The sequence below is a fragment of the Seriola aureovittata genome, chromosome 7 (assembly GCF_021018895.1).
Source record: "Seriola aureovittata isolate HTS-2021-v1 ecotype China chromosome 7, ASM2101889v1, whole genome shotgun sequence".
NCBI classification, from domain to species: domain Eukaryota; kingdom Metazoa; phylum Chordata; class Actinopteri; order Carangiformes; family Carangidae; genus Seriola; species Seriola aureovittata.
In genome coordinates this window covers 17,967,568-18,111,746 of record NC_079370.1, presented here as the reverse complement: position 1 = coordinate 18,111,746, position 144,179 = coordinate 17,967,568, and the positions used below count along the sequence as shown (strand labels likewise).

The window sequence follows — 144,179 nt, the reverse complement described above, 5'->3', positions numbered from 1 at the left end:
GACATCAGACAGATGAGATAGATTCACCTGCACTTTCTCTCTCGCTATCTGACTCACTCACACATTTCTCAGAGCAGAATTGGGGATACGTCTTTCACAGCATTAAGGGTTAACTTTTAAAAACAAGGACTGGAGTTTAAAGGTCACCATGGGCTAGTAGCCTCTAGCTACTCGAATGTTGATATGAGTGTGTGTGTGTGTGTAACTATAGCATCTGTCTTGAATTCTTGCCTTGAGAAGATCTCCACAGACTGCTGTTAAAAGTGCACCTCTCTTATCTTTCTTTCTTTCTTTCTGTCTGAACATCCTTTATTGTGAATCTTCAAAGAACAGGCAATTTTTTTTGCGTGTGTATGTGTGTTGTGGGACCTCCATCTGTTTACACAGTCATATTACGGGGACTTGTCTTCCGCATGAGGACAAGCAAGCAAGTCCCCAAAATAAAAGTCATTCAATTTTTAAGGTTATGTTTTTGAGGTTAGGGTTAGGCAAGAGGTAATCGAGGTTAGGGTCAGAGTAAGTCTCCAGGAAATTATTGTGAGCTGATGTAATGTCCTCGAAAAGTCATGAAGACACGACTCTCTGTGTGTGTGTGTGTGTGTGTGTGTGTGTGTGTGTGTGTGTGTGTGTGTGCGTGCGTGCGTGCGTGTGTGCGTGTGTGTGTGGCGGCGTGTGGGCGTGTCCTGTTGTTTTCTAGCAGAGGTCATACCAAGGCTTCATGCTCTGCAGAAGTTGTCCATTGTTAGTTACATTTTTAGTTTTTGTCTTTGCTACGATGTGTGACATTGAACTTTTGAATGCGTGGTGTCTTTGCATGTTTTTTGTTGTCAAGATAATTACCTCAACTTATCACTGTCAAATGAATTGGCTATTTCTGTAAAATGTCAGAGGAGTCATGTTTTCATCTGTTTATATTTCCCTGGATGTGACCTCATGCAAACTGTGCAGGACTGAATTATGGTACAAAGGAGGTGGTTTGACCTGAGCAAAAAGAGCACTGCCTCACTTTTTAATAAAAGGCCTGATGTTCCTCAAAATGGCAAATTGTGGGACTCAGCTGTATAATCTGTTTAATAAAATGTAAAAAGATTCAGAAGAGGCAAATGTCTGAAAGAGTGTAACTGATAGAGAAAGTCACTTTTTCTTTTTTTGTTACAGAGGACATGACCACACAATTTGTTGGTTTGACACTAATAAAGGCTGGATAGCCGAAAAGGTTTTGTCTTCTTGAAACACAGAGCATGATTTCCCTAATAGCAAATAAGCCAACATTTGTGTTTCAATTTCTCACCATACTTATTTTAGAAAAACAGATCTCGCCAAAATTTAGAATACTAAACAACCAATATCTAAAATAATTTATGATTTCATTATGAGGGTCTTTTCGATGCTTTTTAAGCCTTTCATTCCATATTCCGTGTAGTGCTCTTGAAAACACAATCTGGATTTAAAGTGCCACTGAAGCAGCTTCATGTGGCAAGCTAATGACATCAAAATGCAGATTGGGAGCTTTGGCTTTGGCACAAAAACACCTCTCACTTCTCTGACAACTGTATGCTCTATGACATACACACACACACACAAATACACACACATGCATGTAAGCTCACTCATACAGACACACAAGCACAACTGTGTTAGCAGCTACTCCTCCCAAACGCCAAACACACACACAGTCCTCTACTCACACAGTTTGCACAGTTAAATCAAACTGATTTGCTGCCATTGTGAGAGGAAATTAGCATAACAAGGATGGGATCAAATGAGGTAGTTACAGCTTGAATCATAAATTGCAGACTGAGCGAACGTGCGCCTGCAAATGGATTGTAGTTCACATCAGTATTCATGAAAAGAGAGAAGTAAGCTTTAGAATGGGTGGTGGTATTTTTTTTTTTTTTTTTTTTTCATTGTAAGTTTTATGTAAAAACCCTGTATCTCAATTTTTGTCTTTTTTTTGTCCAATTTTTAGTTTAATTAAGTTTTATGAGTCAAGGACCAAGCAAAATCTTTAGATGGCATTGTAAAATGGTGAATGTTTGGATGATGGGTGGATAAATTTACCTTTTTTTTTTTTTTTTTTTTAAAGTTTTGAATAGCTGATTTTTTCTATTGATTAATTAATTTGTTTATTTATTTACTGATGATATAAGGTTTAAGGGACCAGCAATGCCAATTGAATCAATGTGGCCATATTACCATGAGGACACATTCATCATGTATTAAAACGTATATGCTAAGCAGCTAAAATTGCGTTTTGTCTCATTGTACAATCACTCTGCGCTCAGTGAAGTCACTTATCGTGTATTATACCAATATGATATCAATAGTTCAAGTACTGGTGTTATCTACGCATTAAGAGTCTGTGCTTACAGTCATACATACATTAATATATTAGGACGTAGGCTTATTGTCTGCTGCGAAACATGGAGATCATTAACCGGCATGATATTCATTTTTAATACACTTCTGCCGTTGACTTGTTGTCAATGAAACACTTATGATTAAGCAAAGGAAACAGTGGAATACAAACTACTTACGTGTCGTCTATTTGGCATTCGAGTTTCATTAGTGAGATACAGACGACTGCCAGAACAACCACATCTCTTTAGCATTACAAGTATGATAATCTTTTTAAATGTGGCTGTAGACCAATTACTTATTAATTACAACACCGAATTAATTATCCATAGTCGCTGTTAGAATTTTAAGAGCTGGTGGAGTTTACATAATGATATTTCAAACCATTTCTCTCTGTCTCTTTTCCCTGGGTCCGCTTCTCGTTCAACATTTGTACAGTCAAGCTTTCCACTCTTTCTCATTTCTCATGTTTCTCACATTTTTCTACTTCCTCAGCCTCTTACTCATTTTCATTCCGTTGTACAGTGAATATTTTCATGGACTAAGCCATCTGTTGACATAATGGCTAATACTGGCTAATAGAGTGTTAATACGGACCAGACATATCTATAGAGGATCTAGGTATGTGATTCCATATTCTCCTCATACTGTACCGGCCGTATCTGTAATCTAAAGCAGATTTTACCAAGCAGTCTGACTATGGATAAGTTAGTGGTGACATGTACCGTGTGTGTGAGTAAATGACTGTCTTTTAAACATTTTCTTCAATTGGCCAAACCTTCATCTAAAAGAAGATGCTTATGTGACTGCCCTTCTCCAAAAACACTTACTGAGTTTAAGCACACATCTGAAACTCTCAGTGGCGCGGCAAGAAAGCAGAGAATTCTCTCCAAGCGAGTTATGATAGATTCATCACACATTCCAAAGTGAAATTCTGTCCCTGATATGATGTCTTGAAATTTGAATGGTAGGAAATCCTATTTGTGCATAGGAAGTGGCAAATTGAAGAGTGAAATAATCTGTTTTCAACACCAAACACTCACTGCTTGTCGTATGAAAGGTGGTTCTGAGAAGTTTGTAGCTTGCTCCTTTGCATTGACAGCAGATATGGTCAGCTTGGAGTCACAATTGCAGTCACAAATGCCTCCAATAGTAGGCCATAGTCCTGTCAAGAAAAAAAAAAAACATGCTACTAAAGCATAATCTAATACTCTTGACCACCTGAATGCTCGCCAGGTTCAAAATACTTAAATGTTCTTATCGGTAATTTTTTTCTATAATAACGTGAAAGGTGTAAGAATTATCACTCTGCAGTCTGCAGTCTGCTGCTGCGTCTGCTGGATGTGTGAAAAAGTGGTAAAAAAATTAATGAATTAATGCAGGAGCTAAATTTATCAATAAAACGAGAAGGGCAAGAAGAAAGCTGGACGAAAGAAATCTTGAGCTTGATTTTCCCACTTAACCGTCCACTGTCCTCTGACACTGCTCCCGTGCAAAGTACCCCAACATAGAAATGACAGACGTTTGCATTTATCCTCCACAAGCATCTTTTCATTGTGGATGGGATGTTGGCTTGGATTTATTACCTCTACAATGTACAATGAATGGCTGTTTACCTGGCTCCCGTCACCCGAACCCTGTCTTAAAGTAGGATTACACGGGATTGCTCAGATATCTACAAGTGCGAGCATCTCCATATTTGTACCTTGATGAATTAAACAGACCTACGCGTACGCCCCCTGCATGACAGCTACATGACATATAATCGAGAAAACTGGTGAATACTTCAGGTCATCCGTCATACAGTATCTATAAAATACCATTTAGTTTAGGCCTGGAGCTGCGGTTAATTAAGTAAATAACACCAATCTAAGTGAAGTGGAACCATGTTTGAATTGTTTTTCTGTTCGCTCGTGTGTGTTGAGAGAAAAACGCAGGTGATGATGAGGCGCACTGACCCTCCTCAGAAAAATGCACACACCTACAGAGGCTCCGGCTGGAGTAGAAAAAGTTGATGTTGATAACTTGCATAATGAGTACTTTAATATTAAAAGGTTAACGCCATATTCCTATGTGACATTTTGCTTGCTAAATATTCCCCATCCTGGATTTGGAGAGCTTAACCTTCCATATGAATATGAGGTTATTGAGAAATACATTTCAGCTTCCAGTCATGACTGATATCACAGAGAATCCAGATATTAGCTCATAAAAAAAAAAATGGAACCCAAAACAGAAACTTTGGTCTTAATCAAAAAAGCCTCTGTTACTTATTCTGCTCCATGGCTGATAGTGACGTTTCCCTGAATGTAATTAAGCTTGAGCCTGTAAGGATAAAAAGTAAGCTTGTTAATACGTTCTGGGAGTAATGAAAAAAAATAAAGACAAAGAATAAAATACACACAAGTACTGTCTCCCGTTTATTGCTTTAGAAATGATATTGGATCTAATAACCCAGAGCTGTGAGACCACAAAGCAGGCTATCATTACACCAAAAAAAAAAAAAACCACCTGGCAACTGAGGGACAGAGGAAGAGGGAAGGTGGACGTGGAAGGAGGAAGTGAGGAGGATTAAGAGGTAGATGGTAAAGGAAAGGGAAAAGGGGTGCACAGGTGTGTCTTCGTGTTGTACCACAACTAAGAAATCTCAATTAAAGCCATGGGAGCAAATCGCATCAAGGCAAAAAGCCCAAGCTGAGAATGATTAATGAGCTATCACAAACCATCGTGTGTTTATTAACCTGGAATCAACTGTTTGGGTCAAATTTTTTGAAAGTCAAGTGGCGTTTGACATGGCAGCTCAGTGGCACTACTGTGCACAGCAGATTGTGAAGAGGCGTTAATGACGTGAATACAAAGAATGCAGAGGGGGCTGAGTCACTTAAAACATTTCTAAACCGCACTTTGTCAAGCTGAACAATAACCACAATCCCTAGCGATGAACTGCATGGTGACTTGACATGTTTTCTATTAGAGCGCTTGCTTTCCTCTACTTGTTGGAGTAACCTACTTTTCCTCAGTATTATCATATTTATCATCAAGTCATTTCAAAGCAAAATTCAAATGAGAAAATCTATGGCTTCCTTATGCATATTTTTTTCATCTCCATTTGTACGGATTTAGACCACCCACGTGATGTTTTACTTTGCAGTGAGCACAGAAAAACCAAGGCAATTATTCAATCTACTAGTTCATGACCTCTGTTTCTAAAACTGCCAGGCTTTAACTCTGGGTTCAGGCAGTTCATTCAAATGATAATCCTCACTTCAAACAAACAAGCCTAGGCTTCCTGCAGACAGCACTTAAAAAAATTCCATCACCAGCTTCTTGATTCTTCTCCTCGTCGTCATCTTCACTCTCATAACAATATGTATGCATACAGACATGCACATACATACAATATCCCTGGCATCCAGAAACTTAAATTAATACACGCCGATGCAAACTGCAAATATCCATATGAGTGCTGCACAATAGCAGATCTCAGCATGCAGACTGACACACACACACACACACACACACATTTGTGCATCTTAACAAACAGCCACAGTGCCAAACATGAGCTCACACTTTGACACATATGCACAGGCGCAGGCACTCCTCTTTTGAAACTCCATATACGTTTCTTTGCAACAAGAAAGGAAAAGACAGGGGGTGGGGGTGGGAGGTGTGTAGGGGGTGGGGGGCAATCTCTTCAGCAGCCCAGAGTCTTTACAGTGAGTCACGGTGAAGCCGGCTGGAGAGAGATGGAATATCCTACCAAGCATGGATCGTGGTAATTGCCTCTGTGTCTGTGTATGGGATAGAAAGAAAGAAAAAGAAAAATTATGTGTGTGTGTGTGCGTGTGTCTGTGTATGTGTGTGTGTGTGTGTGTGTGTGTGTTGGCAACACCACCTCCAGTCTGAACTGATGAGCTCATTATTTTTGCTCCCAGAACCCCCTCCAGTCTCTGGAAACAGCAACACACAGCGGAGCTCAGTGTGAGGGTATGTGTGTGTGTGTGTGTGTGTGTGCGTGCAGGACTATGGCCTTTCCCTTGGAGTTCTGCCTCTGAACTATTTATTGTAAAAGCGATAGGGATAAAGAGAGGTGGGAGCAAGGAAAGTGAGAAAGAGACAAGCAGGTAGAAAGAGAGAGAGTCAGTGAGAGCTGTGATCATGTCAGCAGCAGTGAGAGGTGAAAGATAATAAGTAATGCCGTATGATGTGCGTGATTAAAAAACATAATAATACAAGATTTCGACGATGAGGATCATAAGTTTTGAAGATTAAAATGTAGCTGTGAACAGACGCTTGTGCAGGAATGTGTCAAATCTTTGTCCGAATCCTGTGATTTGCTCTCTTCCAGGATTTGCTTGTGCTCAGTTAAAGATATGTACACATCACAAATGTCACACGATCGCTACACCACAACCAAAAACTTCCAGTCTTGGTTGATGTATAGATCCCCAAGTCGCGACACCAAGAAGTGTCCTGCTACAGGATCTCATTCAGCGAGCAGGCTGATATATGGAGCTAAATCACCCAGATGACTGCAGAGTCACTGTATAATTAGCATTTCAACCTTCTTACCAAGCGAGATTAGGGAGGCACACACACACACAGAAGGGATCAGATCCCTATCATTTTGATAATTAATGCCAATATAATAAAAGGCAGGACGTCTAAATTTAAGACGTTGGGCAAGACAGACATCATATGGCAAAAGTAAGCAGCATGATACAAAACAGACATACACACACCCAACTGTGCTTTCATGTGGTCTGAGTTTGGAAAAGGCTGTGTGTGTGTGTGTGTGTGTGTGTGTGTGTGTGTGTGTGTGTGTGTGTGTGTGTGTGTGTGTGTGTGTGTGTGTGTGTGTGTGTGTGTGTGTGTGTGTGTGTGTGTGTGTGTGTGTGATCAGTTACTTCATTTAGTAAGTAGATGTGAAATATCGATTTTTTTTTATTTTTATTCCATCTTTGTTAATATGTGCGTCTGTAGCTTCGCTTTATTTGATCATATATGATTTATTTATTGAATTTTATTTAACTTACTGTAGTTTTTAGTTTCTTTTTTCTATCAGTCTCTTTTTTCATGCTCAGTTCGGGTCAGGTCAGGTAAGATGAGCTGCTTGTATTATTTTCTTTTTCACTTGTGTGTATGTGAGAAAACCCCAGACAGCATATGTATAATTAAGAGCATGATAAACCCTGCTGTGTTAAAATGCAATTAACACCACCAGTCATCTCTCATATCAGAAAATCACACAGAGGCGTGAGCAGGGTGGACGTGTGCTTCATCATATAAACTGAATATTCTCTGTAATCATATTTAGAAAGAACCTATTTGCATCCGAGCATCTGTCCTCCCATTCAAATCCCCATCTATCAATCTTGGTTCCATGGTTTCGCTTTGCTTTTTTTGCCCTCTTTTTCCTTGTCTTTCTGTTAAAAAAAAAAGAAAGAAAAAAAAAGACAAAATTCATCTTCTTCAGAGGTCAGTGGGAGAACAGAAGCTTTGGTACATGTACTGGTAGTCTGCAGTGCTGCCCGGCTTTCATTTCAAAGTCCACAGTGAGAACAGCATGCAACTTTCACTGCCCGGTCAAGTTAAAACGACTTATATCAGATATAGAAAGAGGTTGCGTCTCTAAACATTTCTCAACCGGGTCCTGCTTCCAGGTAGATTTTCATTGTGCTGAGGTATTCTGTTACAAAGGTTGTTTATTATAGAGAGGAAAGTGCTAACGTCATATTATGAATGTTATCATTCATCGTCTGGGGTCTGGTTCACATAGTCCTCCTGTGGTCTTGTGATTACATCAGACGTGGCCGTGAGAGGAGCAAGGCTGCAGCAGACAGTTGTGTAGAGGACGCACATGGTTGGAGAGGACAGACAGGCGATTCCTGTTGAAATACGTGAGCATTCCTAAACTCATTTGGCTGATGACGTCCAAGAGTTTGATAATGTTGTCAGAGATACGGGCATCTCCGTTTTGCAATGGGTAGTTTAGCATTACATGCGTCCACATGTGCTTCAGAGAATCTATTTACAAGTAAAGAGAATCAACATTGTACGGTAGCTGCAAGAGATTGCCATGGAACATTAGGAGAAAAAAAAATTGCCATTTGCAGACAAGAAGCTAATCAACACTTAAGAAAAAAAAAGCCTTAACCATATGTAGTCTATGACATCAACTGTAAAACTTGTTCTGCTGGAAAAAAAAAACTAAGCTCGCATCACATCACAACTGCTAGCCCTGACGCACCATGACAATATCTAATAATCTGGAGGAATCATTTATTATTTCAGACTGGGGAAACCATGCAGTGCAGCACATGTATCATAGTCGTAGATCTGTGCTTTTAATGATGATGTGGCGACAATGTCCACTCCTTATTTTCCTGGGGCTCCAACACAGGACCTCTCTGTCATGCCTTGTCAGCAGCTGGAGCTGCAAGCCTCATTTACCAGATTCAGATCAGTTATGTTGCGCCACAGTTTAACTGCTGAAAAGTACAGGAAAATAAAGAAAGATAGCATCTGAACTAAAAACAAGCCCATAAAAATGTCCTCTAGCAGTGGCTATTACTGTGTTGTATAAGGCCCTGAAACAAAGCCAGCTGTATTAAGAATCAAGTATTATTACCAGGTCAATAAGTTGCTTGCAAAGCAGTTTTTGCAGAGATAAGAGCTGCCTTTTCATTGAGGTCTCACGTAAAGTAAGAATAGATAACAAGGAGCTGATGTGCAGTATGGATGAAGATAAGGACAGGCAGAGGGGAGACTGTTAAGTCAGAGATGCATCAGCAACATGGGAAGAAATCTAGATGGATGATTGTGTTTTCAGCTGGAATGGTGAGGTGGAAAATGGACAAAGGTAAAATGGTTTAAACAGAGTAGTGTAGCCCCATCTGTATTACAATATTACTGTTACACAACAGAGACTGAACCAGAGCACCTTCCACTGCAGGCCAGGCCAGGGCCAGGCCAGGGCCAGGCCAGGAGAGAAGAGAGAGTTCCCAGGTCTGCTGCAGCTGTGGACATGACAGCATGGGAAAACAGTGAGAGAGAAAGAGAGAGAGAGAGAGAGAGAGAGAAATGAGCTGCACTGTGAGAAAGTGGAGTTGAGCTGGCTGTGTGTCCAGTCGCTGCTGAACTGACGTGTTGCAGCAGTAAAAACAGATCTGCTTCCCATGACAGGGCAGGTTGGCTCTGCTACACTGCTTCCCCTTGTTTCCAGTCTTTATGCTACATTAACTAGTAACATTTACCAATAAATTAATAATAATAATAATAATAATAATAATAATCATCATAATGAGTGTATTTCCCAAAATATCAAATTACTCCTGCAAACAAGTCAGTGTCATGAAATCAGAGTTTTCCACTTGTGCTCCTGTAGCCACTACAGTACATCAAACATGCAGCCTGTGCAGTGTTAATATAGAGGTGAGAGTGTTGGGCTCAGCGTCTATAGCTCTTGCAACACTGGAACTCAACTAATGAGTTTTACACATTCAGAAAATCTATAGAGTCACCTTTTTTTTTTTTTTTTCTTCTTTTGTTTTTGGAAGCATATCATCAACACAGCTATTCAATGGGAAACCATTCAGTCACAGCAATTCTATGTAGTAAGCTTTAGACTGAACTTGAAAAGCCATGAATTACTGTAGAAGCAACTCAAAGGTAACTTTGCACAATGTGATACTGAACTGAAGAAGTTTGAAAGGGGAGTTTGTTAGAGGAGGCAAAAGAGGGAGAGGGTACGCCGGCTTCAACCAATGGCAGTGCTATTTTTTTTACGGCGTTAAAAGAGAAAACGAGAGGCTCATGTTCAGTTACGTGTTATTTTTATGTTTTTACAGCTCACCGTGTAGTAGTTTGAATTATGACATCCTACTTTCACACCCCATCACTGGGTTGACCATTGAAGATGCAATGGGAGAGGAGAGGAGAGGAGTTCTCACATCAAAAGCAAAACGACCTTCGATTTCTTGCAGAAAACTGCATCTTCATCTTAGGAGGTGGGGCTGAAAGAGACTGTGTATGTGTGCGAGTGTTTGTGTGTTTGGGGGTGTGGGGGGTGGTCACATGACTGACTGGCACATGGGCAACCAATCACAAGCAAGCATTCAGGTTCACTGCTAAGTTTACTGGGTCAGTGCAGATGTGAGAAGAAGGAGGGAGCAGGAAACAGAGGAAGGGAGTGTGCGTTGGGTTCGGTCGGAAGTATCTGTGAGGACCAGTCACAAATTCTCATTCTCGTCGGCTTCCCCCGCAGGCTTTAGTGCTCTGTCTGCCCTAACTCTCTCTCTCTCTCTCACACGCGCGATCATTTATTTTTATCATCGTCTCCCTGTGTTGCTCTTCGCTTTCACATTTTGTCCTTTTAGTCCTTTATGCAACAAATGTTTTAGTTTTATTGCAATACAATCCTTCGCTGCATGTGCTGTCATCTGTTTCCCCTCATATTCCTTTCATGGAGTTGCTAAAATGCTGAATTATTTGGTCAAATAAACAGATGATATATGTCAGATTAGTTTTCCTAGCAGGGACTTGTTTTTACTCTGTGTGAGCTCCCATTACATTTTAGAGATGCACATAAAAAGTGAAAAATCTTCACTGTCCCACAGTTACAGTGTGGATTTGGAGGTTGTTAAGAAGCTAAATAAAGTATTCATTGACAAGCATGTTGATTTTGTCCACCATTTTACCAGTTTCCCTCTGTTTTCCATCTCCTTTCCCTTTGCGCTTATTACTTTCTTCGCTCCTTTGCGTCTCGTTCTGATGCATTTTCTCTTTCCTCTCATTCTCCCTCTCTATTCTTGCATCTTTGTTTTTTTCACTCCTGTCTCCTTTCTTCTAGCTCTGCCCCCTTCTATCTTCCTACTGCTCTATGTTTGCTGTTATTTTAGTCAGCCAGCAGTATATACACCTGTCACCTGACTGTCAGTGTTTGAGCTGTCAGGGAGGTGCTAAAAAAGATCCCAGCAAAGGGTGAAGAGCGAGTAATGTTGCAGAATTTGTTTTGGATTTTGGGAATAAACGTGCACAGGAGTAATTTGAGAGGTGCATTAACTGAGATCCTGCCTTCGTTTTTTTTTTTTTTTTTTCATTTTTTTTTTTAAACACAGCTTGTGCAAAATGGAATCAAAATATACTGTATGGGTGGGTGGGTGGGGGGGGGGCAAGAGAACAGTAGATGAAACAGAGATACTGTATAGGAAAGAAAAGAAATCACAGAGAGAGAGATCAAGAGTGAAATATAAAGAGAGTAGGAGACGCTGAGAAACACAAACAGGGGAAATAATAATAGGCTGAGGCAGCAGAGAGATAAGAATGAAATGTGAAATGGCGGCTTGATTGGGATGAAAATGAGATGACACAAATGAGACAGAGGAATAGAATTGATATGCTGTTCACTGACAACACAAAGGGTGCCACACACATTCCTTCATAAACAATTTAACTGCATTTCCCACATAACACACTCTTCAGTTATTCCGCACCATATGCTTGTCCCATTTACTTATGGTTTCACATGGAAGCGGTGCTGTGACTATAATTTAAGAATAATTTGTTCCTGCCGTTTCATATGCCTGTATCTTATTGGTACCCATATGGCCGAGCAGTGTGGCATTCAGTTTACATACAGTATGCGTCTATTTCCAACATCGCCATCAGATAACATTCAGCACAGTCACACTCGATATTGGACCGGCTATTCTTTCTCTCATAGCACGATGTTTTTCTGATTACCATCAGAGGCAATATGGGGCACCGCAATTCACTTGCAAATGCAGCATGTATAAGACCGCATTATGCTTTTATTGGCGACTGAAAACATTTCTAATATAAGGACAGACACAGGGGGAGGAATAAGAAGGCACTGCGCTGGGTGCAGCCTTCAGTAATACAATTTCGTGTTCGGCAGCAATAGAAGACTCCCTCCTGTGCTGCACATATACTGTGCTGGCCTGTCAAACAGGCTTTTATTATGAGAGACAGACAGGGAGAGAGCATCTGAGACAGCAGGAACAATTACAGTATTATTTGGGGTTTGGTTATTTCCTGGCACCCTGTGTGTGTTTATGGGAACATGCAAGCAAGTGGTGTGTGTGTGTGTGTGTGTGATGGGTTTTGTCCTGTGTCTTTTGCCACATATTCTTCTTGGTTCACTTAGATAACAGACAGGAAATGCATGCGTCTCTGAACGCTGTGATACAGAGGTGACATCTAGAATATTAGATGGACAACAGTGATAATATGTTCCCATAATATTTTTCTTTTATCCTTTGGATAGTTGCCCTGTACTTTGCCTGAGGTTATCTGCACTATTTGTTCCGATCTTTTCTTTTTCACAAAGTGTCATTCCCTTCAGTATACATAGATGGAGGAATGAAACGGCAACAAAATAGTGAAATTAGAATTAAAATCTGCTTTTTGTCAAGTGTACGTTCATGTGGTGTGAAATCTGAGCCAACGATGATGATGATGATGATGATGGCTATACTGAGTGCTTCACTAATCACGTCCACTGCTAATTGTGTGGCATTTAGATGTAGCATCTACTATAAAACATTTTTAGTATAATATGTTGCTGCATGTGCTAATGTGGCATCAACATGGCGTATTTCAGTGAACACAGTTCACTGGGTTTGTTTATTTGTTGGTAATCCCTATTTAAAACTATTTCTGTGCAGTCACCTGTTATTTTGGGAGGGCTATTCTTCGAGTAGAAATGCGATCTTCAAGAAGACTATAGACTTTGTAGGGCTACAGAAAACCTGACCTCCTTTTTTTATTTGTGCTTGATTTCATCTAATGGATGATAATGACCCAATTCTGACATGAAGCCCAGAACTTTTATAACAGCAGCACTTGCATTCAAGTATATTTTTCAACTCCAAAATTGGCCTTTTTAGTTAAATTAAGGAGGAAATTCTAGCCAGAGTGCCTGTTGGCTGGTGATCAACCAGGTCCTCTCAGGTCCGGCTAGTCTGGTCAGTGGATAATTTTTACAGGCTGCGTGTTCCAAGAAGCGAGTTTTTCTGTTACTTTTATTGAGTCAATCCAGGAAGAGGGCTTTTTCACATCTGTTCATGTTCCAGATGTGAGGGGTTTCTACATTTTACTTTATCGGCATATCTCAGTAAACCTGCCCTCTTGGAACAGGCCACGCATTTTGGAACAATTGCTGAGCTCTGTCTGTCACACATCCAGTGTCTGGTGCTGGGAAGACTCGTCAACGCAGTGTTATTGAGTGCCTTGCAACCATTTCAGGGACTGAAGGCTAGAAGGCAGCAGAGTCCACCACTTGCAAAAATGAACTTAAAATCTTTGATGAGTTAATATTAACAATAACGGGCTCGACATAGAGACCCTACTGTCAGATGAATGTAGTACGTGACCACGCCGTAAAAAACCACCAGAATGCCTCTGCGCTCTGCAACCTTAAAAAAAAGACGTGTTAATAGCTACACATGGTATGCAGTTGTACACAAAATTAGCTCCTCTAATTCGGAACGTTCTTTCAATATATCACTATGCTGACAAGGTATTAACAGGGCGGCCTCTACTCCACAGTGTTAAATGTTATCAGCACTACAGTTGTTGACACAGAGCAGTGGTTTTGGCAACAGACAGCAATGAGGGACTAGAAAGGAGAGGCTAATAAAAAAAACGAAATAAATAATGAGCTGCTTCAGATCCCTATGAATCATCGAACCTTTTCAGCTAACAATGAAGTTTCAGTTCAGTAGTGAAATAAATAATCAGCCCTCTAAATTAAAACAAATCACATTTACCTGAACTTAGAGATCCCGGACAATAAACAGCGAAGACTGAAGCATTACCAGCTGATGTTTCAGTGCATCACCATCACACTACAGGCTGAACAAAATGGTTTAAATGGCATATATGCAAAAGCATGAGCCATAAGTAATACTTAAATGTATGTTGAATAATTTTGAGCACGTGTGAAAAAGATTTCCATTCAGTGCTTAAAACTATACATATGTGTATGCATATCTTTATCATTCAGAGGGATTCCATATTCTGTCATTCTCTCCTTTTACTTGCTTACAAACGTGTCCCTATTTATACTGAAGGGTTAAAAGATGGAGGAAGTGTATGTGTATTTCCTCATGTACTGTCCTAAAAACTTGTAGTTTTCCTGCAGCAGCTCTCTAACCTTTATGAGAATCGGGTGATCATCCAGGGTGAAATAACTGTCAAGTGCATTAATGACACTGAAGAGTTCATTGCCACAGATGTAAGTCAATGGAAAGTAATTTGCCGAGCTCCAGACGGATTTAGGCTGTGACACATTGTTTGATGTTTTGACTCCCTACTGTTATTACTTTACTGAATATGAAATGACACAGTAATTATGAGGTAAAAGCCTGGCAGCTTTAATTAAAGGTTATATTCAGCCATATGGAGTGAACAATTAAATAACTACTGTCATTTCATATGCAAGGTAATTAAAACATCAAACAGTGTGTCACTGTCCAAACACATCGAATAGAGAATCACAGAGAATGTAGCAAAGAATGAGCTCCAACAGTAAACAGTACACTTTTTTTCCTGTGAAATTCAGACTGCCATTAATATTTGGAGCTGGTGACATGTTGACTGATGCTGCAATGCATCACGGCAACATAAAGTTAAGCAAGCAGGCTCAGTCCAAGTGTGGGTCAATTCATTATTACATCATTCCAAAGCACTTAAAGAAAACCCAGCACAGTCACAACTTCCAGTGATCCTTCATGACATGATATGGAATGTGTTAACCTTTCCTGCTTCAGCCACACGGCTATTCTTAAAGGAGACATGACACATCATGTCATATCAGATTTAATGATTGATGTGGAGAAAGGCAGTGGTGTGACTCCTTACCTTGACACAAATCAGTGGAACATTAATGAGATAGCTGTCGCTATCTAAGGATATTGATGAAATTAAGTATGTTTGAATTAAAGACATTTATTAAAAAAAAAAAAAGAAAGGACTAAAAGAGAAAGGAAAAAAAAAACTGAGACGCAGTTAATTAGTCAAAGAGAAGACTTTAATTAACCCTTGTGCAGTTTTACCATTCTATATACCCTCCTTGTCCTAAGGGTCAAAAATGACCCGCCTTCACTAAACCCCTAGAATAAAGCAGCTTAATTGAATTTTAAACCCCAGATCTATTTTGCATGAAGAAACAAACTGTGAATATCTGGGTTTTCCCGCTTCACAGTGCAGAAAAACTGCATTTAATCAGTGGACACAAGTAGTTTTGAATGCATTATATTGAAGAGAAACAATAACATTGAACTTTTTTTTGGAAACATAGTGATGCACTCTTACTGCACAATGAGGAATTCAACTACACAATACTTGTCTTCTCCCATCGAACCATTGCCCCACCCACAAGGTCTGTAAATAACAACAGTAAATAAGAATAAAATAATAGTTCCAAAACAAGTGAAGAACATTAATCAATCAGCTTTAATTAGAACATATAGGACGATGTGTAAGAGTGTGTGTGTGTGTGTGTGTGTGTGTGTGTGTGTGTGTGTGTGTGTGTGTGTGTGTGTGTGTGTGTGTGTGTGTGTGTGTGTGTGTGTGTGTGTATTTTTCAAATGTGTGTCATCTCAGCTATGCAGCACATAGTATTACAATCCTTTCAGAGGGTGGGGCCGGGTTGGGGGGCTGCTCTGGGAGCACCCTCTTCTTACTCCGCTTGTCAGGGATCCGGGTCGGGTTGATCTTGTTCCATAAAACGTTGGCATTGTTTGCAGACACCTGATGTTATGGAACATGACTAGGAGCTAGTGCGCAGTCATCCTCCTGCAGCTGCAAGTTCCAATCACCTTGTCCAGGTTGTCCATACCTGCTTTGTTGTGGCTGTAGTCCAGGATGATGGCTGGAGGCATCTGTTCCTCGTCTGTGAGTGGTGCAAGGGAGGGGGGCTCAGGCTTGGTCTTTCTAACTGAGCAAACCATGGTGATCCTCCTCTTCACGAGCTGCTGGCTGAGATTATAAGAGTTGAAGAAATTGTCACAGGCTGCAACAAAATGGTTTACATGGTAGTGCCCGGGCAGTGGTCAGCACAGTCGCCTCAGAGCTAGAAGGTTCTGTGTGGAGTTTGTATGTCAGCTGGGATTGGCTCCGGCCCCCGTGCGACCCTCAAAGGATATGCAGTATAGCTAATGGATTGGATCATCCAACCGGATGCTTTGGTTCTTCTCCAGGCCTCTGCTGGTCGGCTTCCCTGTGGCACAAAAAATCGCCCCCTTTCGGTCTCTGCATCCCAGAGCCTCGCCTAGGGACCTGTACACACTCACTAAGATTAGCTGAGCTGTTTAGGCACGCGGCTCATTCTCTTCCATCCTTTTCCATTTGTTGCCATGTTTATGGAGACCCTCCAAAGTTGTCATCTCCCGGGATGATTTGTTCGACGGCTGATGTTGAATGTTGCGGCGATGTCCTGGGCATTGGAAAGTGCATGTCTAGCGGGCTCTGGCGTCATCCTTATGACATTTTTTTGCTGCCATCCTGCCCTGTTGGTCTAATGGTGACAAGGATGTTATTTTCCGGTTCTATGACAAAAATGTCCCTTTTTCAGCTCAGGGGATTTCTTCTTCATCTGAGGATGATGCATCGTGCTCTGGGTTGTATTCTTCCCTATATTCTTCCTCAGACACCTCCCCCTCCTATAAATCACTGTTCTCTTGTTCCTCCAGGACATCTAAAAAAAAAAAAAAAAATCAGATGTATAACCTGTTGGTCACTGAAACGTGCACTCATGGCTCCAGCAAGGAGAGATGGGGGGGGGGGGTACTATCATCTGCAGCACCTTTCTGCAGTGCTTTCAAGAAATGTTTATTTTTGTCTGAAATGGTTTTTATTTTGTCTTTGAACTTAAGCCATATGTGTGGGGTCATGGAGGGAAGATGCTTCATATGACACATGAGGCTTTGTGGTTTTTTTGGTGTGTAAATGATTTTAGACCTGGCGAGTCAGATATGACCCTCAGACAATCTTTGTACTTTCATTGAAATATGAACAACAGCGATGTTTCACTTTTTTTTAATGTTGGGTTCACTTTAGGAAAAGTCATCAAATTTCAAGCTGAAAAAAAGATAGTTTTAATCTGCTGTTAAACATAGTGGGGGGATCCACCATTGTACTTTCAGAAATGTATATCAATATTATTGCAACTGTACTTCATATATACATACACAGATCCTGAAATAATATAATATTTTGATTAGAATATATCAGATATATTAACAACAGAAATGACTCTCTTACTAAAATGCTGTACCAACAGGCAGCTGCTTGTTCAGCAGACGAACACATACGCTGTGCATACAGTGTCTTGGGCTCCAATCTGGGCTTCCATCTTGATCTCCACTCCTTTCCAAGAGCTATCCTGTCATTACTCACTTTTCACTGGTATATTTATAACACCACGTTCTAGCAGATTGGAAGCACACGTATGAAGAGGGCCAAGCTGAGCTGGAGGCGGGCCAGCCGGAGGCCAGATCTGTGAGTACCGAGCTCTTTAAGATGAAGAACTCCTATGAGGAGACTGTAGGTCAATTAGACACCCTGAAGAGGGGAGAAGAAAAAAACCCACAGCATAGAGTACACGAAGCATGTAGCTGCGAATACAACACACTTGAATTCAATTCTTATATCGCCCTCTAAGCGAACTGATTCAATTTCAAATTTTGGTTCCTAGATTTATACCCTGTTTTGGTTACTGTGTAACATCAGGTCAGATCGATATATGGAAAAACAACAGTCCAGGCATACAAGCTACTGATATCACAAACCAGTAAAGTTCCAGGTCAGTATCAGGAAGTATCAGCTTTTGGACAAAACCAATCATATTTACATGCATTTGAGTCTGTCCGCTGTGATAAGGAGATGCGTATTTAATACAGAAGGACTGAAAAGGGTTATTTTACTCACCATTAGTAACCCACAAATCAAATAGCTTACCTTCTATTATTTGGATGGCATCCATCCATGACAGAAAGAAAATTAGAAGAAAAAAAAAGCTATCCTTGAAATGTTGATTTTATAGTGTGGTATTTCAGTTTATGTGTTAGAGACAAACATTATGTCAGTGGAAAATACAACTAACCTCATAACTCCAGGTGTCAGAGTGTTCAGAGTGTCCTTTGGCAGAATTAGGTTTTTAGTGGCTTTACAGTGACTCTCCAGTAGTTTATCTTATCTAATACATCGATTTTATGGTATTTATCTTATATGCTTTCAGTCTAATTTCACAAGGACTCTCCAAATAATAGAGAGGAAATTTGTTTGGTTGTTGACGTCACATATGCAAATGCACCAGTCAAACAGCATCAGTGGAATATTCATAACACAGCTACATAAGGACTGGCGCACAATCTACAACAAAAATCATACACATCACCGTGTTTTGACATTTGAACTGCATGTATGGCATCACCTCCCTTATGCATTTCATCAGATTGATTTATTGAATTAGGCTGCAATATTCAAAGTTCTGTGATAAGGATACCCGTGAGCATGAGGAGTCCAAAGATTCTCGGTGTTCAGCTTGAGCTGAACATGGAGGTCAAGGCTGAGAGGCTGACAGGAAGTTGGCAGGGAGGGATGAGGAGATGGAACAAATCAAGAGGAATAGCCAAAGGGGCGACTCACTCCATGCAGAACATCCTGAACTCTGTGGTGAGAAGCAGGAACGATGCTGTGAGGATCAAGAAGAAGACAGAGAAAGACATGAATGAGATGAAGATTCAACTGAGCCAAGCCAATCGCCAGGCTGTTTGGAGGCTCAGAAACAGCTCAGAGATGTCCAGGAACAGCTCAAAGTGGGTTATGGACTATTGATTCAGTACAGCTGCAGCCAAAAAGCTGCAACCAACAGCTCAAGGTATTAATGTGCTTTATGTGCTTTTTTTTTTTTTTTCTGCGGTCTAACTGTATCGAACCAAGTGAAAAATCATCATATTACTACAACAAACAATTGCATGTGTTTGTGAAATAATATTTCAGCATAGAAAATCTGACTTGCTATGATCAGATGTGTATTGCTTATTGCTTATTGATAGAAGGCAGATGCCAAATTAACTCAAGGGAGTTAGACGACTTACTCACACACAATACAACAACAACTTCCAAACAGACTTTCCATTCTCACAGGAGGAGCAGGCTAACTCTTAGGGGTGCACGGTTCAGGACGGTGCATCTGGAGCTGGAGGAAGCTCAGAGGATGACAGACACGGGGTCAAAGGGCTGATGTGCTTTGGTATATAGTTTATAAATTTCATTCATTTGGCAGATGCTTTTTTTTTTTCCCCCAAAGCATCTTGTAATAATTGCATCTGGAGAAATGCTTTCACCTGCAATGTTCTCTAATATTGATCAGGTGATAAATATGCAACAGTGTTTTAGTCCTTTTATCTGCTTTATACCAACAGCAGACTCTCATGTTTTCAGATCTGTTCCATTAGGAGGCGAGGCAGATGAATACAGAGAGAACACCCAGATGGGCATTTCAACAGTGCTGATAAAATTGCTATTTTATTCACTGTTCTCGTTATTGTGCACAGTGGACAAAGCAATCTCTTGGAAACAGAGAGGTGATTTCGATGCCAATCTTCTTGTCACACACTGGGTGACCAATGGGCCAAAATCCCCAAAAAGCACTGCAATCATCTAATAGCGGTGGAGCTTTTCACTTAGAAACATTGAAAACCGAGCCACAGCAGTGCCACTAAACCTCACAGGCTGAATTTGGGCTTGACTTTGAATTACACGGCTTCAGCTAAGTGGAGTGATTTACAGGATCTTAACTCTCCAAGCCAAAGATTTCAGCATTATGGTAGCAATGAGCCACAATAGATACCTGCAACAGCACCGAGGTAGTGATGAAAATTGCCTTCGGGCTGCGCTGTAGGAGTGAACAACAGAGAAAACATCTATTTCGCATGTACATCAGTTGCAGGTACACACACAGACACCCACACGTGTACAGTACACAAAAATACTGACATTGATTTGTACACATGCGCAAACACTCACAGGCACACACACAGCTCAATAGGTGGTCTGACAGAAGTGGTTTATTGTGCATGAATGCTCCTCAAATTTCACTGTGTTGCATCAGCCAGCCAACTGTGTTTTTGCTAAATTAGTTTGCCCTTGTTTCCGAGAACAAATGAAACGGCAGAGTGTGCAGAGTAAATGGCATTTAGGTCTCACATTTAATGTGAAACATAGCTGTGCAAAATGAATGTATATGTATCTTAACATTATTTAGCAAGATTCAGAGCCACCGACACACATATGATCGATTTTTATAGATTCTTCGAGGAAAAAAAAAAAAAATCTTATTAATTTAGTAATGATTTCTTCAGTAGTTTTTAGTAAGTAAAAAATAAAGTAACTTTGATGCACCACCTGAAAAAATATAATATGATATAATATAAAATGTATTTAAAAAATATGGTCAAAACTGGCAGAAAACACTGTGCCCAAGTCTGATTATGCAGATATGGTGATGAGGCTTTCGAGCATTGTCGGTCTCTGACACTCGCTTGGTTTGTTGAACTAATTAAATGATTAATCCTTTCATTACTTATTCATTTATTTGTTCATATATTTACTCATTTCATCAGTCATTCACTGAATCACATAATGTGATACAAAGACTTTAACACCATCATACATTAATTATATTTTTCGGGCATGATAAGTCAACATTTCATGTTAAGCCCATAGTTCAGGGGATGTTGTCTATTGACAAAAAGTCAGCTCCGCAGACGCAGAGACATTTCTACATTTGCTGCGATAGCATAAGCAAATGTGTCTCTTAACATGTCAAGCAGACAGATCACGAGTGAGCAGTTCAAGTGACCCAGTAGCTGAGCCAAGACAGCACAATAAGTGAAAATGTGATTGACAACTGCATTATCCATGATGTATTTGCCTACGGGAGGACGGCAGCATGCGGCGTAGGTTTATCTGAATCCGCTCTGACGTCTAAAAACATATCTAGTAAAATTCACGCAAGAGTTTACACCAACACAAAACAGTCACAGCAAATAAACCCAACATAACAAGTAAATTTCCTGCCTACTGCAGTTGTGTGTTGTGCCTCAAAAACAAGTGTTGTGTTTGTATGTGTGAATTTTATCAAAAAGTTACTTGTTCTTGGGTGTAGGTGATAGCTGGCACTGTAAATGTTTCATCATTCTCCCTGCCTCCTGTCTTTTTCAATCTTACAGAAAAGAAAAAAAATCAGCTGCTTGTGTGTATGCTGAGACACATAGCCTATATAGTACTGTATGCACAACATACATAACATGCATCCCCACTCGCACCCGCTGCTGTCAGGCCTGGTTTCTTCAGTGGTTACCGACTTTGTCTTTCATCATGGTAAAGAGAATGTGTGCAGGGCATAGTGACAGATTCACATACACAGCCACTAAATTAGGCCCAACCCTGCGGATATTTTTAGCTATTGAAATTTTTTTTTTTTTTTCTCAAACAGAATTTGTCTGATAGTTAGTTTGGGTGGTGCTGTTTTTGTATTGTCTTTAATCATGTCTCACATCCTATGCTGTACTGAGTGCTCTTTCTTCTGCACAGCACTGGGCTGTTTTGTTCTAGTCTGGTCTTGTCTGCAATGCTTTGGTCTAGATTGTTTGTTTCTATTCTATTCTATTGTATTCTATTCTACGGCAGCACAAAGGAAAATGTGTACCTCAAACTGTTACAGTTACATATATGGTGCCAGAATTCAACCTCCACCCCTTTTCAGATATTTTTAACTCTTTGACAGTTGTTCCAACAGAAACTGTCTTTGAGACAGAGTGATGGTGAGAGTTGTGGCTGTGAATTTTCCTCTGTCTTGTCATTTCACTGTTCTCCTGTGCCGTGTTAGATTTCTGTGTTGTCTATTCTATTTTAAGATACTCTGTTCTTTTTCTTTACCTTGTTTTCGTATTCCATCCCACCCTGCGTTCCCATCCCGTGCGCCTCTCTTTAGTGCTCTAGTGCTGTACTGCATTTGTCTGTTCTGTTCCTGCTCTGTTCTGACCTTCCTGTTATCTGCTACATTTTTAGTATCTCACTATCAGGTGCAGTGAGTGACAGTTATTGGTCTGGTGTCAGTGGCTCAGGCTCAGGCGTTACCTCTCTTTAAGGCTGATCTCATTTCCTGCACACTTCCTCTGTGGGGTTAACGGCTGGCAGGCTCATACACATCCTGGCTGAGGTACATAGCAGGGAAAACAAAATAGGAGCCATTGCTGTCATAGGAGTGGAATATAACGCGTGTGCAGTGACATTTCACCGTGTAATTGTTTCAAAAGTCCAATTACTAAACGAGAGGGGTAACGGGTGTCTGTACAGCCATGATGACAATAATTCCTCCTTAATTGTTCCTTAAAATCTGTCTTTGCTCATCACTGCTTCCCACTTCTATGTATGTGTCTGAGCCCTAGCTGAGCAAAAGAAATGAAGGTAAAATGTTTTTTTTTTTTAAAAACAGGTTTTTATTTAACCTCGCAAACAAGCGTTTTACACATCTCATGAAGCTTTCAAATTTGAGGTAAAATACTTGTAGGGCCATGAAACTGGCGTCATTAATCAAACGACCTCCTCCAGAAGGTAGAAAAATAGGAACCAGAAGCCTTGCTTTCTGTCTAATGGCTTGAGAGGCCCCAGGCCACAGCACAGAGCCTGTCGGGGAAAAAGGGAAAAAGCAGCGGGGGGAAATGGAAGGTGAAGAGCAGCAGCATGATGTTCTACCAAAAATGAAAGGTGCGCTCCAGTGGTGATTATGTTTTTCATAACCACTTCAGAAAAAAACACCTATTAGAACTGGGTCTCAGATTTAATATGTCCTTACATAGAAGATAAATAAGAAATGGGGCTTTTACTACAGAATAGAAAGTTATAGGAATATAGGAATATTTCTATAACTTATAGTTTGCCCTACTTAAGGTACTTATTTTACGAAAAGTCATTAATAAGTCAGGAACAGCAGTACAAGTTGACATTCTTTATATCAAAGTCCATGTTCATATTACAGCTGCCATGCTGGCATATCTTGCTCTTTATTCAGTCACAAAAACTGATGGTCCTATTTTTGTCTTAAATATTTCAAACACAATTCATGATTTAGATGGATGAAGGTAGGAGCTTGCAGAAATAAGGCCAGATGTTGGACAGAGCTGAAGGCAGAGGTGGTTGGTGTATTTTTGCTCTGTACCCTGTTTCTCAGTTTCTGATGGAATGACTGTGACGCCGCCAACCATTGACACAAAGTATAACAAACTGGCCAAGAAATGAAATCATCTTACATGGCATTTAGATCCATAGCATACAATGCCAGTGGAATCAACGGAATCACGAAGGATTTATTAAACACTTTATTTGATAAAGTTCAACTCCATTCATTTCCTATGAAATAACATTCACGGACATTCAAGTAAAATCAATTTACCTACCATTCAGTTCCACACCATTCAATATGTATAGGATCATTTTCACTCACTTCAATCAATCCAATGTGTAATGCAAACGTTTATGTTCACTCGTGAGGGTTGTTAGAGGAAGCCTCAGCTCAGACCTCCTTCCTGTTTTGTATTTACTTGTGAGACTTTTAGGTTATATATCATCAGCATGCTCTACAGTGTAATATAGCCTTCCATTTTCGCTATAATGGTATGTCCCGGTGTCTTTGATTTTCCTGTCTGGTAGACTGACTGGGGGCCCAGAGCAGAGGGAAAGGAAGTGTGATAAACTGTCCATGGAAAACATAGGGGGCCCATATCTGGGCACTTTAGCTAGGGTTAGTAACCACAGCCAAAGATGGAAGGAGGCAGATAGAGAGGCCTCTCCCTGCATGGGTGTGATAGGGCTAACCCAGCTCTGGTAATTTAGATGTTCACTGGCTGAAAATGTGTTTTCTTACATAAAAAAAACATTTTTTTTCCGGGTTTTCTTCCATGAGAAATTACACATGACTGGTCCAAACATTTAAAGCTTTTAATTAGCCATGGAAGCAGTGTGGCTCAAGGGATGGCATTGTCAGTGGGTTAATCTACCACATTGCTCCAGACTGAAATATCTCATGGCTCCCTGTTCCCACCTAGTGACTTTGGTGATCCCCTGACTTTTCATCTAATGCCACCATCAGGTCAGAGGTTTGATTTGTCCGGTACTTTGGTTTAAGACCAAACTAATGGCATTCCGATCAGCCTGAGCTGTAATTTGCGTTCAGTGCTAATTAGCTACTGTAGGCATGCTAACACGCTAAACGAAGATGGTGAACATTGTTAACATGTCATTATGAGTAGGTAAGCATGCTGATGTTAGCATTACATGTAGTTCAAAAGCTGTATGAGTTTTAGTCTTGTTCTTTCTTACTTGTTTGGCCTTTGGGTGCTATATAACTGGTGTAAGAACTAATATGGCCAGTAAGATGTTGCAAATTGTGACTTTTGACATGAAAATTTGTAATTTTTTAATAGGAATAAATAAGGAAAAGATAATTGTGGATGATTAACAAGATGATAAGAAAACTTCACCTATTATTACTGCTGAAAGGTGGTTTCCACCATTCAAGGTAAAAAACCATAAACGTATTGTAAAACGAGGCTTAAGAAGTCATTATTTTATCATTTAAAACACCATTGAATCTATGATAAGATGCTTTGAATAAAATTCTTTATTCAACATTACATTACCACGATTCTTTACAATAGTCATTAATAATCTATGTTACTGTGATGAAAGTGAAACGCTGTACATATATTTTTACATGAGGGCACTACAGTCTGGGCATATTTTCCACAGAGCTTTACATATTGTATGAGGACATGTCCTTAATGTTGTCTTTGTTCCCCTGTGACCAAATTGTGATCATTATTTCTTAACAGATACTGTGCACATACATGAATATGTTATTGTACTCGGGTTGTCAAAGCTTTGTAACAGTACGATTCCTCAGATGCATGCATTGTTCTCAGCGCGTGCTTTCTCAAGTGTACATACAGGAAAACCATTAGGAAAACACCTGTAAAGAGGAGCACTGTACATCATCGTGGATTAAAAGTAAATAAACAGAAAAATGATTGTGATCCTGAATATACAATTAATGTAGATTTCATTAATACAGAGCTTCATACAAACTCACATCATTCCTTTGGAAAAACATAAACAAAACTTTCAACGACAGTTGTCATGATTTTCACCATATAACACATACAAAATAACATCTGTGCATGATGATTTTCTTTAACTTCTTTACAGTCAGTGATATCCTGTGAAAAGTCACACCTGAGAACCCTTGGTGACTGCACAATCTAAACTCATCAATTAGACTCCAAAGCCAGCAGATGTTTCCACAGACAGAAAGTTAAATACTTGAGTTGCAGTTGAAGGAGTTGAGAGTGGAGATGACAGTCATTAAATGTTCCAGTATATGTGACAAAAAGACATAATTTAACAGTTAAACATAAATGTTCTCCCTTCCCTTTTGTCATTTTTCCACCGAGCTCTTCATTTTCCTTCTCCATTTTCATGCAGGTTACCTCCCAGACCTGCGTCATACACACACACACACACACACACACACACACACACACACAAACACAAATACACACAGAAAGAGAGCACACATGTACAAATGTGAATACATAAACACATTCAGGTTTTTTGAAAAAACCCCAAAGAATAAAAGTTGTACAAACTTCACAAGGAAAAACAAAATCAACTGTAATCTTTCACTGAAATATGTTGAGCATGTCACTGCTGATGGAGTGTGTGGGTGCACCTGTGATAATATACTGTATGCGTCATAGGAACACGATCAGCTCCTGTGTGACCGTCACATGCTCACCAAGCAGACAGCTGAAGTGCAGTCAGGGTTGTTTTCATAACAGGAAGCCCAAATGCGAGCCAGATATGGCCCACATGTTCCCATATACAACTGCCTCTACTTTTTTGGGTTTTGCTCGGTTTGAGTTAGAAGGAAGGGAGCTAGCTTTGGCCCGGTGTTGGGCATGGGTCACATTTGCCTATTTCACTGTACACAGTGAGTGATAGAAGTTAGTAACTGCATAACACACATTGCTAAATTTCATTGCCTAGTGTTTCACTTTCAGTCAGCATTAGAAAATGGGAAACTGAAGAAGTCTTGTCAGCATATCTTTGATATATTGCACTACAAAACAATGATGGTTTCATTAGACCTAAAAACTTTCAGCAGGGGGCAACTTGTCCTGTAACGGATCTGCAGTTTAGGGTCCCACATGTTGCCTTCACTGTACAAATAACAATTAGTGCACATTCCCTTGCATTGCGCTGAACAAAAGTGTCTGACCATTATCTATAGACAGGAATCCTGCATGACATAATGACATCACTATTCTGGGAAACCCAACATGGGATTGTTACTCAGCGTTTTGGAGAGTGTAAACTAAAGCCTGCGTCTGAATCTGACTGCTTATGCGAAATGAAAAAAAGAGCCTCATAAATCATCACTCTTTAACACTAGGGAACTGACATATAAATCACTCGCAGTCTATATTATCCCCGGGGGTATCTGTGCTTTGCACTGTCAGGCTGTCTGTCTCCCAACATGTCAGTCTGGCAGACTGTACATCATGATCACTATTATTATTGCAATTGTAACATTAAACAGGGTATGTTATTTTAGGCACCAAAATCCAAACATGAAAGTCATTGTCTCTTCACAGAGGCTATAAGTACATTTTTGAATCTGAGAACAGTGGCCAAGTAAATTGTAAGTGAACCTAAATACAAATAATTATATATACAGTGTATATATATATATATAGTTACAAAAATACTTAATGCCAGGGAAGAAAAGTGGTTCTATTCGCAAGAACTGAACTTATAATGGCAAAATTAACTTGTATCTGAAAACTCTTAGTCAATTGAGGAAACAGTTCAATTATATATAAAAATAAAACAAGCTTATAAAAACTATATAGCTACAACTACAACATAACAAACGTGTGACTAAGTGGGCTCGTAAAAGAGGATGTAATGTAGAAGTCATCGAAGTTAAATGGAGACGGATATTATGGATTGTGCTTAGAACAGCAGTTAGACAAAATTACCCACCAGACTGCATCTCTCATACGTCAGAACGTCTAACTATATCTGTGTGTGTCATCTAACAGTGAACACTACAGTTGTGACTCACCATGACAAATCTGAACACACACACACACACACACACACACACACACACACACACACAAAGAACAATTGTCCAATGTGCTAAAATTTTTATCAGTAGTCTGTTTATTCTTATAGAGTGGTTCAAATGAACAACTCTCCTCAGTTCATTGTCAGTTCATTGTCTTATCATGTATAATCCTCAGCCTTCTCAGCCTTGTTAATCCGACACAACAACACGGTGGAGGAAATTTTAGTGTCCAGAATATGTGTGTGAATGGTCACCTCTGTACAAAACCCTGTCATCGTGTCTATGGTCACGCAAGACCAACAAAAGCCTTTGATTTATACCGACAACACGAACACATGGTTTCTTACTCACATGAGTCCAAACAAGCAAAAACAAAAGCAGCCACCAATCAACACAACAACCAAGTCAACTCATACAAAGATGATGTCGAGGGAGAGAAGAGAAGAAGAAGGGGGTGTGAAGGGAAAAAAAAGAGGCATTGTAACAGGAGAAAGGAGAGAGAGAAAAAAAAACCTAAACAAATTAAATTACATCCCTTTCCTGCCTCTTCCCCTCAGTCACTGTCTTCCTCTACCTTCCATTTTCCACTCCCTTGTTGTGCTATTTCTTTTTCAACTCATTTTGCTGCCTCACTCCCCCCCCCCCCTCCCCCCTCCATTCTTTCTGTCAGTCTCTGTCTCTCTCTCTCTCCCTATGAGCAGACAGGCAGAGACAGGGAGGCTGTTGTTGTGCTTGCAGTCTGACACTATCAGCTCATAAATCCCTGTCAACAGCTTGTATGTCTCCTCTCCTCTCGTCTCCTCTCCCCTCCTCTGCTCCCTCCCTCCACTGGTGAAGGAGTGGAGGAACCCAGTGACCTGCCAATGAGGGTTTGACTGGCACAGCCACACAGACACACACACACACACACACACACACACAACACACACACACACACACACAAAGAACAATTGTCCAATGTGCTAAAATTTTTATCAGTAGTCTGTTTATTCTTATAGAGTGGTTCAAATGAACAACTCTCCTCAGTTCATTGTCAGTTCATTGTCTTATCATGTATAATCCTCAGCCTTCTCAGCCTTGTTAATCCGACACAACAACACGGTGGAGGAAATTTTAGTGTCCAGAATATGTGTGTGAATGGTCACCTCTGTACAAAACCCTGTCATCGTGTCTATGGTCACGCAAGACCAACAAAAGCCTTTGATTTATACCGACAACACGAACACATGGTTTCTTACTCACATGAGTCCAAACAAGCAAAAACAAAAGCAGCCACCAATCAACACAACAACCAAGTCAACTCATACAAAGATGATGTCGAGGGAGAGAAGAGAAGAAGAAGGGGGTGTGAAGGGAAAAAAAAGAGGCATTGTAACAGGAGAAAGGAGAGAGAGAAAAAAAAACCTAAACAAATTAAATTACATCCCTTTCCTGCCTCTTCCCCTCAGTCACTGTCTTCCTCTACCTTCCATTTTCCACTCCCTTGTTGTGCTATTTCTTTTTCAACTCATTTTGCTGCCTCACTCCCCCCCCCCCCTCCCCCCTCCATTCTTTCTGTCAGTCTCTGTCTCTCTCTCTCTCCCTATGAGCAGACAGGCAGAGACAGGGAGGCTGTTGTTGTGCTTGCAGTCTGACACTATCAGCTCATAAATCCCTGTCAACAGCTTGTATGTCTCCTCTCCTCTCGTCTCCTCTCCCCTCCTCTGCTCCCTCCCTCCACTGGTGAAGGAGTGGAGGAACCCAGTGACCTGCCAATGAGGGTTTGACTGGCACAGCCACACAGACACACACACACACACACACACACACACACACACACACACAGAGTTTGGAAAAAGAAGCACACACAGAGACACATGGATGTGCCGATAAATAGATAGATAGATAGATAGATAGATAGATGTGTTTCTATGATTCCCCCTTCCTCTGTCTCCCTCCCTCCCTCTCTCTCTCTCTCTCTCTTCCTCCATCCCTGTCTTTCTTTCCCTCGGGCGATGTTTGCCGGCAGACAGTCGTCACTGACAAGCGCTTCCTGTGGTTGGGGTAAACACCTGGGTAATGAGGCCACAGTGCACAACAACCACACACACAAAAAAAAAAAAAACACCCCACCAAGGTTCACAGCCATCGTGTACTGCGCGTGAGGATATATACTGTCGGCACACAATCAGGTCATGCCAACACATAGGGGCACATACAGTCATGCGTTCACCCACATGCGCACAAATCCTGGAGATAGACAAGCACAGGCAAGCATGCACATAAACACACGCACACGCACGCACACACACACACACACACACACACACACGCGCGCAACCACACATGCATACTGTATGCTTGGCTCAGACTGCTAAACAAGCAGTGAGCCAACCCAGCCATGTCAGCCAAAACTCAATACCCAGACTGGCCACAGCGCTAAAAGGCACGCTGTAGTGAGTCGAGGTGAGGGGGAACGAACCGAAGTCGAGCTTCTTCTATTCCTTCACTCGTCGCTAATAGTGTGTTCTCCAAACTTAGAATCAAATCCCATCCCCAAGTGTTGTCAGTGAGAAATTCAGTTTGAACAATTTGCAGTCTTTCCCTAAAGTCCTGACTGACTGCAGTGCAAAGTGTGAGAGCTACTGCAATGAAGTGTAGCGCTGTCAGTCTGAGTGCAGTGTCACTATCACTGTATGTCACTGGAAGAGTTTTTTTTTTTTTTTTGCTGTTGAATTGATGAGCCATTAAAAGGGGGAATCCACTGACCAATCGCTTAGCCTTATGCACATGTCACTCATGACAGGATAATTAACGTATGAGTGACAACACAGGAGACTTAATTTGCAGTTAAATGATGGTCCTAATAGTCTTGTCAAACATGGCTGTCACATCATAACTGACTGTTAGTCTGAAGATGAGTTGATGAGCGAAGTTGCACACATTTTGCTCAGAGCTGCATTGGTGATATCGGTTCATTCTCCAGACTCAGGAACTAATCACACTCAACTCAATGTCGCCTGGACACATTTTGTGAAGTGAAAATGAATCAGCTTTGGAATTGCTGGAAAGTGTATTTTATCACTTTTGAAAGAGCTAGGCCAACACTTTGTTCTTGCTTGTCTTTGAGATATAGAAGACTAAATACATGCTGGATCTATCTGGACTCGCAGAGATGAAACTGATATCAATCTTCTCATGTGACTGTAGATTTGGCAGTGTACGCAAATGCTTCTTTTTATCAGTCTTCTTTTCTTCTTTTTCCCTGTTTCTTTCATTTATGGAGAAAACGTTGCACTGATTCTCAAAGCTTAGAGTCTAGGACAACATAAGAGGATCATTTTGAGGCAAAAGAGATGGGCAATTTACCCAGCAACTGCAACCAATAGTACATTTTCATGCCACTCTTGTTCCGTACGATGTTCTGTCATCCAGATTGATTTAGTCACAACAGAATCACACGTTTCTGCTTCACTGCCTCAAAATATTGTGCGCATATCAAAGTCTCAAGAATGTTCGGTGTCAAAAGCACTGGAGTACAAGTGATTCACTCAAGAATCATCTTATTGTGTTATCTCTGGACAATACGGCGCTGCCTGCATCTCATGTGTCATAGGAACAACAGGGAAGCCCGTGGTGAATCATCAGCCCTGCCAGACTAACAAAGCTGGAAAAGCCTTTGAGCGCTTTTAGTTTTGCAGAGGTTTTAATGTCCAAAGGACGTCACACAAAGCTGTTGTGTTACTAACTTTGGCAAAAACATGGGTGTATGTGTGTCTGCATGTGTGTGTGTGTGTGTGTGTGTATATGTATGTATGTGTGTGTGTGTGTGTGTGTGTATGTGGCCCACACATGTCTTTGTGTGCAAAGGAAATGGCTGACAGTGAAAAATGTGACCAATTCTAATTTTAATTGCCAATGAAAAAAAGGCCTCAATATTTATGGGTTCTGTCCAGATGAACAGAGGAGAAAGGTTTAAGCATGAAAGCATATTCCTTATCACAATTAAAAAGTGCTTTAACATGACTGCAATCCCTTGACGTTAGATTAGCAGTAATATTGGAGAGATCGGCCCTGGCTTTGAACAATGAAAACTGAATGGGGGAAAAAGAAATTATTTAACAGAGCCAAAGGTAATGCTTTCTTTTCGTTGTCTCCCTTTTTTTTTCTCTTGAATTAGCCTCATGCTATTTTGTGTGAAACCACAATTTTTTTTTTCTTTCTTTTGAACATGGAATTACTTCACGTGTACATGAAAAAATATAGTCCAACCTCGGGACTTGATTGAAGGGAGAGAGAAAAAAAAACTAATTTGACAGCACAGTTTGAGATCCTTTTAAAATCATTTGAAGCTTGGAGTGACAGTAAAATCATCATCCCAGTTGTACATATAAGGCACAGCTGCTACATAAGTGACTTCACTGTAAAGGTCTGAAAGTGTGCATAGCAGCCTTCTACACATACACAGAGAAAGAGATACATCCCCACACAAATACACACAAACAAACAACTTTGGACTTCTGAGTTCAAATTCCCACATTACAGAAAAAAAAAAAAATGTAATTCAGCCAGTCCTTACATAAAGAAAGACAAATCCATGGGAAGACACGGGGCTGCAACTGAGAGCTGTGTAATTAGAGAGAAAGAGTAGAGACAAAAAAGAGAGAGAGCAAGCTTAACCCCAGGCACAGAAACAGGAAGAGAGAGAGAGAGGAGGGTGGAGGGGGTGCGTGGGGGGGTGGGTGGGTGACAAGGTTGAGAAAAATCATCCCATGTTAACCTGAAAGAGAAAAGAGAGAGGAACAAGGAGGGCAAAACAGCAAACAGCGAGCAGCTGCTGAGGATTTACATGCAGTAAATTATTCATGTAATCAGCTGTAGGAGCACAGACACAGAGAGAGATGGAGACACAGACAACAAGAGAGAGAGAGAGAAAAAAATCTGGCCTGCAGAGACGTAGAGAGAGATGGAAACAGAAAGACAGACAGGTATTGTATACTGTAATAGACAACAAAGAGAGAATGTAACACTTGCCCCGACAGTCCTGTCTAGACCAGGTGATTTCCCCCTTCTGACTCTCGTTCGGGCCACACCTGGAAGAGAGATCAACCGTGTTTACATACGCGTTGTTACTCTCCAGCTACATATGTGCAGCTTCAGATTTCTGCTCTCAGGTTTTGAATGACAACTAAACCTTTGCCACAGGCGTGATTTTACATCCTCTTTGAACAGGTTGTCGATGAGCTTTAAACACAATGAAAGGACTTTATAGGTCTCCTTAAAGGTTCCTCTCACTTTACCTTTACAGCCTTTTATATGTTTGTTAATTTATTTCTTTAAAATCCCCAAGCACCCGTAATTTTCCGTTTTAGGCCAAGGACATATATCATATAGCGTTTTCTACTGTAGGTGCTTGTGCAGTGCGGTGGGCAGGAGGTGCATGAGACACTGACCTTAAAAACTCCACCTGTTATCACTTTTTTTTTTTTTTTTTTTTTTTTTTTTTAAATGCTGTGGTGTCACCATATTGCTGTTTCTTCACCAAAATGTTTCACACTCTGCCCACACCACAGTGAGAGCAAAAGTGAGCTGCTCTCTGCTGTGTAAATAAGTGGTGATGTCTACTATAAACCCTTGTACATCGCACTTTTTTAAAAAACTAAAGGGGGTCAAAAAAAGATAACATTAATAAGGTATTCAGTGTATGCTGTAGCTTCATATGCTGATTACAAATATCCCCGCAGGCAGGATTCGGAATATTAACACCAGAGCTGAACTCATACAGAGAGTAAAACCAATATGAGCATGTTTGCTCATATGTAACAACAATTACATATGAGTGCAGCTCACTATGTTTGAGTGTTTGGGTTTATATATATTTTTTGTGTGTGTTTAGGTTGATTAAATGCATGGCAATAAAATGAAGAGCCCCACTTCATGTGAAGTGTCAAACTTTCTGCAGGATTAATCTCACTGTACTGATGTAATATATTATTTACTTCTGCTCAAGTTGGTATAAAAAAAAAGATTGCAAACAGAAAAATAAATATGCATAAATGTATAATAAGAAAGACGATACATAAAGATTCACAAAACACCATCCCATAGAACAGAATTTAATACATTCTGAAAAGATTTTTCAGACTGCCTCGTAAATTATGTCACCACTTGTCCTGCTCTCCTATTTTCCCCCCGTCACCCTCCACTATAAACTATGGCATACAGAATACATAAGAAATACCACATAAAAATAACGACCCCGCTGCACTCATTGCACTCACTCTCTCTCTGTGTTCAGTTATACACTCTGACGCCCAGGAGCTTTTTGAGAAGATGCTGATCCACAAATTCCCATGGGTTTGGTGGAGTGGACCGGAGCCAGTGGAAATTGCAAACAAACACTGGAGCTGCTGTGTCTGATGCGAGGGCAAACAACCTCAAAGCCCTCATTCTCACACATCACATCTGTATGTGCGATTGTGCATGTGTTCGGGTGTACGTGAAGGATAGTGAGACAAAGTGAGAAAGAAATTGCTTGTGTGTGTGTGTGTGTGTGTGTGTGTGTGTGTGTGTTTGATTGCAAGACCTAGAAGACGTTTCAAAGGCATTACAGCATTAGATTTATGAGGGCATTCTCAGTAACACTGGCAATAAAACAAAGATCCCAGCTCCTGTCAAAAGTTCATATTAGGTCTTACTGTGGCGAGAGAGTGTGGGAGGGAGAGAGAGAGAGAAAGAGTGTGAGAGAGCATGGAAGGTAAAGAAAGAGGTAAGACTAGGGGACAAGAGAGCAACACAGAGCTGGGGAGCTGGAGAGCAGAGAAAACAAACAGCAAACAATTTCAAAACGGGGAGAGAGAAACCTCTCATGACAGGCCAAAGGCGAGAAAAGGCCACAACCAACAATTCAAAGAGCAACCGAGAGAAACAGTCACCAGCTCCCCCCTCCCCTCCCGTCTCTCCACCCCATGGGTTTTAGTGGCCAAGCCCACACCACATTATGGGTCCCTGGGTTTTTTATAATGGCTGGGTGTGTTCTGATCCCGCACTAAAGTCATCTGCAGTTAAATCCCATTCCTAATTAGTGGTGGGAACCAGAATGAAAAAGGGGAATGAGCAGATCGGGTGAGGAACAATTAAACAGCAACTGAAGGAAAACAATATTTTCAAACAATATTTCACATCGTGTGTTGTGTTATGCTGCCACATAAGGCACATAGTGAAATCATGAAGCTGTGGATTTCAACTCATGACTGAGAATATGTGTCACATTGCATCTTTCTTTTCTCCCTCTCATGTTTTGTACCATTCTCTACTTGATGTAGCATAATCCTACCTAAAACTTCTATCAAGGTAAATTTTGCTATCTAAAGAAAATTAAATCGTTTGTTTGTTTTTTTTCATTGTTGATATGTTGGATTTTGTGAGGATATGAATGAATGCCAGTGTCTTGAGAAAATTTAAAGGATACAACTGTTTACAATTAAATGTAGGGATGTGTGAGTCCCATTAAAAACCCATTGTTTTACAAGTAAAGTTATTTATCTGAATTAGTGGAACAACTGTAAATAGAAAGCTAACAGATGTATGTGATGAGCAATGCTTGGGGGGTTCCCAGTCTAAGCTGTAGAAGACATAACGTAGAATAAAACAATGACTGTATATGGTAACATTCAGTACACTGTGAGTCCTCTCCATATTCTTACAGGAAATGACACACACAGACAACAGACTTGTCCCACTGGCTGATTTCAAGAAGGGTAGGAATGATTAATGTAAAGTTTTCAGTGTTGATACATATAGTTTTGATGGTGTGGCAGTTGGCATGCTTGTGTCTGAGACATCATTCAGCGATGGAGTTATGGCAGGTTGGGAAATTCAGGAAGTGAGAATTTAAGGTGCAGCTGCACAAGTTTACATATGTTATCTCTGGTGGTACTATTAAAGAAAACAAGACTTCCAGTGAGTAATTCTTGCCAATAAGAAGCACTAGTATTAATAACACTGAAACAGGAACCAATACACAATCACACTCAGACACAATTTTAAATGTGTCCAGTGACAAATTTGGCTCTTGTAAGAATCAAAGACAAAATTTAGACTTAAACAACACATTCTGCTGGTTGCACTTTAAGTTTGGATGTCTACTGTAAGCCTCATTGAGAACGACAGTCTATTGACTACATGCAGGGAAAGCCTTTTGACAGTGCGTCTGCATTCTATCTATAATACCCCACTTTCTCTGAGTGCTGAGCAGCTTCTCCTACTTTATGATACAACCCAGACTCGCATATTTCTTTGCCAGTTATTTCTTCATAAGCTTCTCTCTATCCCTGAAAACTGTCTCCATACTGTAAATTGGATTTTTAACTATTGTGGGCTACATCAGCTACAACAAAAGAGACTTTAAAGCTCATGAAACGCATAGTTTAAAAAAAGGCTGCATATGTCAACTATGGAGAATGCTGGACTTTAAAGTAAGGGAATGAATTATAGACCTCATCACTGCTGTTGCAGGTCACAAATGTAATGGTTTTTGGATTAGCACTGGATTGATTTTTTTTTTTTTTTTTTTTTCCTTTTTTTTGTAGCAAAATGCTACATAATGCTGACTGTTCAGCTTCACTCTACGGCATTTGTTGCAAGGAGCACATTGTAAATCTCACATGACACGTATCATAACATTTGATCTTGTGAAACTTGTTAGTTCACAGACAGGCTCTTGGCTGCATCGCACAGTGATCCAGCAATCTATTATCACTCTACAGCATACAGACTGCAACAGTGAGCTAATGTTTGTCTCTGTGTTAATTGATCTAAGCTGCAAGCATGCATTCAGCTTTTAAACGAAAAGGCAATGAGTGTCAGTTTTTAATTATGGATCACTGTTGTTGGCACTTGGTGTAAATGAATCCCATTAGAACTTAAGAAGTTTCTGCAAAGTTTCTGTCCCATTCGTTTATTTATCTCTCTCTCTCCGTCTGTCTTTTATCATTACATCTCCATAAAGCAATTTTCTAGTCAACACAGTTTTTTTTTTCAGTGTTATGTTAGAAACCAAATGTGCTGACTCGCGGCATGGACATGATGTCAACACACTGGTATGCACCTCCGTCTCTCTGGGGGGGAGGTTGTATTTGATTGACACGTGGTGAATCAGACCACTAAGTGTGGATTGCGTGCTGAAAGCAAGAACGAAGGCGGCGAGTGGAAAGGAGGGAGATTATGACTGACTGACTGTACCTGCTGAGCAATTAAGAGTGAGATTAATTGGTTGCTTGTCCCTTCATTGGACCGTTATTAGCCAAGGTGCTCCTCTCTGGAAACCATTTAAATGTGAGCTAATTGACGTAATTGTTCTGAAGATGACAGAACTCCTTTGCTATTACAGAACACAGTACGCTGCTCCTCTGTGGGTTAGCAATGAGCTAAATGGTAATTGACAAAATGTTGCAATTCAGTGAGAAGAAGCAGCGGTGAGAGGAAGAGATGAAAGACAGCAGGAAGGGCGAGAGAACATGTATGTACACAAGTGTGTGTGTGTCTGTATGTGTGTGCATGTTTAAACAGCATGAAGTTGAGGTCATGGAAACTTAACTGCCTGTGTGCTTTGGCCTGTGGCTTAGCCAGGACATGCCTCTACTCTGGCAGGAATGCTTCATTATCACACACACACACACACACACAAACTACCCACACACATGCACACTTGCACATACAAGGTCAGGCTTGGAAATTAGAGCAGTGTTTGAGATGACCTTGTGAGACCACTTCTACAAAACCAGTTAAAATGTTTATAGGATTTATAAATGATCCATCCGAAGCACCGACACATATCACATAATATATTGAAGCTCAAGTACATTGTGTATTTATGATCTCACTAAGTCATACACTTTAAATCTTGATACTTTTTAAATATTTAAGTGTGTGTTAAATATTTGATTGTATATAATCAATGCAATACTTATTATCAAAAAAAAAACAAGATGCATATATTTTTAAACCTCCCTATCAGTGTATTTGTAACTTGTGTGATGGAACATTTATGCTGAGCATCATGCATATCACTGAAGAAGATCAGGAGGAGTCAGCCTGCAAAATAAGCTGTCAAGGAGATTAGATCCCATCAGCAGCATTCAGGATTTTGCCCGAGTTTGCAATATCGTTCATTAAAAAGACATCAAATTATGTGACAAAGTGACAGGGAACTATATGTTTTTCAGAGATATGATATAAACCAATTAAGAGTAGTGTCTTTTCTTGCATGATCTCCAAGATGATCAGTCTGATAAACAAGTATTCACTTACATCTATGCTGTTGAAAGAGGATCTTTGGTAACTTCAAGTAAAGCAGCTTCTCTGCTGTGTTTGCCACCGAAATCAGACCGCTTCCAGATTTCAAGATCTTGCTGATCTGAAGAAGTGGCTGGATCAGTGCAGATATATCAAGTATTTTATCTGAGAGATGCAACAAAAGTGCTAAAATAAAACATTCCTCAGCTTAAGTGCTGCATGCTTTCAACTCAAACAATGCTTTTACCAATAGTTCCTTTTTTTATGCATGTGTATGAAAAGTATTTTATATAAACAACAGAACAGGTGCAAAGGAAATAAAAAAGCTTGAGTTAAGTTGAATATTACTTTATGCTGAGTGTGACATATAATTACCACATGAGCCATATTATATTAACACAGTTAAATTACATTCATAAATGTTTTACATATAAGCACCACATCCCCTGCTACATCTGGAACCATCTGGAAGTATTTGAAATTATTGCAGCTAATAGAATTAGCATAACTAGATGTTTTGTTTTTATAGAATATATGTAAAATTCTATTATGAAAACTGTGTACAGTTTGCATGTTTTAAAGAAATTAAAGCAAGCATTTAACTCTAAATTAATGAGCGTGTTTCCTGTTGAGTACTGTACTTTCTCCAATGAGATAAAAATCCGCCACACCACCTGGAAAGTATTACAGTAAGTTACAGTGGGGCATATCTTTCCCTCAGTGAACAGGAAATGGCTTATTTCTCTTGAGTAGACCCTGTCCCAGCTAGGGAAGAGGCTAACCACATGAAGCTCGTGTGATCCAGTTTGTTTACACACGGTAATTTGCACAGGTGAGAGAGGATGGGCCGCTGGCATGAATACAGCTAAGCCTTGTTTAGTCCTCACCATGAGGGAATGGAGGTCATGAGTGGAAAGTTTCATTCATCAATCCCAGACTAAGATTTGTTCAGGTTTGAAATCACATATGTAAAATAAATATTCTCAAACAGTTTTAGAAATAGTTAAAAAGTGTCTTTTCAAGGTGAGAGTGGAACGTCAGCAAAGGACGGGCAATTAAACAGTGGGAAATCTGTATTTAATTCTGATTGACGTGAATACATATGTTACAACCACATAATACAGTACACACACACACACACACACACACACACTGCAGTTTAATGTAACATGGTCTTGGAATCTAAGCGGCTAAAAGTGACTTTACAATAACAAACCTGCCTTGAGCCACACCTGTGGAAAACAGCGGTACAGTGGTTAGCACTGTCCTTCAAAGCAAAAATGCATGACATTTTTTACATTGTACATTTTTTTTCCCCATATGTTTGTGCAGCTTTGAATCACTTTCACTTTTTTGAGTCACTTTCCTCCATTGCAAAGGAATATCAGGTGAATTGAACTAGAAAGGAGCTTCCCCACAGCATGCGAAGGCTAGACTCCAAATATAATTTCAAGTGACTGAATTATAGTCACATTTTAGAGGCTACTTCAATCTGCTGTTAAACATCTTACATCTGCACTCGCCTACTTCCTTTCCTTGGTTTTCCTGCGGACAAGTGGTCAAGTGTGCTCATTAGGTCTGTTATGTAGGGCTGCAAGTCTTGTGACAGTGTTGTGGAGCTGTCGCTGGCAGGACAAAGACACACAAAAGTGTCAGTCTGACCCTGTCACATGGGCCTTGTGAGACAGGCACACAAACAGAAGTAAACACCCTGACATCCCTCCTGCAGCTCTGAGTCATTCTTATTCTTAATTTGAGAGCAACTCTTGACAGAAAAAAAACATACAAGAGCGTCATTGTAAATATTCTTTTTAGTGAACAGTTCCTTCTAATCTTAGTAAATTTCTTTATCATCCTCTCTTTATTCTGCCTCTGCGACCTCCATCTTTCCTTCCACTCTCTTAATTTCATTATCTTAAGTTGTTGAGGGTTGTTGTCTTTCACGCTTCCTCTACCCTTCCCTCGTCAAGGTTACGGAAGAAGGTTACTTTTTCTCACTTTCCTCTATCCTTTGCATATCAACCTACCATTCATCCTTCCTCCCATTGTTGTTGCCTGTCTTACGAGGTTATTCAGACTTGTTTACAACTCTCCCTCCCTCTTTTCTCCCTCCAAACACTCATACATCCGTCATCATCGCTGATCATCCATCACTGATACGACCATTCCTCCATCTTTACCATCCGTCTTTAGCGGTGGTTATTTACGTGTGCTTGACTCTGTGCCATGCTGTTTACTGACCGTCCTTGCTTTTCTTTTTCCTTTTTTTTTTTTTTGGACTGCTCTCCTTCAACTCTTTAGCCTGTCCTATTCATTATAACTTCTTTCATCCTTTTCCATCCATCTATCATTTCAGTGCAGAGTTTTTGAAGCTTGCTATCTATAAAAATCACCACTCTCTTTCTATCCCTACATCCAGCTCTCTCACCTTTCCCGAAAGTTGGGTCCTATTTGCCGCTACCTCTTTCATCATCCCTCTCTTCCTCCCCGGCTCTCTCCCTCCCTCCCTCTCTCCCTCCCTCTCTCTTAGAGAAGTTATTTGAAGTTTATTTGGGTTTGTTTATCAAACATTTCTCTTCTTACCCTCCCTCATTCCCTGCCAGTCCACTTCTCCACTTATTCCCTCTCTACCCTGCGGTACGAAAGTTGTTTCACTTGCAGACCATATGTATAGCTCCCTCTTTCTGAGATCACATACGGGCAAATGTTGCGGTCGATGCTTATTTCTCTCCTCAGATGAAAGGATGCAGAAAAAAAAAATCACAAATATCTGACCAAAACAAACTAGGCTAGACAGTCCACACCACCCCACATAATGGGACTGTGGGTGTGTGTGTGTGTGTGTGTGTGAGGGGCATGAAGCATAAAGTTTGAAGGGAGGCTGAGAGGCAAGCATATATGCACACAAACACGCGCATATAGTCACACAGATAGAAACCCTGTCAGATGTCCATCTCACACTTCAGAATTTATTTTATTTTTTCTCTGCTTTATTTATGCAGCAAATCCCCCTTTCAAATCCAGCTCACACCCGTTCGTCTGACTGACCGGCTGCCCTCTGTTTCCTTTCAAAGTGTAGGATTTCATAGACCTTGAGCAAAAATGGAAGATCGGGTGAGAGGGAGAAAGAAGGAACACAGCTAAGGTAATAACCTGATTTCGCCTCAGTTGGTTTTGATTTAAGAAAGGAAGAGTGTGTCAGAAAAGCAGCGGGCGCTCTCCTGTCTCGATTTCATGCCAGATTTTTTGAAGAGAGAGGCGAGAGAGGGATGGAGGCACAGACTGAAAGGAGAGACAAACTGAACAAAGAGAGATAGAGACAGTGAATCACACCCCATGCCAATGAAATGAAGTGAACTGACACAAAGAGACAGAGATACCATTGAGAAAATGAGCGCGCTACAGAGGGAGAGAGGGGAAGGGAGATGGAGAAGGACGAGTGGGAGGGTATTACCAATGAATGAATTTTTAATAGCTCTCAGATCAGCCATACCAGGAGCACAAACACAAATAAATACCTCGCCTCCATAATTTCAACCTCTTTTGATAATTTTTTTTTTTTTTTTCTACCAGCATGATTCTTAATCAGTCAGCAAACATGACAGTGTACCTGACACCAGATAGCAAGGGAGACACCCTGACAACAAGACGGGCAGGGACAGAGAGGCTTCTGGGTAAACACAGCCTTGCATGCCACTCACACCACACACACACAGCCAGTTGATTACCCCAGGTGTCTGTATTCACACATGAGGAGCATTTGAATTTTAAACTCCTCCAAAAACATGTGTCAGCCCTCACCCATCTGTCTGTCACCCCGCAATGCCCTGACAATAGCACAAGCACAAATTAATGTAAAGCTGGAAGAATGTGCCAATTTACCCCAATTTCCTGCTTACAGCATCAGACTTTTCTTTCAAATGTGTATTTTTTTAGCATAATACATGAGGCGTGCCATTTTCCTTGCCAAAAGCATCTCCATATCAACGAGGATGTCCCAATTTGCCGATCCTGAAGCACATCCCAATTTAGTGCTTAAAACATTACAATTTTAGCAGCTATATTCAAATGTACACCTCTGCATGAGGGGGAAAAAAAGGTTACTCTAGTGCATTTTGCCCGTCACATTTTCTTGCAATGCTGTTGCTTGTTAGCATGTATAGTCAGGAAAAAAAGAAAAACATTTAAAAATAGTTGTCATTAAGGCGAAGATATTGTAGTTTTATAACAATATCTACGTTTATCATTTGTATCAAGCTGGGAATTTCTCAGTCGGCAACTTCAACTGGTTTTATCCTGTCTTCATTTTACCTAAAGATGAATTTTTCCATTTGCTTTCTATCAAAGTTGCACCTGAAGTGAGCAAGTCTGTTGTAGCTTGGTCAAGCAGCAAGGAGCATGTTGATAATACTTTTGTTATGTACAGTGGGTATAGCAGAGCTTTGTTCAGCTTTGGTTAACTATAATACAGAGCAGGTTAAAAAAAAAAAAAGAAAGAGACAGATTCAGCCTTGACTTCATGGCAGTGCCAGTCTCTCATTATTATAAGTATTAACTGACTAGCAATATTCAATGTTAATCAAGTGTCAACCTTACCCTTACTTTTCTTAAGCAAAAAAATTTCTCCCTTGTCTGTTATGCTTTTGTAACAGTTATAACTGGCTCAGAAATCCGTGTAGTAATATCTTGTATAATAATAACAATATCAGCATAGCATGATGCATGCAGCTTATTAAAAAAAACTGAATAAAAAGCTGTAAACAGGGCTTTCAATGTGGTGATGGTAATTGCTTCCTGTGAGGCTGGTAGCTGTCAACAAGACAACTACAGGCATAATACTAAAAGAAATAATGATGAAATAAATAATGATGCCCATATATATAAAAGAGTGGGATGTCAAGAAGAAGAAAAAGTCCTCTAAAAATCCAAAATTACCATTTATAATTTCTTAAAGTTGAATGTACTTTTCATTTTTTTATGTTTGTTTGTGCTGCGCAGTAATTACATTGATGGAGGTTGTTATTCACAGGTTTGCCTTTGGAAGCAGTAACTCAGCAGTTGCCTTGTAGCTCAAACTTAAAGATAAGGCAAATAAGCATTCTGTGCAGCTGTGCAAGATTTGGATATGTTTGCTTAGCATCCAGAGGATGAATGTAAGCTTGTAGCCTACGTGGAATTCAGGAGTGGTGGTCTATTTGAACAAAATGAGAAAGATGTGAAGCCAAATGCAGAATGATACAGGTGTTGTCATTTTTTGCCAGTGATGGAATCCAAATAATTTCCAAACCTGCACAGAGGGGTAAAATAATCAATATTCAGATCCTTCTGTGTTGTTTAAGACGTCTGCTGAGTTTTCAATTTTATTTGTGAGGCAAAAGATTGATTTAAATTCCAACCAGCAGTGTCAAAAATGCTATCCCAGCTTTGAAGGGCAAGTTTTAATAAGGTTTTATTAAGTAAAATGGATCAGCGACCTCTGAGATTTTAGGGTTTGGTTGTTTCTCTGTTGTATTCTCTTTCCCAGGGAGATGAAATCATAAAGCACCACACTGGCCTTTTTGCAAAATGTGATTAATCCAACTTGATTTAATTAACATATAATTCTTCTTTTTTTCCCCCCTTTATTCAGCTCCTGCTATACTTTGTAACAGAAAGAAGCAGATGTAATCAGAACAGCTGTCACGTTTCTGGTAGGATGAGAAAAGAGAAGAAAGAGACAAGAAAAGAATGACTGTAGGAAAAATACAGTGTTATTCTGTAAGCTGCTTTTGTTTACCCTTGTTTATGCTTAAATCCATGGTTTTATTGTTGCCTTTAAGAATGGTAAACAGCTCCCCTTTCCACTCCCTCCTTCTATCCAGTCATCCATCCATTCATCAAGCTTTCTTCACTCTGCTGCAAATGTTCTTTGGGCCAGACTCTTGTTTTTTTTTTTGTTTTTTCTGCCTGTCAGTTGGCCTCTTCCCTTCCTTTCTCTCTCTGTTTTGACCGTGTTTATGTAGCACACAATTGTATCCCCTTGTGTGTGCCTGTGCACACATACTAATGCACTATTAAGTGCAGAGCAAAAGGCAAATGACATTGTCATTTGGCTATAAAGGAGCTATGTGCAAGTTTTGCTATTGCTATGTATCCAACATTAGCATTAACAGCTGTTTACTTGCCAGTCTTGCCAAGAGCTACAGCCATCATTGTGTTTACAAGACAAGAGGTAATACACTCTCTGAGCCCTGCTACTTCTGCAGGGCAGACTGGATGCTACAGTGACTCGGTATTGAAAAGTGACAAGACAGCAAACCGGGCTGGGGCTAGCTGGTTAGCAAGTGTACTTCAGTAGAAGAAAAGAAGTGATAGAAATAGAAGCAAAGCTAAAGGGTTGCTTTCCACTGCTGGAGACAGCTCCCTTGCAGGTAAATGAATGAAGTTTGATTAACTATTTGTAAGTACAAATAGTTTTTTTAACTACTTCCATGCTGGTTCTTACAACATTTGTGTAAGTCTTCATTTCAATGTAGCGGCAGTCATGTGATAGTAACAGGGCTAGGAAATTAACATCATGATGTACTGAATATTGGGTATTTGAGGGGCCATATTTGTTTACTTGAGTTGTTAATGAGTGATAACTGTAGGTTTCATAGTTTTATAAAGCTGTGTGCTCATCAAAATTAAAACTGACACAGACACACACATGCAGAGTCCGTGTCATTGCCCTACAGGCAGTAGCTGAAATGTACAGTTGTAACATATTTAACAATATCATATAGAAGCAGTGGTATTCTTTCTTGCACCTATTCTTATTATCGAGGGCTCTTACAATGACTCAAATTAAAACTCCTATTAATCCGACAGTGTAATCCCTCCATTGCATGGAGCAGTCTTTTCAGCTTGAGTGTGGATTAGAGAACAGTGAGACCCTGTGTTGGTGGTCACTGGTGTATAACACCTCATAAAGATAATATGCAGGGTCTGTGTGTGCGCGTGTGTGTTTCCTGCTGTGCTGGTGGTCAGCATTGTATAGCACAGAATGTGTGTGTGTGTGTGTGTGTGTGTTGTGTGTGTGTGTGTGTGGTGTGTGTGTGTGTGAGTGTGAGAGAGAGTGTGTGTTGGGGGTATGGTGTACATGTGGATAATGTGCTTCTTTTCTTCCTTTGTGGTTACCTGGTGAAGGGGAAAATCCCTGTGAGGTGGTCTTCTCGCAATGTGGACTACAAAGAAGGGGGCCTGTAACAGAGGAAACAGTGAATTAATAAAATAAGCCCCCTGAGTCGAACACTCTTTCTAGTCAGAGGGCTCAGAAATGGCATGGAGGTTAGAGTTGGGATGGAATAAACAGACGTTGCGACAAAATGTGTCATCCCTTACCGAATCAGTAAGGACAAGTAGCTATAGACAGCCTATCTCACATTTTGTCTCTTTGCCACTCACGTACTCATATATTCACAGGCCTTATTGGGATGAGCACCCTAAATAAGCTTCTTCTCCACATTATCTTTTTCATTCTAAAATCAATAACTCAAAATCAGGCTTTTTCTTTCGAAACTAATTCAGGTTACAGAACATTTTTAGTCATTCACCCTCCCTCTTCATCCCCTCTCCAGCAACTCATCATGTTGCTCATACTGCATTCCTTATTTGTATGTACAATATCTCTAAGTATCTATAAAATCCTAATTCCAACCCTCATAGTGACAGGGCGAGCAAATGCACCTGTTGACCTCGCTGCATCTCATTCCCTGAGATCATTTGCTAAACACAAATTGGAACTTGTGGGCAAAAATGCAGATGCGAATGGGAAATTTAAACAGTAATAATAAAAAACATTTATATCCCTCTGCTGCTGTATGGGAAAATCTATACCGCACAGCCTTCGTATAATCATGAAAAGATATTGGTCAGAGATGCACGGCTGCACAGCCCTCACCGGAGCTTGGAATGAATGTATTCATCACGCACTGTTGTTGAATCCCAAATGGGGACAATCTGAAAAGGTGGTTCTAAACATAAAAACAGTTTATCTTCATTTGAAGCGACGATGCATAGTGATGTTTGTGTGAGTGTGTATGTGGCCATGAATCTATAAAGAGATGTACAATATGTACTCATGGCTGACTTTTATTGCCATGAAAACGAGACCCACTAGTCTACCGTGGCAAACCAGCAAATATTGTTCCATGGGCTTATAACATAGTTGGTACTATTCTGATGATGAGGTTGTTTTTGTTGATAGACAAAACTACAGTTATTCAACTCTTTGTGCTCTGGGAAAAAAAACTAAATTAAATGACTTTTTAATTTAGAAATGTAACATTTTGCTGATATTAAAGGAGTTTTTTGTAAGTTTTGCTATTGCTTCATAGCTAATGTTAGCATTAAGACCTGTTTACTTACCAGTCTTTGCACAAGCTTCAGCCATTGTTACAAAACAAGAGGTTCTAATGCGCCCTCTCACTTCTTCAAGGAAGACTGGACGCTGCAGTGACTCGGTATCAAAAAGTGTGCCAGTCTGACCCGGCTGAGGGGTAGCTGGTTAGCATGCTAACTGCAGTACAAGAAAAGAAGTGATAGAAAGAGAAGCAAAACAAGAGGGTCGCTTTCCACAGCCGGAGGCAGCTCTTGGCAAGTAAAGGAATGAAGTTCGATGGTGAACTCGCAATATTTCTTCTCAACTGGTAAACAAACAGCTGTTAACGATGGCTATGTAGCATCAGCAAAACTTACAAATGGCTCCTTAAAAAGTCCTACTTGCTTTCTAAGCTGTTGTTGCTTCCCTGAGATACATTTCTTGTGGAGTGGCACCAACATCTTCCCCTTATATCAGCACTTCTTGTGATCCCGGTGTCATTTTCTCCTGCAGTCATTTATCCATTTTTTGCTGGCCTGCTGGAATATTTCCCCAGCCCACCAAACCGAACTATTTTTAGAATATCTTACTGTATTAATGAAGGATAGATGTACTCTGGTCATTTTGTAAAAAAAACATGGGTGGGCACACGCAAAGTGTCAGGTACAGTGCAGAACAAAAATCTCCTAATCCCCTAACTCTTTGCTATTCATTATTATTTCACAGGGCAGCCGTCCCAAATACATAAGGCCCTTACCCTGCTCAGCCCAGTCTGCCAAGCTCCAACTCTGGGTTTGATGTTTCTCCAACATCCAACAAGCTATGATTATTTCATTCCTTTTTTTAACATAACACATCAATTATTCAACCTTTGCTAGACCAGATTTGATTTTTTTGATTTAACAAAAATGACTGCGTGTGTGTGTGTGTGTGTGTGTGTGTGTATGTATATATACAGTATGTGTGCTTCCACCCATCTAGGGGGAGACTGAATATAAAATGCTCTGCAAAGATAATACCTCATGCCTTAGATGAGTGATGGATGGTGAAGAGGGTGGAGTAGAAGAAGAAAAAAAATGCAAGTACTCTGGAATAAATGATAACTGCATTAGCATAGGATAGCAAATGCTCCCTTCACTCAGAGAATAAATTGCCTCCCATCCTCATGGCAAGCTGTCCACACAACAAGTGTAACTGTGACAGTGGACGGTGTGTGTATGCGTGTCTGCATGTGTGCAAGTGACTTTTCTTGTGCTAATTCCACTGAAGTGCAGCACTGCTGTAGCTGCACTGCAACGCGCATAAAAAAAGATTAGAATATTACACATTGACACAAATCCATTACCTCCAGCTTCTGCAATGCAATTAAGTCATTTCAAATACCCATTGGGTAGCAATAGTAAACTTTTTACTGTATCAATGTGATGAAGTCCTAAAATGTATAACTTTTCCCTAAAGCATTTCATTGTTAAATTAATTAGCTTGCGATGTACAAGTCTCTCATTAATTCATACCTTTTACAAAAATTCTTCCTTTATCCTTTGGCCTCATTTCCTCTCCCACTCTGCCTTTCCCTCTCTCTGTCTCTCTCTGTCTCTCTCTGTCTCTGTCTTTCTCTTCCTCCCCTGCCATTCCTCTCCTCTCCTTACATCCTCATTGCTGCTAATGAGCCCACTTAAATCTATGCCAAAACACAAACAGCAAGAGAAGAAGAAATAGGTGCAGTGCTTACTGGAAGCTCTGTTTGTTAAAGGATTCATCATGTGCGCTGTTTTCAATAAATAATAAATGCAAACGCTGACTTTTGTCTGCAGACGAGACTTCACGACATGAATTATGCATTGTTATTCCTGGATAGGGCAATACAGGGACAGGGTGGCAGTATGTTGTGTGTGTGTGTGTGTGTGTGTGTGTGTGTGTGTGTATGAGTATGAGTGAGTGTGTATGACTGTGTGTGCACATGCGGTAGATCCCTGGTACAGGCTGGGAATACAGTTTCTGAGTCTTGCAATCAAGGCCCTTATGTGGACACAACTCACAGTGATTACAACTCTTAAGATATTGTTTTGTGTGCAAATACATCTTTGTTAAGCTCCCGGAAGTTCATCTTGACTTTGTGTTCAAACTTACCTCAAAGAGATCAAAAACCGCACTGTTCAATTACTATCATTAGCTCATCAAGTCTTTATATTGGTTGAATGACGAAAAGCAGGATGTGAGTGTGTGTGCATTTTCACTCTCCTGTCCTGTGTGTAGGAGGTGTGTGAGGTGGCCCTCCCAGCACATTTTGTGTTTACAGTGTTTTTCCATTTGATCTCTACTCTCTCCCTTCTCCTCCTCTCTTTTCCTGCTTTTTCCTACTCTGTAATCATTACGACAACAAAGGAAGCCACGTTCCCGCTAGACAGTGCAAAGGTTCCACTAGCCATGCTAAAATGTATGTGTGTTTTTTTTTTTTTTTTCTTTCTGCTTCTCGTTCTCTTGTCAGCGTGGAACATGAGTGGAAAACTTGATTGAAAATCAGGAAAAAAGGGAATAATTACAAAGGGGGAGAAAGGCACCCATCCGCCCGCAACAGCAATCATCAGTGATCTCTGCTGTCATTTCACTCTGCAGTAAATAAATCATCAAAAGAAACAAAGGGGAAACAAATATGCAAATAAACCCCAAAAAGGCCAGTAACATCGGCCTACCGCCACATGGGAAGAATAGTAGTGGATTATTATCATGGCAGGTTATGACTGTAATGAATCTGATTTCCTCTTGTTTCATCTACCTTGACAGTACTGAAGTCACATACACAGAGAGGGAAAAAAAACCTGAAGGGATTTGACGGTTTGATTGAGGAGGGAAGGGAAGGGAGGGAGGGATGGAGGGATTAAGGACAAGGGGAATGGAAGGATTGAGGGAGGGGGAAGGAAAGGCAGGGAAGAGGGGCAGTCGACATCGGAGGGGAGAAGAAAGAGATTTGGGAGGGGAAGGGAGGAAAGGAGGGAGGGAAGCTTTTGAGGTTGTATTCGACAGTGCTGTGAAAGGTAGCCATCAAGGGCTTTGATGAAAAGTGCAGGCCTTCTAAAGCTTAGGAGTGACAGCATATGATTTGGTCAAAGCATGAAGCTTTTCAAAGGTAGACATTCTCACTCCTATTCATCTCTCTCGGGTTGAATATAACTTTTGGGCTGAGCTCTAGCAAAATTCCGAATTGGTTTGACAGATAGACTGCATGTGGTATTGTCCCTGTGACTTACAGACAGTAGGCTGGCTGAAAATGTAGACATCCTGAAATGAAGGGGGATTACATGTAATGTTTCAACAAACTGTCCTAGATCAGGAGCTATGCTGAAAGCCACATTTAAAAAAAAAAAAAAAAAAAAAATTATCAAGGAAGTGACACAAGATGCGTAATTCTATATGCCTAGAAGAAACCTCATTATCTTTGCCCTTGGTTCTTCAATGGTAGCCATATAAAAGTATAACAGCTAAGCATGAAATCATGTGTGAGCGTGTTTGATTGACAAAGTCCAAAAAACCTGCCTGTTAAAACATTCAGCTGCCCAGAAAACCCATCTTAATTCTATTTTAAGCAAGAAAAACACTGGAATTAAATGCATTTCACACACTATGAAATCAGCTTTTTCCACCCTTCATGCCACAAACACACTTCTTATGGCTGTTATATGTGTTTTCTACATTTGGTAACACCTTAACACATGGCCACTGCTGCGAATAGTTCTCTTTGAGTGGTGCTTGAGGCTTATTAGCCGCTTGGCTCGGCAACAGCAATATGGACAGGCTTTCTGAGCCAACAGTTGTTAAAACTGAGGGCTGAGGTTTACAGGCCTAGGTCAGTGGTAACAGGCAACAAGCCTGTCAGATGAAGCCGTTGTGTCATTTTTACACACACATGCACTAACACACATACATGAAATACATTATGTTGGAAATAGCGTGCACATTAACACCTACACACATAGATGGACAAACGTACTTATAATGTAGGAGCATGCATGTGCACAAAAAATGAGCATACATGTGTATAAGCCATTATGTCTGATAATGGTGTCTAGTTCTCTCTCTCTCTCTCTCTCTCTCTCGCTAAAAACACACACACACTCGCACACGCACACACACAGATAATAGTGTCTAATTTAGGCCCTCATATCTGTAGAGTTCTCCAGAGGACTAGACCTCATCAGGAAATATATTGGTGACCTACATACTAGGAACACACAGACAGACAGACACGCACACGTGCAAACACACACACTCACACACACACGCACACACACACCAGCATAACTGTACATGCTTTGGCACTGGCACACAGACATCTATAGTACTTATAGGCAGCTGCAGTGCGTGCCTGCATGCAGACATGTGCACAGAAACATGCTGGTGCAGTCTGGGTATAACTGTGCCAACAACCCAATCGGAAACAGAAACACATACAAACACAGACTTGTAGGCATGAAAGCATGTCTATGTGCTGTATACATGTCTTCTTTCACCCACTCTGCAAAACGCACCGACATACTGTATGTAGGAACAGATGCATCCCATCCACTTGAAGCAGTCACACTTTTCTGCCGAGGGCAGATCTGCCAGAGATGCGATACAGTAACTGCACCCTGTTTCTGGTGGGAAGGACTGGAATCGCTGTATCTATGCTGTATTATGCATTCTGTTGGCACCAGACAGACCTCCAGTCATCATTTATCATTCATGGGCATCGTCTGTCAGCTTCACAGTCTACTAAATGGCCGAGAGGACCTGACAGCGAGTGGGAGAGAGAAAGAGAGAAAATCTCAACAAAACATTCCAGAAGGCCTGACTCATAAACAGTTATCACCACTGCAAACACCTAGACAGAGAGTAAGTCAGACACACGATGAAGAGACAAGAGAGTGAGATGTGAGAGGGTATTAAAGAGAGAGAAGATAAAGGAGATGATGATTATTACTTCTCTCATACAGCTCCTGATATCTTTGAATGACCTGGGGTCATGAAAATGTATTCAGTGGTAGGTTAAAGAGAGGTCTGGAGCCCCTGCTCTATGTGTGGAGACATAGTCAGACATTTGTGGGTGACTGTCTGCTCAGCACTATGTTTATAAATGGCTAAAAGAACCTGACTCATATGTACTGTATTGGAGGCTATGTTTGAAGATTGAGATGGAACCGAGGTTAGGACCACAACTGGTGCAGAAATAGGCATTTGAACAGCATGGAAACACATTAACTATTTTCACGTTTATGGGTGGTGTGAGGGACTTGGCTCAATGGCAAAGAGGACCTGACTCAGACGTAGGGGTGTCTTTACTTAGCACTGCAGCTAAAACGTAATGGCAGCTTTTGGAGCTGGTGTTGGACCACAATTGATGGGAGTACTCGTTCAGTGTAATTACAATTAAAGCAGACACACTGCCCCGTCCATTGCGTGTTTGCATTAAGTGACAGATTGTGTTTGGATTTGTGTCTGTCGATAAAGGACACCTCAGGATAAAGTGGGAGTTGTATGACTGTGACAGTGAAACGATTTGATGTGAACTGGAGCTGCTGATGATGCGGCAGAAAAGTTGATCTTCCTTCACTCACAGAATGCGCCTAGAAGGCAGGCCCAGTCACTGATTGTGTAATTATCTGTTGCCTCAGTAAATCAGACGCTAATTACAGGCAGATTGCGTGCGCAAATTGAATGAAATTTGAGCTGTGCTTTCATGTGTGTAAATCTGGCCTTGAGTCAAAAGACTCAGGTAGTTTATTTCATTAATGGCAAGGACTTGTTCGAGGCAGGAGAGTTGAAACTTTGAACCCATTAAGTTGATCAAGATGTTAATTAAATGTCAGACAGACTGACACGAGGGAGCTCCTAGCTGCCCTCCAGGAGGGCAAAATTAATATCTGCTTTAGTCATTGTGGACAAAAACATGAAAAGGCTGATGGTAAAATGAGGCCTCACCTCATGTTCACAGGCCTGCAGAGACCTACAGCACAACAGCAGGAGTGAGAAAGGTTGACACAGCAGTCTGCAAGTTCTCCTCATGACACAGGATGGAGAAATGAAACACATATACAGTATCTTCTATGTGCATTCCACAGACAATAGAAAAAAAAAATATGACCAAAGTTTTGAAAAAGTTTCTCCAGGTTTCACGACCTTGCCAGACAACGAAAATCCTCCTGTTCTATCTCGGGAACATAGAACTATGGCAAGGCAGTTTGTCTCCTGCTGCCTCTAGGCAAGACAGATAGAAGACAAATGGTCTATGCACCCACTGAGCGGCCTTACTGCTGTACACACTATAGATTTATACTTTAAGGTGACACAGATTTAGCAATTCTTGAGTATTTATCACATTTTCTGCTTTGATGCAGATTTAGAAATTTCTATTATGAAGATAACAAATTTAAAGATTGTGCTGCTTTGTTGGAGCTATGAACTCTGAGTGCTTTCTAGCTATGCTATATTTAAATTTACTAGACATATATAGTTAATTATTTTCTTATATTATATATTATTATTATATGCCCACTGTCTTTATTTTCCTTTACCTACTATTTCCTTCTGCGAATACATCAGCAACTCAAATGAAACATGTCCCAAGTTAAAATTGAAAAAAAAAAAAAAAAACGTTGAGGGTTCAGCGTGATGGTGATACGTCTCAATTGCAGGACGTTATTTTCATGAAATAAGACAGAAAGCGAATGCGAGGCAAATTTAAAGGGACAGAGAACGTACGAGAAACTGACATACAGACAGAAAAGAAAAGGGGCGAGTGGAACAGAAAGGGTTTTGTAATCATATGTTCATGTGTGCTACCAAAGAGCTGAGCCACTGTTATGTAAACCAGAATGAAACATTCATGAGCAAACCATCGTCTCGCTCTCAAGCCACTGGGATAGTGCATGAATGACCCATATGGTGTGTTGGCTACTATCTGAAACTCATCTATAGCGAAGGGAAACACTGTGAGAGGTTCAGTCTGCTGCTGAAACCTGAGGAATGAGAAAATATATGTTGGAGGGCAGGGAATGGGCCCACCTTTATTAGCACGGATGGGAAAAAAAAAAAAAAATCTTACGTTGCCAGAGCAACTAAGTTTACATAAAAAACCTTAAGGAGAAATATGGAGAGGGGTGTTGGTGGTGAAGGGAGAAGATGAAGGGCAGAAGCAGGGGTACATGAGGAGGAAGAGAGGAACGAGAAGAGAGACAGGGATTAGGCAATAAAAAGACAGATGAGATCAAGAGACAGATCTGACACGCTCAGGCAGCGTATGCTTTCTGTGAGCCTGGGAGCAGCTGAGCTAACCACACACACACACATGCACACATGCACAAACGTTGTGATGTGGTTAGCTGTGACTTTGTCTGACTGGGTGTATAGATGAGATGCTTAGAGAGGGGTTGTACTGTAGGAAGTTGTGCCAGATCCGCACCACACCACACCCCAGCATCATAAGGAGAAGGGGACTTAGTGGGCTTTGGGCTTCTGTTGTGGTTTCTTGCATTCTATCCCTCTCTTTTTTCTCTCTCTCTCTCTCTATATCTCTGTCCTTGCTGTCTGTCTGTTTCTCGGTCCAACGCTCCGTTTCCCTTCGGCTGTTTCTCTGCATTTGCTTCTCTCTATATCCATCAATCTTTCTCTCATCCTAAACCCATCCATCTCTCACTTTCTAACAGGCAATACAACGACCATGAATAACATTTGCAGGGGTCTGACGACACATCTGAATGCAGCCATTCAAATAGGCGGCGTAAATGTCTCGAGCTCAGCAATCTAAGCTCAGACAGGGAAACGGGACTATGAGGGGATCTCTGAAAGCTTTGTGACAGTATGAACACTGACCCGCTGGGATACTCAGGAAGTCTGAGTCACATCACTCCCACAAATGGTTAAAGAAGCTGATCTATGAGGCATGTGTAGACATAAGTGCAGTAACATGAACACAGGAGGAGTTTAGATTATGACTGTAATAAGTATAGGAAACTCCTGCCAGAGAAACCACACTGCTCTGTGATCATAAGGTGGTGGGTTTTGTTGAGGTTTAGAGCTTCTGTTGTGGTTGCTTTGTACTTCAGTGCTATTCTTTTCTTTTTTTTTTCCCAGGATTATCATGACATGCACTTATTCTCAATCACTCAACCCCTGTCTCTCTCTCAACCCCAATCATTTTTTTTTCTCCTACAGAGTGTAACTTTAATATCCTTTAATGACTATAATATGATATTTACAACAAATAGAGCCAGATTCTATCCTTTGAGTTGCTCTGACTTATAGCTGCTGTTGGAGTTTCTTTCCTCCTCCCTCCTCTCTGTTCTCAAATAAACCTTGCTTTGTCTGGGAGAGAAAAAAAAGAAAAGGAGCTATACCTCATTTTACCTCATTCATTGAAAGAAATTTTAGTAATCCCTAACTCACATGTATATAAAACCCACACGTTTCTATACGCACACAAGCTGCACTTGTACACACATGGAAACTGACAATCAGATTTTCTGTCTATATAAACACACACACATGCACGTTCACACACTCTTCTACCATCCACCCCCACATCCCTTCTTCCCCTATTTCCTAAACCTCAAACACCCACACACTGTGTCTTGATTCAATTAAACCACAGTCAAGTCTATATTGTGACATACACCTCATGGAGGGAAGCGGGAAGTGTGTGTGTGTGTGTGTGTGTGTGTGTGTGTGTGTGTGTGTGTGTGTGTGTGTGTGTGTGTGTGTGTGTGTGTGTGTGTGTGTGTGTGTGTGTGTGAATCAGAAGACATCATGACCTCCTTTGCCATGGCCCTTCCTGCTCATTGTGGTAATGGATGAGTGAACTTTGACCCCTTAATACATTCTATCCCTTCCTTCTCCTGCTGCTCTCTTTCTTTCTCTCTCCCCATCTTCTGCTCTTCTTTTTTTTTTTGTTCTTTCTCTCACTTCCTGTCCGTCTGTCTCTCTGTCTCACTCTCAATCTCTCTTCCCTAATGAGACAGGGACTGTCCTCCCTGTGGGGAAAGAGGTCAGTGCCCCTGACACACATATGCACACACACATACACACACACACATGCACACACTGAGATAAACATACAGACATAGACTCCACACATGCATACACATGCAGATAGGACACATGCAGACATGCACACATCTATGCAGATAAAAGGACAAACCCCCACCACCACAGTCACACACACACACACACACACACACACACACACACACACTGACCCAGAAATCCCATCTCTATTATGCAGAACATCAGTTAGCTGATGGTGGGGCTGATTATGCAGCTACCCTCAGCGAGCCCACAACTCCCTGGTGGATATCTGCCTTTAAAACCCCAATCCCAAATGTCTTCTTAGCATATCAATAGAGAATTATATATTCCTAAACAGTGGGACTTGCATACATACAGCTTTTCACAACTTTCTCATCTCATCATGTCACAAGATGACCCTGTTTGAAAAAAAGACAAGTTTAAGCAAACATTTCACACTAAAAGCATCCAAAAGTAACATTTAACTGTCACACTGATGTAAAGATTACAGAGGTTCCTCATCAGGAGTGGTTTCTCTATCTATCATCATGTATTCTATAAATATTGTATAAGCAAGTGCACATATGTTATTTTCAGCTTGAAAATGAGCCAAAATCTTGCATGTAAAGTTTTATATTTCCTTGGCCATATAACTTTTAGTTTGTGTTGAAGCAGTCCACTACATGTTGGGAAATTCAGCTGTCGGTCAACTCACCTAACAAAAGATGACAAAAACAGACACATCGGCCACAATAAACTGCTCCAGTGCTCTGTGCCGAGACTTTAAAGCATACACCATGACAGAGGTTGTAGCACTTTGAAATAGAAAATGTTCCAGAAGTTGCCATTTGACACATGAAACATCCAATTACTGACTTTTAATTTCAGTTGAACATGGGGCCGACCGAGACTCGGCAGGTAGCGAGTGTCGGCCACTAATCACAGGGTCAGCGGTTCGATTCTTGGTTCTTCCTGTCCATATGTCGATGTGTCCTTTGGCCTGACCACTGAACACACTGTAGTCAGATCAGCACCTTGCAAAGTAGCTTGTTGGTGTGTGTGTGTGTGTGTGTGTGTGTGTGTGTGTGTGTGTGTGTGTGTGTGTGTGTGTGTGTGTGAGTGTGAGAATGAGAATGAGAATGGGTCAATAAGAGGCAAACTTATAAAAGTGCTTTGTGCTGTTTTGCATGCAGAACCTGTTAGATGAAGATTTTATGCCTCTGACTGGAGTCTTTTCTATGGCAATTGAGGCTCATGTGTACTCTAATGTTTAATGGTTCCTCATATTACAGTGCCGCTAACAGAAGACATGTTTTTGTGTTCAGAAATACTGAAGTTGACTTCAAAAGCAAACTTTATAATGTGATTTTCAGTGGGAAAACTTCTAGTACTTTAACTTTATCACTTTCCACCCTCCACTGGCAATTGTTAATCACTAAAAGGTCAGGTCTCTTAGTTTGAATGTGGCTAGGGTCTTCTATCAGTAGACATAATGAGTGCGGATGAGTTATCATGGCAAAATCAGAGAAGAAATGGCCTGATGGATGACTTGATAGTTTCAGAATCGAAAATTTGACAGTAAGTCTTTCATTGCTGCACGCTGCATTCATCTTAAATCTGAAGTCTCCGGTACGATGTGAACACGTCAGCAGCAGCACAGAAACTAACTTCAGATCACTCTACAAATACCTTGGCTTGACTGGGTCCCAGAGGGCTGGCTTTATAGATTGGTGCAGTGCAGGGGTGAGTGGTGGTGACCCCCAACAAAGATTGCTTGCTAAGCAAATAAGCAAAGTAATCTGGCTCTGTGTGTGTGGGTGTGTGTGTGTGTGTGTGTGTATGTGCATGCACATATATGTGTTCATACATGTATGCATGTCTGTGTGTGTGTATGTGTGTGTGTATGTATGTCATACACTTGTGTATTTGTCTGCATATGTGCTTGTGTGTGTCTGTGTGTGTGTGGAATGTGGTCCCTCTTGCATGTTCATTGATAATGCCATGCATTGCCATTCTGCATGTTTTAGCTTGGTAATTGAAAGGCCATCTGTGGTCTACTGGGGAGGTTTAGTAAAGGGTAAACTACGAGGCTCATTATTTTAGGAGAAGGAAGCCCCCTGAGGCCAAAACAAATAAGTTTGTGTCCAGTTTAACCTTCAGAAAACTCATTTACTGTAGGTAAGGTTTATGCATGTGCAGTATTCATGCATGTTCGTCAGGAGTTTGTGCAGACTTGCATGCATGTTCTCAAACAGCAGTAATAAAACAAAGTCAAGTTGACCTGTAGTTGTGGCCAGACACAACCAGCCGCTACTTTATCAAACAGACAGTGTTGCCTTAGCCAAAACTTTGTCCAACAGAGCATAAAACAAAGAAAATTGGTTGCACATAGTGAGTGTGTGTCTGCTTGTCTGCCTTTGTATGTCTGCTGGGTCCATAAACATGGAAGCAGACATGACCTGCATGTCTCAGCAGTTTCCTGTGTAAGCCGACGTCTGTGTGTGTGTGTGTGTGTGTGTGTGTGTGTGTGTGTGTGTGTGTGTGTGTGTGTGTGTGTGTGTGTGTGTGTGTGTGTGTATGTGTGTGTGTGTGTGTGTGTGTGTGTGTGTGTGTGTGTGTGTGTGTGTGTTTGTGTCCGTCCATGGTTCTCCTGTCACTCCTCAGACCTGCAGACACTTTCCACTTTATTAGTGTGTCTCAGTGTCTGTGCACCAGCACATGTGTGTCAGCCTTTACATGTATGTGAGTTTCCATCTGTCTCCTGTCACCACCAGTCCTCTCTGCACCATTAGGACCTGTTAAGATCAGGGGTCATTTCTGGAAAGGTCAAAGTTCACTCTCTCAGAGGTGAAAAGTCACCAGAGTCAGGTCTGCTGTGAGGTGACATTGAACAAGTACACATCTGCAGCCTTGACAATTTAACGCCTTTGGGAACTTAGAGAACATCTCATGTGGGCGGCATACAGTGTACTCAACATAAAGCCATACCACAGCGCTCTCTGATGAGTAAACTGACATGGGAACAGTGACAAGTGGTTACCCAGCAAAACTGAGTGATATAAAAACTAATGAATGACTTACAGTATGTTGCCAAGATGATATGAAAGCCCCTAATGATTAGGATTTAAACATTTCTCACTCAGGCAACTTTTGTTTGCTGTATCAGAAAACACACCAAACCTCTCCTCTCAAAGATTCAACCCTGGAACACTGACATAAAACCAACACACAGATGTTTAAACCTAACCTCACGCCATCAGAATCATTTTAAAGATGCTTACAGTATATATAGGTGCTTTAATTAGTTTCCAAACTATTATTGAAATATCTTGTAGTGTACTTGGTGAATACGCTGCTTAATATAGAAACATGTTATAAGAACAATAACCATCTCAGTAAGGGAGAACTGCCTGAGAGGTGACTCATTTAAGAACGTCTTGTGTCAGTCTGGGCTGAAAAGAAGACTTGAAAGGGGAGGAAGTCCCAAGTTCATCCTGGAATTAAGCAGAGGGACTGTTTGGCTTATATACACAGACATCCGTTAACATCCACACACGAACACACCCGCACCCTCGCACTAACACACACTGCCCAAACAAATATCTCACCCCAGCACCAAGTCAACCCATTCACCCAGCCCCAGCAGTTAAAAACAAAGTTTCCCCCTCCAGCTAAACTCGGGCCTGACCGTAACTGATTTTGAGCTTTCAAGTGATTTTATTGAGTTCCACTTCTCTGCTGTTTTTTTTCATTTTTTTATTATTGTTTTTATGTTGTTTTCTATACTGCTGCATTCTGTTTCATTGCGTGTGTTGTAATGTTTGATAACTTGGGAGGACTGGTGAAGTAAATGGCATCATGTGCCAATGCATTCCTTTCATGTGATGATATTTGTTACTATCACTGCTGGGATATTTGTTAATCATAAGATTGAGCAGTGTAACCACGAGCCTTACAGAGGAGCTGGTGGAATATATCAAAACTCCAATCCAAGCAAAAACATAACATTAACCCAGATTAACCACTTATACTTTTCATATATTCGCTCCTAACCCTAAAAATGATAAGACGCGACGTGCACTAAATTTCTGCCTTCATTGTTTCTTCTTCATCCGTGGCTATAGCTGCACAGCCAGGGGTCATGGAGTTGGTGAACACACTGGAAAGAATGTAGCTAGGAGATGAGATAAGAAGTAATTGACAGTCATTAATGTGCCATAAAAAAAGAAACTAACAATTACATCTCCTTCTCTTACAAATAAAGGTATTTTACATACCACAAATGGACAAACAAGCATATGGATGCACAACATAGAAAAGTGTATACACCACATACGAATGGTAATACCCCATACGCATGAATGCGCACAGCCTAGACAGACATAATGAAGGCTAATGTAAGGTTCTGAGTAGATGTTATCACAAAAGAACAAAGTAATGTTATCCAGCAGGGAAAGAGCCCAGAGCTACTCCTGCTGCTTTTCTTCTCCTTCATTTTATTGGCAGGAAAGGAACCTTGGTTTCCAAGGTGATTCTTTGTATTGTTTGGGGGTGATTTTATTGAATAAAAAAAAAAAGGAAAAAAGAGTGGTTTATGCAGTGATCAATAAATAGTTATGTTACTGTAATCTTAAAAAACCTTTGAATAACAGGCTGCTTCATTCTCGGTTTCCCACATTGCGTGCGGATCACCCCCTTCTTTCCTGCCATTACACATTTTTTTCTCCTTTGTCTGTCTCATTCTTTAGAGTAAACGATCTTTTGCTCCTGTTGATAAAATGGTATAAATACAGACAGGGATACAAGGGATAGCTATTGAAATATGGGCTGTAATAAAGCTGAATGTCAGCTGTGCGTGTTATTATCTCGGAAACATGTTAGATCAATTTTGTGCACATTCCTCGATCGTCCATTCGTGTTTTTCTTCCTTAAACTACTCGCGTTAGTGAAAATCACTAAACCTCTGAATTTACTTCCAGCCTACACAAACTCAAACCCTCTAAACCCAAGAGTGTGTGTGTGTGTGTGTGTGTGTGTGTGTGTGTGTGTGTGTGTGTGTGTGTGTGTGTGTGTGTGTGTGGGGGGGGGGGGGGGGGGTGTGCATATGTATGAATGTGTGTCCATCTTCTGCCAGGTTGAACAGGATGTGGGAGGTCAAAGGAGAGGGTCAAAGGTCAAAGCCTGACTAAATAATTACCAGATACTCTTTCCGATGACACGCGCACATGCACACGCACACGCACACACACACACACAGACAAACACAGCACACACGTAATCAAACGCGCAGTTTCACGACTATATGGGTTGTTATTTTTGAGATGTCTGGACTCTGTCTTCCTCTGTGACCTCCTTAAGCTTGTGAACACACCTTCACTTATACACAAACACACACTTGAACATACTCTCATTCCCTGCCTGTCTCAGTGGCGCTCACACACTCACCCACTCACACCCCCACACACACACACACACACACAATGTGCCAGCCTGAAAGCTTGTCCCACTGACAGGCTATCAGTCAGGAAACAGAGGGGAGAAAAGGAGGCGAGAGCAAGAGAGAGAGGCAGGGTGGCTAGATTTAGCCTGTCAGTCACAAAAGGCCAAGGGTCGCACTGAAAGCCCACTGACATGTATGCACACACACATGCATGCACTCACTCACACATACAACCGTGTTCATCAAAACAAGGTCAGAAGTGGAGGGCAGACAGCTGGCTGGGTTTACAGAGAGAGAGAGCGAGAGCAGACTGCTGGGTAGTTTTACTAGCGTCTGCCCTTTAAATAGAGACTGGAAGAAAGTTTAAAGAGGGCACAAGTGAATGTTTACAGCAGGGCAGAGAGGTGCGAGCACTTATTTCAATTGTTGTGAATGGACTTAATATCAGTAACATGCCCTCAAGAATTCATGGGCACATTTTAAGGGAATACTAATAATTCGATCAGCAAAAAGCAACTCTTAAAGATGCCATAATGTAATTGGATCACACAAAGTGCAAACTTTTGGCCTTGATATTTTTGCCACAAGCATTAGCACAGCTTAGCCCTCTTTTTCTGGCATCCTTCGTAAACTGTTAAAACAGAGGAAGGAAGCAGGTAAAACAAAAACATACTCCCTGTGCCAAATCCACTGTTTTTCACTTCATGTCAGTGTGGCACACCTTGTAATCATCCACATCAGTCTAGACCGGGACACGCCAATTCACCTCCTGTCTCTGGACTAAAAACTCCTGTCCTTTTAAGTCCACACACAGGTAATTAGTGCCTTAATGAGAAGACATGGACAGAAGTACACACACACACACACTCAAAGACAAATGGGTATATCTGCACACTTAATCACACTAACGGCACATGTTCACAAACAATGTCATGCATTCAGACAGGTAAGGTTATACACACAGACACGCACTTCCCCTAGACTCTCACCGACCATATGGCCTACAGGTCAAGTATTTGCACTCACACGCTCTAGCCAAAACACATGAGATGTTTATTGTCTCTGACTGCTGGAGAATGTGAGTATGGAAGGAGAGTGCAGTTGAAATCAGGTGGACAGAGAGTTGCTAGGATTATGTGGTAGTTTCTGATGTTGTTGAGGGTGTTGGTGCCTTTTCTTAAGTTAAGTTACTTGTTTGTATGCAAGTATGTTTACACACACAGGGAATTCGATCTCTGCATTATTTAAACCCATCCATGAGTAGTGAGTGCACACACACACACACACACACACAACACACACACACACACACACAGAAGCAGTAGGCAGCTGGGGGTTAGGTCCCTTTCTCATGGATGTTGAAGCAAGGATTTGAACAAGCGACCTTTCTGTCCCACTTCTCTGACCTCCAGATCACATCTGTCCCAAGCATTGAAAACCTGACACTTTTAAGCTGCAGGATTTCTTTGAGATCGTGGTGATTTTGCGCTGATGTTTGTCAGTTAGAACGTGACATTGTTTCCTTTCTTTTCAGTCAGTATCATGTGGCTCTCCCTAGGTGGGGTTCATTGCCTTATCTGTTCAGTGAATGTGCATATCCCTGGTTATGCTTTGGGTCCCAGATCTTATTCGGCTGATTCTGAGATTCCAGAAAAGACTATAGAAGGCAGCAAAATGTATCTGTATGAAAAAGTCCTGTAGGTCACTTTACATTTGTTTTGTGTTCTCAGTGGGATTTCATTTCATGGAGTACCACTTTTATCTGGAGGGGCCCAACATGGGGCCTCACATGCCCCAAGGATGGAAAAGCCTAAATAATGTGACCATTCAGCATAATACAAAAAGCCAGGCCAGACAGAACAACATGGGTGGTCAAGGTAGAGCAGCCAGGTGGGGTTAAAAGGAGGACCAGAGGAAAAGAGAATGGAGAGGAGCATGTGGTCAGCACAGCGGGAAACCCAGTGGTCATTTCACCCATGGACACACACACATACACACACCAATATACACACACCAATTGATAGACTTACTGATAAAGTGAAAGATGCATGGTTAGCCAAACATGGAGACAAACAGCGAGGCAGGCCAGAAGCCAGATGAACAGATAAGGATCCATGCAAGGCTACAGTCACACACAGACACACACAAACACAGAGAGACAAACTGGTCCACCTGGCAAGACAGGCTGAGTTTGCTTTGCCTGTGGGGATGATCAAGGGTGAGCTGGGATACACAGTGATCTGTCTCATTAATGTTGTTGCTGTCTGGGTCATAAAATCTACACCCCCCCACCTCCCCCAGCTCATGTAAGAGTAATGCTTTCCATGTGGTTTTATATTATCATCTAATCTCTCAGCCCACCATTGATCATTTGTGTGTCCACCAAAGGTGAATAATAAGTGAAGGTTTGTGTGTTTAAAAATTCAGCAGTGCACTGTATAAAAGTCTACGTGTTTGATGCAATATAGGTAGAGCATAGGTGAATGTGGAGGCAGCGGTAGGGTTGATATTTCATTTGCAAGATCATTTATATTTTTTATAAGGCTGTGTCAAGTACACTACAAAAAACATCCATCTTAACAAGTAATATCATCTCACAATCAGCCTTGGTGAGAGGTCTGTGTGGGACTGTTTCCAATGCCGCACCTGCCTGCAACTCAGTATCTAATAAAACTCAGCCCCATCCCATGGGACGAAGAAGACACATATTGCCCTTATGGATCTTTTTAATCTAAAAAAATGCAATTACAGTTTCTCAGCTGTTTACTAACCAATGTTTTCTTTTTTCTTTTTTTTGGGGGAGGGGGAATAGCAATAGATACAACCCACGTGTTAGAATATCTGATTTCAGAGTAGCATTGTTTGTGTTACTGTTATCAAAATGAAACCATCTATACACAATACATAAAGTTAAGTGTAGTTTGCTAATCAGATCTGGGCACATGCAGTTTTTTTTGGAAAACAATGCATGATTAATAATTGTAATAAAACAGTATAGTGATATGAAATTTCCAGAAGTGATAATGATTCTGACTGCATGCTCCTACCAACATGAGAGCAAATACACATATCTGCTCCTACAACAGTCATTTTGGGGTCTCGCAAGACGCAGTCTCACAGAAAGCGGAGGGATTTTTAGGGGCCGTGCGAGTGCATTTAAAGACAAAAGGAAAAACGAGATCAGGCGCCAGAACTGATGCGAAGACACACCCGTGCAATTTCAGGTTTCTGATGACCTCTGAGTACAGGCAGGGGCTGAGCTGAGAACCAATACAGTCCCTGGCACACGGCCACACACAGGGTCAAGTGCGCATGTCACTCGCTAGCATACAAGCTAATGTCTGTGTACAGCTGATACATGTGCTGTTTAGGGCAAATAAACACAAAACGGTCCACCGGTCGTTCCATATCCGTAGTCCTCTGCGAATTTTAATCTGTAGTTAAGCAACTCTATATCCATTTTGTGACGTGTCGAATATGTGTTCTATTCGAAACACTTCACTTAAACAGGCCTTGACTATGTCTAAGTGAATTCATCCAATGTGTGTGTATTTATGGCTCTGTGTCAGCAGCCATAGTCAAATATTGCTTTTTACATGCTTTCTGCTTTGTATTTGTACTAAACTTTGTATTTGTACTATCAACACTGGCTCTCAGTTTACTTGCATGTGTAACAGTTTTTCAACCCCTCAAAGTCTTTCTTATTAGGTATGTCTGCCAAGCTGCTCCACCTAACAAGAAATGATTTGAGAAAAAAAAAGGAAAGAAAAAAAGTACCAGAGCAAGACAGACGCATGAAATTGTGTAGAGTGGCTACCAGCTACCAGAGCACTGCTACCTGTATATTCACGTTCATCTCAGACTATAATAGCGCATTATTACTACGTGGTCTAACAATCCAATCTGATGGTAGCAAAAAAAATAAAAACTCCACCCAGCCACATTGGGAGTGGAGAGATTGCATGCAAACGCCTTCTCTCTTGCTAAATCAGGCGAGGGGAAACGACGCATTGCACAATGGCTCTGTTGTATTATTAGCCCCTCAGAGGAAGCTACAATTGTCGTATCAGACTCCCCCCCCCCCCTAGTAAGTCTGGGAAAATATCAGCTTCCTGCCCATGACTTCAGGGTTTAGCCTGAGTAAGCGTTTGCCTCTGCCTTTCTCACTGCTTCATACACTTTCTGACCCTGTTTCTCTCTCCACCACCACCCCCCTCACTCCCCCACCCCTCTCACTTCACAGTTATTTGGCCGGCTCCTTGTTTACCCAGATCAAACTTGTCAGGGAAAGCCAAGTGAGTTTAAACAAACACATGCGCACACATTCACGCACACACACTCAGACACAGACACACGGCGATCAAAAATTAGCTGGCAACAAGGCACCACAAAACATCACTGCTAAAACACCAACTGAACCAGTATCTGATTCTCATTCAGTACACCAGAGATTATTGCTGTAATTTATGCTGACATAAATAAATCATTCAAATCTGTGTGTGAGCATGTGCGTGTGTGCACATGGGAAATGAGATGGAGAGGATGTGAGGGAGGTTGAGAAGGAGTGATAGTGAAATGAGAGACTGACAGCATTTCATTTATTATTATTATTATCATTATTGTTATTATTATTTCCTCTAATGGTTAGATTTGGTTTCCCAAGAGCTCTTCTCAGCCTCCAACGTTCAGTGGAAGCAACAAGCTCTAAAGAAAATCAGAGAGAGACAGGACATCTCCTTCCAGCTTATCTGGTTGGTAGCCAGTCTGTATCTCCTCGGGGCAGCACACACTGCCTGTCTGACCTCAGCCGAACTCAACTACACTGCAACAGTAGTCCCACTGCTGATGATGTGGAGCTGAGAGAAAGGGAGTTTGAAGAGAGCTGAAGAGAGAGAGGGAGGGGAGTGGGAGGGAGGGAGGGAGGGAGGGAGAGAGAGAGAGAGAGAGAGAGAGAGAGAGAGAGAGAGAGAGAGAGAGAGAAGAGAGAGAGAGAGAGAGAGAGAGAGAGAGAGAGAGAGAGAGAGAGAGAGAGAGAGAGAGAGATGAACTCCCTGTGCATGTTCCTGGTGAAGAGGCAAAACCCAAGACATCCCCTCCATTAAATTGCTGCTCCATTAAATTACAAAACTGATTCAGTATTCAAAAATCAGTAAAACCATATGTTATGCTTTTTGCTGGAGTCATGGAATTAGGCACCACATAAAACAAAAATCCCATAAAATACTTGATGGAGAACTCATTTTAGCGAAGTGTGTCATTAAAGTTATGGCTGAAGCAGACACATTGTAACTTGTGCATGGTCAGCGATACTGAAACATGATGAAATGAAATATTAAAGGAATAATTTGACATCTTGGGAAATAAACTTATTCACTGTCTCGCTGAGACTTAGATGAAAAGATCGATATCCACTATGTAGTTTCTGTATTTTAACTATGAAGCTATCTGTTCCTTTAAAAAGAATTCAAATCTCATTTCGTATATTTAGAGTCCCTAAAGTACTGTATATTGTAAAGAATAGTGGTCTCTGATTTTTCAGTAAGCTAAGTGATTTATCCTCATTTTATCTCATTTACAGCGTGAGAGATGAGATTACAGTACACACACTGATTCTGCTAATGATTTACTGTCATTTACCTATGATCACCTTTTTTCCTTTGTTATTAAACCAATTTGTGAGTATCCTGCTCTAAACTACATCTCCAGAAGACTGAATAATTCTTCCTGGCAGTGACATGAGGTTAGCTAATCCCACAATGCTTTGCAGCTCCACTCCCTCAGTTACATGGACGGATTACTCAGTTTTACCACTCGGCTGCTTTGATAAAAACATCATCTTGCACCTTGCACCATCTTGACCTTACTGGCTCCAGGCCACGCAGTCAACAGTTGAGTAATCCGAAGCTCTGCAACTTTTTGAGTTTGAAACTAAGGCTGTAAGATAACAAGACATGTGCTGCAATTGACCATTTTAATCAATTTGAAAAGTTCATTACATTTCAAAAGGACAGCAGTAGAATGGGAGGCTCTAAAGTGACTTAAGTGACACTGGACTGCTCCGGCAACGCTAGCCAATCGCCGCCATACACTGTATTTGAAGATGGACGTCGCCCCTGTGATGTCACCCGTAGCTTTCTGAAGCGCGGTTTTGAAGCTCAGAGTTGGCTGCTTTGCCGTCGCTATCTCAGCAGTGCCTGACTCCGCCCAACTTCCAGCTAATCCAAAAATAGACAAAGAGGTGCGGCGTGTGTGGAGCCGAGACCTCGGTGCATGCCAGTTTTATGGCAAGCATCACACACCTGTCATTCAAAGCGGCCGCGCCCTCAATTATGCACAACTTTTAGCCTGAGTAAAATTTAAAAAAGTTTGGCATTTTAACAAAGGAGTCTATGGGGATTGACTTGTTTTTGGAGCCAGCCTCAAGTGGCCCTTCAGGGAACTGCAGTTTTTGACACTTCCGTTTTGGCTTCATTTTTCAGGCTTGATCGACACCTACAGCGAGGCAGACCTTAAAAAAAAAAGCTGCGGGCACACCTACCGGCCGACATGGAAAAAACACATTTCCCTGGATAACATACGACTGGACACAAGATAAACACCACAACGTCTCCAGGAGTTTAAATCTGGATGCAGTTGGTGATGAATTCCTCAAGCACTTGGCCTCAAGGAGAAAAACCTTTCTTCTGAGGGACAAACATCTGTACTGGTGAGTAAGCCTATAATAGTAGGTGTCTAAGTGTTTGAATGAAACCTTGGTTGGTTGCATCACTGTGTTGTTTGTCGAAGTAGCATTCAGCGTGGCACCAGAGCAGGTGTGTACGTGGTGGGCGTGTCAGTGAATATAGGAGTTGTAGCTATGTGTTGATTTGGTGTGCCATTTATTTAATTTGATATTCATTTAACTTGCTTGGCTGTAGATGGAATTGTTTGGTTGTTTGTTTGTTTTTTTATTATTTATTTCTAGTGAGGTGGTTGTTTGTAATAGCGACATCTGATTGATCTTATATGGAAACATGTCGGTCATTGAACATTATAAACACTTTTATATATAGCGTCAAGTTTCAGGCAAACACAGGGGAAAAATAAAATGAAAAAATAAAGCCAATAAAGTATATTTGAAGTTGATAGAAGTTTGATGTGAAAAAGACAGCGAGACACAGAGAAGACAATGATAGAGAAATGCATGCAGAAGTGAAACATGGAACAGAGAGAGTGGAGATCCACAGTTGCTGATGGAGGCTGGGAGTAGGGAATGAAAGGAGGAAGGAAAGAGTGATGGAAGGGCAAGGAGAGGGCTGAGGAATGGACAGGAGGAAAGACATGAGAGAGAGGGAGAAAGATAAGGAAGAAAAGGGAGAGTAGGTGTTCAAAGACATAGTGAGGGAAATGATGGAGCTGGCACCAAGGAGCAAAGGTAGAGAGGGGGAGTGATGAGTTTGGAGGAAGAGTTCAGCAAAGGCCTTGGATCTAATCAAAAGACTGTTTTTGATTATGTTTTTCATTTCACCTAAAATAATGTTTCAGTAGTCACTTGCTCATAGCTAAGCACCAGCCTTGGTCTTTGAATGGATACACGCTTTGAGCACAACATTTCTCTGTGGCCCCGGATGAACTGCTAAAGCTCACTGCAGCTGTAGTTCGGCGAACCAAGCAGTGTGGGATTAGCTAACCTTGTCTCATTCCGGTAACCCGTGAAGAATTATTCAGTCTTTTGGAGATGTAGTTTAGAGCAGGACACCTGGTTGTTAAACATTGCTTGAGATATTTGATCCCAAGGGTGACTGAGCAGAAGCAGTTTTGGTTGCATGAATGGAATAAAGCTACATTATTTATCAATTGACTGATATTATGTTTAAACCGGAGGTATGGTAATAAGTCTTGGTTCGTTAAGTTGGACAAGATTGACAAGTGAAACCACAAGAAATTTGTTTTATTATAAAACTGCTATAATGTCTTTAACTCTCACTACAGTTCAGATGACCTCTCAAATGATGTAATATATAAAATATACAAAAGATATATTAAAAACAAGAAATTTGCTATTTCTATTTGTAAAAACAATTATTGAAATCAAGATTCAGTACTCGTATTCATACTGTAGATCTGGTGCAGAGGAGTGGAAGCAGCGAATAGTATGGTATTTTCTTTACATCACTCGTATCCTTATGAGAGACAAATGTTCATAAAACTTTTATTTTATAAAAAAAAAAAAAAAACTTTCTTTGACAACTCATTTTGATTTTGGGGTGGAATTCTCCTTCAAAGCTTAAACATAATGCTATGGGATGCTGCTGCAAAAGCCAGGAGAAGTATCGGCGGCAACCGTCATAAATATATGATACATTACTACAACAAATTATAGCTGAAATTTTAGCCTGGCACACACTAATTCCCTTCAGACATAAAATATTGATTACGATCGATATAGAAGTGCGAGTACAGAAAACTGCAAAACAGTAAGTTTTACAAACAGCGTGAGGTCTCAGAGGCAGCAGTGTTTACAAGAACTGAACAAAAACAAACTGTGCACACATACAGAACTGTATGGTCTCACTTCATTACAAGTGCATAGAGAACTTCCTCACAGGCGCACATGGTCGCATCAAATGCACAAAGTGAAACAAGCACGTGTGTAAAACTCCTCAGAGACAAACTTGTTTTTCAGAAACACACCAAAAGTGCTAAACAGTAGCAAAGTGTGCACATTTCCTGTGAACGCAAAAAAAACCACACACACACACATGCATAACTTTCTCTCACAAACACAAACAAATACGTCGTGACGTTTCTCAAAAACACAAACTCGTAAATACGCGTGAAGCCTCTAACAAATGCATAACAAAACCTGCATGTGTCGAGCCCTTCGCAAGCTCATACATATATGCATAAAGCTTCTCACATGCACACACGTGCACTGCTTCTGTCTGCCTCCCACATGTACTGTAGCGTTTGTGACGCATAGGAAAAGTCATTAGACCCGCACTTCCTCTCCAAACTGAAGAGAAAGAAGAAAAGACTGTCTTACATGAAACACACAGGAAATGTGTGGGTGACTGCCTGTATGCAAGTGTGTGTGTGTCTGTGTGTGTGTCAGTTTGTATATTTGTATATTTGTGTGTGCACGTGTACACGCATGTTTCCCAGTCTAAAGTTCTGCCCCTAGGGCTGGTGACCAAGGTCTTGTAATTGCTTGCCTTTGATTGCTTTCATTGAGTAGACTACAGCAACAATTACAGCCAATTAAAACACACAGCTAAGGCTTGACTTGCTCAGCAGATAAAGTCTCAGACCAGGATCATGTGGGTCCAGCATTTGGCCAAAGCTTCACCCCCTAATTTCCAGGTTTACACTTAATTGGATTATATCAAAGTACCCACTATAATCATGTGATGTCATTTTTCTTTTCTTTTTTTTTTTTGAGTAATTATCATTTTTGTCAGTGCAGCAAACATTTACTCAGTACATCAAAAACCAGCTGTAAGAGTTCATTTCCCCAATCAAACATGAAATAATTGCAGATTTTTACCGATACAAAACACATAGTGCTGATCATTCTGGTTGTGTTTTTCAAATGAGGCAACAAAATGTAAAACATCTAAACACATATCTGGCTTCAACTGCACATTTTCTAGAGTTTCACAAGTTTCATTTCTCCCTACACAAAGGTACAAACAGCGAGAGCTTCTGCTTTTTGATGGAACTCATGGTTATAATTGTGTAACTAATCACTTGATATATAACAGTGTGTGTGTACGTGTGTGTGTTTTTCATGTATCTTCCTTTACACGAGCTTAAATTTTGCATAACGTCCAAACCAGCACTTCCTTGTGTGACTGTGCGTGGGTGCGTGTTTATCTGCATACTCAGTCAACATTCACAGTCTGTGGTGTGTCTTTCTGTATATGAATGTACTGTATATGCATGTTCAGTAGGTGTGTTTGTTTGTGTGTGTGTGTTTGTGTGTAGGTGTGTGTGTGTATGTGTTCTTCTCCAAACTGGCCAAAAGGCAATTGAAATAGATGATCCACTGCAGCAGTTTGTGAGACAAAAGTGTGAGACAGGGAGAACAGGAAGAATATAAAAGTGAAATAGAAGCCGTAAGAAATCCAAAACAACAAAGACAGGAAGAGAAGATAGAAGGCGGCAGAGGGAGAATCCTGGGGTTTGGACATCTGCTCAAGCTTCAGGAAACTCAATCACTTCATGGCTGAAGGTGGAAGTCTTACCTGCCTGCACTAAATCATGTCAACACACACACACACACACACACACACACAATGCCATGAAAATAGCACAGACAGGTGAAGGACAGCTTTTCTGACTTCCATGGGGAAGAGTAATCACACACACACACACACACACACACACATACACACACACACACACACACACACACACACACACACACACACACACACACACACACACACTCTAGTGGATTATTTGGACACTGTGTCTCATCTCTGTTATGAACATCTGTCACCTCAGCAGGATCCAAACAGCTAATAAACATGCAAACGCATGCTCATGTGTGAACACACACACACACACACACTAACATTATCTTTATTTCTCTATCTCACTTTGTCACACACACACACACATCTCCATCTTCAGTCAAAATAGATGGCTAAATTTGTCCCAGTCTCCATGTCTTACTGTTTCAGTATTTTATCAGTCTGTCTACATACACACCTGCACCCACTGACAACCAGCATAGCTAAGACCTCCACATCTCTGGGTTATGCATTCGCTTGCTTTTGTACCTATCCATGTTCATACAGCAACATTTAATTCACACTGATCTTTATGCAATAAGAAACTGTATTATGCTGCAAGACATCTGTCCCTTAAGATCCCCTGGGGTAAAACTTTCCTCACTGCTAACTGCAAACAGGCTTTCAGGTGCTGTTTATTGGCACATGAAAAGAGAAGAAGGTCTGTTCATGTGAGGTTCACCTCTGAATATTCCACACAGAGCTGGAAATCCCCACCACCACCCACCCCACACACACATACACACACACACACAGTAGAAGAAGACACTAAAACATGCAGGTGTTGCAAACTGTAATCTTTAGCTTTTGAGCTTTAGGGTGAACATTTTGTATTGCACTGCTCAAAGGGAAGACTTGAGAGTTTCAACTTGTAATCTTAAAAAAAAAAAAAGTTTTGGTGTGTGGGTCTGATTGCACGCATGTGTGTGTGGGTGTGTGTGTGTGCGTGAGGTATATATATTACTCATGTTGTGGGGACCTAAATCTGTTTACACAGTCACATCATGCAGACTTGCCTTCCTTATGGGGACATAAGGTCTTGATGCTGTCTTCTAGTTTCAGTTATTCTTTTTGAGCAGCAAATAGATCGAACTTTTCAGTAAATATTTGTCACAAAATGCATGACAACCATGTGTTCCACAAGCCCCTGAAATGTATTTTTACACCATGTTAGATCCTCAAACTGATGTAGGTTCTGTTTAAAGAGGACAAGGCATTGACGGGAAAGTTGATGAAGCAGACTGACAAAATGCCACCAAAACAGCATAAGGCTTAAACTTGTCTCCCACTTTCAACATTAACTTTGCATGTGAAAACAGTCAATGATTATCTGTCAAACATACAGAAAGTTTTGCTGGTTAGCTAATTGAGGGTGCTCTCAAACTGTGATAAATGTTCCATCCTCTTTACTTTCACATTCAGACCTGGTTTTGTGGGTTTATGAAATTGTCTATGTCAACATTTCCCGTTCCTAACTGTAAGCACCACACACACAAATGAACCGATAGTACCATTATGAACTCTCAGAGAACTGTTGCATCTAAAATGTCAGTGTCGATTGTGGGAAAACTGCTCGAAGTTGTATGCATAATGAAGGGGCTATACCAACAGAGGTAACCCTGTGTTGCAATGTCCGTCCTGTCAGTTGTATTTAATAGTTTATAGTATATACAGTATTTATACATTTCCTTTGCTCCTCATTTCTTATGGTGTGGTCTGGCAAAAAAAACAAAAAACAAAACATATGCTAACATTAAATTACACCAGCGTTGCTCATTATCAGGCATTTCTCTAAAACACTGCTAAATCACGTGTATATTCATCATTTTTGTATGTATTTTTATACATCCAATATTACCATCTAATTACATCATAAACATACAGAGCTCAGTAGCTGTAATTTAAAAAGGTTATTAGTGTATATTGCCAGTAAAAAACACATTAGCTTAGTGCCTTACCTTGGCAATCCAATTCCCCTGAACATTCCCATTGTAGAGGTCTAGAGCCAGGGAGGATTCCTCCAGTGTTAATTAAACTGTCTGTCTTGGAGAGAATTAAGGTCGTGATCTCCCAGACCTCACCACTCCCACACTCCCTGAGAAGAAAGGAGAGAAGAAAAGAGACTTAATGAAGGAATAAAAGGATGAAATGACTTAATGAACCGCCTAACGAGGCCTGCGGCCGTTTAATAAGGGCTTATTAAAGCTTAATTAGAACAATAATCCAGCTTGTTTGGAGTCATTCAGTGTTGACTTGTGGCTGATTGTGTTTTTATGATAACTGGATAAACAAGGATGCATTGTCATACCACAGGAAGGAAGACGTGTGTGTGTGTGTGTGTGTGTGTGTGTGTGTGTGTGTGTGTGTGTGTGTGTGTGTGTGTGTGTGTGTGTGTGTGTGTGTGTGTGTGTGTGTGTGTTTGTGTGGGTGTGTGTGTGTGGGTGTGGTGTGTATGTGTGTGTGTGTATGTCCCACAAAGAAGGACTCCAAGGTGAGAGCTTCAGGTGACCTTCAAATCAGATAGAGGCCCTGCAGTCACACGCTGGAGTTTGATTTACATCCATCATCCAATTCAAACACTCTCCCAATAACCATGTTGCTCCATGGATGTCAAGGTAGCTCCTTTTGTCAACACTTAATGATCGGATTTTCATCATCTTTAAGACAGTGGCCTAAGGCTTTGTCATACAATACTCTCACATCCCTATGAAAGAGATACAGCTCAAAGCACCAGACATGCTATTACACTAACACATGCTGCATGCGGTCACATGGATCCTGGATCCTTTATTCTCCCTCATTATTTAGGGACACACTAATTTACGGACTAATTACAAAACTGTCACACTATGAGACCTGACTGTAAGATCATGCTTTAGGATCTGATATACAGAAGCTGCTCTATGGACCTAAGCGAATGAGTCACATGGTTTGTATAACCCTAATGATTCAGCTGTTATTCGCCCTTCCTCATTGATTTAAACACAACACACAGTGTTTCCTCTATAGACATCAGAATGACTCACATGAGTCAGAGACCAAGCTGCATTGTGCCTGAGAGAGTGTAAGGTATACTGAGCACTTGGGGGCTTCAGATTTTCATTATTCAGACAGTGATGCCATCACCCCTTAGAGGGCTGAGTCAACCGCAGAGCGCTCTGTATCCTACTGGTATGCCAAGCTCTGCTCTCATTACTATGGTTCTCTGTTCTGTGATTCATTTTATATCAGTGATTCAGATTGTTAATGCCCACAGGCTCTTATATTGAGTTACCAAAATCTTGTGGTCCCAACAATGAAAGGAGTTACTCATCCTTCTTCCTGATCATGTGACAACCTCAGATGACCCCGTTAAACAATACCACACAGTATGTTTGTGACATGTTGATTCATATGAATATAAATGCGGTCACACTGGACTGTACGTGCCTGATTTACACACAGACAGATATTGTATCGTATGTAATGTAATGGTATACTGTGGAGAAGTGTATTAAAAGAGTAGATCAGGAACAAAAATGATGCCAGAGACAGGGACGGGGACGTGTATGGAGCTCATCATCCTCATGATCAGGACATGTGGATCAAGATTCAGGCACTTTCTCAAACATGTCAACTCATAAAGCTAACAGCTATGAGTCAAACTCAATATTTCGAGCTCTGAACCAGTCCCAAAGCGTTTGTAGAATAAATAACATGAAATAAATTTGCTGAAATTGTGTGGGGGCCTAATTGGAGTGACTACTAAGCAGAAATCAGCTCAGCTAAGAGTGATGCACTGATACTCCTTGTCAATCAAGCTTCCAACCCAACTCTCTTTAAACCGTCATATCTAATATAAAATATATTTACCTATTTTTTTTTTTTTTTTCAAATCTCCACCAACACTGGCATTAGAAGATAAAAAAAATGCTACTGAGACCATGTGATGTGCCTTTATCAGGTCAGAAGCAGCAATCCTTCAGTACCATGAGAATTCTTTTAGAGTCAGCATCGAAAGGTCATTAGAGGAACTGCACTTAGGGAGAGAGTGAAATGAGCAATTAGCCTAATACAGTGTGCGAGAGTGAGGAAAGATGACTCAAACACCGACACATGAGCAAGATAAATACACACAAACACACACACACTCTGACGAGTGTTCAGTACATTCTATACTGTATATATGACTTTGTATACACACTTCTTACACACACCACACTCTGGCGCATTAACTGATGCATATTGCTAGAGCTCGATTGAACCAGGATGACATCACCTAGCTGTCAGCTCTCTGCGGACGCACACCCCCATTACTGTAGCTGTGTGTGTGTGTGTGTGTGTGTGTGTGTGTGTGTGTGTGTGTGTGTGTGTGTGTGTGTGTGTGTGTGTGTGTGTGTGTGTGTGTGTGTGTGTGTGTGTGTGTGTGTGTGTGTGTGTGTGAGTGAGTGAGTGTGCGTGCGTGCGTGCGTGCATCTGCGCGTGTGTGTGTAACTGCATGTATGAGTGTGTCTCTGGCATTTGTGGCATTTTGCATTTTTTACTGTGGCACATCATCTACCACAAATTCACACACACACACACGCTGTGGTCATCATTTCCCACCAGCCTGTCACTTTCAGGGTGCTAATTCACCAGAGTTCTACACACAGCTTTCTAAGTCAGGTAGCATTTACTTAGCCAGAAGGATTTAATTCATTTTGCCTGTAGCACTTTTGGCTTAGTGCTCTATTTTCAGATCCAAACATGATGGGTTTTAAGTTTTTAACCATGAGCACTCCATTGTGGTTATTGAAAAACACTTTCAACCGTCTCATTTCTCGATGAAGATATTCGCGCATACACGTCTTAAATGCAGGAGCGTTGGAAAGTGTCACTGAGATCAAAACATTAGGATGATCTATAAATTGTGATGCTGAGCAAGGGCAGTCTGTGGGATATTCTTTTCTTTTTTTTTTTAACTTTTCATTTCCTCATTTTTATATCAGTTTCAAGTTTTACACTGCGCTCCCACTGTCTGGGAATTATGTCATTTAGCCAGAGGGCAGACTGAAGTCGCACTCTAGAGTGTTATTAAACGATTTTAGGCATCGCAGTGTGGCTACGCTTGGAGCATCGCATGTGTGACAGCATTTCATGAGGAAGGTTTGAACCCTCCCAGTCACAGTTCATGGACCATGTCTCTGGCAAGTCTGTTGCTCTGCTAAAACACTTCAATCCCCTCCATTTATTTCCAGAACGCCAAACAGCTGACGATTCCTGCAGAAGGGCCAACGATTTCTATTGTTGTCATACGTTTCCCCTCTTCCACACATATGTCAATTTTATGTCAGAGGATTAGGGATGCCAGTTATTGTTCTGCAGCATGAGAATGATGTCAACTTTCCTACAGGGCCTTTTCTGTGAGATGTAGACAGCAAAGCAGCTGACAATTCCTGCAAAGACGCCAACACATCACATCATTTACAAAACTACTTCCCCGCTCTTCAGCTCTGTCAGTCATACACTGGAGAGTTATAGAAAGAGGGAGGAAAAAAAAAAAGAATGATGTCATGTTTCCAGCAGGGCTTAAAATCTCAGAGTTATTATGCGAGTGCGCTGAGCTTCGGGAGATGATGATGATGATGATCATGATGATGATGATGATGATGATGATGGTGGTGCTGGTCAGAGCAGTGGTCATGGTGGTGACGGCAGTGATGATGTAATCTTCCCCAAAGCCTTTTCGCTTTCAGTTTAACAGCATGAACGGTTTACCACTTCTCCATTGGTAGTGCTGTGGAGGAGGAACCAGCTGATTTACTTCTTTTAATAAAAAAAAAAAAAAAAACCCTCGTTGAGTTGAGGAGGCACCAAGACTCTTAATGTCCTCATTAATGTGCCTATTAATATTAATATCATTAATGTACCATAAATTGGAGGGGAAATTAAGTTTACTTTGAATTATTACATGATGTCTTGGTCTTACAGTGTTCACCAGAAAATTATACCCCACTATCAAATTTCTAATATTTTTAAACACAAAAAAATGTAATCTGAGTGGGTAAAATACTTAATAAGTTAATCATGTAATAAGGTCCCTCACATATATTGACATACCATTACACTATTAAGCTTTTGCTTTTCATTATAACTCATTTTTTCTCTGGCAATGTAAATACAGTAATATTGGCTCATGTTAACCTCATGCATTAGGTGTTATCATCAGATAACACCTACAATATAGACCAATGTTAAGGATATTAGGCAACAGTTTGGAAAGTGATTGCGTTTGATGCCAGTTTTTACATCATCGGCTAAAACACGCCTCTCGTGACAAGGTGTTGCTAAAAAATAAATCAGGCAATAGCAGTGCCTTTTCTGAATGAAAGCCACATTCTTTTGTGAAGTCTAAACTGCGGGCTCCAGTTCTGAAGAGGCAGTCCATCCTCTATTGCCCTACTCAGCAATGATGAGACACTGCGCTCGCTGTTTGTCTTCTTGTCAAAAGCAATTACTTCAACATGCTCGAGTTTCTAATGTGAGTGAATTACAGTGTATCATCATCCCCTGCTCTCGGAAAAAACTGCAGCCATCATTATTTCCATTGTTTTCAATCGTTCTAAAGGTTCACTTATTTCTAAAGATTCCCTGTTATTTTCCAGTTCCACCCCTATGTGTTAGTACTAAACTATAAATTATGTCACTCTGCCACTGGGCTTCTTGCTCATTATGACTAAACTGATAACACATGCAGAGGCGCTTTAACTGTTAAAACATCTCTGCACTGAACAGCTGACTACGCCAGAGCTTTTAAAGGGCTAGTGCATGTAAAAATCAGTTTGAAGCTAAAAATCAATTTCTTCAGCCATGTCATAGTAAAACACATCAATATAGGCCAGAATGTCAACATTACTTTCATATTGTAAAGGTTGCTACTGTTGCAAGCATGAGAGCTTCAAAGCTCTTCCTGGAATTAAAATTTAACACAGTCTGGTTCAGATATTGGGGTTTTCACCCTGCCTTTGGTCTCCAGTACATCACACCAACAAATATAGTGTAGTTTTGAACCTTTCTGAACAGGGCACAGAGAAGCCAAAGCTGAGACTCATACTCACTTAGACGGCATCTTTATCTTGGTTTGTTTTCACTGGTTTCAGTTGTTTTCAGCAATCTCTCCCATTTCCTACATTTTCCCAGTTACACCCCTGCGTGTTAAAACTATATCTAGTTTTACACGGAGCATGATGTCATTATGCCTGCGGGGCTTTCCCACATTCATGGCTCAGCTGATAACACATGTGGTGGAGAACTGTTAAAACATATGGGTGTGTAGAAGTTTTAAACTCCTAACCCATATCAACCCTCCCTGAGAAACGGAGAGAGGAGGGGAGGGGGTTTGGCAAAGAAAACAGCCCCCCACCCCACCAGCAACCAGCAGCTTTAATCCTCATCTAGGTTGTGATTACCTTGGCTGAATACAGTCACCCAGCCCATGTTGATGCAGACAGGATACAGCTGTGCCTCACTCCATAAAACCTCCAAAAGACATCTCATACTGTAGCCATTCCCTTTAACTTGCTGATTTACACAACTGCAAACTCCACTTGAACACATCTGCAGCAGTGCAGGGTCTTTTACCAAAGGTGTTGAATTCCACATACTTTTTTTTTCAGCATCAGCATAAGTTTTTCAGCATAAGCATAGGTTGTGGTTACACATTTGATCCACACTGCTGTACAAACCAAAGTCTATACGTCACCAAAATCCCAGTGAAAAGTCAAATGCTCTCCCTCAATTAATCTGTGATCTGAGTCGGAGTAACTAAAGTTGACTTTTTTTGGATAACATCTGACTCACTCATGCAGCTGTAAATGAATGCTGGGTTTGGCTGGGGGAGGGGGAGGGGCCCTCTGAAATGAACTCAAGTCCCACTGGGGCACTCACAGGATAAGATCAGCTGATATGGGCCCTCGAGAGGAAGTTGGACTTGTTTATGAAGGAAATGACATCACTGGGCTTGGATCAGACTATGAGCTCATGCTGACAAGATAATGGCTGAGAGAGAGAGAGAGAGAGAGAGAGAGAGAGAGAGAGAGAGAGAGAGAGAGAGAGAGAGCGCGAGCGAGAGCGAGAGCGAGCAGTGTTTGGTTTGGCTGCAGGAGGCAGGGGTAGATTAGAGGTGAACAAGTGCACCATGGTTATTTTAAGCATCACAGTCTGGTGCTTAATAAATTTGGTAAATGGCTTCTAAGCAACACTTGCTGATTTTCATTTGATGGGGTTAGATTCATTGTTTTGTTTTTTTCTCTTAACTTGAAATATTCAGTGTAAAAGTGTTGGCCACACAGGAATTTGTTGCACAGGTTGCAGTTTAGTTTCAGATGCACATTTACATGATGTTGGAAGATGGATTATGACACAAGGAAATAAAATTAGCTGTTTTCCCAGCAAACATTGTATACTGGAAGCATAAATGCGACAGGTGGTAAAGATTTATTAGTGGTGTGTGAAACTGTACAACCTGTGTGTGCCCAAGCCTCAGATCTCCAATGTTACTTGTGGATGGAATCCACGTAATGAGCGATGGAAAGAAGGAAATATATTCTATTCACATTTAAGAGTTTGAATAAGATCTGGTAAGGAATATCAAGTACATTTAGTTCTCTTGGGCAACCTTGACTCTTGAGTGATTTGGATAAACAAGATTTTTAGTAGTAAAAATTATTAAAAGATAAGCAACCTATTTCTGCTTCTGCATTGTACAAGTCTTTTCTTTTCATTTTGCTGTTCCAAGCCTATTCACTCACACAAGGGACCATTACAACTTTCCAAAACAATATTCTGTTGCTCTGCACTTTCTATAAACTGCTCTGTGACGACCTCTAATTGTCCTGGGGATTGGGACAGCATGATTGAAAATAAAAACCCTTCACACCAAAAAAACGACTAGAGGGGGTTTGGAGGAGCTGTTGGACCTCCCAAGAGCAGAGCTGGACTAAAGCCCAAAAACAAAGCTTGTTGCTGGGTTAAGGATCTTAGAATATACCCTGGATTATGGAGCCAGAGAGCCAGAACATGCCTGGGGACAGTGGTGGAAAACTAATACTGATTTTGGCCAAAGAGGGATATAATTTCTTTTTTTCTTTTTTGAGACAGCTTGTTTACTGTTGTTGGACAATGACAGTAGTCAAGGGATAAAAAATAATGGATTTGAAAGGGGGAGTTTCCTGTTAGTTTATAGTGCAGACAGATGTTATATTATTTTATATCTGTTTTATTATTTTTATTTAAATTTTAAACCTCCATAATGAGGAGGTCTTCAGAGTTATAGCTGTTACCATACACTTAGCTCTTTTGGCTAGTGAAATATGGCTTAAGAGATGGGAGGAAATAGTAAGCAAATACCTTTTGGGTATTAGGGTTATGAGATTTCATTAAAGTAATGGCCACTATGGGGACTGGCAGTTACAGTAACAGTGCATTCTTATGATAAGGTTCAGGGAAGTGGATCCATCAAACAAGTAAATAACAGCATTTAATCATATATCAACTCCTGGAATGTGCTGCACATGACAGAGCAATGTTCATACTGCGAGGGTATCTGAGGGTGAATTTTTTTTTTCTGGTAAGTTGAATACTTCAGTATAAAATTTTGAGCCAATATGTATCAGACAAATACTGTGTATTTGTAACAAAAACATTTTCAAAGGCCTGTCAGGGATTATCTTTCAAGGTCTTATGACAAAGAAGTAGAGGGAGTTAATTTACACAAACAGAATGGTCCCATCTGGCCTGATTAACATACTACATTGCTAATGCTAACTTTTAATGGTGTGATCATCTCACACACTCATTTTCACTGAATCCTTAATGTAAAATTAGCATATTAGAACAACATATTGTCTGTCACTAGCTCAGGGGCCTGATGCAAGGTGGTGTCAGATTCCATTTTTGTCTTCAGCTGCAGTTTGAACAGTCAACAGTGGTTTTTCATCCAGACACGCGGAAATAAACATTATATAGGATGTAAAAACATGTGTCCTTGGACAAGAATGTAATTTGATTTATTGCATGTTTTCACAAGATGTCTAACAGAATTGTCAAAGCCAATCAAACCAGTGATGCGTAGCAGAGGTTTTTTTTCTTAGCAGCTGTCATTAATGTGTATCCAGGTGAGTTCATTCCATTGCCTCTGTGTTCTGCTCAATATGTTCAGGAGCATCAAAATGGATTATGAGTAAATTACATTAGGTTTTGCTATTTAAAAAAAAAAAAAAGTGCATAATTTTTGCTCACCCAAGCACTTTTTAATTCAGGGAAAACCATTTTTTCAAAAGCAGAGAACTTTCCAGGAAAGGTATGATGTTACATTTGAAATCTAATCATTGAAATGCGTGTTGCACAGGCTGCAGTCTCACTGATCCGCCCCCTACACACCCACCTGGCCCTCCACACACATCAAAACACTGTCCTCTGCAGAATCTGTCGCACTAATAAGTCACAGTGTCTCTTCATGCATGGAAGAGGAAACATAAAATAAAAATGCAAACGCCTGCAACAGCCTTTTAATGTTGCTATAAATCAAGAAGGACCATCAAAGGTAGCTGGTAGATGTAGTGGAATAACTCCCTCTGTTAGCGCAGACACACACTCACACAGACTAGATAGATAGATAGATAGATAGATAGATAGATAGATAGATAGATAGATAGATAGATAGTGCATAAGAGCTCTGATGAGTGTCACATATGCACAAGCCTCAGACCACCTCTAGAGCCAATAATAACTATGACTATGAAAGCAGAGACAGGCTTTCTTTTCAGCCCAGGGAAAGAGGGAGAAAGAGATAGGAGAGCACAAAGCAGGTGGGGAAAGGGAGAGAGGAGGAGGGAGCCTACATATTTCACCTCCATTCACCTGCTGACATGGCCTCTCAAAGAAACCTTTCATTAGACCTTCAGAAGAGTCAGCTTAGTCTGTCCAATGCCGTCAATTTAGTTGTCATATTACACTGGCTCACTTTCTGCTCTTTCATCTAAGGGATTTTTCATCTCATGATTTTCATACGGGAGGATTGGCAAAAGGTGGATGTGGGGAAAACCTCAGAAGTCGAACCATCTAATACATCAGCTAAGTGATTTAAGGTTTGCATGGTTAACCTGCACACACCTGAATCCACCCTAGCAGAAAAAAAGTGCTTAAGGAAGTGACACCTTGAAAGGGAGTCTTTCAGCTATTCATCACTTGGAAAACGGTGTCTTTGCATTACTTTAGCTTTTATCACTCAGGCATATTTTTGATCTAATATAATCTGCTTCTCTTAGCAAAACAGCTTAACACACCTCTGCATACAGTGTTCCCCTTAATTGTGTTCCAGGGCTTAAAATGGGCCATGACCCATATTTTATTCAGTTTTTTTTTTTTTTTAAGGTTTGACAAAGAGCCAAACAGCCACGGTTCATTACAGTGTTGAACAGACTTTTTCTGGATTTGGGTGGGGCAAGGCTCAATCTTTCTTGGCTGAGTTCAGCTTTGCTGCAGTTATGTGTGGTTCACATATGGGATCTCAATGGGTCCTTTCAGAAGGTGATAATTTAGTCTGCCAACACCTCTTCTAAATCATTAACTTTAGGGAAAGTTAGCCAAGGCAGCTTATTTTTTCACATAGTTGTGCAGTGAGAGGAATGCTCAAAGCATACAGAGAGAGAGAGAGAGATACTCAGAGAGAGAGGGTGACTCTCAAAGCTCTCACCTTAAAATAGAGCACATCAATAACATGCTGATGTTGATGTAAGACTTGAGAGGATTGGCTGATTTAACTTTCCACAGATCAGGCTCAAACTACCCTCCTGTCTCTCGCAAAAGTGTTTTAGGCCACCCACACATCATATAGAGACTCTCTATATACTCCACAGCTAAAGAGGGGTGTCAGCAACTTCTCATACTGTCCCGCTGCCTCTCTTCCTCTCTTTTATTCCACCTTCACCCCGTCTGCTCGCTGACCTTCAGAGTTTCACATTATATGGGCATTAATGAAAGCAAACAGCAAACCTGTGCACAAACCAACTCATAGGGTCTGCAACATAGCTATTAAAAATATTTATGTTTAAGCTCTCTCTCCTCTTTTTTCCTTTTCCTCAACCTAAATGGCTTCAGTTTTCAAAGAGCTGCCCACCTGTGACCAATTTCAACCCAGAATTCCTGGGCAAAGTGGGCATGACATACAAAAACAACAAGGTAAGGGGACAGGGTACACCCACTATTTGCATGCACGCAACCACACACACACTAGCAGGCTCCCTGCACTGTTTTTATTCAAAGTGAGCAAAGTTGACAACCCAGAGACACCATAAAACTTCACAGTCACGCTGTTTTTCTGGGCTCTGGTTTAGGCAAATATCAAAGATTCTTACTCCAACAACTGAACAACTGTGCTCACTGTGGCTCAGCTGTAACTGGTAAATACAGTTACTGTCATCCAATGGTGAAAGCATTGTCACTCGCACAGAAAAACGTGTAACATGCACAAATGGTAGCAGAAACTTTTTATCGTGTAGGCTACAGCACCTTAGAGGTCCAGTGTAACCTAAAAGATGGCAAAATCACCATTTAGAGAGGTCTACCATGCGCTAGGTGTTTTTGCATGTTCATCGTCATAGTGATAGGCAGCAAAATGTAACTAACACAAGCAATAAAAATCGTAATTACATTAAATCAAACGTGACACTGCAGGTCACCTTTGTTGCTGGTTGTGGTCAACAATGGGGTGATATGAGCTTTTCTTTTTCTCTTTTTTCTGAGTTGAGTTTCAGCTCAGCAACTTTGCCGGATTCCATGTCTGTGGCATCATCATCATCATTATTATTATTATTATTTTTATTATTATTATTATTATTATTATTATTATTGGAAGTGGGCCAAGGCAGATGGATTTAATCACAGGCTTGAATAAGTAACACACAGCGTGAGAGCAACAACAAAACTCAATCCCAATTATTTATTAAGAGATAATATTGAACAGCAAAAGGCAATGAAGGGTTATATTGGGTCACCCTCTTCCTATCCTCGCTGCAGTAGTGTTATTCTGTAGCCAAGCTTGACCTCTGACCTCAATAAAAGCACAACATGCCCACAGGGATCAAAAGAGCATCATATTATAACTGTTACAACACGTTCAAACATCAGACTTGTTTGAAAGGAGCCTTACAATGTGAATGCAAGTTTGTGAATTTTGGAGTTTAACCAAAAGCTAGTCTTTCTTATAGGCTTTTCTACAGGTGTGGCATAAAGGTCACAGCGACACATGGCCCACTAATGTGTCTAATCCCTGTATTTGACTCCGTTACACTTAAACATGTTTTCTATCAAAGCCAATCATTCTGTATAAGCAGTTTAAAGACCCCCCAACTACTTGGCACTGTAGGGGGATGAGCCAGTGAGGACAGTCTTCACATTACAGCAAACATCGTGCGTGTATTTCCGTTTAGACAAATATGATCAAATCTCATAAGCTAAAAATGAGCACAATCTGGGGCCGCCGGGGGGGGGGGGGGGGGGGGGGGGGGTCGTGTCAGTGTAGCTGCAAAACTACACACACTCACAGACATTCACCCACAGACACACAAACTGACAAACAAAAACAAAACAACATACAGGCAAACACACACACACATGCAGACAGACATGTGCAAACACACACACACACACAGTTTGGCCACCCAGGACGAGAGAGAGAGAGAGCGAGAGAGAAAGAGATGGAAACTTTAACTGTGTTTATAGCCTAACTGGATTATAGGGTAGAGGGAGAGAGAGAGAGAGAGAGGAGTTTCAGTTGCTCAGCTGTAAATAATTAAACTGCAGCCTCCCTGATACCCCACCACCACCACCACCCTCGCCCCCCAAACATAGACACACATTCACAGTAATCTCTATTATCTTTATTATAACTTCCCTTCCTGATATATATTACTTGTCAATTTTACAGAGAACAAGCACAGCAGGCCTATCTTGTTAAAACACAAGGTGTGTCTGTTGGTGTGTGTGTGTGTGTGTGTGTGTGTGTGTGTGTGTGTGTGTGTGTGTGTGTGTGTGTGTGTGTGTGGTTAGTGAGCTATGTCAGGTAGAAAGGAATGTCTCCTGTAGCAGCTTTCACCACTGCTTTGTGACACACTCACACACACACACAGGCACTCACCACTCACATCTGTCTCTGTAACATTAAGTTACAGTGTTTTCAAATACTTTGATTTCACAAACTCACCGACGTCTTGACATGTGGTAATTTACGGCTCAGTTTTTGAAAGTAAAGGAAATCCATATGACTATTTTATTAATTAAATAGCTTTTTGATATCTCGACCAAACGAAACTCTCTCGCTGCTGCCTTTGAAAAGTCTCTGTCTACTCCCGGTCCAAGACCAAGACTTAAAGTTTGAAAGCCTGTCAGTTTTCAAAGGTGGCATGAGAGGCTAAACATGGGTGGATTAATTACTTTGGAAAACTTTCCATCCAAAGTTACATGCAGTGTTAAAACTAGTAAAGCTCGCCTAAGCTCTGGAGTTGTAGACACAGGGCAGGGTGACTGACATGTTGTTGGATTAGAGGTCAGTAACCTTCCCCTACTAAATCAGTTTTGGCTGCAACAAAAATCATTTTGAAAAGTTTGAAAGCCACTGTGCGTAAAAGTCAGCTGCAAACCATTTATTGTCGAGGCTGCAGACTAGCTGCCAAGTCTTAAACAGCATGTCTTATTGGCAGAGCTAACACAGCTGAAAGCCTTATAGATGAAAGACTTATACTGTACAAGGCCTGAGGCTCATAAAAGCATTTATAGTGTGAACAAGGCTAGGAGGATTACCTCTGGAAGGTAATCTATTACAGATTACCTGCTCAAAACCCTAATCAGTGAGGCATTTCTCTGGGACTGCTTAACGTCTCGGAAAATAAACAGACTGGTTTTCTGAGCCAAAACATGAACCCACTCATAGATTTAAATGATTCTCCACATGACAAATGACATATACTGACATGTTTTAATGAGCCTGAGGGCCAGTATAAGGGGAACAGAAGCGATGCAGATGTAGTGCAGTGACAGCAAAAACAAAATGCAAATGTTGCCTTTCTCAAAACTGCATTGATCAGAAATTCTGTAATAGCTTTGACCGACACACACTGCAGACATGTATCAGTATTTATTAGATGCTCAAGAGACAAGTGTCCCAGAAGAGCATCCCGTCTAAGCAGCTGTCTCTTTGCTTTGACTAAAAGGCTCACAATAAGAAGTAAGTTATAAATTCAAATGTTGACCTATTAATATTTTTTGAACATGTCCTTGCTCAGCTGCTTGTTTTGGAAGATTTTTCCATTTTTTTAAGGCAAAAACCCAACTCAGACCAAACCAACATAAAGTATACGCACCTCTCCCACACACCTAGCAATTACACACACACACGCACACACACACAGTTGCTGTTTCCTGAGTAGCCTGCCAAGCGATTTAGGTCCTGAGCCAAGGATTTGCACTGCTAGAGGTTAAAGGTTCAGTGCATGTCAGATGTGCAGTTCGCTAGAAACATTAAAATACACACACAAATATATCCAATCTCACAGTACTCACAGTACCCCAAGAAGGCCAAAGTGTTATCCACTCTCAAAACTTTAAAGACTGGCGTACTCTGACATAGGATCATTATACCCATCTGTTACATGATACAACAGCTAACGTTCATCCCTACTTCCTGTCCACTGTTTTTGTAGTCTTCCTCTTCTCCCCAGTGTTTTTCTCATCAAAGACCTGGAGGTACACTCAGTCCACCCACTATACCATGTGACAAACTCGTATTTCAGGATTCAACTAACTTGCACCACTGTCTTCTTCCTTTTATTGCTATTTTCCTCACCTGTTGCCCTGATGTCTCCTCTATCATTCCTCGTTTCTCTCCTTTCTCCATTGTCCCTTGATTCCTCATTCCACCCCTCTTCTCTTGTCTTTTAATTCAGCTACATCCACTTTGTGTTCACCTCCTCTCCTCCTGTTCCTTTAATTACACCCCGTTCCTTTCCTAACTTTTCTCCCCTTCTCTTATCTTGACTTCCATTGTAATTCTGAATATTAGTGCATGGTTGGGGAGCCAGCAACAGGTTGATAAAGGGATAGAAGTGATGGTAGAAGCTAAACATTTTGAAGAAAACAAGGCTATACAAAATGTCTGCCTGTATCTGAATACTGTTAATGAAATATTCACAGATATCCTGGCAGCACTGAACACAGCAGACCTTCAAAATGGGGCCAGTCCTGTAAATGTGAATGTCGCTGACTGACTGAGTGATGAAGTTACACTATTGATTGGCCGACTGAGTGTTGGAGTTTCCCCATTGGTCGTTGCTCTTTCAAAATGAACTGGCGCAAACAAGCAGTGTTGCCAATTTAGGGCCTTTTGTCACTAGATAAACTGACTTTTCAGACTCCTTCAGCAACTTCTTCTCAAGAAAGCACCTATCAACAAATCCAGCGACTTTCAGTAGAAGTTCAGTCAGGTTTTCCCTCCACAGACACACTTCTCTTTATTGACTGCACAACAGCTGCTGTGAATGGTTCTTCTTACTTTCTCTGTAAGTGATCATTTTACAAGTAAATATAGATGAAATCACAGCGCAGCCGTTGTCTTTAACTCATGTGTTCGGTGATTTTGTTTTAGCAGCAGATCAGAAACGGTTTAGAAGTGATTGCTGGTTAACATATCGTCTTAATGTGCCGCATTTCAGTCGCTATTTCATACTTCCTTTCCTCCGACAACAGAAATATAAAAAGGAGAGAGTGAATGAGCACAGCTTTATGGGGAATTCAGTTGTATTAAAATACTTTATATGGGAGCACAGAGGCAAACAGATAAAGGGCTGAAACCAGCTGACACTGGACAGGATGCGAATACAACGAGGTCCAGTAATACACTAGGTTTTGACCAAGTCTTGTAATTTTTTTACAGCAAATGTGTTATTGCAGGAAAAGCACAGGTGTAACTAATAACATCAGTCATGGTTCTGACACACCTCCATTTACTGCATTATTAAAGCATATATGAATGTTATTGGGCACACCTGTGTTTGACAAGTTAAGATGTCTGCAATGAGAAAGGCCTGTTCACAAAACTTTCCAAAAACAAATCCAGCAGATGAATTATTTCATCTCACATGCTGTAAGGCTCCCAGATGCTACAAGTGTATCATCAGACAACAAGAAGGAACGACTCAATATCTGTAAACAGCAAAGTCTGGCTGAAGATTCCATACACCCTCTGCTCCTTGCGGTCTCACTGGAACTCCCTCTGCGACACATCTTCAGAGCAGCCAGTGATCCAAGATGTAGATATATGGATTAATCCCTTCAAACACTGAAACACCTGTAAACAATGACACAGACACCAGAGAAAACCAGCACAAAACTAAAAGAGCTTCAAAACACAGATAAACATCATCAGAACCCACTAGATTTCCCAAACAAACAACTAGAAATGAAAGCTATAAAGACCCTAAAGGATAAAAAGAAAAAAGAAAAAAAGCTTGCAGACCAAACAGCATTTTCGATAGAATTCTTAAGAATAGTACAAAAAACTTCAGTCAGCTATTTTGAAATATATTTTGGAATAAAAAGAACAATCTCAAACAATACAAGCCGAACAGAAGGTCCAGCATTTGCTATTCACACATAGAAAGAACAATTACCGAACTCCTAACATTACAACACCCTTCAATGACAGGAGAGGAGCAGTGAGAGTGATCTCTTTAGAAGCTATAAACTGAGAAAAACTTGATACAAACCGTCTGGACACACACAGAGACAGGGCTGAACTGCCTTTTACACCGCACACATTGCAAAGACCATAGAAGCCCCTATTTTTCATAATGTGAAACATAAAATCCTTTCCTCCAGTAGATGATTTACTTCTCGCTAGGTGAAGACAGTTACTTTGCTCAGTGTAACATTATTACCACATTTTTGTTCCCTATTGTTCGTTTTGGTGTGAAAGAGGGAGACAGAAGGAGGGATTCAGTGAAAGAAGAGGAGGGGATGAGGAAAAGATGACAGGAGGAAGGACAAGGTAGGCGGAAGGACAAGGTGGGAGGAGAGTGTTAGAAGGGAGGGGGGTGTCTTGCTGGAGCTTCATCTTGAGAGACGCTACTTTGCATGGAGACAGGGAGACCTAGTGGACAGGCCAGTCATCCGTGTCAAATGCATGACCTTCCTGAGACCTCTCAAATCCACCTGGCCAGCTTTTTCTTCCTGCCAACCAGCTCACTACCTCTCTACACCTCTCCCTCCCTGTTCCCTCTACCCCCCCCCCATTTCCCTTTACATCTCTCCATCATCTCCTCCCCCTCCACCGTCATTCATCCCATCCATCTATCTCTATCCACCCCCCAACCCCCCCACTTCTTTGCTTCCTTCACTCTTGCCATAAGTCTAACCTTTGCAATGTCAAGTCCTTACTTTTTCATTTAGGCTAGACAATAGACCCCCGTGCCCATTTTACTCTTCGTCAGCCACAACAGTAATGATTACAATCTCAATCTTCGAAATGTCCTCATGCAGGAAATACTCAATTTCATTTATAACCTTTAATTTCTCTCTCAATCACCATAACCTTTCATTTTGTCCACAACAAAAGGACTGTTATGTTCACACTGGCCTGACAAGGATTTATAATGGGACTTATCATCACAAATAATGGAAATGCTTCACCATGCCCTTTTACTGCATTTCACACCAAGTGATAATAATTATGATTAAAAACATGTTTGATTACCAGGTAATTCACAGTAATGTTAAAAGAAAGTACTTGAGGTAGACAGCTGGTAGATTTAAGTTTGGTTTCAGGCTGTTTGTAGGTTAATTTCATTTCATATAGGTTTCCCTCAATCCACTACAGCTCACTGTACATGATAATAAAAACTGCTGTCTTCTCAATGTTTTTCTAAATACTGGAACTAATTTAAAAAAAAATAAAAATTAAAAAAATGATTTTCTGTTTCCTAAAGTGAAAATTGTATTTACATTTATTCAAAGTAAATTTACCTCTATACTTCATCAACCTAATACAGATTTATATGTGATTACGAAAATAACTTTAAGGATCTGCAGGGATCTACAGGATGCTGTTGTTAATACATGAATGCAATGACCAGTGTAAACCAGTCCTATAACCAAACGGTCGTGGGTTCAACCATATTTGTGTGTCTGTGAACAACACACAAAACTCCAGAGTGTCAACTAAACAAAACTATAATTTCTTAACATTGAAGTTGCTGGAGGCATCGTTTTTATCAAGTTCTCCTATCAGGTTCTTCTTTTTTGAGCTTTTTGTGTAACTGCTCTCATTTACAAGTGTTAGAATATATACGCTCGTACGGATAGCATGGGCAGTGTGTTTCAGGCTGTACTTTCACAGTAAGAGGTGTTTAAAGTGTGACCAAATGAATCATTATAACTGTCTGTTACACCTCTCGCCACGTCTGGCCAAAACAAAGCCTCTTTCTGCGCGCCCTTTATCTCTGCTATAGCTACCCTTATCTCACAAATGGGCCCCATGCAGACGCACAATCATCATATACATCAATGGCACCAAGGTGGACAAACACACACAAAGCACACACATCGCACACGTTAATGGCACTGGACTTGATCTTTTTACTGCTGTCCATTTGCGGTGAAAGACACAACACATTTAAAAAAAAAAAAAAAAAAAAAAATGGGGGGGGGGGAGTCTTTTTCGCAGATGAAATGAAAGGCTTGTGTTGCAGCGATCTGTCAGAGCAAGCAAAGGTTCAACGGTGGGTCAGACTACCGAGGGATTTTTTCACTGTGTTCCCACTCAAATTACATGGTAGAAGAGAGGAATATAAGCAGAGGAAGGGGGTGATACCAGACAGCTGAGGCATCAGGAGAAAGATTGATATATTCAGAGAGACTGGGGGAGACAAAGAGAACGAGGCTTTCCAAAAGTTCTACATTTATGAAACTCGGCGTGCATTTTTCGCTGCCAAACATGTGGACTTGAGCAACATCTTAAAGTAATTAGGCAACAATGCTAAATGGAGCATGGCATTGTAAAAGACTAATTGGTTCGGGTTATTCTGATACAGAGCTCACGGGGGAAAGAAGTTCAGTGAGACAGAGGTGCAGAAAAGAGGTGGCGAGGGAAATAGAAATACCAGGTGGATGGAAGGTCAGTAGGGCAGTACCAACATCAAGGCAATATGTAGCTGTACAATTCTCCCTCTCTTTCTCCATCGCATCTTTCTCACTCTTCACGGCTCTCTCATTCAACTCTATCATCCTGTTTCTCTCTATTGCCTTGTCCTCTTCACTGGATCTTGCTGTCTTTCCCACTCCTCCTGTTTCAAACACACATACACATACACACACACACACACACACACACACACACACACACAAGCTCCAGAGTCAGTTCAATCACCAACTGAAAATTACCGCAGGCACTGAGAAAGAAGAGAAAGGCATTGTGCAAGTGTGTTTGTGCGTGTGTTTATGCGTGAGTGTGTGTGTGTGTGTGTGTGGGGGGGGGGGGGGTGGGGGTCGAAGAGAGGTAATGAGACAGAGAAAGAGAGGTGGGGAGGGGTTTGGCGTACGTGACAGCCACGGAGGAGAGCGAATGAGAAAGGGAGACGGACAGAATGGGGGACTCCTCCATCCAATGAAAGTTGGGGTTAAAAAGTCGAAAGCATCATAAGCATCAAAAGCAGACTACAGAGGCCGTTCCTCCAGCTGTCTATTCTGTCTTCTCCTTTCAAACACAAGGCCATGGTGTTAGACTGAAATATGGTTCATCTCTATACAGTAAAGACGTTTCGCTCTTATGCTCTGAGCAATGTAAGGCTGCCACTGAGCAACATTTCTAACACTTCTAAAGGAAATCCGAATTTGACAAATCCTTTTAATCTTCATCCGTGCAATTATGGGGCTTGAAACGCCTTGTTCCTATGTGCTGGAATGCTTGCCCTGTATTCATTTTAGCAAGACTAAGCCACCACCTCCACAACTGTAAACACCACTATGGAAATAATCACGGTTATAAAACAGCTTGCTTCCTGCAGTTTGGACTGACAGATGGAGGTTTCAAATGTACAAATACACGGATATAACCACATTGGTATGGCTTTAAAATTAAGGTGCCAACCCAAAAGTTAACACTCGATGTTGCTTAGCAACCACCGCTTGTTTAGCTACTGTTCAAGGACTTTGCTGAGAGAAAAAATAAAATTTAAATCTTATTTATTAAAAAGAATTTGTCTTTTACCAGAATAGTAGCCAAGCAATGAGCCGTGCAAGGTTGTGCTTTACATTTGTTTCAAGCTGCTACGAGACAAGGAGCTTACTTACACCCAGCAACCAATAACATATTTATTCAATTTATCTATACACAAAAAAGCGATTTCTTTTGTTCGATTATAAAATCTAAGAACATTTTCCCCACGGCAGAGTATGAGAAAACAGTAAACGATATGTAACCACAGCTTTAAAACTTCCTTCACCACAGGGAAAATACAGAGAAAACCATTTCCCATCTTACCTATCACCTCTCTACATGTAAAATCTGACAAAGCCGAACTGCCATAAAAAAATAATCTAGAGGGAAATAAAAGTGTGCCATGAAAATGAATACATTTCTCTCTGCGCTGTTACTCAGGGAAAATGAGTCAGGGTAGGGAAGTGGCACATTTAGGAGTTATAAACAACTCACATAGAGATCACAAAGATTACATAGACAAAACCAGAACAGCAGAGGGAAGAAATCACAGAGACCAACTAAGAAAAAAAGAGGCGATGTAAAGGAAAAAAAAAATCAAAACGAGGAAAAATAACAAGATCCAGCTCAGAAACGAGACAAGTGGATAGAAGCAGAAAAACGGAAGGAGCCAGGATGAGAGGATAACTGACACTGAGAGCAGGAGATGCAAATGATACAAGGAGAGGGGAAAGCCAAAATGAGGAACAATGCAAGAGAGGGAGGAACGAGAAATGAATCGTGACGAACTGAGAACGAGGACTGCTTGTTTATGTGTGTTTCCTCACTGAAATGAAATTACAGCTGTTTATCATCTCAAATCTTTCCTGCACTTTTGGAATGTGTTTTTGAAAAAAGTCAAGTCGGGTCCTGTTCATTACAGTATTTCAACCAGGTTTTTAATAAGAACCCTTTTTTTTTTTTTTAAGTCAGACTCTAGCAAAAGAATTTGATTGCACACAAAAATGTGGTGGTGCCACACATTAGGTTATTGAACTCTGCCCATTTTTCCTTATGCCTTTAAGTCACAGGACATCCAGACACTTAAAGCGTATTGTCAAAGCCACTTAAAGCAAGAAGCAAATCAGCTGCACTTGCTACCTCTAGACCATCATCTGACTCAGGATCTAATGTGATCACAAGCTCAGAAAACACAGGTGGAGGAGGAACAGTGGGCCTAACATAAACAGAGATCTGCATCATCTGAGATCCAAATTAAATGAAGGTGTTACGATTAGTGAGTCGCATGCAGTGTGCTTCTGTGTACTCCAAACGCTGCCTGGAAAATGTTTGATTACGTGGCACTTCAGTGACATTACTGGGTGGAGCACAGGATTGCCTGTGCAGCAGAGACTACAATCAAATATCAGCTGCATTTTCATGCATTTATATTATTATTATTGATGGGAGGCTTGCATATTTAAGGAGAATGGAGTTGACAGTTGGAGTTAAGTTAGAAAAATTATGACATGTAAAGTGTGTAGGAGGGTGATCATGGGAAAGGAGGGAGATGGGTCTCTGAGTGACCATGCTGTTCTGTTTAGTGCCCATGTTGGTTGATCTTTTCGTGTTTGTCTATACAGTGTAACTTAACTAAGAAGCCATCAGCTTCACCAACAGATACAGACGCCTGCATGATCTGCCCAATAACTATAATCAACTAGCTGAGTAGGAAAAAACTAAAGGGAGTTTATGCAGATGATATCTTTTACTTGTGAGCAGATTCTAGGACTACAGCTTTTCATTCATCAGTCTTAAATCACTCCACTCCATAACTTTTTACACACATTTTTTTCACACGTGTCTTTTTTTTCTCCACATAAGGGTTTCTAGTAACACAACAGACTTGCACGGCGCCGTAACCCAGCCCCACACACAAACATGTAGAATCTTTCTGTTAATTAAAAAAAAACACTTCAATTGTCACCTACAACAAGCACCTCCCTTGGAAAAAAAAAAAAAAGCAGAAATGAAGAGAGGTGAGAGAGAATCTCCCCTGTGAAATTTGCAGACTGTTATTTTCACTGAGATTTGTTCTGTTGTGTTTCTCCAATAGGCTGTTGAGTGCTGTAGCAGGGGGATAGTCACGCTAGAGCTGCTTTGTATGAATAACATTTCATGTGCAATAATCTGTAGCTTTCTTGTCACAAAATTACACACACAGTGACATACACTCACTCACTCTCTCTCTCTCTCTCTCGCTCACTCTCACACACACACACACAGATGAGAAATGGACTCAACCATGGCTACAATCACACATTCTGTCTTTGTGTATATCTCCTCTCTCTCTCTCTCTCTCTCTCTCTCTCACAGACCCACATTCACACACACGCACACACACATGTATACATATATATATATATAAATACAACCCTGAAGTTGGGTAGAGACTGGCAAAACAGACAGAGACAGACAGAGTGGCAAAGACAGACGACTGTTAATTAAAGAACATGTGGGTCTACCATAGGAATTGGTTGACCAAACCAAAACACATGCTTCAAGTAATAATCTGTGGCCATCCCTATAAATAAATGTCTTTCTTTGCATTTCTTGCCTTCTTTTTTTTCTCTGTCATGCACATGAGAGTTTAGTTCTGTCAGAAATTATACTAAAGTGACATTTCTGTGACACTCTAATTGAAATAAAACTGAGATTTATAACTTTTGTCAGTTGATATTCCTCTTTCTGTCCCCCTTTTTCTGTCACTCTGTCTGTACTGTGAAATGGGTAGATGAACATTCATCTGTGAGTCTGTCAAAATATATATTAAAGTAAGAACTTGTGACATTTTGATATAAATAAATCTCAGTTTAGCAACTTTGTAGTGCTGATTGATTACTCCGCGCGTGTACATTCACTTCTTCAATGTTTTTTCACATTTAAGAACTTCTTTAAACGGAGACAGACAGTGATGAGAGATGAGAACAGTCACAAAGGGAGAAGTGAACTCAGAGATTAAAAAAGCGAGACCGACAGGAAAGAGAGATTCGCAGTGAGGTGGAGTGGTGACTTGAGGCAGATACTGTGGATTTGTTGGCAGCGATACAAACAAAAAGCTGGTTTTATTCAACTCACCTCTATTTGCCAAACAGGTTTCACCTGTTACACTGACGCTCAGATATATGTTAACCTATAAAACAAACCTATGGCTTGTACAAGTTATCACTTTCCCTGTGTGTCCTAAATCCTATTGCATGCAGCACACTGAGCCATTTTTACTGACTGCTTACTTCACTAATCTGAAATAAAAGCAAACACCCAACCTGTGATGACTAAATGTGTAATCACAGTTACATGCTAAATTGAATTGCAAATTCTGACAGTGATCTGATAGATAATATTAACTAGAATAAATACATAATCTGTTAAAAAAAATGTATGGTCTGGAGGGCAACTGCGGGGCTTCTGCGAATGTCGCTGACTGATGAAGTTACACCACTGGTTTACTTCCGAGTGTTGGAGTTTTCTCATTGGTCATTCCTCTTTCGAAATAATTTGATGTGAACAAGCAGCGTTGCCATTTAGCACCTTTGTCTCTAGATTAATTTACTTTTCAGACGCCTTTAGCAATTTCTTTTCAAGAAATCACCAAAGAACAAATGAAGTGACTTTCAGTAGAGGAGAGTTGTCAGCGTTGCCCCGCCAGCAAAAGGTTGGGCTTTCCCTCAACAGGCACACCTCTCTAGGCTGACCGCACACAGCTGATGTGAATTAGCTTCTAACTTTGTCTGTGAATCGTTTTACAGGTAAATATAGCTGAAATCACAGCACAGCTGTTGTCTTTAACTTGTGTGCGTGGTGATTTTGTCAGATGATGTCGTGGTTATAAAATCAGGAATTTAGCAGCAGAGCAGCAGCTTGGAAATAGCTTGGAAGTAACTGCTGGTTAACATGTCGTTTTAATGGGCCGCATTTCAGCCACTATTTCACACTTGTTCCGTTGTCTGACAACAGAAACAGAAAAAACATGTAAATGAGAACAACCTTATTTGGAATTCAGCTGTATTGAAATACTGTATGTGAGCACAGAGGGTAGAGAAGCAGAAGCCCATGACGCCGTCCAGCCATATTCTAGATTTTGACATAAATTTGTTTCACTTTTTCTTGCCTGTCTTCAGCTCGACAGTTTTACTGAATGAAAGTACTTTGCTGACCAAAAGGCCTCAAAGCAATTCTCATGCATAAGTGAGACTGACATGAAATATGTCAATGTCAAGTCCTTAATTATAGTTTAAGAGTCAGTCACTTTTCAAGCTGTAAAAAGTTATTAGGCCACATCAAATTTTAGTCTCCTGAGTCCTGTGACAAATGTTGACAACTGCTTTCCACTTACTCTGTAATAAAAGATGTAAAAATGAAAATGAATTACCATTTGCTACATTCGATTAAAAACTTCCTCACAGTCATTGAGTTTTACCTCCTGTTCGTCTGCATGAACAATGAGATTTCTCACATGCTCTTTAATGTATTCGCACTTTCACAACAAACATGCAGACAACAGAACGAACGGGCTGTCAAAGTGTCACTCCCTTTTCTCTGGAGTTTACAATAGGCACAAAGAATCAGTATCAGCTAATAATAACGAAAAATCATAACAGATAAATACAAATAAGTGTCACTGTAGAACTTAATTAAAAACACTTAAGAGCCCAGACAGTTCAATTGCGCACGTGTTTGTGTGTGTGTGTGTGTGTGTGTGTGTGTGTGTGCGTCAGTGCACAACAGTGATTTTCCCGTACTCCAATTAACAGTCATAGCTGGAAAAAGGTAATTACAAAGCTAAGTGGGAGACTTGAAGTCATGCTGAGACACATAACATACACACACAGCATTTGTGCAAACAAACACACACACACACACACACACACACACAAAAACACTGCCACTAACTCATCAAATGATACATGAACACAAGGGCTTGTCAACCCATCAACCCATATGAAGGATGAAAATACAGACCCACATTTGACAAATAAATATCATCAGTATTAGGCATGATTAATAACACACACATTCAGAAGAGGAAGAGTAATGTCTGATTGTTTTAATGTAATTAAATTCCACTGACATTAAATAATGTTGGGAATGTACTTTCAAGGTAAAAGAGGGGGAAGAATAAACCTATCCAGCAAAGTAGACGCTGCAAGTAAAACGATGAGACAGTGAAAGATACAATTGGTGAAAGGAAAAGGAGGGAAGAACGCAGTGAAAGTCTGCTAAGAAACACGCTTATACACTATAATCTGTTAGTCAAGTGGTTTTTTTTACTTCCTAGCCAGGACTAGACACGCACATTCTGTGGGTTTATCAATAGACATCATCATAAAATCAGCTGAGACATGTCTACACCAGAAACAACAAACACACACACTCACACAGTCACATGCCCAATGATACTATCACTGTTCCAGTTCAAGTCCAAGTGCTTCACACCTTGTCAAAACCTACCTGATTAGCAGGTTGCCCAACTTTACAGTCATATCAGATCACACAGATGTGCTATGACCTACTTGTAACACCATTTTTTTTTTTGTTTGTTTTTCTAAACTGTTAACAGTGATGCAAATTCTGGTCAACTGGTGCCACATGTGTGGGTGTTTATGAGTGTGTGCGTATGTGTGAGTGTGTGCAGGCGTGAACAGAATACCGGAACAACCTCAAGCAACAACAGGCCGAACTGCATAACCTTAGAGCAGGTATACACGTCCAAACCTGTCTGAAGTGATGCCTGTATGGGTGAAGTTGATCAGTAATCTATTGACAAATTCTACACGCTTTTAGAAAGTAAGGAGCAGGAATAAAAAGTTAAAGGGATAGTTCAGGTTGTTTGATGTGGGGGGGAAAAAAACCTGTTTTAGAGACTTTTAAAAACGCCCACCAAAACAATTCAATATCCGTTTAAATGTACGCTTCTTGGAGAATGTTTTTAGTGGTTTATTTTACCTTTAAAAACAGCACTTTCCTTTGGCACTACATTTTTTCTACTTTGGGTAATGCAACGATCATTCATGAGTATCTCACACATCTATCCCTTTAAAATGTTTCCTTGTCTTTACATTGACCTTATGTCAGTGTAACATTTTAATTCTCTTCCTCCCTTCTATTCCTGCAACTGTTAAAAGTGATGTCAGTATTTCTAACTGGGGTACTAATGACCGATGAGGGGATGAAGGTGTCCCGAATGTTACCCACGAGCCACATAAACCCTCTCATCCACACATACGGAGCTATTTACATGGAACAGGTGACGGGGCAGTGAAGACTGAAGAGTCTGACACACACGCACACACATGCCCACAGTCTCATTATCTCTGCTTCAGTTAATTCATGGTCGTAGATCAAACATTAGAAAATGATACACCTGACACTCAACCGCATATCATAGAAGGAAAAGAATGAAATGAAGACTGACTAACAGCTGTCTTGTAATTTACAGTTTCTGTCATCACCACAGATTATACAAAACAAAAAGACAGGAGAGCCTGTCTGACGACCAGATACCGCATGATGTTACCACACGGCACAGATGCAGCCGTGAAAAAAAAAGACCGAAGACACTGTTTCTCACAGCTGTTGGTTTATGACTTATAATTATTGTCATAACCATAACTGTCATTCAGAGCCACATCGTCTCATTGGTGTGCATGTGCTCACCGCACCGTCAGAGAGCCCCTCTGCTTTGTATTTTGTTTTGTTGCATTTTTTCCTTCATTTCCTGCCTCTCATGTGGTGAGTCATGATCAGTCTTTGTCCTGTCACCCCTGAAGAGAAATAAGTCGGCAAAAAAAGAGTGAATAGTTTGGATGCATGGAGAGATGAATGCATGAATGGACATCTTCATCACAGAAATATTCAAGTTTTTTTTTTTTTTTTTTTTACTTCACCCCCCACCCCCCCACCTTCTGCCTCTCTGTCTCCTTTTCATTTGAACACCTTTTAAAATCAATACAAATCTAACCAAATGTAAAAACAGCCATGCCACGAATGCATATTTCAACAAAGTCATTTCCCTCTTATTTACGCCACTCTGAAGCCGCTGCCGCCACAGGAATGACAACCCTTGTTGGGATTCTGTCGCATCAAGCCAGCAGATTTGAATGCTAAACCCATTAGCCAAGCATCACTCACAGTCAGAGCTGGTGATGATAAATAACCCAACCAGAGAAATCTGATTAGGAGAGACGGAGGCAGGGGATCTGAGGGAATGAGTAACAGCGATGTCGGCTTTATCGGGCCTCAGTCAGATTGGAAATCACACACCGAGAAAACATGAAATGTTCATCTGCAATGGGTTGTGTCGGCTGTTTTCCTAAAACATGGGGTGGGACCCAAAATTGGGTCTTTGGTGCCTTGCAATTAAACGAAAGCTGAACTTCGCATGCGGGTTGCTAAGCTCCGACACGTTAAAGTCACTGATCTGCACAACAAACAGGGTGGTTAACAGGTGTATTTTAACCTGCGAGAAAGTGGGGAATTTTTGGGTGGCACTGTTGCCTTGAGAGTGAGGAAGCGGTTGAGTGAATCATTCACATAGGCCTGGCTGTCAGGCTGACACTCGAATACACTGTTTAACACTTGTTCTTTTTACTATTTTCATCTTGAACACAGAGATTCTTTGATCCGTTTTGTCACCCGGGGGACCAAATTTGCTGTAACAAACACAAAAGAAGTATTCACACCAAATTTGACCTTTGAATTATTTACTTATTTTGGTGCACCCGGGCAAGTGTGAATATTTAAAACTGCAAGCTGCAGTTTTGACTGACACTTACATGATGCTATTTGTTATCATGTAACTAACTGTGTTCTCAGTCGTGCCTCCTCTGGGTCTCCATAGCAGACAGTCATGCTCCACTGGATTTACAAGGACTGGCATCAGGTGTGTTTTGACTGTCCACACTGTCAAACACTCGCCAGAGATGACAAGTTACCGCAAAACAAGCCACTTACGACTTTGTGTCATGTTTATTAGTCCACATGGGCCTAGACAATGTGAACAAACAGAACTAAACAGCATGAAAACACAAATGCAACAACGCATGACTTTTTCACTCTGTAGCTCAAATCAAATCATTTCAGGAACTCTTGACTTTTAACATTGTTCTTAAAGGATAGGTTCAGAACTCAAACGTTTTAACTCTATCCTGATGCAATAGTCACCACACTCGTGTACATTGAAGGAGATCGCTGCAAGTGCTCCTCCTGTCCGTACTGGCTGTGAAGTGTCCCTTCCTAATGTAATTCTAATGTGAGGATTGTTTTAAATAAATAGATCACCAATGTGTGCATGAAATACACTTCATTGCTTTCTTGCCATTCGATGAGAGGATAAACACCACTACCATGTTGAGACAGCCTCCTGTAAAAAAAAAAAAAAATCTATAGGTTGTCTGTGCAAGCAGCTTATTGCGACCCACAGTTGCGATTTGTTGTTAAAGCCTCTGAAGCCGACTGCAGTGTTCATTCTTTACACGAACAGAAATGTAAAAAGGATCATTTTGTGGTTTCACGGGGAGTGTGTGCTGTAACTATTTGGTATTTAATTCTTGCAACTTCTTTGAGCCTTGAGCTTGGAAAACTCACAGTGACAACAAAACTCCAGGAGGTTTCTGCACCCGGCTGCTGTTTGCAGAGAAATAAAGCTTCCCATTAAACCACAACTTGTCACTTTTACATTACTGTTTTTGTATTGACTAAAAAAAGGCAGAAAAGAAAAAAGTTGAACTTGTCCTTTAATATATTGTGCCTCACTTGTAAGTCACTTTGGATAAAAGCTTCTGCCAAATGAGTAAAGTGAATATAAATATTAGGAACATTATAAAGAACAATTTTGAATTTTAGAATTTGAGTCCACTTTGTGGCCATCATCTTATTTTGCACTTTTATTTTCTTTCACTATAAAGGAGCTTTTGCACAACCAAGAAAAAGGTGCTATGAGTTTGTCCGTTTATGTTTTTTTTTTTCATCTACATTTCCAAGCACTATCACACAAAAAAGGTCAGCCTGGACTCAGCATGCAACATCTCAATGAGGCAATCGATTCAAACCACCTAACCTGGTCACTCAGGTCATGTGTATACATTTACAATCATTATAATAACCCTTAAGGTCAAACTGAACTCAATGACATAATTTATCTCTGTACAGCAATTAAATCCATGGCCAAGGTGATTCTCTGCAAATTAAGGTGTTGTAATCCTTTTAATATCACGACTGAATTTCAAGTAAAGATCTATGTAATGAATGGCCACTGGCTCAAAATGCTCTTTTTTTTTCCCATGTAATCTCAAATGGCAGAGCAGGGGTATTTTAATCTAGCAGGGACACACATCACGATATGTAATACCTTTGATTGCACATCATCATTAGCCTCCAGCTCAGGACAAACAAGCGCTCCGCAACATCAAACCATCAGTCCTGGTTAATTATTAAGAGCAAATTCAATTTACCCTCACCAGTTCACTGACAAGCCCATATACCTCCTATACTGAACCACTTATAGGTTGCATAAGCACTCCCTTTGACAAACAATTACACAAACACACACACACACACATTCAGACATACATCGATTGACCTTTCCCGCTGAGCGTTATTAATACATGCAGGTTGTATTAGGAAAGGTTAACGAGCAGTAAGGCCAGCATCGCTCACATGGAATACAAACAACAACAGTAGAAGCCTAAACAGGTGAGAGGGATGGTCACGTGACTTTTAGTACCTTTGAGAGATGTTCATAATCATGTAATTCGAATCGCCGCACAATGCACACACAGAAATGAACATCTGAGTGACAACGTGTTTAACATAATATTCTAATCTCAAAGTTCCACTTCATTAGCCTCCAGAGCTTTCAACCACATCTCATGATCTTCATCCAGTGAACGCAGTTGGCTCAGATCACAAGCTGGAAAGGGGGACTTGGTGGTTAAAGCTTGTAGTCATGCAAACAACTCTCAGTAGCAAAGGTAGACATAGTGTGGTGTTACTAAAGAGTAACTTTACACCATGGCTTTAAACGCGTGTTTCAACAACCCCTCTGGTTGAAAGTTTCAGGCCTGTTTCTTCTCTGTCCACACCCAGCATCACTGATGCCTGTGGCTCGGCGTCAGACATGTGCTTTGTTGCCCCTGTAACCACACCCAACACTGATGTCATGGGTTCCTGGAGTGCAACTGGAGGTCAGCAAAAAGAAGATTTCCAAAGGGGGTGTTAAGTTACTTTTTGAAACACCGCAAAAGCATTAGGATGGATAGCTTTGGCACCAAAGACTACAGGACAAATTCTGTTTCCTACCAACAGTCAACTTTAGTGTCTGTCCATAAACTAATTTTTTATAAGTCATACGTGTGGTTTTGGAAGGCAGTCACAGTGTAGTCCTACCAAGAGTGCCAGATTTAAAAAATGATGATATATAAATGTAAGGAAAATGACCAAATGGCCATTTGTTTAGGTATGAGGACTAGTTGAGTTGGAGAAAGAACAGTTACCTGGAGCCTGAAAACCTCCACAAAAAAAAAAAGCGCAGAATATACCCAATGTTTACTTTTTGAAAATAAGATGAATCGCAATTACTTTGCAAAGCTAACAGCTGCTTCAATGGCAAAAAAGATGGCCCGCTCAGAACTTGCATGCGAAGCTAACAGCTACAGTATGTGTCATCGAGGAAAATACAGCACAGCGGAAAACCATGTGTGGTTGCACAGAAAATATACAACATATATATATATATATATTATATATATATATATATATATAATATATATATATCACAAATCATCTGAAGCTGCTCTCTGTCTTTCTTGCATCTCCAGAAAAATGTCCAGTCATTCAGTACCTGAAATATATCTCTTCCTCCTTCCCACATCAGAGAGCTGCCGAGCACAGATCAAAGCTTTAATGGCCTTGGAAACTGCTTAAAAACATGTGGAGTCGCAAAAATAAATGTAAGTCACAAATGACTTGGAACACCCCCCCCCCCCCCCCCCCTCTATTTCTCTCTCTCTCTCTCTCTCCCCCTCTCCCCCTCTCTCTCTGTAACTGGGTCAGTGTGATGATGGTGTCAGTGTCTGGACTCAGCAGCAGCATATTTGCATCAGTCATCCCAACTAGACCGTGAAGAGAAGGATTTCCCTGCTCAGCTGTGCCAGTGAGTCAGTGAAATATACCCTCATAAAACCCTGAAAAGAGGCCCGAGGATAAGTTGGATCCATTTAATGGGCTGAACTTCACTTTGCACTTTGCTTTTGGCAATGCAGATACACTGTAAGCGGAAAGTAACATCGCATGAGACCAATACTTCACATAATGAAGGTTAGAAGACACGTAGACATCATTCTTATGGTATTTCACAGACGTGTTTTTTGAAGGATAGATACAGACATTAAGCATCTTCTGCAGTGAAAGTGGTCACATTACCAAAACTGTGCTGTGTTTAAAAAAAAAAAAAAAAAAAAAGGGGTTGCTTTCCTTAAATGCTTATACAAATTTTCATAGCATGAAATGAAGAGCAGCAGGAAAAACATTCAGGGCTGTGAACGGCGTCAACATTTGTGATGGAATGCACTTAATTCTGCTGAGACACCAAGACAGCCCTCTGGTGTGCTTTAAGGTTGGATAAAAACTCAGCGGCGCAGCCAAAGCTGTGCAACCAAATAAAACTTCTAATTAGGCCTTCTCATCCAAATTTAGAAGGCTGTGGTAAACATTTCCATGGTATAAGCAGCCTCGGGACATCCCTACACTTGAAATTTGGCTGCGATGGCAACTTTGGGGCTTAATTAATTGAACAGTAAGGCTTGTCGGGTCATCAAAATAGCATGGGATACTATTACGAAATTGTGATGAGTCTGAAAGGTGGTTAATTAAAGTCACAGTGAGAGCTGAGCATAACTCACATCATGCATATTCAATTACAGGCAGCAATCCCGGCTCCTTGTCTCACCTTTCTGACAATGAGGTCAAACTGCTTCTTGAATAAAACACAAGTCCGCTCATTCCTCTAGTTTGCATGATGGAAAATTTGGATGAAGCCTAATTTGATCACAGTTTGAAATGCACAAGTCTTTCTTTTTCACTTGTGGTTACCAGTGAAGTTATTACTGCTTCTCTGGAAGGCAGGGGAAAAAAAACATGAGATAAGGGATGGTTAGAATGGCAGAGGTAATTTACTCTGACTCATCATTTAACCAACACTCCCTTCCCGCCCTCCTCTTTTTCCACTCCAAGCTCTCCCTCTCTTTCTCTCTGACGTCTTTGTTTATAACTGCCCCAAGTTTGAAATGGATGTGTGTTGTATATTCACTTTATATTTATATATTTACTAAGGTCAGCTGAGTGCCAGCCGACTAAGCCTTGATCCTAAGCTCTCTCCCAGGTAAACTTTCAACTAGAAGAGACCCCTATTGCCACTTTCAACTCTTCACCTCTCTGCTCTCCTCCTCTTCCTCTTCCTCCTCCTCCTCCTCACAGCTGCAAAAGTGCTTTGTTGATGAGGGTTCACCGGTGTGTCAGAAGTTTTTGCTCACCTCTTCACGCTGTTTGAATGATGGGGCTAAGCGTTGTGTTGTGTAAGAAAGATGTCCACATACCTCTGATGGATGAGTTTAAATAGTCTTTGCCTGAATGCACACACAGGCATGAATACACACACACAAGCAGTGGTGATAGTAACACACAAGTGTAATAATACCACACTTATTCTGTCATTATCAGAGCAGGCAGTCACTCAAATCCTCAGATTCAACTTGGTGTTCAGAACAAACTGAGAAATACACAGTAGGAACTGCAGTGGTCTCTCACACACACACACACACACACACACATACACACACACACGGACAGACAGACACACAAACACATTTGATCAGTGGTACCACTAGCTGTGCAAAAAGGACAGTTCTTCTGCCAAGGCACCATGCTGTTGGCGAACGCTGCAGAGAGGCAGAGAGGGGCTGTCGTAGAGTCTTCTGCTCACTTAGCACTTCACACACAGTCTGTCATACTCTCTGTGTTACTCACTCAGCAAAAGCATGAAGTGTGCGCGAGTGTTTTGCGTGACGGTCCAAAAAACACAGTCCTGGATAATCCTGGAAACAAAGTAAAATTAAAATTTTTTTTAAACATTGATTCTAAGTTTTGAGGATTAGTTGGTTAGAGCCCAGAGTTTTTTTTTGGATGAGCTCAGAGGGCTAGAAAATCACTTTAAGAGGACGCTTAATAACAGATGAATGACCCCCGCAGGTAACACAACAATTCCACTTTACTCTGGCTTGCCAAGTGGATGAAATGTGGTTTAGTGTTAACCACGAAGGGGCCCTTAATACGGTGTGAACGCCCTTTTGTCACCTTGACTTATCTGTAACACACAGGTAGCAAAGTGTTTAGATTAAAAAACTATGTCCATATGGAAAAGAAGCACACACACACACAATCCCGCGCACAGAAAACACACAGGCACACTCACATATGCTCAAACATCCTTCACTTCCTTCCTCCCTTGCTTCCATGTTGATTGTGCTGACACAAATACACCCCTCACCCACTGTCACCCTCACATATGCACACACACATCAAACATCACTTCTCCTGGCATGCACACAAAGAGACACAAATACTACCTCCCTCCCTCTTTCCCTTCTCTCTCTGTCACCAGCAAACACCCACACACACACACACACACACACACACACATGTCTACACACCGACAACTTTCCATCTGAGAGAAACACCTGATGTTGGCTAACTAGAGTCGGCTCCTGAGAGGTGTTAGCTCGGTGCCCGTGCTACAGCTGACATCATGCACTGTGTGTGTGTGTGTGTGTGTGTGTGTGTGTGTGTGTGTGTGTGCATGATGTCAGAGAACTTGAGAGAAAGAGTGAGTATATAATTATGCAAAATGGGTTGCACTCAAAGGGGATAAACTTTTGTCCAACAATCTCGCCTCTCTCTCTTTCTTTCTTTCTTTCCCTTCCATGCACACACACGCCATCAAAGCCCCTTCCCATTTCTGAGCATGTATGAGTGCCAGCAGTCAAGGGCAAACACACACACAGACACACACAGACACACACAGACACACACAATGCTCAGTGTGACACCAGTTTCACTGCAGGCACTGTCATATCACCTCACACTGCTCAGCTCTGCTCTGCCAAAGCCTCTCGCAGGCTTTTAGGTGGGTGATGACAGTGTGTGTTTGTAAATGCAGCCACTATTAACGTGCTGTTAATGCTTTTACACCATTCATATCTTTAATCAGATCGTGCCAAACCACAATCACGCTTGTGAATGAACACAGCATGCTCTGACTGAGATTGCCGTCCCATTGTGTTACATCTGTATAAACTGTAGTTGTGAAGCCGAGAAACGCATCGTCAAAGTTCAAACTGTGTATTCATTATTTTTCTTTCTTTCATTTAGTATGCACTTGAAGGGGTATTGAAGTAAATTGAAAGATGATGATTGGAACCCCGATATAAGAAGCACAGAGGGTCTTGTGTCATAGTTTATGAAAACAAAACAACTCTAATTAAAGCTGTCAATTTTTGTTGTTTATACGTGTTATAGATCATCTATAATCATTCTCACACATATACAGTGAAAAGTGACTCAAAATACAAATCCCCCTGAGGGCAGCTTACACTGGAGATTAAGTGCTTATGGGCTTTCATGGAAATGCGCGTGTAGAAAAGTCTAAATATTTCAGCAAAATGAGTCACTGTTCCAAGTGTCAGGCGTCGTTCTATCTGCTACCCTGTTCCTCTCCCAATGACCAATGAACATGACACACACAGATACACTGATGAACTGACTTCTTCAAATAATTAAGACTAGAGTCCTGTCGCTCTCTGCCCCCAGCGTAGTGTCAGCCAGGTGTCCACACTGACTCACATACTGTGACGTAACCAACCAGTGCTATTTATCATGATCATCACATCCACTGGCCACTGCAGTGTTTACAATCCATCACTTTCAATAACTCTTGTGTGTTTCTATGTTAGTGTTTATGTCTTTGTGCTTAAACTTATAGTGCATGCTTGTTTTCATGTTCCTACATATGATTATTATTATGTCCTTATGTTAATATTGATGGGTCTGCAGTTGCAAAGGATGCTGAAGAAAGGCTGAACAATAAGGTTGAATAACTTGCGAGGTAGGCAAAACAAAATCCTGATTGATTCTGACCGAAACATTCACGTAGCACTAAATCTCACTGCGTGCAGTCACATATTAGGTAACACATGTTCATACATATGTACTATTCTCTCAATTACATTACCTCCTAGATCAAATTAAATAATTAAAAGGCAGCTTTAGCTCCATACGTTACCCTCAAGTCGAAGTTGAATAAAGGGTAAATGCATATGGAAAACTATACATAAAAAGCTGCTGGCTTCCAAGCTGTGATTAATGAAGTGAGGGTCTCAGTCCACCCCTCTGACCTGCACCAAGGCCATATAGGACTAGAGCTATAGAGCCCTGAGGCAGAGTGCATGTTTGTGTGTGTTAATGGGTGAATGAAAGAAAGAGGTGTGTCTATGCATGTGTGTTACAGGGTCTGTTTTTACGTGTGTTTATGCATATGCATACATTGATACGTGTGCACACGCCTGTGTGTGTGTGCGTGCGTGCGTGCGTGCGTGTGTGTGTGTGTGTGTGTGTGTGTGTGTGCATGCACGCGCATGCAAGTGTGTCTGTGTATGCACTTGAAGCAACGTACCCTGAGGCTCTGACAGACGGACTCTAAACCACGTTACCCACACACCCCACTGCTTCGCTTAATAGTGCATGAGATAAGAACATTTGGACTTCAAAATGCCCCCCAACCCCTCCTCCATGGGAAATTGAGTTTTATGGCTCCCCAGCTTGAGACAATGGCTCCAATGGTTGAGACTTTTGAGAGGAAATTCCATGTCGACGATTGGAAATGTCCTGGATGGGTTGCCTAGGGAACCTAATATAAACACAGACGCACTCAGAAGTAAAGTATATTGGTGAAATTGTACACACTGTATATACACACACAGAGGCAAGCATGTACTTTCTATGCACACACGCACACACTCACACACACATACGACAAGCACAGAAAAACAAAGACATGTAAACAAACAGACATGAACTGGCACAGATGCACAGACAGACACATCACACACATGGACACTGAGGGACAAAAAAAGTGCTGAGTCAACACTAGAAAAGATGTTTACATGTTGAAGAGTAAGTAGATTTTATTCCAGACAGTGTTGAAATAACAGCAGGACAATTTCTTGTGTACAGAACCAGGTCAAAGTCAGCAAACTGCGCCTTTGCAAAATGATGTGTTTAAAATTACAATGTGCTATGGACTACGTAACAATTAAAGTACCCTTCCCAACTCTGGAATCCTGATTTAATCTTGCTGTGGCATCACTGGTGCCGTTAAACAAGCGTGGTAACCCAAGGAATGAGCAAAGTAATCCAAAACTCACTCAAAAAGTAATAAATCATCATCCTCCCAGTGCAAGTCAGGGGTAATCTGAGGAGTGAAACCTTCTAAAGCAGCAAACTCCCACAGAGATCAGATGAACACGTCACTCTCACGAGACAGTGACTTAGTCAGGGAGAGACAGAGGCAGTGCACAGCTTCAAAAAGAAGGGCTGATCAACAAACCATTACCAACATGAAGAACTATAGCAGCTCACACAAGGAAATAAAAAGAGAGAGGGACAGGCATTTTTTAATTTTTTTTTTAAATCCCTCACTGGTAAGAATACATTTGAGCACATTAATACTCAAATGCAGTAATGCAGACAGAGAGAGGTGGAGAGTGGGAGGAAGAGGCAGACAAAGAGATACTGCCAGAAACATGCAGAGGGAGAGAAATAGAAACAGACAGGCAGGCAGCCAGAGAAGCAGCCAGAGATCAAGAGAAATAGTGAGGAAGAGAGAAAAAGACAGACAGGCATCCCAGCTGTGACAGGCGGACCGCATTGGCGAAAGGAAACTTAAAGTGCAAATACTGAAAGACAGCAATGCATACCAGCATGAAACAGAGAGAGAGAGAAATACAGAGAGAGTCAGGAGGGAAGAAAGTCAAAGTGTGACTAGAGGGGAGAGAAAAAGAGAAAAAGTGACAGAGAAGGTAGCGCAAGTATGAGTCAGAGCTTGAGATGATGAGAGAGACATACACACATTCTGATGGAGAGTGCAGAACTCAGCAGGGAATCTTACATGCTTGTCTGAGGGCACAGTCCAACAAAAAAAAAAAATACTCCACATGACAAGGACGACTTGTCTTTCCACCACACTCTCTTTCTCTGGGACTGTGAAACAGGCTGTAAACCAGCCTGTCAGCCAACCAGATTACCAGCCGTGCACACTGTAAAAGATGACTGCAGCAAACCATCAACTTTGTTGGAGTAATAAAGTTTTTACAAGGACATTACAAAGGGACTGCTCTAACTTCTGCTGAGACTGTATGTCCCAGAATGCACCCTGTTTTGAAAAAGCGATGATGCCACTTAGTGTGGTATTGTCATCAAATGCAATGTTTTGCGCTCTCGCAAGGTCTGACAGAATATTTTTGGAGGATTTGGAACACCTGGGACAGATGAATCAGCACAAAGTGACAGTATATGATCAGTCTAACAGACTAAAATACTGAGCTCCTTTGAGACGAGAATAATACAGACCCTTGTCTAAAAGTCTGGAGTTACCCTTTCAAGTGAACGCAAATTGCTACCTGAAGTTTTGAGGAGTAATGTTAACATTTGTGGCTGGCACCGTTGCTGTCGTTGTCAAATTTGCATTTCTGTCTAGCATCATTTCTGTCAGTGTGGAGCCGAGTGAACTGGCGGTGAACTGAAGAGGAGGCTGGCTCAGTGCTCTCACTGTCTATTGTGGCACAGCAGCATCTCACTGTGCGTCTGTGCGATAGAGAAAATCAGACAGAAAAATTAAGTCAGAGAAAAAGATAAAGAGGCGTCGAGGAAGGGAAGGCAGAGGGTGAAGAAAGACGGAATTAATTAGAAAAATGGAGGGAGTGAAAGAGAGAGAGAGAGAGAGTGTTTGAGAGAACGAGCAAAACACAAACTGAATGTCTGCGGGTCTGAGTGGCCACAGTTCACTGTGTCAGCAGCTCTCATTACCACACACAGCTGAGGACATCAGAGAGCTTACTAAGTAGCTGCAAAAGCGGCCTCTGTCTATCTGCATACAAACATCAGCGGCACATAGACACAAACACGAACAGCGGGGGAAAGAGAGGCTCACAACTGAACCCAGAATCACTGATGCACATTAAACACTCGCACGCTCACACATATGCACGCTGTTAGGGATGGAAGTGGATTATCTACCCAAACCAACTGAAAAGTAGCCTGACTGGTGCACAGGGATTAACTTTGTATGCGCAAGAATATTCAAATGAATCTGAATTTAATTTTAGCCAGAACGAGGCCAGTCAGGTTCCTCCAGGCTGAGGTGGTGATGTGAAGGCAGGCAATTTGGAATAAAAGTAAATGAGTCATATTAATGGACAATTAAGTTGCATGTGAACATTCTTAATTCCCTCTAGGCCAATTAAGGTGTTTACATTGGGCCACTTTGATTTGGAAAGAGAGCAAATGAGTCCTGTTAGCAAGATATTAGCCTGAAAGTAACATATTTCTGGTACAGCAGTTACACTAGGCAGACACAGATGGTTACATGCAAAGAATCCATTTACAAAGACATGAATTGGGTTGATTATTTATAATTGATTTAGATCATTTATGATTGCCTGTTATTAGGGACTGTTCGCTTTTTGGAAGGTTAAGTTACCATTTTTCTGGTTTCCAAGAGCAAGGACAACATGCCGACAGATTACAGGGTCATGTGTAAGTCTAGCCTCTGAAAGCTAACACTGGGCCGTCAGTCAGAGAGTGCATGCTAACAGGCCTATGCATAATTGAAAGCATGACTCATGCTTGCTCAGCTCATTTCTCAGCCAAAGATGAAGCCTTGACCTTGTCTGAAAATAAATTTGTGTCCACTGTGATTCAGTACTGGATGGTTAGTCTTAATAAGAGCAGTGGCTTAATGTTGAGGTGTTGTGAACATTGCTACAGGCTGTACGCCAAACACTGTGTGTGGGCTGGGTTTGCGTGCGCGTGTGTGTGTGCACGTGTGTCTGCATGTGTATGTGTGTCTGTGATAATTTCAGTGCCTACGATTGTCAGCAATTCACCCACACATACAGTACGCACAATCTGAGGCACAATCTAATTTTATTCAGCAAGGACATTTACAAGTACCATGAATTTGACCTTGTGATCTGGTGCTGGCAACCCTGCATAGTACAGAATAGCTAACGGCTGACGCATAGTAATTAGATGCATAATAATAAGAGCAGGGCATGACTTGGCCTTATTCAGCCACATTTCCACCAGAGATTACACATTGACCTCATATGAAAAGACCTGAAAAGAAATATGTCAGCCTTTATTCTTCACTGCATCTTTTATATTGTCTGTAAAAGCCTTAGCTTTAAATTGCAATCTGGATTTTTTTTTTTTGACCTCACACAAACTCACATTAGGAGGGATTACTGCAGGTGAAAAATAACAATGTAGTTAGCCTGCAACATGCTAACATATACATATTTATTTAAATAAGTGTGCCCATTATTTTAAAAGGCTTTCATAATAAATGCAAGCTCCTACTTAACTGTTGTGTGGGGTGCAATGTTTCATAAGGAATTGGGCTTGTATCCAAACGTATCCAGCAAAGAGGCTGTATTTTACATGGAACTGCTACATTATTGAGAGTGGGGCATTTACTTGGGTTTATTCATCCCATTTCCAGGCACTCAGATTATGCCTCGCACTGGACTGGAAAATTGTGTCAGTGCAGATACTCTTACAGGAAGGCTTTCATACTCTGAGGCATAATCTGCCTCCAGGAAAACCCAACTTTTTTTTACATCACAAGGCTATAGATGGCAAGACGATACACACAGATTCCCGGATGTGAATGATCTGTGATGCAGATCATTAAAAGAAAATTAAGCAATCACTGATAAATTTTGAATCATCGTGCAGCATGCTATCACACCGTCACACAGCATTTGGTGTAACATGGTGTCAGCAGTGTGTACATCAGTCATGTGAAACCAATATTTGGATAGATGGATAAAAGAAGGAATGGATAGATGCTTAAGGACGTATGCAATATTCTTACATAAGCAGACACAGGCCAAATTGATTTCTCGTTTTGGTTAGCCTCTTAAAGAGATCATTTTAAAGCTACCTATGTTATACCACCAAATCGTCCACAATAAAAGCACAGATATATTGTAAATATCCGAGTATGTATATAACCCTTTTACTGGACAAGAAGAAGACTAAAAACTACAAAAGTATAATGAAGACTGCTGTCTTTAAGCAACATATATGAACATATTCAAATAAATCCTGGTCCCTTACCCATGTTGTTGGGTAAGGCTGCTATCACTAAATGTGTGCATGCGATCTGAGGATGCAGAAATCTTCCTCTAGCACTGTAATCTTGGTATTAAAGAAAAAATAATCCAAATTGTTCGCATGCATAAACTAAGCAAGAAAAGGGTGTGTTATATCCACAAAGGCAGGGACTGGGGCAGTTTAAAGTCAGATATCTCAGCGAGTGTTACAGGATATAATCTGATTTATCACACCACATCCAGCTAAGCTCAAAGAGATCTCCATCAACACAGATCTGATTCAGCACTAGTCAACCATCGCACACAGTCCTGACAAAGTGTTACACAGCAAAGAAAAGATATGACACAAGATTGTATTTTTGGATTATCCTGCATGCTCTGTAGCAAGCATATAGCACACAGCATCACATAAACACAGATACATAAAGATATTATTCTAGGTATTCAAGTCAAAATGCTTCCTGTTTATTCCTGATATGTCGCCCAACTCTAATCTGACAGGTATATCTGAATAAGATTACAAGTCATCCCAGTACCACCATGGAAATAGCTCTAAACTCTCAAATAGCTGCATTACTGTGGATTAGCATTATGCTAGCAGGACACCTGCTTTATATTTAATATTTTATATCTTAGGTTTCCAAGTAGAGCACAAGCTGTTAAAGGAAAGGGAATTCAATATGCATCATGTCATTAAAGACCAAAAAAAAGAGATTGTGTTGTATCATCTAAAAAAAAGAGAGAGAAAAACTTTAAAGTGACACTTCCAGGGCGGCAGGATTGGAATTGTGCTCATTTATTGCATTCCCTTATGGATTTCCCATCACTGTAGTTTTCTTAGACATTCTCTTGTGCTTTCATCACTTTATGAAATATTTGCTGTTTTGCTGTGATCTTTTTTCTGTTTAGCAAAGTAAATATTTTTTAAGTAATTACTGTCAAAACATTATGTGTTCTTGTTGCCAGTTTCAAACAAAACTGCAGGTTTTAATGCTCCTTTCAGTTTCCAGACTATGGCTGGCAGGGGCTTTACTTAGTGGGTTGTGATTGACATTTAAGGCAGGTTAATATCTAATGAAACATTATTTTTTCCCGCTGACAAGAGAATTGTATGGAGGGAAATGAGAAAAGATGGCACTGAATGACTATAGATTTGTTTACTTATAGATAGAAGAGCCCCCCCCTGGAAAAATGAATTGCAATACCTTGTGTTAGAATGGAAACTTTGCCAAAAGTGTGGTTGCTGTCCTAAATCTCTCACTCTGGAAGGCTTGATGTATGGTAGTGTGTGCTCAAACATGTCTGTTCATGGTACAAAAGATCAGAGGGATGAATGTGTATGGAGAAGAGCAGTGACACAGCCGGGTCATGTGCTCCCATGTAAGACTGAGCACCCAGCACAAAGCACAGTCTGACCATTCACTTAGCGTGGGCTGAAGGCTGGCTTCTCTTCACTGATTGTGCTCTGGTCTGGCCGTGGCTACGGCTCAATTTAGCCTTAGACAGATGTGATTTCAATTAGCCTATACAACCCAGTACATGACTTTGACTTCTCTCTCCTTCACTCATGCATAACATAAACTCTTCTGACACTTAACTGGCTCAGTGCTCCACTCACGGGGTCATTGCTCCTTGCTTGTGATTATGAAACAGGTAAACATGGCAGATGTTCAGGAAAAAGCCACTACAGATTTCTCTAGAACTATTCATTACAGGCTAAAGAAACATAAACAGGCCTTGCAGTTGCAACATTCCATGACTGGTCTTGTTTCTGAGCCGGCTCAATGCATTCTCCAATGTGGATGCTTCTAAACTTCAAGGTCAGCAAAAGGCTGCTAGTGGGTGCTTAAGTATGATAATGTTCTAAATAGCTGTTATGGACCATTTGCCTCACATGAATCCAATTGCTATTTTGGCAAAATCATTTATGTATATCTTGTGCAGAGACTGTTGATAACAATGTCACTAATGGAAAGTGATGGAATAGGATGGTGTGGAAGAAAATCTGGTTATGTTGCTGTCTAGCATTAAAAGCAGCTGGAGTAGTTAGGTAGTTTAAAAAAAAAATCATGTTTGAATACACCTCCATTAAAAGTGAAGATGCAATATAGGATTAGATACGTAGCTTGGGCAAAGATAACAATTATGGTGATCATCCAAAGAGGAGTGTACAACCCATAGAACCTATAAACTGTTATTATGAAAAACAGGGCACGATACTGGAGCAGCTGTGAGTGAAAGAAGATGTATTAGAAATGTAATGAAAAAACAAAAATAAGTGCATGTGATAAAAACTGTCACCAAAATGATTTACTGCATCTTTATCATCAGTACTAAACCACAGTCAGTCACAGTATTAAAGCTGATACTGTGCCTTCAATATGCAAGCCAGTGTGCATCCTATAATGACACATGGGTGTGTGTGTTTGTGTCTATAAAATCACTGCTTCATAATCTCCTAACTACCAGACAATAACAGATTTGTCTGTGATAAAATCCTAGTCTTTACACGTGTGTGTGTCTGTCTACCAGGCAAGTCTGTCTTCATATGTGTGTCTGTGTGTTCCCGTGTGGGCATTCCTGATGCACGCCTGTCCCTGTGTGTGTCTGTGTGAGGAGCAGATTTAGCTTTGATAAAACCCCAGTCTTTAGAGGGATTATCAGTCCATCCCCAGACAGCAACATGCTGTGCATTTATGGAGGTAATAAGTTGACCTGTAATAGACAGACAGCCAACTGGCTAAAGCTGTTATTGGAAATTGTGTCCCTATATCTATACCTGGGCTGGGACGAGGGGAGGAGCAGAAAGCAATATCTTCAGGGGCAGCTAAGACCTGCTGCGCGACACGCCATGTGATCTCTCATCCAGTGAATTTTGATTTGGCGCTTACAGTTATGTGTTTTCTGATTGATTTGTCACGCTATTGTCTGCAGTTTGGTTTTGACTTCACTAGAATCCCACAAGGCAAAATGTGCAGCAGGCAGAAAATCATAAAGACACAGTGCAACACAAAACAAGACATTAACATTTAAACCCAAAGATAAACTAGCTAAATAGCAATCTACGTCACAAAGTCCTGTCTTTATTTTGCCTCAGAGGAGAGCGGCTAATAATTGTTGTCTCTGTATCGCAATAAAAGCAAATCCAGTGTGTTTTACACTGATTTCACTCATTACACCAATTTTTTAAACATTATCCGCCAGCGATTTCTCATTGCGTGATTTGGATATTTCAAACTAGGCCAAAATCCCTCGAAAGGTCATATGATAGTGTATGCGGGCTGACTGGTTTTCAGGTCAAAGTAGTAAAAAAAAAAAAAAAAAAAAAATCTGTATAGTAATTATTTGCCAAAGCAAACCTTGTGTTGTTCTTGAGCTCATTGGTTTAAATGCAACCTATCTGGGAAAAGCCTTTCAGTTATCCATCATATTGGCTGTAAAGAATAAACTCAGCCACAGTCAGGAATAAAATGACTACTCCAGGGTGAGAGAATTACTAGAGACAGATATAAAGAGCACTATAAAGCTTTCTATCTGTCTTATTCTTGTCCTTTTCATCTCTGTCGTGCTCTTTTCCCCCTTTCCCCTCAATCTGTTTTGCTGGATCTCCTGTCTTGCTTTCTCTCTTTTCCTCCTTTTCTTTCCTACTCATCATTTACCCCCATGTCTCTTCCCCTTGCTTCATCTCCCTATGTTCTCCCTCTATCTCTCCCTCCCCTCCTTCAAACGCTTTGCCTCATGCGCAGTCATAAAGAAATAATTTATTCCTGTCCCCCAGTGCGGGTATGTATTAGCATGCCAGCAGAGCACGTTAACTTATCTCGCGGCTACAGGCACCGAGTGGTAAAACTAAGCTCTGATAGTTTGCAACAGGATGACCACAGAATGCCTGTAGCTTGGAGAATTAGGACTGTCGTCACAATTAGTAATGGTGGGCCTAATGTTTTACTGCACTGTATTTTACTATACTGTACCCACAGTGAAGTGGCCTGCATGACTCACTAATACGCACAAAGGGAGCATCGACTCAACTTCAGCTGGGAGGGAAAATTAAACAAAAATGATTGCCGCAGCTTTTTCACCACCGGCTGATTTTCACCAATTTAATCTCTCTCTCTCTCTCTCTCTCTCTCTCTCTCTCTCTCTCTCTCTCTCTCCTTTTTTTTTTGTAAAGGCACATAGAACATAACACGTACGAAATCTGTTTGAGGCGGCTGTTCCTCTTTGAAGATCCAGCTCGACATTTATTTGTCCATCTGTCAGCACTTGTATCAGTGCATCAGACATTACATTTCAGAGCGGGGAAAAAAAAATAGCACAAACTCAGCGAAGCATTGTGTAAACATACACAGTGGTGGGTCAACAGTGTTTTGTGTGTTAAGTATAAAATGCTGCACAAAAACAGATTGGACCTTAACTGATCTAAAGTGTACACATAAATGTATTGTGGTGATTTCTACGAGGGACTACAAGCTGCAGTGCCCACAAGCTACATGCAATGAGTGGTAAAACTAAATCTGATAGCTGTCCTGAGGCTGACCACAGCATGTCTGACAGAATTAGGCTTACACTAGTGATTAGTTATTCTAGGCCTAATGTTGTGCTCTAGTCTAAAGCACTTTGCATAACATCAGTACACCTCATGAACATCTTTGTGCATAGTAGTACTAAAAACAAACTGGACAAAAAAAAAAAATCATGCACAATTTAAACAAAGTAATATCTGTAGAATTGGTGTCATTGAGCCTAAGGTAGACCGCTTTGCAACACAGCGGCATGCTTTATGGTTCCCATTAGTCTTCCCCAGAAACAGAATGAAGTACTTTATATTAGTGTAATAGCGAAAACAGATGGATGAAAGATTATAGTGACACAGATTTAGTTGCACATATGCTGCAGAGAGAAAGAGATGGTGTGAAACCATTGCCCATTTTAATGAGCGTTCCAGCTTAGAGGGATATTGAGACTTCAGAACTGGAAGATGCCACAGATTGCAGTGCTAATGTTGTCCCCCTGTAACTCAGTGGATTAGGTTTAGAAGCTCAAGTCCCACTGGGACATCGGTACAAAAAAAAAAAGTATGCTCGCATAAAGTGTTCACCAAAAGGCGAATGTTGTGAAAACTGTACTGTACTTGATAATAGCGTGACAGATAAGCAATGTAATTAAGCTACACACAGTGGAGCATACTGTATTGTAGCACAACCCATGCCTGTGCCATGCCTATTAAGAGCTCAGTGCTGGGCCTGTCACAATGATTAGTTATGCTAAACCGGATGTTTCTGTTTTACTCACAAGTTCATTAACTGGGAACTGGACTGAATCCGCACTCTTATAATAATCCACAGTCTCATAGGTAAATATTAGGTACAGTGCTTCATATGCTTTAAACAGAAGTTGATCTGCAGAGCATCGGATCTACTTAAAACGTTAAACAAACGGGACAAAGTTGCGAGCTATTATTCTTATATAAAGCTGCCATGCTTGCAATTGGAATGAGTAAACTGTGCTTTACAGAGCAGACATCATTCAGTTCCATGTTATACAATTGCACATACAACAGTGAGCTTTTTAAGCAGATAGTAAGGTTAGGATCCCAGCGTGTTACTGCACACACTCTCCCTCCACATTTCAATAACTGAAGAGCCCTCGTTGCTCCCTCTCTCTCTCTCTCTCTCTCCCCTCCTTGCATCCTCTGTCGCGGCTTATCGTAGATGCATGACTCATCAGCACCCATACACTACCACTGACCTATATCTGTCCCACCTGTGTCACAGTGTTGACTGACCCACATTCCCTCTGATCCCAGTGATTTCCAGGCTGCGACCTGAGTCTGCTTCACAGAAGCAGGAGGTGGCAGGTCAATGTTTTTTTTCCACTTCATTAAAGCTCTCGTGGTAACAAGTGCACGTAAATTGTTGTTACATTAACACAGATAGGTTTGATGTTTAGCTGAATTAAAGTCATCATACAGGCGATCTTTTCATACCATTTATTTTCTGTAACTGTAATCAGTTATGTAAACAAAAAAATGTCATCCCTCTTCACTCCTCAAGTCGCTCCATGCATATGCTCACAGTGATAAACAAGCTTCTTCTTTTTTTTTCTGAGCAGACTTGGTGGATTAACATCACAACAGCCGAGAGCAACATCTCTGTATCCCTGCCTCTCTCTGCAGCAGAGGCACGGCATGGTGAAAATGTGATGCTGCGGGACCATGTGGGCTGCCATGCACAAAAGAGGCTGGAGGTGGAGCTTGGATGCTGACAAGTACCACTGCATGCTCTCATTGGCTCTCAATGACATCATTGATAAGGGGCTGCAAAGAGAGTGAAAGGAGTGAGTCTACCTTTCCACCTCTCCCTCACTCTCACATATATAGTACTACAGGTTAAGAAGGCAGGCTGCAGATTTTTTTTTTTTTCCCAAGAATTAACAGGCTTGCCTACATTAACTGCAGCATGATCACAAGCCAATAGAAAAAGCACCCTCTTAATTCTAAGACGCCCTCCCTCCTGTACTGTCCCGTCAGCAGAACAGAAGCGTTTGAGGAATTATTTTTGTAACTGCACCTCACAAAACGAGCAGAAAAGATACCACAGCTCAGATGGCAATTCACATAAACCGCAGTATAGTGGATCATCGAGCGCTTGACATCACAGAACATCTCAGAGCAAACACAACACAGAGCTGATTATGGACAAATTCATTTGGCCGAACAGACTCCACTTGGATACTGAAGTCAAGTCTGCTGAAACAGAAACTTTGCATGCGATGAATGAATTTGCATCTGATATCTGCTCAGTCAGGAAAATGCATGCAATCTTGTCATTAATTAAAAAGAAAAGTTAATGAAGTAGCGGCTTATCAATAAATATTGAAATGATCTATCATTAATTGTGAACATTCACTTTGTTAATTGTAATAGGCTACGCTACATGTTCACTGAACAGGCGAGTGGTCATGTAAAGCCACAAACAGAAAGCTGGGCGTGTTCATGAGGAGCTTTACGCACTTTTGTCGTCCAAGTGTACGAGCTGTGTGTTCAAGTGCAAGTCAATTGAACCCTGCATGTTGTGGTGTCTGTTTACAAAACCTCCAAGCTGTGGCAAAATCTCTCTATTTATTTTTGTATTTTTTGTATTTTTTTTATTACATGTCCAAACTGCTTATATTAACATCAGTGGAGTGTAATGACTGACATTTTACAATAGGCATGAATGACAATAACACATCATTGGATGGTAATGTCCTAACAACCACAGGTTAGAGGAGAAATCAGTTGAGTTATTTATTTATTTATTTATTCATTTTAATACAGATAAGGCTCAAAATAAACTTTTTCTGAAGTTTTTCTTGAGTTGTGCCTAAACTTAAATCAACTTTGATCCCACATTAATTATGGAAATTTGTTCAGAGTACATATATGATACATGAATGAAATATGGGAAGTGTTCTTTGCGATGGCGGTGGTTGTGTGTGTGTGTGTGTGTGTGTGTGTGTGTGTGTGTGTGTGTGTGTGTGTGTGTGTGTGTGTGTGTGTGTGTGTGTGGTGTGTGTGTGTGTGTGTGTGTGTGTGTGTGTGTGTGTGTCTGTGTGTGTGTGTGTGTGTGTGTGTGTGTGTGTGTGTGTGTGTGTGTGTTGGGGGTCGGACAGCCCATCCCTACCGGCTCTACAAACAAGTGGTTGAACAAGTGCCACATCCCCAGTACAAAGTAATATTACCTACCCATGCTGAGGGCCGAGGAGGATCAGAAATGCAATATCCTGCTATCCCTGTGACTTTGGGCTGGGACATGTCTTGTGGAGAGACATACTACACAGTTTTTATAATCCTCAAAGTGTCTCCATGAGTTTTAGATTTCCAAGTGTGCCTAAAACGCATCCCGCATGGCACTGATGCTGCTGAAGTTTAAATCCTTATGAGATGAGTCTTCACCTTCTCCAAAAGAAAACTGCACAGTCTCTTAATCCTCCTCTTCACCTTAAAAGCTGCTTGATAGGTGACTCTGTACATCTTCCATGTGATTTCCACATATTTTTATTTCCTTAACCTCCCACAGGAGAAAACGCTTTGCTGGTTAATCTGGTGTTAAAATCCACCTAAGGACACATACCAGAGAAATGAGAAGGAAAAAAAAAGAAGATTGAAAGCAGTGTAGTTAAAACTTTATGTCAGTGCAACAAATGTGCTCATTGACTAAAATTAGCAAAATAATTTTAGAAAAAAGAAAAATAAATGATACTTTTCATGATTACTGATATCTAACGAACACTTTAGGTATAAAAGTACATGTGTTAGCATGAGCTGTATGAATTTGAAATTAGTTGAAAAAGTTGGAAAAAATAAACATATTCAAAAGCAAATATTTTTTTTACAGAAAGCAAAACTCATTTTGTTTCATAAAACAAATCAATCCTATAAGTGCATATAAAAAGTTTAGGGTAGGGCCACTGTACAATGGAATGCAGCAAATTCAAACAAGTTGTTTGGCCACACCTTCACATGATAAAGAAAGTTTTTAAAAATCATGCAAACTGCATCTATTATGTTTTAGACACTTCATTAAAAAAAAAATCAAAACTGTCTGATAATCCGCACTTTAGTAACTATTTATCTTGAGATGGTCCGGCGTGTTTTATATATTTAAAAGGAAAAAAAGGGGGAAAAAAGCTTATTCAACAATTTGGAGATTAAACGAATTAATTCAAAACATTTTTTATCCCGTGAAAATCATTTCCAGCGCTCAAAAAAGTTCTTTCCTTGCGGATTTGCGCTCGTTTCTGCTGGTTTTCTTTGTATGGACTGAGAACAAAGGAGCCTTTACTGTAACAAAGAAGCTGCAGCGACTTATACCTGTTGCTCTGTTTCCAATAAACTATGACAAGTTTCTTAGTGATTTTCGAAACGAACCAATTAGTATTCCTCTCATCACATCCCTTTGCCTCCGCACTCTACTGCTTATTCGTGCAACAAGTTGAATTCTGTGTCACTGTTTTGTTTCTTAGAGACTTTACACCTGATTGCATTGTTCTGAATTCCCTCAGTGCAACTGGCAACTTCGCAAGACCACGAACACCGCTGTCATAAAACTACTGCACGGAGGGAAAAAAACTATTTACAAACTATTTATGAACTAATACTTGTCACTTTGTCTTTATGTCCAGCATGCGTAAAAAGGTCCTTCTCTCCGCAAACTTCTGACAGGCAGCTGCTTTGTCTTGTGCGTCGCAACATCCCCAAGAGACAAAAACACGACAGCAGCACAAACTCCATCTCACCTCCATTAAAGCCCACTGTCAATTCATAATAACTATCATAGGTTGAGTATTATTGAGCGTTATGAAGATGCGTGTCTGAGCATCCCCTCAAGTTCTCTCCTCAAAGCGCCCCGCATCAGACAAAGGAAAGGGGGACCGCTCCTCTCGCTCTCTCTCTCTCTCTCTCCCTCTCTCTCTCTCCTCGCTGCCTCTGTTTCTCTAAGTCTCTCTCCCTTTCTCTCCTGCTTTGTGCTCAAGTTTGAGCGCTGACGCACCAACTACAGCAGCAACTTTTGACTGGAAATAGATTCGAAAACCGCTTCCAAGGGTGCAAGCGAAAGGTAGTATCCCGGTCGGAGACAACTCACCTGGGGGGTGGTTTAGCTGTGTGCGCGTCGCCGTGCGTCGTGGAAAAAGTTTGAGAGGGCACATCTAGCTTTGTGTTGTGGAGTCCCCCTTTGTCTACACGTGTGATAGATGGATGGGGCTCCTTTTGGCCGCGCCTAGTTCATTTCGCTCTCCAAAGAGTCCCGCCCTCTCAAAGTCAAACAACTATGCACACAACAATATAGACGGTCCGAGTATATGTGTGATTACTCACAAGAAGCACGGTGCTTAATTGTTTGGAGTAAGAATTTATTTATTTATTTATTTATTTATTTATTTAGCCTCACCAACTTCACTTAATCAGTTTATTTACTTTCTCATCACATGATACTTTCTATCTGTAATATGTTATTTTCATTCATTTTATTTAATGAATTATTGTAAAATTGCACTTTTCTGCCATCTATTTGTTTACTCACTCACGCCTTTGTTTGCCACCCGCCAGCATCTTGCAGGTTCTTTTTCCTCTTGAGAACTCTCTTATTCTAGTCGCCACAAAAACAATTCAAACTGTCACACTAAAAACTATTTTCTCTCTCTCTCTTTCTCTCTCTCTCTCTCTCTCTCTATTTCTCTCTCTCCCTCCCCTTATATATATATTTTTTTCTCAATATTTTTTTGTATACATAACACGGGCTGGCTGACAAAAACTTTGCTGGATGCACCGCCTTGAGACTACCATTGTGTCTGGACAGCAGCAGCAGCAGCAGCAGGGGAACAAAGGAAGAGACAAAAGAGAAAGGTCTCATTGTTTTGTGATGCACACAGTAACACGTAAATATAAATAATGACACCAAGCAGCGCTGCGACTGCAAGGTGAGATCTTGTTGAGTGAAACGCATCATTTGGAGTCGATGTAGGCCTGTGAGGTTAAGAAAAATCGGCTCATTTGTCTTCCTGATTCATAGCTTTATTATAGATCTTTTATGTTTTTACATGGAAGTGGGCTCATTTTTTGTAATTAACATAACCATCTTTTAAATACTTATTTTCACCAGCCCTCATCTGATTATACCACTATATATATATATATATATATATATGTATATTTATTGTATTAATCCATATGCATATGCAGATTTTCTAGTTACTGTTTTCATTATGAGTCCAGTCTCTGCTCAAACTGCAGACAATGGACGAGGATCTTCAGGTATTTGTCTAAGTGAGATAAACCACCTGTCGGTCTTGAGTATCCACCAGTGATTTTGTTTTTTTTTCTTACAGAGCACTGCACAGTACCTTTCAGCAACATGTACCGCAGTTATGACAAAATATGAAAGTAACACAAAACAGGGAAAGTAACACAAGGTGCTCAGTGGTGGCAGTGGTGGTGACGTGTGTGTGTGTGTGTGTGTGGGGTGGGGGGGTGCACAAGGGAGACAAGTAGAGGAAGAGAGGAAGCTATACTATAACTGTTTCTCCTCTGCCAGTTGTGAGCGTACTTCTTTCTTCAGACTGTAATATCCCTCTGCCCCAGAGAAATCAAACAACCACAGCAGACATCCTGCATATGCAAATACATACAATTCCAGCCATTAGACACACAAGCCTCTCTAAAAATGTAAGGCACGTGTGGCCCTGTCTGGTATAATGCACTTGCTTCCACCAGATGGATGGGTAGTTCTTCCATCCCATGACTGAGTACACAAAACACAGTACCACTCTCACCCTCTCACTACCCGGGTCCTGAAAACAAACCAGACAAACAGGAACTTCTCTGTGTGTCCTGGTTTGCGTGATGTTTCTGTTTGTGTGAATGCGAGCCTATGGGAACGTCTCAGATACAGACAGACTCAGTCAGGTACAGACTAGAAAAACTAAAGATAACAGGCACCACCACTAACACCGTGTCCTGTATTCATATGCCAGACAGATAGAGATAAATAATGAACAAGGAATGCTACCGCTCATAGGAAAACCAGTCTGAACTGAAAACAACACGAAGACATGATGTTAGTACAACAAAAAAAAGAAAAGAAATAGAGAAGTAGCCTTTTAAAGAATGCATAAAACAGAGAGAGAGGGGAGAAATAGTCATTAACCCCCCCAGCCCATCCACTCCACCCCACCCCACTCCACCCTCCCAGAACGGCTACATATACAGTCAGGCAGACATAGAGATACAGTCATACCTCTCTCACCCCCCTCCGGCAGAGCTCTTATACCCCCTGCTGTGGTTTTACTGGGCCACTGACTCCAGTAGTCAGCCTGTTCTGCTCCGCTCTGCTCTGCCCTGGCTGCTGCCTGCATCTCTCCCACTGAGGAGTCAGCTGAGCCACGCATGAGACTGCACACTGAACAGGCTACATACAGCTTAGAGGAGCTTAACACACACACACACACAGAGAGAGAGAGAGAGAGAGAGAGAAGGGCTGAAGCTCTTAGGAAATTTGCAAGATTATACCACACACTAAAGATATGATCTCCCCGCATGATACATATTTATCATTTGGATGTTAAGAAATACAGCTGGTATTACAAAATGCATATTACTGTGTTCACATTCAGCGCGAAGTCAGTCGTTACACACAGCCAATTAAGCTCTGATAAAAATATGTATATTTGCATATTGTGTGTGATGCCGTAAGGGCTAAGTTTCCGCATACCAGCGTCATAAAATCGGTTATGGGTTAATGCACTAGTGCACACTCACTGTATTTCCTTTACACCTGCAAACGTAATGACTGAGTGTTGACTGTGCTGTATAAGATGCAGACAATTATAGGTGTAGTTTACAGTCTGCTTTGTTTCTTTATTTTTTCTCTACTGTGCATTTAAGCTTATCACACCAAGACTAATTCCTGTACACAATATTATATATAGTGAATAAAGTGAACCTGATTTTGACATGACATTTCTGCAGAATACATAGTATATGTCTTGCTACTTACCTACTCATTACACACCGACAAGTAAACTAATTCGACGTGCCCAAGAATGCTCATTTAAATGGCACTGAAGAGGTATTTGCCCTCATATGTGTGACAGATACATAAAATAATGAACTGCCTCAACTGTCTTGCTACATATTTTATATAGAACAGTAAAAATGATTAAAATTTTATAAAAGCACATACTTAATGTCTTGCTATCCTAAAGTAATTATGCATACAATTACACCATTAAAAAGCAACGGTGTTTGTACCATACATAATGGCTCTGCATAGTCACATATAATAACAGCTGTGGTACCTTTATAGTAATTTCACACAACTTAAGAAAAGCCATTTAGCAATAGAATAGTGTAAAGGTATTGTTTTGAGGATGTCACACTGCATGCTGAAGCTTCCTTCAAAGTATCAAAATTGAGGATGTGACATCTTCCGATGTTACACTATTACTTGCTTGTTCTTTTATACAACTGAAACTGACAGAAGACAAGGAGTAACATTTTTTTTCTATGATAAATTTGTTGATGTATGAGGCAGACATACAGTGTCTGGTCTTACTGCGGGCATACCCATGTCATGTGGTTTAATTTTATGCATAGGATTTCGAGCAGATACACGCACACACACACACGCACACACACGCAGACAAACACTGAGACATGCACATACTATAGACAGATAGACATGCTTGTCAGCTATGCTGGAGGGCCCTTGGCTGACTGCTGCTAAACCAGCCCTTCCCCCACAATAAGGGTCTGTCTGGGAGAGGGGGAAGGGAAATCATGACTGTCTGAACACCAGACAGCCAGCATACAGCACAACAGGCTAGAATAGAATAGAATAGAATAGAATAGAATAGAATAGAACATCAGTTTGCCTGGGGTGACGGCCAGGAAGATTTTACTTTTCAACTGATAATTGTGAATTCTGCCAAAAACAACCTTGAACACAGCTATCCCTTATCATTCAGACACTAAAGGTGGCTCTGGTGAATGTGCAGTTTGCATTAATGATGTAAATGGGCAACATTTTATTCTTCAGCAGGAAAACATTTTAGGCAGTTAAGACAAACCCAAGTAGGCTACTCGAGACGGACATCCGTAATGAATCAGTGCTCTTATTCATGGGAAGGTGGTAAAACGGCTCACCTTCATCACTTCATGGTCCTTATAGGTGAATGGATATGCTTCCGATGTGTACATGGTAGTCCCCTGCTGTGAATTGTGTAATTGGACTGATTACCTGTTCATGCTGGATTCTTGTCTTTAGATGAGACTTTGAGGAGTGGCCCATAAGTATGATGAGTATTGACTATCCAGGGGGTGACGAGGGATGCATGCAGCACGTGTCTTTCTTCTCAGTGGACGATTTGCACCGTCTTTTTGATCTGTCTATGCATCCATCGTTAATTATTATGACATTTTACGCTTGGAATGATTCATGTGCCACTTAAAAATTAATCATTTTTTGGGATCTCTCAGGATGCACATCTCATCTTCAAACCAAAATATGAAGCGAGGGATAGGTTAATCAGTGTGCTTCATTGTTGGTGGGGTTACAACCTGTGTAGTCTGTTTACTGCAAGTGACACTAAACTATTTGCTCTTTTCATGCAGTATCAAAATGGCTTTGCATTATGCATTTGATTCTTAACCCTCTAAGCCACGAATCAATGTTGCATGGCTGTAAAAAATAAATAAATAAATAAATAAAACTGACAAAATAAAGCTTTTTCATGTGGTTTCTTCCTGATGGGAAAAAAAACTGTGCAGCACAGTTTAAAGAATCAGCCTACTGTTGCTTTGTAGACCCAGTTATTTCTGAGCTAGGTCATGTCATATGGCCATATAATCATTCGACCTCATATCAACACTCTCATACTAAGATACATTTAGAATGCATGATGTAGACTTAAGCCTTATGGCTATAGGGTTAAAATAATCTTATTGATTTGCTCTCTCTGAGTCTGTTGTTTATAAATGCATTTCTTGGCTCCACACTGGTGTTGTAAGCTTCCCAAAGGCTTTAGTGTCAAGACCATCCCAAGTCTATAGAGAGGGGAGCCTGCCATAAAACTCTCTCAAAGTCAGTCACTGCTGCCTATTGTGCTGTAACTGGGAAAAAGTGTGTTTTTTTTTTTAGTAGCTCAGTGATGAGCTTTCCATCTGCGGATCATTTCCTATCATTGTCCGCTGTGTTGTTTTTAAAAAAAAGTCATGAGAGGGACATGCAGACATGGACAATACTCATGTACTAATTGTGAAAACAAATCATATTTCTGTTGATAGAAATGTTTGCTAAGGAATATTTTAATAACTTATTATTAACTAAAAAAAAGAAAATGCGGCCTTTTAATTTTTATTTCACACCACAGTACCCACAATCCTTCAAATTTCCTCTACAAATGCAGGTGATTATTGTTCAGGTTTCAGTGTCTTGCCACACAATTAAGAGTGGATTTTCCAAAAGCAGTCCATATTTGTTGGTTAGACCATATTAACCACGTTTGGGGGCAGATCCTTATAGTAAGGTTTGCTATCAATTGTCATTGTTTATATCCAGCTGTATAATGTGTTGCCATAAAAACAGTTACTAACTAAAAAAGCCGGTGCAGTGGTGAGCTGAGTCAGTAGCTTTGATGGGCCTGTGTGATCTCGATTTACATTATTACTCTCATTGTAGATCTTTATCAAAAGATCAATGATATGATAATCAATGCAGAAAGCTGATAATGATGATTAGGAGTTGATTTTAACCATCTCGCTGTTATTCATGGAATCTCATATGGTCTACACAAACGTGTCACTTTTAACTGCTGATTAAAAAAGAGAGATAAAGAAAAAAATTTTTCAAGAATCAAGAAAAGAGTCTCAGTTTCAGTTCCAGCTGATATTTATTATCCTTCCTTGAAAAAGTTCTGTACACAAGTTTATATCAACAATCTGACAGGCAGTGAATGGACACAATTTAGCTGGCATGAGTTTCCCCCCCCTTTCTCTGAGTCTCAAAAAAAGGGTGGGCCCTTTGTTTATGGCATGATTAGAGACAATAAATGATAATTCTACACAGCATATTGCACAGGATGGATGAAAAATAAAGTTAATATATTTAAAAATGCTTTCATATATATATAAAAAAAGAGTCCTGAACTGACCACCTTAAATGTAAGTAAGGATGTGTAAAAGATAGCAGTTCTAGACAGTGCCTGTCCTCGATAGCAACAACATACATAAACACACAATCTTTTTGCTTTATGATACAGTCAAATATACAAAGATCGAGTTCACGTTTCATCGTTTTTTCCTCATTTTTTCATTTTTTCTGAAAAACACAACAGCTAATAACCTGAATCTGAAATACAAATGCTATTCACCATGCCATAAAGATACTAAAACAATTATTAGCTAATAGTTAGCCGACAAGTAGAAAAGATTATATATTCAAATACAATGAGAAACGCAGTACAAGTAGGTGTTGCGGAACTCAAGTCAGAAATTTGAATATGCTTGATGTTGTCATCCTTGTTGCTTGCTTGCTATATTGATAGCCTGTTCAATCCAGTGGTTGATTGGCAAATTTGACATCAATTAATGAAAACATCAAGAAATAAGTCAAATTTAAAGCTACAATCTCCTCATTTGTTGTCATAGGCAAGATATCTGACTGGAAATGCTAAAAAAAAACAAAAACAAACAAACAAACAAACAAAAAACAACAAAAAAACAAGTGGCTGCTGAAGATAGTGATGCTGTTAAACCCACAGGGTCCACAGGAACAGCCTCTATAAATAATGCGTTCCTGTGTCTTTAAGGAGCCTGTAGACCAGCACTGTAAACGTAGAAGGTAGGCTGATACAAAGGCTGGTGCTGCCTTCAAGTGCTGTCGGGAAAATCGTAATTGCATCCTCATAACTGCGTCGTTAAGTATCTCGTGCCCCTGCTGACAACACATGATGTGCAGGCATTGGACATCAAAGAGGTCTTGTCAGTAATTGCTGGTAAGAGTCAAACAAACTTTGCCAAATTAGTGGATTGAAACACCAATTACATACCTGATTCATATTATCTCCTCTGCTCGGTCACATAAGTAAAAAGTAGGTTGGTGCCTTTACTTTTTAAAGTCAAACATTAGGCAACATAGTGATATAAGGTCTGTTTTGCTGGCTGTCCTTACAAAAGCATTTGAACAGGCAACAAAATAGCATACGTACGAGCCTTGAGCACTTGAAGGCAGCATGAAAACCAGCCTGCCGGGGTATTAAAAATTAGGAAATCCAATACAGCTGTATTAGTAGGCTACACACACCGATTGTTGACTCCCCCATCTTCTATATAGATTTGTACAAAAATACACTGAGAAAATAATCAAACTGTTTCCTCTCTTTTAAGTGTCCAAAAAGTGTGTACATTTAAATATAAAAAGAAATCAAAAGTTGTGTGTTTTTAAAACTCTAGCCCTTCGCCTGAGAAGGAAATGTGACAGACACAGACATACAGACAAACAACCGTGTAAGAAAAAAACAAAAACAGGATTAGATCATGTATACAAGAAATAAAAAAAATGATCAAGTCAAAAACGCTTGGCCCAGTATATAAATACAACATCCCATATAAAATGGCATCTGAATACATGTACAAAACAAAGCTCAGAGGATGAAAAAAAATCGGTGAGGATTTCTATAACTATCATCTGAAATCAACATTAAAGAATTTTGGTCCTGAATCGTAGAGAACACGTGTATAAAGTTCAGCACAGATTTGAAGTTGCGTTTGAATCCTGAAGTCTGAAAAATTACAACAGCTGGTGATTATTTCAATGTCCATTTTTTTTTTTTTTTTTTTTTTTTTTTAAAGAGAAGAACCGAAGCGAGCGCCACCTATCCATTTAAATAATCCTAATACTAGTTTTTTTTTTTTTTTTAACTGCTCGACAGTCTTACAGGAAATCTCAGCACAAGATAGGAACAAAGTAGGCTATCATGCTTAACATGTTTTTTGCTTTTGAGAAAATATTCGACTTTTAAAAAACATCAACCCACCTCGGTTTCATTAAAAATTCCTTTCGGTGACACACCACAATAAAAATGTCGCACGACAGTCCTATTTCTGTACCTTTTTAGTGGTGAAGTTCACTTGGCGATTGGTAAAAAGTTGTGAAATGTCCCTTTTTTTTAAGTCAGCAACAACATTGATTAAGTGAACGGCGGACCGCATTACGTGCAAATCAATCACAGTTAAGTTGTTCAGTTCAAAACAGTCCAGGACGAAGCGTTTCACAAGAAACCCTGTCTGTCTCTCCTCGTTTCTCCCCTTGTTTTGCACTCCCTCCACTTTCGTGGTTGTACCAAGTCCCACAGTCCACGCATCCAAAGAAAAGTACAAAAAGCAAGTTATTCGCTTTAAAGTTTAGCTTTCCAAGGACTTGCATCGTTTGCTTTTATGGACGAGAAGGGACGGGGGGTAGTTTCAGTGGGGCTTTACTAGTCTGGTGTAGTTATAACACAAACTATTAGTACACCCACTGTACCAGGAACCCCTGTTTGTTTGTGGTCATATTTCTACGCGCAGGACATTACCTGTCGTCGTCTGCACTTTGCTCACTCAGTAAGTGAACACCAGGTTGGAGATGGTGGACTCCAGCCAGTCCCCGGAGATCATCTCGCTGACTTCGGGCGTGCAGTAGTCGGGGAACTCGAAGTGGGAGCCCCCGGAGCCGGACTCAAAGTTCAAATCCAAGTCTCTGTCCAGCACCGAGGAGCCAAAGCTCCCCAGCGACATGCTATCGAAGCTGGGGCTCGGGTTAATGTCGAGCAAGTCGTCCTCAAACTCTTCATCCTCCGAGGAAGAGGAGGAGGACGAGTGGGACGAGGCCGAGGAGTGAGAGCCGGAGGGAGTCGGTGAGGAAGCCCGCCGACTGCTGTATGTGTGCCCGCCGTGGCGCTCTGAAGACCCGCCCAGGCTGCTGCTGCTGCTGCTGCTGCTGCTGCTGCTGCTGCTGCTGGGGGACTCGGCTCCCTCCTCCCTGCCGCTGGCCGAGTCCTCGTACAGGCTGAGCGGATCGCTGGAGTCCGCCGAGCTGCTGAGCGTCGGGCTGGCCGGGACTACGACGGAGGACGTGGGGCTGACGCTCAAGCTGGCCGCGCTGCTCCCGAAGACGTACACCCGCTTGGGCTTCTTGCCATCCGGTATCTGCTTGGCTGCTGAGGAGACAGATTTCGACTTGTAGAGAGAGTTGTGATGGTGCTCTGATGGGTGCTCAGAGGCAAACGGTGATGCTTTGGTGCTACTGCTGCTGCTCCCGAAAAGTGATTTGTGGGGTTTGCTGCTGCTGGGTGATTTGGATCCATTCTTCCTCGAAGATGAGGATGTCTTAGTGCTGGTGTTGTTAGAGCTACTGTTGAGTTTCTCTCCCTTGTCTCCATTACTGCCAGGCTTAGAGGCGCTTGATTTTACCTTCTTCCTCGGCCGGTACTTGTAGTCGGGATAGTCCGCCATGTGCTTGAGTCTGAGCCGCTCCGCCTCTCTGATGAAGGGGATCTTGTCGCTGTCTCTGAGCAGCTTCCACCGCTTGCCCAGCCTCTTGGAGATCTCAGCGTTGTGCATGTCCGGAGACTGTTCCATGATCTTTCTCCTCTCTATCTGTGACCACACCATAAATGCGTTCATGGGTCTCTTGATATGGCCGCTTGGAGTTTTACACCATGCCGGGTTGTCTCCCAGCTTGTCCCCGGTCGAAGAAGCTGTGGAGCCCGGGGAGAGAGGCGAGGCGGCCGGGTCCAGATCCATGCACGCCCCGGAGTCGGAGCTCGAATCCCCAGCGAAAAAGGACAGCGCCTCGGCGGTGCTCTCTGTGTGGCTCATTTTCTGCACCATGCTGCCCAGTTACACAGAGGGAGAGCGGTGTACTTGCTCCTTCTCTCCCTCTCTCCTTGGTCCTCCAATTCACTTTAAAGCAAACTCAGCTATTTTCTCCCCCTCTTCACAGTTTGAGCTCAGTAGAAAAAAGCGCAAGAAATAATTCACTCCTGAGATGTGCAGTAAACTCGGCAACAGTTCAGTCCAGAGTAGCCTTAAAAGGCTGGATGTGTTAAAAAAAAAAAAAAAAAAAAAAAAAAAAAAGTTTAATTTCCAGGTTCTGTAGGTGTTGAAACAGCACAGACAGTATAGCCCACTCTCCACTGTGTACCCTGTTATCAGTCTCTCTCAGTCTCTTCCTTCTGTGTTATAAAATCAATTCAGCCGTGTGGTGACTGAACATAGTCTATGCAGCTGCAGAGCGCAGACTGAGTGCCACACTGTGCGCTCGGGCACTTACAAATGGCTCCCAAGTACAGTGTGTAAAGTAAGTGCTTTTCTCTGCATCAACTCTGTCCCCTCTCCTAGAAACAAAAGTCATGCATGGTGGGGAGGAAAAAAAGAAACCTAGAGCGAGTTACACTGTCCGCCTTCCATCTGCAGACCTGCAGTCGAGTTTCAAGCAGCCCTCCAGACCCGGCCCCCCTTGCTTGCATTTATCCCTTCCCGAGATACAACGGCGATAAAAATCCACCAATGGCACGCTGTCACTACCCTGCCTCTGAGCCAAACACACGCCCCCTTCAGCGCTGATTGGCCAAAAATGGAATCTAATAATAATCAGCGCGTGCAATGAGGAGCCTCGTGTCTGACCTCATTCCAGAATACAACAAGAAACTTCAATTTTTTTTTAAAGAGACACTGGCTTATGTTATGGACCCCCCCCCCTTTCTACTGCGTTACCACCAGCCCATGTGTAGACCATTAACATATAGCTATATGGGAACCTAAGTATACTTTACCATATGGAAACGTTAACACTGAGTTTGTAACACTATGTTGTCAGGGTGATACTGAGTAAAAGAAATATACTCCTGTGATATTAACCTCCTGGTGTTATGAATGGTGCTCATCTATATTATTGACGAGGGAGAATCTGGAACCAGAACACTTACCAGCGCAGTTGTAGTTATGCATTACCTAATGTTTACAATGAAATGTGGTGGAGAGTAAAACCACTTCACTTTGAAGGTCCACTTTTTAAGGCAGGCGCACTGTGATGTTTATATTATGTACTGTTATATATATTTATATATATATATATATATATATATATTATATATATATATATATTATTTTTAATTTTTTATTATTATTATTTTAAGGCTGCTGGCGGAACAGAGGAGACTTTTAATAATTAATATAATTGATAACTGTTTTAACTGGCGCTTGTTTGGCTACAGGTGGTTGCTGACCGAGGTCATGTATCATCGACACGTTGCTGAACTAGACCATGTCCAACAGTTGAGCCTCTCTTACTGAGCGCGTCACAAACAGGGAAATGTCTCTTGGACACATCATGATCGTTAGGATGGTGTGAGAAACGGCTCTAAGCCAAGCTGTATATGCCCCGCGCTTTCACCTCTCCCTCTCTCTCTCTCTCTCTCTCTCTCTCTCTCTCTCTCTCGCTCTCTCTCCCTCTCTCTCTCTCCCTCTCTGAGGCGGGGTTGGGCGGTCTTTTGTCACATAACACACTTCGAACCAACCCCTCTCAGGCACACAAGACAGAGGGAAGCAGAGAATCAGGCGGCTGTGTGTGTGCCAACTGCCTGTATGAGCACACACCCGCACACCTCAAAACTGACAGCAAGTGCAATTTGTAGAGTAACACAATTAAGACAGAAAAACGCACGGTGTTGCACGGAGGAGACTTTACCCAATTTATCACAAAACAAGCTGTAAGTTGTTTACCAAAAATATATGATGGTCAGAATTAACAACACAAAGATTATCTCTATTATCAATGAAACCTTGCTTAATTTTTTTCTCTGCCTCACCACAGCCTATTCTATTTATCATATTTATACAAATTCTTATGTCTAATTTGTTACTACCTTTTGGGAATAAGGACGCATCTTTATATGCAAACCTCCGGCGTCCACAGTGAAATAATAAGCAGTTTATTTCGGTTTTAAATCAGCAACGAGTAACAAAAAAAATGAAAGGAGGAATGACAGGGGGTACAAGCAGACACTGTAAGTAAGGGCTACACTGCGGTGTTGGAGTGTCGCTAGATGGCGTCGCAGAGCCGGAGAGGACTCAGCTCTGGCTGTGCTGCAGAGAATTTAGGGAGGGTAACAGAGATCAGACCGAGCATCCAGAATAGTTACCAGGGGTGAATTACATAATGTCTCTGTGCGATAGGGAGGTATTCAAGCGATTGTTGTGTGTGTGTGTGTGTGTGTGTGTGTGTGTGTGTGTGTGTGTGTGTGTGTGTTGTGTGTGTGTGTGTGTGTGTGTGTGTGTGTGTGTGTGTGTGTGTGTGTGTGTGTGTGTGTGTTAAAGTATGAATGCCATGACTGAATGAATAAAGCATTTTAGAGTTGGGGAAAAAAACAGCACAGTTGGAAATCAGTCACCACTGTAATGATCTCAGCCTCCAAGAGAACACGTTTCTGCACATGAAAATGCCGAAATATAAAATGAATTGCAAATGAAATTGAAAGTGGGTCCCGGTGTGTGTATAACAGACAGAGAGAGAGAGAGAGAGGGTGAGAGCGAGATGGTCAGATGTTCTGTAGTTCAATGAAAGGAGAGTCAGAGGTGACTTGGATTACCACTGGGAAATTAGTATGAAAGTATAGTCACCAACGTTACTGGATGCATTTCACTGGGTACAATTATATTCAATATGGCCTCATATCTGCAGTGCATCCAAGTAAAGCAATGGGTAATTGGGCTCCAATTTGTGTGTTCATGGAGCAGAACTGCAATGGAAATAAGAATGTTAACTCATAAACTCACACCGCTCCTCAATGCCATTTTAATAAGGAACCGCAGGATGGTGTTAAAGCTTAGAGAGGTGGCTATGCCTTGAAGCAGGACTTAAGACTTCAGGAGAGAGTTGTGTAAATCACACACCAAGGTTTAAAAAAGATACTGTAGAATGTAAAGCAAAAACATCCCAGTGGAAATGTGTCAAGGTCGGTATAAAGTGTGTAATATTGACCACAGGCCCACGGTAATTCCCTTCTGTAGTCACTCTGAAACTTTCAAGTGTCGTACATCTTTTTCTCTCCAGCAAACTCTTAGAATCTCAGTGCACCTGGAGTGACAGCTGGCAGGCTTTGGAAGTTAACACCTTATTCAGTACCGAAAGCAGGTGTCCCCTATTCTATTCTATTCTATTCTGTTCTATTCTGTTCTATTCTATTCTGTTCTATTCTGTGCTATTCTATTTTCTACAACCCAAAGATAAATAAGACCTTTCACCTACTTTTGGCTTATAGTTAACTTGAATACACGTCTTTTTCTTGGCTGCCCACACTTCTCTGTCTCTTTCTTTCTCTCTGTCTCTCCCTCCCTCTCCCTCTCTCTCACAGTGTACACATTAGTATGCTGCACACGCACACACATATACGCACACGCACACACACACACACACACACACACACAACACACACACACATGACCTGAAAGGATAAGTAGTGCATTCAAACTTTCCTCTCGCTTTCTCTGTCTCTCTCTTTTACTGCCATTGTTCCAGTGAGGTGCAGCTGCCACGCGAGTTGGAGTGGGTCGCGTGCCAACCCTAATCTCAACAGGTGTTCTTTTGGGTGTCTCTCTCTCTCTCTCTCTCTCTCTCTCTCGTCCCCTCCCCTCCCCTCCCACCACCCACCCATCCACCCTTCTCCTCCCTCTCTTTGTCTGTCCTCACTCTCTCTTTCTCACTCTCTCTGTCTCTCACTCTACTCTTTCTCCTCCCCCATTTACTTCACTTCACAAACTACTTTTCTTGCACTCTCTCTCCCTCGCTCGCGCTCTGCCAAATTCAATTTAGCTATATTAGAATGACCATAATTAAGTTCACTCCTGTCAAAGCATGCTGTACACGGTTTACCACGTTAAGTATCAAAATATAGACAGCACACGTGATATACTAAACTGTACAACTAAGTTAATACATGAAAAACTACTCATGAAACTAACTACCACAAATGGAAGAGTCGGTTCAAACCAATGAGTAAAAAAAACAATACGAATAATGAGATGAGATGTAGATTAATAAATGAATGTAATGGTAATTATGACAACTATCAGAGGAAAGAGATAAAGTCATTATCTAAAAGAGGAGGCAAATGTTTAAGGAGCAGTTTCATGTGTTGCTCCACACGATTTCCCCTCAGGCTGTCACATGCTCTGACATTCTCCACTGCTTCCATGGCAATTTCAGTTTTTCTTCAAGTAAACATTGAGTTTTGTTTCGGTTTGAGAGCGTGTCAAACTCTCGGTATGTGAGTTTTTATTTTGGTGAGGAACTTGGTCCCATCTTTACACAGGCTCCAGTGTAGCAGGAAGCCTCACTCTCTCTCTGTTCTCTCTCACCATCTTCCCTCCTCCCTCTGTCTGCGCTGGCTCCTCTCACTCGTCTCTCATTCCCTCCTCTGGTCTCTGCTCTCTGCCTCTACTTTCCGTCCCTCAACCCTCTCCCCCTCTCTGCTCAGTTTAGCTCAGTTTGTTTTATTGGCATGAATGTTAGATGAACAGTGTTTGCCAAAGCACCCCCATCTCCTTCTCTTTTCTCTCCCCATCTCCCACTCAACATAAATCTGATCTGAGGTCATCTGTTATTCAGAACACTGACACCATATGGTCAGCCACCCACTCAGAGTACATCCAGTCAGTTTCATAAAAACTTAAATTCTTCCCATATTAAATATTGATGGAGCCGTATATTGACCGGCTGTCACAAACCCTGTTTAGAGTTCAGCCTGCTCGAACTTTGAATCATAACTACAGTAACTGATCCATTACAAAAGATGTTGACCTCAGCAAGTCAACTTATTAAAGGACAATGCTAAAAACAAAGGGTTATCCAGACATGAGTAACATATAGAAATAAAAGAAAATGCTGGAAAGATTGACAATAACATACACTGTTTAATGAATGCTTTTAGAATATGATGATTTTGTGATATAATGAGAAATGTTTTGTCAATTAAATGGGGAGTGTGGCAGTGTAATCAACAGCCTTAAGTAGAATCAAAAAAGCTATGCAGTTATACATTAACAATTATGATTCTGCTCTACCGCATCATGTTGTTCATTACATCCACAGGTCGACCTCTGTTGCAATTAAGCCTGCAATGCTTCAGGCACTACCTTAGCCGCATTCAGCTGCTGCCCCTTGTAACCCAGTGTTGAGGTGCTGATGATACAGGGAGGGGATTGGTGGGATTTCACCATCCTGAGGGGTGTAAGCAATGTAAAGAGGCGAGAGAAGTTTTAATTGTTTCCGGGTTTTTCACGGAGCTGAATGAACTCCATGTCCCCATGCATCCCAAGGATGTCACCGTCTCTAACACTGCTGATTACTTTCACTGCGTTCATTTTCACTGCATGGCAGTGCTGTGCAGAATACCAAGATATGCAGTAACTTTCCAGTTTGATGTGCACATACACGCAGAACTCTGCAACAGCATGGTGCTGGTTGCACAAGAGTCAATCAAGATAAGCAGTGGATCTGATGTGTATAATCACACTTTGTCAATGCATGCCACTCAAATTAGAGGCTGCAGATGGACCACATACCTGCTTCATTCAGAGGCTGTAAAGGGATTTAATCAGCAGAAAGAGAAGGATGTCATATATGAAAGCTGTGGTGGATTAGACATGCTGGTGAGAATCCAAAATCTTTATTCTGTCTTTCATCATGGCATGACTGCCGTGATTGAAATCTTGAAAAATGGCTTCTTTGCAGTTATAGGTTGACAATAGTATGAAATTGAAACATACGGACAAAACAAGAATAAAAGGGGCTCATGTGAATTTGGAAAGGTGGAGAAAAAACCCAAAGGTGCACTGTGTGTACTACACTGGTGACCCTGGCGACAGACCGTGCAAAACCCTGACACCAAAATTGCAATGGACCATTGGCCTACCCCCCACGGCTCCTTTTCTCCCACTGTGCAGACACAGGAAGGGAAAAATAAACACTTTACCTCATTAAAACATGCACCTGTATGATAATAGGGCCCACGGCATGTATCACTAAACTACAGTACATACAAATTAAGCTTTGATGACTTTGATTTATTATATTTTTACTGTCATCAAAGTCAATGTTCACCACACAGTCTTTTACAACCCCATAACAGACAGATGGCCAGTTACTGTATATATGAAATGTATTTATTCAGTCGTATTTCTAAAGCTTTGTTTGAACAGGTGTTTTCAGGCACAGATACAGACAAAGATGCAGACATAAATACACACACACACACAAACACACATAGACACACTCTCAGCAGTCAAAGTCTTATCTTATCCAGAAAGAGCAGCTGCAATGTATGACCCCTTGCTTAGCTGTTAATGATTGGCGGTGTGTGTGTGTGGGAGTGCGTGTGTGTGCGTGTGTGTGTGTGTGTGTGTGTGTGTGTGTGTGCACTTCTTTTACCCTCAGAATCCCTCCTCTTTCTCAACTGACAAGAGCTCATTATTAGTGGTCCAGCTTTGATTTGTGAAGTTCAGCAAGGTGAATTTGAACATCTGTCGCATTTCAAGGTTGTTTCTGTAGGGGAAAGCAAATACGGGCAGGGATAAACTAGAAAGGTAGTGATTAAGTGGAATACACACACACACACACACACACACACACATGCGCACACACACATTCAGCAGGTAAACGTGTGACAAACCAATACATGTAATATCACTTTATTTTCAAATATTTCTTATATTTGCACAATGTTATGAGCTCACATGATGTCATCTGAATTGATCTGGTACTTTGACAGAATACATGTATGTGCAAAGGCACTGCAGAATACTTAATGTTATTTTACGAAAAGCTTGAAACAAAGTTTCAGCATCAGGAGTACATTATGTACAAGTGCTTTTTTTTTCCATTAGTTTTCATTTCTTGCAGCATCATTTCTTTTGCCCAAAAGTGTACTTGTTGCATAGCAACACTGTCGGCTTTAGAGAAATGCATAACTTAGCCATAATCAATATTTCTGTCTCTATATAAAGAGATTGAACCTGGGTGGCAAAGTGATGAATTCAAAGCAGCATGTCAGCAGCTATGTACAGTACATGTGCACAAGAACATTTAAGATTCTGCTCCAGAAGAAATGACACATGAAATTACCCCAATTTACTTCAACTTTCTCAGGCATACTTTTATTCATTAAGTTAAAAAAAAAAAACAGTATTTGCTTTATATTGGTTTGTAATTCATTGCAGATTTGTCATATCTGCATTGCATTAGTTTGTATACGTGTTACTGATATTCTAATCTAATGAATGTATAACTAAGATTTCAGTAATATATTCTGATCCTAATGGAGTGACACTGGAGCATAATGAACAGGCTCGCTGTCATTCTGAGAGTTAACAGCAAACAACAATTCATGTGACATAAGTATATTCAAGTATGACATTTGGCATCTGACCTTCATGTGGAAAGTTCCACAGTGCGAGACACTATGTCCTCTGTAATTACAGTAGATGACTGCTCTGACATGCAATGCTGTAGAGTGACTTAAATCAGAAGTGAGAGTGTGAACAGTGGGATGTATCTGCCTCTCTGTGCATATCTCTGCATTTATGTTTGTGCGCATATATCTGCGTTCATCTGCACATTTGATGTTCATATGTGTGTGAGTGGGCAGATGTACCAAGTCTGCATGCTTGTGTGTGTGTGAGTGTGTGTGTGTGTGTGTGTGTGTGTGTGTGTGTGTGTCCATGTCCAGTCAGAGGTGACCAATTGTCACTGAGCTCTGACAGAAACCAGGTATCAGAGAGACATGGTGTCACCTTGTCACCTCCAACCTTTACTCCTGGGAGGCCGTGTGTGTGTGTGTGTGTGTGTGTGTGTGTGTGTGTGTGTGTGTGTGTGTGTGTGTGTGTGTGTGTGTGTGTGTGTGTGTGTGTGTGTGTGTGTGTGTGTGTGTGTGTGTGTGTGTGGGTGTGTCATGCCTCTCTTGAGACGCTTTCTACCCCAGGCAGACTGCATGGATGACTCACATGGAAGTGTCCCAGGAGTGAACCTCAGGTGATGAGGCGACAGCATGTGTGTGTTGTTCATATCTCTCGAGATTCCCTACCTCTTTCAGAGCGTGGATGACAAACACACACACACACACACACACACACACATATGGTTTTGACATAACGGAAGTTGAGCTCTGCTCTTTCAGGGCTTGATGGTGCAGTCTGTCAATATCAGGGTCAGGGTCAATAGAAGAAAGAATGAAAGAAATAAAAGGAAGGAAGGAAGGAAAGAAAGAAAGAAAGAAAGAAAGAAAGAAAGAAAGAAAGAAAGAAAGAAAGAAAGAAAGAAAAAGAACACCTCTGCACCATGGCCAAAGATACAATAATGAAGCAGGGACTATATTCACAAAGCATCTTGAGACTAAAAGCAGTTTCTAATTGGATGAGTTAGGAGAAACTCTCAGTACAAACGTTAGAACTCCAACATATTTAGTATTAAATCTGGGTCCTAATTTTGAAGTTGTTTTTTTTTTTCATTCAAATCAATTTCTTGCTTAATTCTTACATTATTATTTAATTTTTAATAGGATATTTAAATGAACAAAATTTATTTAAATTTACTTAATCTACTTTTATGCAACTTTTTACTTTTCACACTCCTATGTATTGATGTTTTTTTGTTTTTTTCACACACACTGAGACTGGTCACCTGTGAGCCAATCACTATATACACAATGAGAAACATCATGTTATTCATAGCAACAGGGTCAACATCAACATTTTTGTTTAAAGTTCTCTGTATCCATCAGTTACTGCTGCTTTGTAACTAGCTCTTTAGAAGACATTTTGCTAGAATCTTTGGTGCCATTTCGGAGGACTCCTTATGGTGTGATAAGACTCTAAGGTTGGATGTATGTACAAGGTGTGACAGGGTTTCCGATTGTTGTGTTTTTACTAATTAGCACTAGGCTACCTGAACTTGTGTGTATCTTGTAAATATTATGCAGTGTATATAAAAAGCGATTTCTCTAGCGGTCATGCAGATCTCAGATGATTTCAAGAAAATATTAAGTTAGAATCCTTCATAATTTGTAGGGAATGGTTGCTTGGCATTCTAACAAATATATTGGTTATTTTCCATTATCCCAAAATGGGCAGTTTTGTTAAATTAGTACATTACGTACATTATATTAAAAATGCCAGTCAGACAGGGCATTGCATTTCATTTTTCACTTTTGGAGTTTGCCTCTGGGTTTCTATAACAAGGGTGAATATGATTTCTATCCTCTGTCATCCATCGTATTAGAAACATATTGGATGTAATCTATCCTCCATCCAGCGAAGTGACAAAGTGCTTTCTCACCAATTACTGACTGCCATCTCTCTCTTCACACCTGGCAGGCACTGGATGTGGCTGACAACATGTATGTGTGTGTGACAAAGGGGGGGGGGGGGGGGGGGGGGGGGGGGGGGGGGATGGGCAGTGAGAGCCAGACAGAAAGATTAAGTCAGGCAGAGAAGTTTTAAAGAGGTTGTCACTTGTGTTTACGTTTCCTCAGTCTTCATCAGGTGAATGACACATCTTCAGCTCTGTGATTTCACACCGCTGTGGCTAACCCTCCGTTCTTCTGTTTTTCATTCTCCACAACCATTTTCCCCACGGTAGAATCAGTCAAATTTGAGTTGAAATTATTTTCGTTTTGGCATCCACGTAAAAAAGTCCACTTTGTTTTCCAGTATAGTACTAGTGATTCAACATCTGTGCAGTTTATAAAGCTTTAAAATATGCTGTTCTGAACGATCCATTGGTGCAGAAGAAGTGATGTGTTTTAAATTCAGTAATGTCCCATAGTGTCAGACCAGTTTTGTTGGATTAAAAACACTGAACGTAGGTGGAACTGGGCTGCTCAGAGCGCAATATTCAGAAACTAAACCTTCATCAACAGCTAATAGAAGGGAAAAATACAGTATTGTAATATTGTAAATATAATGCAAAAACATTACGTCACTGACTGTCTCACACTCAACACAAAAACACAACACAAGCAGCAAGCCGAAACCCTTCTCTGTACATCTGCAAATGTAATTTATTGTCACAAGGACAAAAACACGATCACAAAAGTTCTCTCCACATAATAATAAGAGTTTTACATCTGAAAGCCTGAAGTGATTGAAAACTAATATCCTGGAAAATCACGTCTGTATTAGTCTGAAAGGTGAAGGCCAAAGTTGGTGGACTGTGCTCAGTAACCATCCTCTGTTTAGTCCAGTGTAGCACCATTCATCTGTCTGCCCATCTTCTGCCCTAAGAAAACACTGGAATATACACATTTATTCTCATACACATAAATAAAAAGTGATCGCTATACTTGCAATACAAATACATTAAATACACATAAATCGTAAATTGCTACATAAACAAGAGTACTTTCCGCATCAGAGCACAGCCGGCACCTTCTCTCCCATATCACCTGAATGCTTCATTAAACAAAAACATTACTCTCCGCAGCAATGTTTTCATGTGCTCTTATGGTCAATTTCAGTTGTAGCACAGGTGAGCACCTGTGTTCATCAGTTTGAGTTTTGTATTTGTAACAAATGGATGGATGGGACTGTAATTTTAGCTAAAAACTGCATGTACATGTGCGTATATTTGGTTGCAGTTTGGTAACGCATGAAGCAGCCAGTTTCCCACCTCAAATGTGTACATGTACACAAGGCCTCCTTTGACTGAAGAAGCAACACATTCTCACTCCCAACTCATCACATACTCATCACTTTTTAACGCACTGCGTAGCCCCGTTAGAATGAATGAAGGGCTAATTTATTAACGGCAGCGTGGTGGCTGGAGCGTGGTTGGGGTGGATGATGATGGGCGTACAAAGGGCTTACAAAATGTCACACCAGAGACCAATGGTTCGCATCCCACTGCATCCTGTCTGTGGTGAGTTTTTAGGCAACAAAAGCACATTGATTAATGTTAGGGAAATATTGTGACTGTTTGATACAGAGAAGTTCACTGTGATGCCACATATACGTCAGCAGACGACAGAGAACACCTGTATGTCGAAAAATGACACTAAACCCGTAACCAGTGCGCTAAAAAGCGATGCCAAAGATCCTGAAATTTGGAAATGGGACTCAATGCCCTCAATGAAGACAACCTGAGTAAATACAACCCTGAAGGCGCAACCTTTCCAGATAGGATCTAAGCAGGAAAGAATGACTGGTTAATGAAAACAAGAGCTTACGGGGAAAGAGGACACGCACAGGTTGGGCTTTAAACAACAACCACGAACAATTTGATAGAGGTCAAGAGGAAAGTTAAACAGAGAGAAGAAGAAATCGCCTTTTTATGAAAAACACTGTGCAGAAGGTAGAGAATGACAGTCTTAAAGCTGCTTTGAAAGATTTGGACACAGAGAATATGTACAGCCACATTTTGATGGAGGAAAATGATAAGATCAGTGCTGCCTGGAAGGAGGACAGCAATAGGATGAGAGCAGCCATTGATAAAGACCTTAAAGATTTCAAGGTTGAGTGGGCCACCAAGCTAAAGGAAGAGGATGACAGGTGGCAAAATAAGGTTCGCCAGCTTGAAGAGATAGTGAATCATCCAGGTCACCAAAAGCAGGAAGCTTGGACAAAGGTGCATTTGCGGACCTTGGCCCTGCTGAATGTAAAAGAGGGAGCTCTGAATCAGAGGGAGATGCGTCGGAAAAACAAATGTGACGGTGTGGGGGAGAGCTTCAGGAAGGCGCTTGTTGGGAAGCAGACCTGGAAAGAGGAGAACCCAGGAGCTGGATAAAGAAATGAGAAAGCTGGAGGAGATGTGGCTCATGAAACAGGAGGAATAGATTCAGAAGGCGAACAAGGATGAGAAGGAGACCAAACTCCTGATCGTAAAGAAAAATCAGCTTCAGGTATGTTGCGTCATCTGATTTGCAACAGTATATTTGAAATTACTT

General features: G+C 40.9%; 1 protein-coding gene and 1 long non-coding RNA gene across 3 annotated transcripts; both read right to left on the bottom strand.

Moving 5' to 3' along the window:
* Positions 1-25,049: 25,049 nt before the first annotated feature.
* On the bottom strand, positions 25,050-123,274 carry LOC130172301 (uncharacterized). Of its 2 annotated transcripts, none has more exons than XR_008828250.1 (5): positions 122,294-123,274; positions 120,394-120,767; positions 72,914-73,050; positions 45,017-45,079; positions 25,050-25,946 (listed from the first exon to the last, which is right to left on the bottom strand). It is a non-coding gene; the product is annotated as an uncharacterized LOC130172301 (long non-coding RNA). The 2 variants fall into 2 exon arrangements; XR_008828249.1 differs by lacking the exon at positions 25,050-25,946 and adding an exon at positions 32,596-32,655.
* A 4,803-nt stretch (positions 123,275-128,077) lies between these two features.
* Positions 128,078-133,035, bottom strand: sox4b (SRY-box transcription factor 4b). The gene has a single exon (XM_056381182.1). It carries the CDS (start codon positions 132,073-132,075, stop codon positions 130,804-130,806), a length of 1,272 nt encoding a protein of 423 aa, XP_056237157.1. The 5' UTR covers positions 132,076-133,035; the 3' UTR covers positions 128,078-130,803.
* Positions 133,036-144,179: the final 11,144 nt, after the last annotated feature.

Bases quoted from the DNA above. Each gene is read 5' to 3' on its own strand.
- sox4b (XM_056381182.1), bottom strand. From the start codon at position 132,075: ATGGTGCAGAAAATGAGCCACACAGAGAGCACCGCCGAGGCGCTGTCC.